At 32.8% G+C, this 144,179-nt stretch overlaps 1 protein-coding gene across 2 annotated transcripts; it reads left to right on the top strand.

Annotated features, from left to right (window-relative positions):
- The first annotated feature begins 24,931 nt into the window (after positions 1 to 24,931).
- On the top strand, positions 24,932 to 114,552 carry LOC129231321 (uncharacterized). 2 transcript variants are annotated; one of them, XM_054865609.1, is made up of 8 exons: positions 24,932 to 24,941; positions 68,804 to 69,028; positions 80,710 to 80,878; positions 91,115 to 91,362; positions 96,062 to 97,326; positions 100,387 to 100,599; positions 106,163 to 106,251; positions 113,210 to 114,552. In XM_054865609.1, exons 2-7 carry the CDS (start codon positions 68,852 to 68,854, stop codon positions 106,242 to 106,244), a joined length of 2,154 nt encoding a protein of 717 aa, XP_054721584.1. In that variant the 5' UTR covers positions 24,932 to 24,941; positions 68,804 to 68,851; the 3' UTR covers positions 106,245 to 106,251; positions 113,210 to 114,552. The 2 variants fall into 2 exon arrangements, with proteins under 2 accessions (XP_054721584.1, XP_054721585.1); XM_054865610.1 differs by lacking the exon at positions 24,932 to 24,941 and having other exon boundaries at positions 68,893 to 69,065.
- The last annotated feature ends 29,627 nt before the right edge of the window (positions 114,553 to 144,179 follow it).

The following is a 144,179-nucleotide window of genomic DNA, read 5'->3' as shown; positions in this document are numbered from 1 at the left end:
AAGCGAAAACATGTCACTAGTATCTGAATTAAACCGAAAAATTATCATTAGCAAAATTAAAAGTCTTCTAATGCTTTTCTGCAAGTCTAGAAATTTTCGCTATATCATTATACGTCATCGTTACCTTATCTTTATCTTCTATAACATATAATACACCTCAGCATTGTTGGCATTCATACTTTTCAAATCCGCTTGAAAACCAGTTGAAAACAAGAGAAGGGAAGATTGTGCGATAACCAAACGTCAGAGAAACAATTCTCTTCCGTGAAATGTCGTTGTTTATTCACAATAAAAAATAATTCTCTACTCATAATTCGTGTCCAAATTCTCCGATAAGTGTGGAATTTTTTATTTGTCTACCAAGTTTATTTCTGCCCTCTCTATTTCCAACGAATTCGATGTTTTTTCAGCACTCAAGCCGTTACGAAAATTTACTAAAAAAACTGCATAATAGATCCATAGAGCTGAAATGAGTTCTACAGCTGAAACTTTTAAAGTATAATTTATTTACATGATAAAATAGCTCACCGACTGCAGTAGTATGTCAAGTATGTTACGTGAACCTATTGAACTTTGTCAGAACGCCGATGATATTTCTGGATGGGACCACAACATAAAGTCACATAAATATGCTAAAAGTAGAAACAAAAACCCCAAGAATTTTTATTTTCACACGTTAGAATATAATAATTAGGTTTCAGTAGCCCAGGAGTTCTTGAGTCTTGATTGTGAGTTTTGTCAGAGATCTGACCAAAAGCTACCGTGCACTCTAAAGGTGACTTGTGCATGCTAAATACATCGTGAACGTACAGTCCTGCAAGTGTATGAGTGCTGATTGGTGCGATAGACCGTAAAAGCCATCTTTGGGGTTCTTAAGTCTAAATTGACGGGTGGCAATTCTAGAAGTTCAACCTGTCGAAATAATGATACCTAATTTCTCTGTAGTGTAGATTATGGACATGCCAGTAACAGACAAAGGTAATAATTATCGCAAAGTTTACGATTTTCAGTTACTATTTTTTAAAAGTTGAAAATCATTTCTTTTGCCCTAACTATAAATGAGAAGATTTGGTCAGTTACACTGCAAATGCGTGCCTAAATCTACTATTTTTCAGTGACTTATAGTCTGCTGTATGTAGTTTAGGATGCCAAAAATGAAATCATTATTTAAAAAAAATGAAAACGAGATTCTTAAAAACACTAATGCATCTAGTTACGTCTTTTTGCCCTCTGGAGCACACAAGTAACGTTATCTACACTTAAAAAGCAATTTAAATTATGCTTTAATTTGAAAATATAGCAGCAACGTTGAAATTACACAAATAGCAAAAAGCGTTAGAGTTTTAATGTTATTACATTTTCAGCTTATCACATGACGGTAAATATTTTATTTGTAAGTTTTAACTACTTAATAGAAAATATAGCGCTATTTCCAATGACACCAAATACTTGAACGAAATAAAAAAAAACTTTGGTAGATTTCAACTGAGATTTGTTTTTTATCATTAAATTACCTCAAGCTTAACGAGAAATCCTTCAAATAGATAATTTAGATATACCTTTTCCGGAGGAAATTCATTTAACCCTTAATTTATATTTATGTAGGAATAAATAAACAGCTATTGAACTCAGCTTTAATTAAATTGAAGTTGCTAATCTAATTGATTAAAAATGTTTTGATTGAAAAGAACTTCATCTATAATCGGATTACAAAGAATTAAATCTATACAGGATCGTCAAAGGATGTATTTTATCGAAATAAATTTTTGAAGTGGGAATAGATTTACGGTAACTGCACAAATTCGATTTAAGCATCAGAATTTAATTTTACGACGACAAATAAAACTAACTAAACGCATATTTTAGATCAAAAACATATAACAATGAAATAATGAATTTTTCACAATCAATCCATCATTACCATAATGTATATAAAGAGTTTTTATTGCATTAAGGATTTAAAGATTGTCTTGAAGATCTTTATATTCACATAAACCTAGTTCTAAAATCGTTACATCTACTACTGTGATGTTTCTTTTCTAAAAGAACTAAGACGCAACTCTGCTAAAACTGAAATTTTACAGGAGACTAAAAAGAAGAATTGAAGAATTGATTTTGAAATACGTACCAACTGAAAATAAGTCAAGTGACTGAATATAATGACAAAGGTGTATGTATAAACCACATATTCTTTATTTTTATATTAATAAACTTGTAATAAAACAATGTTAATTTTTAACCCAAATTTTCAACCCTTAAACAATTACGTCATTGTTCCTCCGAAATGCACTCTAGCGGCCAAAAGTCGAAACATAATTGCGTCGTTGTTCTACCGTACTCTTTAAGGTTTTGGGGTAAGCATTAAAACTAAATTGTTCTTGTGAAACGATATATAAAGTGAACAGATTTTTTCCCCCTCAAAATGGGACGCTTTAAACTTGTACGCAACAATGGGATTAATTTTATATAAAAAAAACTGTTTTTGATATTTTGTGCTTTTTACAGAAATAAATAGATTCAAAAGAAGAATGGTACCTCAGATTTCAATGGACACACTGATATAATACACTTAATTAAACCTAATTTGAAAGAATTGACGCTTTGTGTTTTCTATTTCCGTCTCTCAGACCAGGATTGTCAGATGAAACGTTTTGAAAAAAGCCAAAATACTATTTAAAATTAGCCAAAAATAGCTAACAAGTGTGAAAATTGCACCATCTTTCAATAATTGTAAAAACTTCAATTGTATAACCACGCTTGAATATTTATAATACACTCCCTATTTTTTACACACAAAATTATTAAGGTGCCATAATAGTTGCTGCTTTGATTTTTTTTTTAATTTGCCAAGAGTGATTTAATTATAAAAAAAATCAAATTGGTTAAGATTTGCTAAATATGGCAATCATTTTCTACCATAGACGTAGCATTAACTACACTAAAAAAAATCCGGAAACGTTTCTGAGTATATCGTGCAGCTGCGGTTCATGAAAGTTTCAAAAACTTTTCTGAGTATTTCGGAATCCTCTTTCTGTAATTTCCAGAAATGTTTCTGAGTATTTCGGAATCTTTTTTCCGTAATTTCCAGAAATGTTTCTGAGTATTCTGTGCAGCTGTGGTTCATGAAAGTTTCGAAAACGTTTCCGAGTATTTCGAAATTCTCCAAACAATTTTCAAAAACGTTTCCGAGAATTTCGGAATCCTTTTTCCGTGATTTTTTCTAAAATAAAATTCTTTACTATAGTATTGCATATCATATCAGTTTCAATTCCTTCATATCTAAGAGCAATAATACAAGCAATTTTATAGAATCATTCGTGGATTTTTTTTTTTAATTTCTAATGACAAATAGCATGGTTAACAACATAACATATGCACAGTTATAAATTTTTGAAAATTTATGAAATAATATAGTAGTTTCATTCCTAATCACAAAATCGTCGGGGGATTGGAGGGGGGTACTTTCTGAAAAGTGGGAATTGTTTGTTAAACAGTCTTAAACTTCAGTTTTTCTCTCAATATTTTCAAGACAAAACTATCAACATACTGTATTTTTAATGCAGAACTTAAAAACATATCTTGTATTAAACTTGATAGCTTTTATCTTCGGATAAAATTTGACAGGACTTACCTACCGACAAATCAAATTATTTACTTAGATAAGTAACTGTCTTCAACTATAAGAACAAAAACAATCGTTTAAGAAATAAGGAAAACAAAACCCAATAGAAAAATCCTGCAAAATCAAACAATGTACCTGAACATCAAAAAAAAAAAAAAAAAACCTTTTCAAAAATCTGTTCGCTGATCACAACAGCGTATAGTAATCATAATAATAATAAATAAGAAAAAATAAATAAAAAATATTCAATATATATATATTAATTAACTAGTGAAGAATATTGAAAAGATCAAACCAAAAGCCCACAGATGTGCATCTCAGAAAAACTAAAATGCCAAGTAAAAATATAAATATACAAGCAAAATAACAATTTTTATGAATAGCTATGAGAAAAAGGAAAATTAAAGCAGCAATTATTGGAATAAAGTTGAAAGGTTGAATCCAGAGCTCATCAGCCGTGGAGGATTCGATAAATATGGTCAAAAAAATGTATTAAACTACTAACTAAATCGAGAGTGTTTAAGCTCTAATATATGCATTACATTGGGCCAAACGCACCAAATGCTAAACTATATGTGATAAAAACAAGAACTTAAACCTAAAATTAAAAGCAGGGGGTTTTGCCTCAACTAATTAGTAATGATCATTTAAGTGATATATGCATGCAGCAGGTACTGTCCTGAGGAAGACAAATTATAGGAACTTGTTTATTGCATTAGTTTAGCATATGGTGGGTTTGGCCCAATGCAATGCATATATTAGAGCTTAAACACTCTCTATTTAGTAACTAGTTTAATATCTTTTGGTCTTTTGACTATATTTATCGAATCTTCCACGGCTGATGAGCTCCGAATTCAACCTTTCAACTTTATTCTAATAATTGCTACTTTTAATTTTCTTTTTCTCATTGCTATTCATTGCTTGTGTATTTCATATATATATATATATATATATATATATATATATATATATATATATATATATATATATATATATATATATATATATTGAGAAATAATTCGTTTGTTACATTTACAGCTTCTTTCCTTAAGGGCAGGTACATTGCAACTAAAATAAATCGTACTAATGAAGCTCTGCTGAGATAAATAGTATTTCATGTATAAGATAAATTATAAATCAAAGTATCATATAAATTATAAGTCAAATACTTTATTATGGTGTAAAAATACAATTATTTATTTTATTAAGTCCCCCCCTTTTTTTTTTTTTTGGTAAAATTGAGGCTCGTAAAACGAAAAAAATAAAGACACTTTTAAATACATAGTATATGAATCTATTTGTTAAAGAAATTAATACACATTTAACTAATTTAAAGCGTTTCGCTAATGCAAATATTTAAAGAGATATCGTCATTTAGATAATACTGAAGCACTATGTTCCTAATTACAAGAGATAGTTTTTTTTTTACTTCATACAATCTAGCTACACTGTTTACAAGAGAATGAAAACATGCAACCTTAAAGACGAACTATCAAACCTGACAATTTGCATATTATAACATTCAATTCATAATGCTTGATACATAAATGTTCAGCCAAATATTAGCTGAGATTGACACATAAAAACAAAGTACACAATAACACTTTATTTAAAGTTTTTTATAATCTTCAATTCATAAACTTTACAGAATAAAACTAGACACACTTGCACTTTAAATATGTGTTCTATGTAATGTAAAATATTTTCAAATTGCAATAGTTCATAACAAAAAAATGATACTGAGGAAAATAGTTTTTTTTTTTTTTCAACGAGATTTTTATGAACTAAATCACTTTAAAGTAATAGACTTGCAAAGCGACTTACTTATTCGTCGGTGGTGGTCTTTTGCAGGCTTTGGTCACCAAAAAGGTGATTTTTATGACAGAATAAAATTCTGCCTACAAAAATTACCCATTTGGTAGAAAGAAAAAAAGTATCCAAGAAAAAAGTAAATTACCTACACAAGTTATGCGACGCAACGAATTTACATGGAGTCCTCTCGGCAGTTATTTGGGTTTTAATTTCAGTTTGTATTCCTTCCGCCTGCGTGTGTCGAGAAGTAGCACTTCGTACTTAAAAATAAGTGACATAGCTTCAAATTCAATCTCATGACGATACATTAGCAAGAAAATATAAGACTTTAAAATTATCTTCAGTGAATTCATGCGAAGAACAAAAATTCTACTAATGGCCTTGATGAGTGTTACTTCGCACATGAGTCAGCACTTCCTCTTACTTTTCTAGAGAGTACAACTTATTGCTTTAGATCAGACAAATGCATTTAACGGGAGGATTTTGTTTATTCCAGAGAATTTTTCTCTAAGACAAAAAAAAAAAACGAATTTTTTTCTTTTGCAATAAGATTCTTTGATTTCATTGCGTGCTTTCACGAGTTTCATTTTGGATTTGGTGCTGGACTATAAAATTACCGTGTGAGCTGCGCAGGCGTCGACTCTCACTTTCTTGTTAAACGGGAAAGGTATTTGATGAGCAGAAAACTGCTGAGGGCGTACGAATCTGAATATACAAAAAAAGCTTTCCGTAATATACAGAGAGCTTTCTGAGATTTTTTACAGTGTAGATGCACAACAAGAAACCGGTGCTATGAGCAGAATAACAGACGGGCAAGCGCCCGAAATGCCCATGCGTGCGGTTTAACTCAGTTTGCAAACAACTTTTGCAGTAGGCTACGCTTTTGCCCGTGTACTTCAAGATTCGTGCGTTCAGTGGCGGGCGATGGCTGTTGCAACGGAGTTGTGCATCTAGTTATATATTATCTATGTTTTCTAAACACTGTTTTACTAATCGCGTGGTTATGCTTACTTTGCTCGATTGGTTACTGTTATTTTGTCCCCTGTGTGACTAACTTGATCTCCACACTATATTTCATCATCTATGTTCAAGTTTCTAGCACATTTACTAGTTCCTAACACTTTTACTAGTTTACAAGTTATTTATTTATTTATTTTTTATTTTTTAAATTTGATAGAATAGGTTGCAAACTTTAAGAAAACGGGACATTTCTGCGTCACGACACAATGTGCGGGAATAAGGGCTGTTTGGCATAGGAGACAACGTTTGCGCTGTGAAATTTCTTGCCTCCACTAAGCAAAAAAAAAAAAAAAAAAACATTTTCGCTGTATTATGATAGGATGTGTGAGCATTTTTCTTCTTTATTTTTGTTTGTTTATTTAATTATTTTTATCTTTAACACCTAAAAAAATAAATGAGACAAAAGAACTAAAATTATGTTTTCAAAGTAACACATTAGTCCAAACGTGAAAAGTCTTTTTACAGGGGCTGCAGATAATTGTACTCAAATTTGTCAAGTACATACGGGGCAGAGTGAAATAGTTTATTTTGTTTACTCTCTCAACCATTTACTAAAGCACTTACATATTCATTTATTAATAAATTCATTTACATTCCTTTCTTTAGTAATTCACTTATTTATTCATTCATTCACTTGTTTTCTTATTAATTCACTATTTTACTAATTCACTTACTTTTTTACATATTTTCGCTTATTTATTTACTTATTTATTCATTTATTCTCTCCTTTATTCATTCATTCCTTTCTTTGCTCATTTATTTGATCAAAAATATCTTTAACAATCGAACAGAAAATATTTAATTAGAAAAAAGTTTTATTTTTTAATTTGCTCCATGGAAAAAAAAAAATAAAATAAGTGAAAAATTTCCACCTTTTTTGACAGTATAAATTTACTGACAAAAATAAAAAAGAATGTTTCATTGCATGTTTTATTATAAAATATATTGTTCTTTATGCACCGTAATTTTCAGAACAAATTTCCAATTCGTTCATTTTGAAAATATAGTAAGTTATTTGCACTATTTCGCTTTGCCCCACATTCCCCTACTTACAAATGGTTGAAGTGCCTATACGCTACACGTCATGACAGTTGAGCTCTTTCATCTTTTAAACTGTACCAAAATTATGTAAGTGGCGTTAAATTTAAATTTGTGATACAAGGATAGCAATAGCGCAGCAGGAATTTTCTCCGGTCGAAACAGTCTTTCCATGTACAAATACAGTGTTTGCTGCTTATCAAAATCACATTTGTTCTAAGAACATTTGATTTTATAAAGTGGGCGATTTTATAAACCGAAATTCCAACAGTCAAAAAGTTTCTTTTAATGTTTTAAGGCTTAAATACTTTTTTAAAACATAATAATAATAAATAAATAAAGTTAAATAAAACGAGATAAAACAAAAATAAAAATTACTGCATTTTTGTTTTATTTGAAGTGTTTCAAAATTCAATTTCACATTTTCATTAAACAAGAAATACATTTTTGAAGTGAAAACTTCTTTGGGCACGTTGAGCATTTTTGAGGTGGGGAAAACTCATTCATTTCGCGACAACGTCATCGACACTTGGAATACAGCGCATGCGCGGCATCTCTCTGCTTCTTTACATGTGTTGTTTTCGATGGAACAACGAGCCTCGGTAGCGCAGTCGGCAGCACGTCAGTCTTTTGATCCGATTCTTAAGTGAGCAATCTGATGATCGTAAGTTCGAGCCTCAGCCGGCGTATTGTACTTCTTCTTTAGAAGTGCTCATGTTTAAGCTTATGTAACATTTTTAAAGTGAAAACTTCTTTCTGAGCGTTGGGTATTTTTTGAGATGAGAAAAAACAATGTTTCTGATATCGAAGAGATATGTGTTTGCCGTTGCCACTCTGAAAATAAGCAGCTAATTGTAATGGTTGCTGTTTATATTTCACCGGCTAACTCTATAAGTGCAATTAGGGATTGCAATATCGGTATTCTGTATTTTTAAAACGTGATACCGGAATACCGGTATTAATGCCGGCATTAGAAATTTCTCAACAAACTTGCCAAAAACATACTATACTTCATTTTGATACTATACTTCATAATGTTGTGAAAAAAGTGCATTAGTTATGAAAATTTATTCTAAACAAATATAAAATGATGAATCAACGATTATAATAAAAAATCAATATTAGTATGAAATACAGTGCATTCATTGAATTGTCACAAAATCTAGAACTCATTTTAGTGCCCAAATTTCATGCAGTTGAAAATTCTCTTGCTGAATTCAATCTAACCGGCGGCACTGTTAAGAATGCGCGAAACATCTTCTCGAATTGCCTAGAAGCCCTTCATCTTCAAATAATTCGAATTCTTGCGTGCTGATTTTGGTTACATCATTTTATGTGTATCTCTGTGTGAGTTTCTTTTGTGTTGCGTATATATTTTTTTATTTCTTTAGAACTAGTTGCAATTTCTCTTTAGAGAGACGATTCTTTTCCAATATAAACATCATCATCACCGATTTCCTCTTAATTAGGATAGATTTGTGCTTGCTTTATATTAACCCTTTCATTTCAAAGTTAAGACGATTTTAACTAAATTTGAACTTGTTTCTTTATTTTATTCGCTTTCAATTTCTTTTATATGAATTCCTAAAAATATTTTCTAGTTGTCCTCTATGCAAAATTTCAAAGTACTGCATTTTTGCTAAATATTTTCGCCAAATATGCAGTAAAATAGTGAGACATAACAGGACACCAATACTGGGAACTACAAATTACCTTTTGTTTTTTAACAAGAAAAGGTTATTTTCGAAATTCAGTACAGTTGAGACAATTTTTTTTTTTTTTTAATATATAAAAATATTGACAAATATTGAATTTTGTTTTGTTTTTGATATTTTCTCTCAAAATATAGTTTCTCTAAAATTGTAGTTTTGGATAGGACGGTAAAAACCATGGTATTTGCCGTGGCTTTTACCGTAGTGTCCAAAACTTTGCCAACCATGTTTTGAACTACTTTCCGATGGTGTAAATGCAAATTGCAAAAAAAAAAAAAAAAAAATGACTTTTAACTTTTGCTCTCAACTGCTCATTTAAATATGAACTGTGGAGATATGTTTACAGAAATGTCATTTCTATCATAGTACTGATTTGTGTGAGTGTAATATAGTTAAAATAAGCCAAATTACATGTTAGTGCACATTTAACTCTCTAAAATTTGAGTAAATATTGAACCATACTTTTGCGTAACACATCATGTGTTAATCAGCTTTGCAGATGAAGTTAACTTAGTCACGCACACGTTTGAATTATGTGAAAAGTGCACATTATGTGAGAAAAGTGCTTAACAACAGTAGCAAATTTTAGGGGGGGGGGGGGGGGGGTAGGGAACCCGCCCTCCCCAAAATAATAAATTAATTTAAATAAAATTAATTTAAATATTTCATTTATTATTTTTAATTGTCTTCTCTATAACAAAAGTATTTTTAGTAATTTAAAAAGAACACAAAACACATGCAACATATTTTGAATAAAAGCACTTTTGCTTACTATAAAGAAGTTACTGGAGTCAGAGAATAGAGCTGCAAAATACGTGGGAGCCCATATGGGGGGTCAAGTGGGTGCTCAAGCTCGTCCCCCCCCTTCCCTTTGAAATTAGAACTGCCTGCCTTTAGTACTTTTTTCTTTGCAAAAATGTAAAAACATTTCTTCTTCAGCCATAAATGAATAAATTATTAAAAATGTCAAACTTTAATAACTCTAATCTGTACTGAAATCGGTTTCCATGGATAAAATATCTGAGCTCCTCTCCCTTAAAATTTTGCACATGGGCATCCATGGCAAAATACATTTAACTCTCTGGTTTCGAATGCAAGGGAACGTAATATTGCGATTCTTCTATTAATTGTTTTTAGATAGAATCTATAATGAACAAATTTTTAAAAAATGTGTAGACGTGCCTAAAAGAGTCATTTTGATCCAGGAAGTCATTTATGCGAAATAATAGTTTTTTTTTTTTCAGCTTATAAAAATGAAAAATGAAAGAAATCACTTGGTAGTTTCTTTACAAAACCCTGATATTAATGGAAACGGCATGTGGTATCAACATGTTATCTCGACTGTATCATGACTTCAAGAACAAATCAGTAACTGCTTTAAAATTCGCAAAGAAATAGTTTCTGAATTTTTCAATAAAACTTATTTATTATAAAGCTATGATTTTCTTAATTACATACTATTTATAATCAAAATATAAATAAATTTATAAAATCTCAATTGATGTATGGGTTTATTTAATAATCTTGCTCTCGTGTTGTAATCATTATGACAATGTTCCTAATAAAACCGTTCATTTTACAGCCTCTCGGTGATATTATAATGGGTTTAATATTTAATTCGCTTGAAATGTTAAAGATATATTTTACGTCCACATTAGAGCATAATATTTATATGCACCTAAAATTAATTGGCTTTAAGTTATCCTAAAAAACATTTAAAAATAAAGTCATGAAAACTTTGGTATGAAACATAGTATGCGGAGGCGAGGGGGGTGCTATTCAATTTCTGGGCCCCCTCGAAAAGTTATTTCTGTATCCGCCCAATGGCTTCAGTCCTTCAGTTACCTCTGGGCATAGGCAGTCGGTACAACAAAAAAGTGGGGGGAGGGGGGCAAAAGAAATAAGTGGGGGTTAGGGGGTAGTACGTCTGCAACTTTTTGTTTTCCAAAATTTGGCTGTAATACTGGATTTTAACGATCTGAAAAAAAATGCGGAATATTGCCTCAAAAATCAAGACCGATGGCCACCTTAGACCCACCTCTTTTCTTTCCGAATCAAAGTTCCATTCGAATGAAATAACATGAAAAAAGTCTATTTTTTGGAGTTTTCAGCTTTTTTTTTTTTTTTTTTTTTTGCGAAATAAATCAATTCACTGAGTAGAAAATTATTTTTCGATCGATTATTAATTTTTACTTCCGAAAAGGGAGGAAGCAAGGAACCCTTTACTTTTAGGAGTGAGGGGACAGTCATCCCCTATACAACCCACCTACCGCTGGGATGTTCATTATACGAAATTCGTTAAAGGTTAGCTAAACTTAATAGCAGCTAAGCAGTTTAAAATGTATTGGCTGCTCTAGAATTAAACTAGTTATAACGGGAAAAGATAAAATGCAAATTTTTGAGTTTTGTTATCTAGAAATCATATACTCATTTCATTTGATACTTTTTTTAGAACGAACCAAACTTATATAAATAGTCTTTAGAATTAAAAACCATTTTGTGCATTTTATCTTAAAGTTTTTATCGTTTTAAAATTTATTTGTGGTGAAACTTCTTTAAATTAAAGGTAAATTTACTTGTTACCTATATATTTTTTTTAAATATAGACTTTCATTTAAAAAAAAGATATTGCGCTTAAAGAGAGAATAGCTTATGTTTCCCATTATCTGCTCTAAACATTGCAACTTTTTAAGCTCGAATTCAAAAACCATTTTGAATAATTACACTGAAAAAAAAACTGTTAAAAGCGCTTTTGAACTGATTACTTGATTTGAATCACAGAAAGCTCAAAAACCTGCATCATTTGAAAAGTTTAATCCTACATATTAATTCGTTAAATTTATTAGCTAAACTTTAATTTTAAAATTACTATTATTTTGTAATGTTTTTCGAAAAAGCGTGCATTATGACATAGAAGGTATGTTAAGAAATAGTCTCAAATTAAAAAAATAAAATGAGTGAGAACAACTATATACTGAATGCTGTGACGCATCTCTTATTTCTTTTCTACCACCCGTTGCACTGCAAAGAGCAGTTTCACGGTTTCCAAGAATTTTCGCAGAACTGCGAAGAGAGAACACTGGACCCTTTTTTGGAAGGATTGCAACAATTTGGCCTGTTATCCTTCTTCTTTTGGCGAGCGTCTATCCAGATATTTACAATTTTGCGTTACCAATAATGGCGGAGACATTGTACCTGCTTTTAAAGTTTGTTTCCTTTGACAAAGGAAGTGCCTACAACGGCTAATCTGACAGGTGACGTCTCAAGGGAGAGGAACTCGGGAAGAAATTGGATGTAGCCCTACTAAAATACTGAATGGCACAATGCACATTACTAGGCAGTTTTTTTTTTTTTTTTTTTTTTAGGAAGGAAGGGGAGATCAGTAATTAAATACTGTTCTTCTTAAATTGAAATTCAAAGGGTTTTTAAATGCATAGAATTTTTTACTCTTATAGGATAAGTAGTCAAAATTATGGCCTGAAAAGTGTTGAAAAACACCCAAGGCCAAGTTTCAGCATTAGCTAAATGCTCCCAAAGAGTGGGGGAAAATGCTTAGTTGGTTGGCATTGGGGGGGGGGGGGCTCATAGTGCAGACTAAACTGTTTGAATTTTTGCAAGATGTTTTAAGATGTTATTTCTCCTTTTTGCTTTTTTTTTTGGGGGGGGGGGGGCTGAGTACTTTTTGAGGGGTGCACTAGGGTGGTTCAAAAAAACTTTTTTTCTGCTAGAGTCCAGGACACCCCCTATTTTTAGACTCACTAATAGTACTATGCTGTAAAAGTTTTAGCTTCTTACATAACTTTTAAGGGGGTTCTCAATGACTCCATGACCCCTCCAATTTAACATTAGCCGTACATAGAAAATGTCAGAAATTTAAAAACATTTCATTTCCCCAGCTGTTTTTTGTAAATAATTATTTTATTGTGATGTATATGCATATTACTCGTGTATATTATAATATGCAGCGTTCTTTTTTCAGTTCAATGTATTTTTTAACCCCCCCCCCCTCCTCATATGTATGAAGTTTGGGGGAGGGGTTGAGCACTCTCTTTCAGTTGAAATAGGAAGCCAAAAGAGGGGTGCCCTGTTATCTAAGAGAAACTTTTTTTTACATGTATTTTTGAAGCACCCTAGAGTGCATCATTGGTCTTGGGTGGGGGAACACCGCGCTGAAATAGTGCCTTTTTTATAATAAATAGTGCCCCTTTCAAAAACCAGAACCCTGTCCTTTTTTTTTCTAGAGTGAACACTATTAAAAACAAACATTTTTTTATCTTATCACCATCACCAGACAAAAGTTAGCAAAAGTTGAAGTCCAAATCGCTTTTCTTTAAAAACTGCCAACAAATATAATTGAAACTTGAATTTTCACTTGAAATTATTTGTTTCTTTTTAAGTCGGCTGATTAATGTGTAAAAGTTAGAGTCAATGGAATCATAAATGAGCGAGACATTAGGCCATGAACCTTAAAGTGGCCTTATTTGGCTCACTTATCTTGAAGTTGAAAAGTGTTCCGGTTCACTCTACAGTACGACTTGGTTGAATGACAGGTACAGATTTTTCCCATCTAAAAACTTTTACGTAAAAGAAACTGGTTAAAGTAATTTTTGATATTTTTTCTACTCTTGACTTTATTTAATTTCGGGTTGCCTATTTTTCTCAGCTCTTACCTTTAATTTCTCAAATTGCGTTTCGATCTGTTCCTGGTATATGTTACCAACAAATGTGTGTTTTACCTTCAGGATGCGATTTTACGTAGCTTTGAATCATGAATAATGCATCGGTATGGCCTAAAAGAGGATTCTACATTTCTCAGAGCATTTAAATACCCTTAAAATAATTAGCCATAATCCATAAATCTCAAAATTGTGCTCTGGAGCTTTTAATATATTAACGGTTTTGTAATCCAGTGCGTGTTTCATACTGCATTGAATATGCCTTTCAAAGTTAAATACTGACATAGTGTAACAGCTCCAGTAGTCAGCCATTTAAGACAGCTATTGCTGTTTTTTGTTAACTTATAAACTTCAGCAATCAATACAACAACAAAAACATTGTAAGGCTTTAGGCTATACCTTTCTGATAATGATTCATTAAATTGTTTCAGAAATAAAAACGTTTTTACTTTAAAAAGTAACCTATTGTTAACACGAGAAAATGCTCCCGTAGTCGGTCATAGAAATTCAGTGCCCGGCCAGAAGTCGGCCGTTTCATTTTCATTAATCTTACGGGGTATGAGTGAATAAATTTAAAAAAAATTTAATGCGAAACTTACAGCACAACATTCTACTTACAAAATTAATTATTCCAATAATTACGAAAGAATTCTGCATTCTTGATGCCTTCGTAACATCTATGTTTATATTATTTTTCAATTTACAACCAGTTTGGATATGCATCACATGCAATAAATTTTGTATTATTTATCTTCTATATCACTTACTAAAGAAGTATCATATATTGCGAAAATATAAATTAAAGAATGGAAAAGACACGAGTTTTTTGGGAAAGGAATTTTGAAACATGAAGACGTAGATTCTCCCCCCCCCCCCTTGGCATAAAAAGTTTTAACTGTACATGCTAAGATTAAAACTGAATAAAAGAGTTGATAAAATTCATGATTGATAAAGAGTGAATTAATGATCAATACGATTGACACTTGACCGGTCCATGTTCATTAGAACGAAATTTCAACGTACGGAACATACAATTAAAATTTTAGTTTTGGCAACAATTTTACCTCAAAACAAAGCAAGTACAAATCCGTTCAAAAAGCACTTAAAAGATTGACAGTCTTAGGCAAATCTAAAACAAAATTTATCATAAGAAAAATGTACTTTTATTATGAACGAATTGGAGTAAGACGAATTAGGTTGGTAGGTTCGTATTTTCAAAGTTTTTCTCGGGAGGGGGGGGGGAGGGAGCGGGCAAAAGGTATGAATTCAGTGCATTTTACAGGAAAACGAGCTGATATGTGCATCACATGACTTCCTTTTACTCCAATTTTAATGTCATTTTTCGCATTACTGGCAGTTTTAATGTGATTCAATAGTTTACTCTCTAAATATCACCACCAGTGGACAAATTGAAACCAAATTTTAAAAAAAAATCGGCATATTTGTCGCCAACTTGGCGACAAAACTTGGCGACCGAAAGACTGGCGATATATCGTCACGTGTCCGCCAAATTATAACACCACTTGAGTATACATCGAAATTAACAATGATTTCCCCCAAAAAAGGGGCAAAAGACTCCTTTAGAAACACCCGAATGCAACCAAAAGCGGAGGTGCACAACTAGACCCCACTAAGAGTCTGCGTACCAAATTTCAACTTTCTAGGACATACCGTTCTTGAGTTATGCGACATACATACGCACATCGGCACATACGCACATACATACGGACGTCACGAGAAAAGTCGTTGTAATTAACTCGGGGAATGTCAAAATGGATATTTCGGGTGTTTATACGTTCTTAGGCACTTATTCGCGCGTGCTCGGGTTGAAAAAAAACTCAACATTAATTCGGGGGTGAGCGAAATGGAAATTAAGGTCGAATTTTGAGTGAAAATTTTTTCGCGAATACAATACTTCCTTTTTTGTAAAAGGAAGTAAAAAAGCATCAAAATGCAAGCAAAAATGCATATTTGAATTATGTTTTGAAAATACAGAGGGTCAGTTGCCCTCCTCTTCCTTATTGAAATTGATAAATGGGGGATGTCATGAAGATAATCTTACAAATTTCAACAAGAACAATAGTAAACAATGAATAAACGTAAATGTAATAAACGTAATGTGGGTAGTAGCGTAATGCAACTTTGAAACCATGTTATTTTAAAACAAATTCGGCATGCTTTTAAACAAGAAGTAAATTTTAATTTCCTTGTGAAGAAAACCCAATGAATTAAATATTTGGTTAGAAGCAGTAATAAGAAGTGGTACCAACATTTGAAATAATTAGTCTAAATAGAATACAGGTTTCTTGAACCGTTGGTGAAGCAAATAGTTTAGCAAAACGAGCAATAATTTGAGCTAACGTAACTATTGAATTATTACATCTTAATTCCTTATAATGGGAATGTTTATTTATTGTCTATTAAATACTAATTGCAATCAGATCATTTGTTTTATAAATTTCATCAACATTTCATGATTTGATTTTTAAAAAAAAAAACGATAACTTACCATTTGGTAATGAAAAGATGAGTATTAGAACTTATATATTTTAAACGCAACGACGGACTGAATTCACTACATGTTTCCAACACTGTTTTTGAGAATTCTAAACTAGAATCAACATTAGATGCAGTAAAATGATGAAACAGCTCTTTTTGTCAAAAAAAGGTAGAACACAAAATTTAAAGTTTCTTCTGAAGAAATAACGTTAGAAAGGGAATTTTTACTCAAAACATCTAAATTGCCGCTGTGTCAATACTTCATTTTAATTACTATTTGATGAACCAAATGGAAGTGCGCAGTCTAGAGTCGACTACTGGGTGGATCAACCAAACCGCATAGAATCAGTGGTCAATTTGCCACGGCCGACTATTAAAAATGCATAAGAATTCAGTACCCAGCGGTCGGCTACCCCCCTAAAAATAATCAACTCTAAAAAGAAGTTTATTTTTTAATTGAAACGTTGTGTTATACAATCCATTGAAACATAAGTAAAAGCAAATTTACGGTAGAACGAAAAAAAGAAGGGTACTTGACATTTAAAGATGATGTGTCCTCTTAACAAAAAAATAAGCAGAATCGCCAACTAGGATGATGGGCACACTATCTTTACTAATAATAAAGCTGAAAGTCTCTCTGTCCGGAGGATGTCTGTAGGATGTCTGTGACGCGCATAGCGCCTAGACCATTCGGCTGATTTTCATGAAATTTGGCACAAAGTTAGTTTGTAGCATGGGGGTGTGCACCTCGAAGCAATTTTTCGAAAATTCGGTGTGGTTCTTTTTCTATTACAATTTTAAGAACAAAATTATTATAAGATGGACGAGTAATTTACGAAATTATCATAACGTGGAACCGTAACATGGGTACAAGCGAATTGACGAGATACGAAATTATCATGACGTGGAACCGTAACATGGGTACAAGCCAATTGGCGAGATACGAAATTATCATGACCGAGAAAATTCACCATACATTATTTGTAAATATACAAGCGAACTAAAAGACCTTTCAATTTTTCTATTACGGGCAAAGCCGTGCGGGTACCACTAGTTTAAAATAAAATGACTCATTACTACTTAATAAAAAGTATTTACAACTTTATTGTTATTGGATGATAATTGGGGACAGGTAAAGGAATGTGGGAATGCATCATATATGATTTTGAGTTATATATATTATATTTATAAGCAGCTTTATGTCCTTATGGCCGACTACTGGAGCACTTACCCTGCTATTAGCTACTCTTTAATCAACTATTTCTAGAACTATGAATAATTCTTGCCGTTTATGTCTTTTTTCTCTCTTTTTGACTACTCTTTGTCTCTTCCGAGTACCTTTTTTGCATAACTCTGAAAATGTAAGTGAATTCTTAATTATGTCCAAAAACCTATTGCATTATTGAATAGTTTAAATGTTTGTTCAAACGAATGAATCTTAAATTAATTTAATCAATATGTATAATTGAAGCTTATTATTATTATGGATTATAGCATGCAGAAAAATCAATGATGTAACGATTCACGGCAAGAAAAAATTTTGCTTAGCAGAAACTAGCCGTTTCAAAATACTAACAGTACATTCAGAGAGAAGTGATAGCGGAAGAAAATAAAGAGGGTTGCTGTTCGAAGCCAATGTTTGCCAGTTTCATAAATTACTTGCTGGATTTGAAAAATGTTACAAACATTTCGCGCAGCTGATTGGTCATTCCAGTAACAAGCAGACAACGGTATCGCCAAATGTCACGTTGTTTTGTTTACTTTTAATATCAGTTCTCGTTGAATGCACTGTAATATTAGTGGATGCCAAAATTAGGGGCTTCATTGCTATCAAGCATGTGGAGATAACCTAGGGGAATCTAGTTTTAATTCCCTTCCAATGGAAAGAAACTACAAAAATGATTGTATGAGTGGGACAGAAGCAAAAGAGATGTATGAGCAAGATGTTAAACATTCTCTCCATGATCATCCACAAATATGGAAAAGAACCTATTTTCATTTTGTAATTTCAAATTATTAAGTTACAAATTTAAACACTACAGAAAAAAAAAAAAAAAAAACACTCCACCATTTTCAGAAAAGGAGCCACCAATATAATTTTAGGGATATAAAAAAGGAGAAACTTTCGCAGTGTTAAAAGTAACGAGCTGATGTGTGCATCACATATGACTTCTTTTTCTCCAATTTATTGATAATAGTGCCTTGGAGTAAGCAAAGAAACACTGTAAATATTGTCACTCCTAGTTTGTTGCGAACCGAAGCAAAAAAAAAAATGTTTTACACAGATTAATTTTCCCAATATTGGCAAATTTAATATGATACAATGGTTTACTGTATAATTATCGCCAATAGTTGCCAAATTAAAACCAGATTTTAAAAAAAAAAAGAAAAAAAAGGCCAAATTTGTCTTCAAATTCGAGACGAAATTCGGCGACCAAAAGCCTGGCGATATATTGTCAAGTGTCCGCCAAATTATAACACCACTAGTAGCAGATTTTAGTGAGGGCCAGCGGGCCCATGCCCCCCCCCCTTCAAGGATGAATTAATTTCACTATTTTATTTATATTTTTTAATTGACCATTCTTTTGCATTATTTTTTTACGTAGTTAATTAAAAAGAACACAAAACACACACAGCATATTTTGAATTAAAGCATTTTTGTTTGCTAAAGAAGTATTACTGGAGTCAGAGGCCCAAAGTTGCAGAACACATTTAACTTACTGGTTTCGAATTCAAGGGACCGTATTATCGCGATTCGACCACTAATTCTTCTTTGATGGAATCAATAATTAACATTTTTTTTTTAATGTGTAGTCGCACCTAAAAGAGTCATTTTGATCGAGGAACCTATTTGCGAAATAATAGATTTCTTTTTCAGCTTATTATAAAAAATGCAAATGAAAGAAATCATATTGTAGTTTCTTGGAAAAAACATGATTTTTAATGGAAACGGCATGTAGTATCAATATGTTATATCAACTGTATCATGGCTTTATGAACAAATTTGCAACTGTTCTGAAATTCACTCAAAAATAGTTTCTGAATTCTTCAATAAAGTTTATATGTTATGAAGTCATGATTTTCTTTATTAATTAATTTTAAAGAAAACTCAAGTGAGGTATAGGTTTATTTAATAACATTGCCCTCGTGTTATAACCATGACAATGTTTCTAAGTAAAGCTGCTCATTGTCTAGCATCTCGGTGACATAAAATTGGGCTTAGTATTTAAACAGCTTGAAGCGTTAAAGATATTTTCAGTCCACATTCAAAGTATATTAGTGCATAATATTCATGTACTTAAAAGTAGATTCATTGACCTGAAGGAATCCTAAAAATAAATAAATAAATAAATAAAAAACACGCACATTTAAAACTAAAGTCATTAAAACTTTGTTATGAAACATCGAAGGTGGTGGCGGGGGGAGGGCTATTCAATTTCCCGTGTTCCCTCCAAAAGATTTTGCTGTATCCGCCCCTGAACATCACTTCAGTTTGCATTGAAATTAACAATGATTTTCCCCGAAAAATGTGTAAAAGACCCATTGTGGAACATCCGAATGCAACCAAAAGGGAAGATGCACAACCAGATCCCACTCGTAGAGTTTACGTACCAAATTTTCACTTTCTATGGCATACCGTTTTGAGTCATGCAAGATACATACGCACATACATACGTACATACGGACGTCACGAGAAAACGCGTTGTAATTTTCTCGGGGAACGTCAAAATGGATATTTCGGGCGTCCATATGTTCTTAGGTATACAGGGGATGATTCAAAAGTTTCAAGACTAATCTCAGAAGTAGAAATTTATTGGACATTTAACTACAGGGGACTAAAATTCTTCAAAATATTTTCCTTCAGCATCAACACACCGCTGCCAGCGCGTCTTTTCCATTGTTCGTAGCCCTTCTGGAAGTCCTCGGGCGACATGATGTCAGTCGAAGCCTGCTGGACTGGTTTTTCATTCAGTTTTACGCACTTTCTAAACTATTTGTTTTTACTCTGTACACTTTCATACGGCAGCTCTAAAATGATGTTTGCAGCAAATTAAGTTAATTTGTTGTTTATAAATGTATTCATCTTAGTTTCTTGTTGAAGATATGCTGACAAAAAATTATCTTGAAAAATATCCACCGATTGATCGGCAAATTTTGGCAGATTATAAATAATAGGCAAAATGGCCGATTAATTGGCACTGCCGATTGATTGGTGCATCCCTAGGTCTAATAAAAAAGTTTTTTTTTTCAACTGAAAGATTTTTTTCTCAATTAAAATTGCTTTGCTGTGCTTCTTCTTAATCCAAACTTCGTAATATTATTAAAGAGAGATTCTTGTTTACGGCCGGATTTCGACTTAATGGGGCCCTAAGCTATTTTAAGTATGGGAGACCCTTTTTGTAGCTCGGACAACATATGTTAATAGTAAAACAGGCCATTTTTTAAATTTTTTTTCACAACTATGTGTCTTTTCCTCTGGCACATATATAGTGATACAGCCATGTATGTGTTTTTAAAACATGTTTTTTTTTCCACTGCCTTTTTTTTTTTTTTTACCTTTTATGAGGAGGGTTTTTAGGAGAGTTATACAAGGACCTCCTTTGAGTTGAGGGTAGAATATCTCAAATTTTAGGGGGTCAATTTTTTTTTTTTTTTTTTTTGAAAAATGCATTTAAAATTCTGCACCTTGAGGTCTTATAAGAGGTAATTCGAACTAGAAAAACATCAGCAAAAAATAGGAGAACAAAAAGTAAAATTTTTTAAAACATGCATTCTTTTGCAAATTAAGGCAATACAAAAGAAAAAATGAACTTGGTTCAACAAATCGCTGATATTTATCGATAGAGAGGAAGAGCGAGAGAGGAGAAACGATGACACACAGTCTATCTTTTGTTCACATCGACTTTCGGTTACATATTTTATTTTTTGATCCGTTAGTTTTGATTACCCCCCTTCAACCCACCAACAAACACAACGCTGAATGAATTGAAAAAATATCGAGATTAAGCAATGCATAAAATTCTTTAAAAGGAATGGTGGAAATATTTAGAAAATAGGTACTAATGAGAAAGCAACACAGTAACCATTCAGACAGTTCACCTAAAGCTATAGCTTGTTTAGCTTATAGGTAAAGTCAACACTGATTCTAATTAATACAGTGACACAGGGGAGCCCCATCCCCTTCCTCCCCCGCCCCCCCCCCCCAAGAAAAAGGGCACCCCGCCAGAAAAAAAATAATGGCCCTGCCCCTCCCTAGGTGGGCACCCTGGAGTAACATAACAGTGCCCCTTTTAGACATTTGATAAGGAGTGCTTCGTCCAAAATTTTTCCCCAAATTTGGCATTCATTTTTACTCTAGAAACAACACTAGAATTAGTTTCATTTTGTATCACTAAAATAAAAACTCAAATAAATGCATATTTTAAAATGTTTCATCAGCCGTTTGCCTATGTTATAAGTTTCGAACGCTAAAAATGCAAGCGGTTTTTTTTTTTTAAATATGTTTTGCCCCTTGTCAATGGACAAAGACATCACTAACGTTCTGGTAACTTTTCAAAAAACAAATGTTTTTTTTTTTTTTTTTGCCTTGCAATTTACGCAAAAGGCTATCAGGGGCCGAGGGCTATGAAGATTAAGGACAAATAGAATTTCTCACTTCAAACTTGCAAAATTGAAAACTTGTGATCTTTAGGAGAATGAATTCCTTCAAACTAAAAAGCTTTCAAAAAAAAAAGTGTGGGAGGGATTTTTTTTTTAGTCCCGCTTTGCTGTCCCCCCATCCTCTCACGGACCCCTATGCAGTGCATAGGCTTGTCCCCCCCCCCCTTCAGGACGGCCCTGCCGAACCCAAACCCTTCCCCTAACGCTACAAGATATGTCCTGCAAACGCATCTTTAAGACTTCAATTTCGTAAAATTTCTGGGGCGGACGGGCGTGAAACCAGGCCCGTCATTTTGAGATTTGAGCGATCAGGCGGATGAAATCATGGATGTAGGAATAGAAGGATGGAGCACAGGGGGAATTTCTGGAAGCGATAACCGTAACCTTCCGCTATTATCCTGCGTGTATCGGGAAACTGTCTGCAGTGTTTTACGGAAATTGTCGAGCTTTTCTTATTGAATTCAAACGGATTTCGACTTTATGGCGTCTTGCGTAGCCTTCAACTGCAACTAATAATGCACGTAGGAAGGAGATTCCTAGCTAATTCTACATAAATAAATAATTAATTTTTTTCCGTAATATATGATTCAATAACAGATAATGATGGTAGCATATTGTGTCATAAATAATCCAGCATTTATCTTACTTATAAGTACAAAACCCGAGTTGCTTAAAATGTCAATACAAATTAAAATTTATTGATGTGGTTTGCTGCTACTCTTCGGTTCGGTAACTTATAAACAATTCTAACAATAAAAGTGTGAAATGAAATTCGAAACATTGGCAGATGCTTTCATTTTTTGTTATTAAGTGCAAATTAAATTTTGATCACAAATATTAATTTTCAATAGGTTTTTTTTAAAATAAATATTCATTATTTCATTTGGTGTAAAAATTAGAAATTACAATGCTACAAAATTTAAAATCCAAGTGTTTTTCTTAAAAAAAAAAAAAAAAAAAAAACTTTAACTGGATATTTAATGCATGGAGGTTACTACATCCATGATTTTAAGCAAAAAAATTAGCAGTTAATGTAAATTAGTAATAAATTAATGTTTTACATTTACTACTAATTATCATTATGGATTTTTTTTTCTGGTTATTGTGCCATATTTGTTTATACTAGTAAAGCTAATGTAATGTGTCAGGAGATTTGATAAACATTGAAAAGCAACAAAATTTAAATTTAAGGTCTGAGCGTTTTTTTTAAACATTACATTAAAATTAATTTATATGTGATAATATTAATAAGTAAGAATTTTAATTAATACTGTGACATGGTACAATTATACTGATACTTTCATTCATTGGATAAAAAAAATGTTTCTTTGGGAATTTTCGAAGTTTTAAATTTGTTTACTATTCGGTTGCCGAATATTGAAGTACTCTGATGCTAAACCAAATATTCGGTTTGTCTGCCGATATGCAGTATACTGCATCTCTAAAAAAATTAATAAATAAAGAATGAATCGTCAAAATTCAAAGAACTGGATGGGTAGGTATTCAAGAAGTTGTTTATAGAATTTTATGCTATTTAACATTTATTTACGTGGTATTCCTTTTTAAAAAAACTATCTAAATTTTGTAACAGTTTTATTTCAGTTTTATCCTCATTCTGGCAGCTATATCAAAGTTAGTTTTTCATTTATGTTATTCCTTTATTTATCTTTGTTGATTTCTAGCTGCTTTTTCCATTGTGTTGTATTCTAATTTTATAATCTGGACATAGGCTACAAATGTTTTGACAATTCGGTACTCTTAGCTATGGGAAAGTCATTGTGTTTTATTAATAAAAATTATATTTTAAAACCAGTTGATTCACATTCATTTGTCACTAAATCAATTTTAATTAAGTAAAGACATTAATAATGCAATTAGTTTATTCTTTGGAAATTTAAAGCTTAAAATATAAGTGTGTTGTGCTTTATTTTTTATTTCTTAGGTAGGCAAAAAATACTTTCATTATCAATCTGAGATAGAAAAATAAAACACGCGAAATTTTCGCCCTAGTAATACGTGTCTTTTTCCCCTTTCTCCCCACCCAACATGGCCAACTCTCTCACAGTTACTTCAAACCAAAGAGTTCTATAAGAACTCTTTCCTTCAAACGCGACAATGGATACATCATGCTCCCTCTTGTACTCCTACCTCTATGGATCAAATTGACTTCCTCTGGACTTTAGAAACACGATGTAGTTATGCATTTTTGCATGTCTTGTCGTGGTGCTTTTTCATTATAATGTATTGAATACAAACCCTTTGTCCCTAAGAAGTTTTAAAAAGGACGGGCCTGCTTGTAAAACTCCCTTTCCGGGAAACGACACCATAATATCAAGTCTCCAATTGCGTTTTTATTACAGTAACATTTAAAAGTTGCGGAATAGAATTTTAAACTCCCGTCTTTTCTGCAAACGTTACCAAAGATGATCATCAGCGATTGCAATTTTACGACTTTATTTTTAACCATTTCGCGGAGAAAGGAGGTCCTTAAGTTTTTTTTCTCCCTTAACATCGCCAAAGCTCCGTCTTAATTTCATAGTGAGAACTAGTTTCACAGTATTTCCGAGGAAAGATCATCGCCTAAAACTGGTTTTCTGGAACTTCAGTTTCAAAAAACTATCGGCCGAATTTCGAACTCAACGCCTCCCCCCCCCCTCTCGTTTCTTTTCTACAAAAACCTATGCATCATTATTTTGATTAAAGTGTAAAACATCACACATTTCCATGGTCAAAAGAACGAACGTGCTCTAAAATAAAATCAGTGAGCACATAATCGATAAATGAATCGATTAATTTTTAAATTTTCTATCGAAATGATAATGATTATCATCGATACCATATGCCTCCTTGGTTATTGATAGCTTAAAATGAAAGCTTCGTAATATGGCGGATCAGGAACAGGTATGTTATAATTTTCCTTTCATTTTGACGTTATATATGGCGTATTATTGGTTTTGGAATGGAAAACAGCTGAAAATGAAAGGAAATAACTGAAATCTAATTAATTATGACGATATATTTGTCTGTGATGAAAATTTCCATTCAACATTTTACGCCTCAAAATATAACCTATTGACTCATTATATAGAACAGTTTATTAACATGATCATTGTTGATGTGGGTTACTATTGTGGCCTTTGAAAATTGCTGTTTATGATAGCTTTTGAATTGTGTTTTTTAAGACTATTTTGTTTATTTTTTGAACAGGGTATCTGTTATTTGCATGAGCGTCTATCCTATTTGGGACATTTTTTTTTCTTTTTATAGCTTTATCCAGGATCATACATTGCACATGCTGTTCTCATTATTTATTTTCTCTTTAGAATGGTTTGCTATCTTTGACCTTTTTCATCATAGTTTTCAATCAGAAAAGTGTCTGTCGGTATTTTCGATTGTTTTGTGCAGTAATTTTTCTTTTGCGAAATCTCTTTTTCGCAATCATGATTATGTAAATTGTTCTGTCAATGTAGTTCATTGTGTCGTAACATTTTGTGTAAAATTTAAGCCAGTTATGTAGTTTGTGTAAAAAAATTAAGATGCTTAATGCCCTGTCATCAAATGTATTTGTTCATGAATGACTTATAATTGCGTGTCAGATGCTTGCGTAGAATTGACATTTTCTTTCTGATGATAGTAACGGTAAATGAAAAAAAAAATGTTGTATTTGTGTACTTGTTAGTACTATTTCCGCTCATGTAATTTCATCGAATTTTAGTTGTTGCAAGTTATATTTTTGAATGAAATTTGTTTCTAAGTTGGGTTTTCAAGGTTATTAGAGAACTGAAATTCAATCGCGATTAGAGAACCGTATATTGAGTGGAAGGATTTAATCAATGCGTTTTTGCAAAATGTTGATAAATTTCAAGAACTAATGTTTAAAATTCAATTTAAACATGATGAACTGAAAAAGTAAAAGTTTTCTTTAGGAAAATATCTTTCAGCTTTTAATGAAAAGAAAAAAATTATTCAGAAGTAAAGAGTAAATCTAAAGGTACTAATTGACTGTGATAAAATGAATACTTAATTTTGATTCATTAACTTTCCATGTTTTTCTTTCAAATTCCTGTAATTATGCATGTTTGAGGAAAAATATCCACTTGAATCCCCCTGAAGATAACTCATAAACATAAACAAGACTTTAATGTTTTTCTTGATGTACTTTGTTGTTTGTCCTTCCTTTAAATTGAAATACATTTTTTTTTTAGTTAATATAAATAAAGATTTTTTTTAAAACAGTATTTTTTTTCCCTTTAAAAGCTACGAGAGTATGTAATTGCATTCAAAACAGCAAAAATACAACTTTTAGCATCACATGCTATGGGGGATAGGAGGCACGTATAAACAATTTTTTTCATTTCTTTATTTTTTCAAAAATATTAACCATTTCTCACAGCAAAGATGTCCCCATGAAGCTTCATCCCTGAAGCTTTTTTTTTTTTTTTTTTTTTTGTAAAATTCAGCTATATCTGAGCTACTTCTTTTAATATTACTGATTTAATAACTTCTAAAAATGTGGAATATGGCATCAAAAATTAGAATAAATGGTCATTGTAGACTTTCCTCTTTCATTTTAGAGTCTTATTCTTATGAAAAGGGATCAGAAAAGTTTATTTATTTGAAATTTTTAGTTTTACTTTTGTGAAATAAATCAATCCACCCTATAAAAAAATCCTTTTTCAATGAATCATTAATTTTTACACTCAGAAAAGTGAGGGTCAAGGTTCTTTTACTTTGAGTGAGGGGGAGATGTCCCCCCCCCCCCCTTGCCCCTCCATAGGAGCCGCCTGTGCATGCTACGTCACTCGCTTCTGTTATAATTTTTTTGAGTGGGTATCTAATACAGTAGCCCCTCGTTATAGGGTCAATAATTTAAACAATTCTCAAACATGACAAATATGCAGAGTCTGTTACATCTTCATAAACATGCAGTTCTGTAGCAAAAAAATATTAAAAAAGGAAAAAATATTTTTTACCTCTTTAATTTTTGTGTGTAAATGTATTACAGATAAAACTGAGATGTAGTAAACAATCTTTATTTGGTAGGAATTGTTGTTACTTTCAAAAAAATTTTGCAGATAGTTAGGTCAAAAAATTCTATGTCTTTGTCCGCAACAAGCGATATATATTCCTACATTTTTTAGAAATTCAAAACAAATCTAAAGCTTTTTTATTGTTATTATGTAATTACATTGCATGTGCTACCATAATATAATTCACAAAAGAAAAAGGTTTCACATTAATACTTTGTTCCAATCACGAGTAGCTAAAACATGCTTATGAGGTGCAGAGTCAATAAAAAGTGTGAAATGCCCCTGAAGTAAAATTATAAAAAGTAATGCTAGCATTTTTAAAAATAAGTTGTGGAATTAGTAACATCAAAATTGAATAATAAATGAGTAAATAGGGGAATGCGGGGCCGCCACCTATCTAGTAATATTTTAACTGTGTAGTAACAAATGTAGTATATTCCAGTTAAAAAAAAAAAAAAAACCTCCGAAAACCATAGAGCATGATAATACAAACAATTTTCAAAAATTTGTAATATTTTGTTGTAAGTCAAAAATTATTTTTGGTATTATTAAATGATAAAGTTCTTGTAATTAACATTTTAAATATTAATTGACACCTTCGAATATTTGGTTGCAATGTTTCTTTAGTTAATATTAAGCTTATTTGTATTTAAAATATTTTGTACAATTAGACAAGTACATGCGGGTCAAAGTGAAATAGTTAATTTCGTTAAATTAAATTCAATCATCTATTAAATCTGGTACATATTCTTTATTAATTACTTTATTAACATGCCTTAATTTCGTAATTCACTTATTTTCTTATTCACTCACTTTTTTACTCAATCATTTATTTTGTCCACATGCATCAATTAATTATTTTTTAAAAATTAATTGTTTATTTTTTCAAGTATATTTTCATTTATTCATTCCAACCTGTTATTTTCTGAATCATTTGATCAAAAATATTTTTTATAATCAAATAAAACATATTTCATTAAAAAATGTTATTTTTCACTTTGCTCCATGAAAAAAAAAAAATCCTTCTTTTTCTCTTTTTTTGAAAGCTAAACTTTACTCCCAAACATAAAAAATTCTCGACTTTCAATGCAAGTTTCACTTTAAAATGTAATGTTCTTTCTTTATGTACTGTAATTTTCAAAGCAAATTTCCAATTTGTTTATTTTGAAAATGCTGAGTCATCCTAACTGTTTCACTTTTACCCCGCATTCCTCTTCTGAGCATTTGTGCAAAAGAATATTAAATGTAACCCTCATAGTCATATTGAAAGTACGAGAAAGGTGCAATAAATTGCGAAATCAAAGGCACCTTTCAAAATCGCATTTCAGGATGTAAACCAAAATAGCATTTAATTTACTTGTGAAAATTCAGTATACCCGGGTAAAAAGAAGAAAAAACGTGAATGAGATTGATAGATTAAAATAAGGCTGTTGTTTCAAAAGCCATTCTCCGGTAGACACATTCTTAACATATATATGATACTTACATACCGTATATACTCTCATATAAATCGACCCCCGTACTTTTAGGAGGAAAATCTTGAAAAAATCAAAAACCTGCGTATAAGTCGAGTCCTTACTTTCAGAAAACATCGGGAACCTTTTCCCACTAATTTTAAATATAAACGCTGTAAAAAAGAGGAACATGAAGTGCAATGAACATTTTCATGTTAAAAAACGTCCTATTATTATCATTTTGCACAAAAAATGTTCACTTCTGCGTTAGCAATTTTTGTAAAGGGTTTGGTTTTGCTGTTACGATTTTTGTTACTTATTGCTTTTATTTTGGTTAAATATCCATAAAGTCTGTGCTGTAGCCATATTGTACATTACAGGCATCGCAGCGTTCCTATATTCCTATATTTTCCTATATTTCTAAAAAAGGTTCCTATTTTCCTGTAAATTCCTATATTTTCCTATATTTTCAGTTTCCGCTTCCTTTTTTTTTTTTAACTTTTCCCCCGACTTTTTGCTACTACATTTCCGCGAGCGACGCGCAGACGCCATTTTATCTAAGCAGGGCTCCCAAATGGTCCGCTTTTCCCGCCAAAGTTCTTTTTTATGGTAAAGTCCGCTTTAGACCGCTTTTTAACATTTCAGTCTGATTAGTCCGCTTTTACATAGTTTTTACTTAAATATCACATTTTAAAAGTTATTTCATTTCGTTAAAAGTTACTGTACACCCAAACACGCCGCCGCAGCGCGTGTTAAACCAAGTTCGTACGCCCATTAAAAAAACCTTGAAAGGTTATTTTGCTACCTTAGTTTAGTTTATTTTTCGTTTAATTTTGGTAATTAAAGAAGGGAAAAATTTGGAAACCATGACAACATTAAACTTGTTTGTACTTCGCGGAAAATTGCATCTCGCGTTTGAAATTTCAATCCTTTTGCATCTTGTGAACATTTTGATGTTTTTGACAATTGGAAGTTATTTTGACATATGCTGATATAGATTAGCTTATTTTTCATTTAATTTCAATAATTAACGGAGGAATTATTTTGGAAGCCATGGCAACATTGTACTTACTCGGATTTCGCGGAAAAATGCTTCTCGCGTTTGAAATTTCAATCCTTTTGCATCTTGTAAATATTTTAATGTGTTCCACAATTGGAAGTTATTTTGACATATGCTGCTATAGATTAGCTTATTTTCCATTTAATTTCAATAATTAACGAAGGAAATATTTTTAACCCATGGCAACATTGAACTTACTCGGATTTCGCGGAAAAATGCTTCTCGCGTTTGAAATTTCAATCCTTTTGCATCTTGTAAATATTTTGATGTGTTTCACAATTGGAAGTTATTTTGACATATGCTACGTTAGTTTAGCGAATTTTTCGTTTAATTTCAATAATTGACGAAGGAATTACTTCGGAAACCATGGTAACATTGAGCTTATTCGGACTTCGCAGAAAATTGCTTCTCGCGTTTGAAATTTCAATCCTTTTGCATCTTGTTAATATTTTGATGCTTTTTACCAAATGATTTTGACATGACCTTAGCTTAGCTTATTTTTCGTTTAATTTCAATAATTAATGAAGGAATTATTTTTGAAACCATGGCAACATTGAACTTACTCGGATTTCGCGGAAAAATGCTTCTCACGTTTGAAATTTCAATCCTTTTGCATCTTGTAAATATTTTGATGTGTTCCACAATTGGAAGTTATTTTAACATATGCTACCTTAGTTTAGTTTATTTTTCGTTTAATTTTGGTAATTAAAGAAGGAAAAAATTTGGAAACCATGACAACATTGAGGTTATTCGGACTTCACGGAAAATTGCATCTCGCGTTTGAAATTTCAATCCTTTTGCATCTTATAAATATTTTGATGTGTTCCACAATTGGAAGTTATTTTGACATATGCTACTTTAGATTAGCATATTTTTCATTTAATTTCAATAATTAACGAAGGAATTATTTTGGAAACCACGGGTAACATTGAACTTACTCGGACTTCGTGGAAAATTGCTTTTTGTGTTTGAAATTTCAATCTTTTCGAATCATGTAAATGTTGAAATATTTTTCCCAATCGAATGTTATTTTCCCATATGCCACCTTAGATTAGCATGTTTTATGTTTAATTTAGTAGAAAATAAATGTTTTATGGGAAACATGCCAACATTGAACTTGGTTCGAGAAAATATGCTTCTGTGAGCTTTCAATAGTTTTGCATCTTATAAATATTTTTATATTTATGACAATTAGAAGTTATTTTGACATGATACGTTTTAATTTTTATTTAAATAACTAAAAAATTAATAATTTTTGTGTTTAATTCGAGTTTATTTAGTTTTTTCAAACTTAATTTTGATTATTCTTTGCTTATTTTCGTTTATTACTGTTTTTTTTTTGTGTGTGGGGGGGGGGGGATATTAAATTTAAATAATTGAGTACATAGCATTTTAAAGTAGTATTTGTATATGAAACAAAGTTGAAGTATGTAATTTCATCAAGTTGAATTTGTGTACATCATTTCATTGTCATGATGCCTGCTGTTGTTCTCATGTGCCAGCTAGGCTGGCAATTTGGGGTGCGCTGCTTCATTTTTCCAACCGCACTGTCATTTGGTGTGAAGTCCGACTTCCACAGTACACACATGTCATAAGGACCAGTTTATAGGGTAGGCAATTATTCACAGCATAACATTAGATTCACACAAAGAAAGGACAAAAGAAAGTACGTCCATGCCCGAGCCGGGATTCGGACCCGGACCTTCCTGGCCACAGTCAGACTTCTCTGACCACTAGACAAGGCAGGCAGCATGATGCCTGCTAAGGGGGGATTTGTTCCCCCCCCCCCCCATAAAAGTTCAAAGCACTCATGGCCCTGCAATCATGGAGTAATTTTTTAATGTAAGCTTTATGATTCTTGAAAATATACTTTGAATATGAAAATTGCAAAACTAAGCCTCATGTAGATCTGCTTCCCTTTGTGATTGAGCATTTCAGACATTTTTAGGAAAACTTTGAATACAGTAGATCTGTTTGGTGTGTGATAGATTCATATCGGTTGTGAAGGGTATAATGCTATTAAGAAGCATTACAAGACAGAAAAACACAAAAATAATTTTAAACTAAGGAAAGATGAAGCACAGCTTCATCTATCCTTCTGTGGGACTACCAGCAACCCCCCCCCCCCCCTCCCATCCAAATGTTTGTGTAAATAATATTATTATTCAATGGATAAAAAGAACAGTTGTGCAGAAGATAAAGGAATTGTATCATTAAAAATCTCAGTATTATGGTTGATTAACAAATTCTCTTCATGGATTTAGCAGCAGGCAGCTAATTTGCCTTTTGGTGCTTCCTTGAAATTAAATGAATGGTCCTCCCAAGGTCATCTTTTTAATCCTAACTGGTCCTCTTTTTAATTGAAAATGGTCTCCTTCCTTTTCTAAAGCTAAAATGTGTTGAGTGCCCTGTACCGTGTTTCTTCCTGAGTGGAGCAGCGTTTGACTTTAGCTCGTCTCTGCAGCTCAATTCTGAGCCCATGAAGCTCCTGCGCAAGTCCTCAAAACTTCACTTTCAAACTCGGCGTCGATGAACTTGGGCGATCATGATGGGCGCATGGGCTGTGTAGGTTTTGATGATGTCATTCTAGGAAGGGCTCTCCGGCCACTTACCGTTTCAGGTCTCCGCACGCACGATTTTTTTTCTTTTTTCGGAACTTTGCGTTTGGCTACGGTTGCAATTATTGCTACTTGCGGGATAGCTCATCTCAACTTCGATTGTTTTGGTTTTAATTGTGTGGAATGTAGGTGCTGCAGTTCGCGTATCAATTAAACGTTCATTTTAATAATAATGCCTCCGAAGAGGCCGCACAGCCAAGTTTTCAAAAAAGAATACGCAAAGCTGTTCTCGATTTTAAAAGAATTGAGGAAGTCGGAAAGACATGCACACTTTGGGGTCGTTCCAGACACAAATTGGGTCCGCTTTGCGGCCCCTTCACAAATTTACGCATCGTAAAAGCGGCCCCATTCACAAAATTCCACATTCAAAAGCAGCTCATTCACAAAATAAATATACAAACAACATAATAGGGTAAATCTGGAGCTATCATTTTTTTTCCAACCGGAAAGCTACCGGACCAGCAGCTATGTGTGAAACATAGTCGCCATATTTGGTCATTCACGGGATGGAATCAGACCAGGGGTGCCCATCCCCCCCAAGCTTAATGGCGCAAAATCCCCCCCAAAATTTTTCTCGCTTTCGAATTGGGTTAAACATAACAGTTTTTAGAGTGTGCAATTTCCAGTCAAATTCACGGGGGGGGGGGGGGGGGGGGGGGTAGCGCTAACAAATACCATTTGAACTGAAATTTTGTTGGATTGTTGACCTGCCTTGCCTTCCCGAATTTTAAAACGTGGACCTTGAGTAAACAAGTTTTGGGTACCCCTGAATTTTGTTACACCTTATTATTATTTTTTTTTTCAAACGTATGAATAATTACAGGGACAACTTTTTGTTTGGGATGGAGTCATTACTAGATGTATACAATATGAATCGTGAAACGGAAATTTATTGTCACTTAGATATAGGGTCCGGGGAGTTTCTCCACTGGAAAATTTTCGAAATTGTAATTTTAAAGCCACAGTTTTACACGATCTCTGGTGATGTTAGGGGAACAAAAGGTTTGGTGGCCCCTTCCCAGTAATTTTTCAATATTGAAACATTAAAAGTGCAATTGTAAATAGTCTACCGTTGTGTTAAGGAGGGCTTTCCTTTGTTTTCAAAATTGTAGTTCTAAAAACGCAGTTTTAGAGTATCTGTGGTAATGTTAAGGAAAGAAGAGATCCTAGGGCTTGCCCCTGGAAAATTTTCAAAATTAAAATCTTAAAAACGCTATCTATGGTTGGGGGACAAGCAGTTTTCTGAAACTGAAGTTCTAAAATCGCAATTGTAGCCGACCTTTGTGACGTTAAGAAAAAGATTTTTCGGAAGCTCTCCCGGAATTTTCTTGATATTGAAACCCTAAAAACCAAATTTAAGACGACTTTTTAATAATGTTGACGAGAGTGGGGAGGAGGGCTTCTCTTAAACTTCCGAACTTGTGGCTTTAGAAAAGCAGTTTTGATATATCGTGATAATATTAGTGGAAGGAATTTCGGTGCCATTCCCCCGGCATTTTTTTTAAATTGATACTCCAAAAACGCAATTTTAGGCTTGTCTTTGATCGTGTTAAGGAAAGAGGGGGAGGGGGAGAATCAGGGGCTCTCTCCTATAAATTTTTCAAAATTGCATTACTAGAAACGCGGTTTTAGATGACTCTTAAATGATAAAGAGGGTGTCATTCTGGAGTTACAGTGGGGGCGCTCTCCTGGAAGTATTCCAAAATTGAAGTCGCATAGCCAAAAAAGATGGATCACATGACAGATATTTTTCGGAAATCCTCAAAAATGGATTCAGCTATTCTACACACATCGAAAATCAGAACTCGAGAATTTTAACGAATCAAACATCCTTCTATACATATCAGATATGGAAGAAAGTAAATATGATTTACGAAAAATAATTTAAACACCTTAAGAACAAACTGTTCTACTTCCATCAGCGAAAACCAACATCACTGAAAGTTTTAATAAAAATCATCTAATGAAAAATTGAAATAATCAGTTTAAAAATGGTAGAGAAGATGGGAGTAAAGTGAAATGAAAAATTCTTTATGAGCTTAAGCTAGTTAATGAAGAAAATATATAAATTGTCGATTGGAGGGATAAAAAATATGTAATTCGCAAACTTCAAAACTAGTTCTTAACGATTGTCAAGGTGCAAATGAATCAATGAAAGAGTAGAGCATACTGATCAGAATTATTACAATTAATAAAACATTTTTGACCTCCCTCCCTCTCATCACTGTCACGTGTATTCATCATGCAGAATTGTGCTACTTCCAGAAAATTTATATAAGATATTGAAAAGAAATCAAATCGTCTGATCCAGCTTTGAAACGGACACCAACTCCATGCCGTCTGTGATGCTCCTTTCATTGAAAAAGAGACACGGTCATTAAATTTTGGAAAGAGTACCAGGGCCGTCGCTATTTCAAAAAACTGGGAAGGGAGGGGCGCGCTTTTGGCGGTCCCTTAATTTTTTCAAGCCTATGCTCGAATATGCAGAGAGAGAGAAGATTTGGCTTCTGGTTTAGCAGGTATAGTCATATTACTAGACATTAGTACTAGCAATATAAATAATCGTAAGGATAATATTCAATCCAAATTAGAGGGTGTCTGAGCGCTACCTTCTTGCATTTTTTCGCAATTTGAAGACATAAAAACTCAGTTTTAAACTATATTTTAAGTTTGGGGGGGGGGGGGGGGAGGAGTTCCAAGATAGCCTCTCCCGATATTTTTTTCAATTTTAAGTTCCCAACACAATTGTACGTTATATTTAATTATGTTCAGAAGAGGGGGTCCGGGGGCTCTCCATCGGGAATTTTCAAGACTTTTTTTGAAAAACACAGTTTTAGACGATCTATGGTGATGTTAAGGGAGGAAGAGACTCGGGGTCATCGTTCTATAGTTTTCAAAATGCAAACTTAAGCACGCATTCCCAATTGTGAATTATTTGTGATTGTGACACGTAAAGGGGGGTCCGGGGGCTCTCCGCCGGGAAAAAATTTGGAAATTGTATTTCGAAAAATGCAGTTTTAGACGATCTATGGTGATAGTAAGAGGAAGAAAGATGCGCCCCCCCCCCCCCCGAAATTTTTTGAAATTTTGAAATCTTAAAAATGCAATTGTAGACTTTTTTTTTTTTGTTAAAATTCAGTGCACCGCCAGTTTCTTGAAATCAAAGCTCCGAAAACGTAATTTAAGCCAACCTTCGATGGAAGGGAGGGGGGAGTTTGGAAGGGGCTCGCGACCAGAAATGTTTCGTAATTGAAGCACTAAAAGCGAGTTTTAAGACATTATTTGATGATGTTGGCGAGAGAGAGAGAGAGAGAGAGAGAGGCATTCTCTCGAAAAACATTTTGATCCGTAGAAACCGCGATTTTAGACGATTTTTGTTAATGTTAATGGGTGAAGAGATTCGGAGTCCTCCCCTGGCAAATTTTCAAAATTGAAATTCAATTAAAGTAATCGCAGACGATTTATTAATACTGTTAGAGGGGAAGAAGGTTTTGGAGATCTCTCCCCTGAAAAATTTTCTAAATTGAAGCCTTAACAATGAAATTTTTGAGGATCTTCGGTAATATTTGGAGGACGACAGTTTCGGGACAACTCAGGGAGTTTTTTTTTTAAGTTAAAGTACAAAAGACGAAATTTATTCGACCTTGAATGAGGATGAATGATTAATTGAGAGGGTGTTTCTCGGAGGTTACATTGGGAGCACTCTCATGGTTTTTCGAAATTGCAGTCCTAAATGGTGTAGGCCATCTTCAATGACGTTAGGCTAAAAAATGGGGTTTGAGAACATTTTTCCGGGATTTTTTTCAAAACCTAAATTTTGATAACTCGCTTCCAGGCCAGCTTTGGGGACGTAAAAAGAAGGGTTTTGGAGTTCCCCACTCTTCCTTTCAGTTTGGCTACGTCTCTCCTCTCTCCATTGTCAATTTTAATTACTGATAAACATATTGTGGTAATATTTTCTTACAATTTTCCTTTGCCAAACACCATTCATTGCTTGGATTTTCCATAACAAAACTTTCAATTTCCCCCCTAATATTTTTGCTTTCTTGCAATACAAGCGTTTGCGGCCTTGGGAAAAGGACTTTTAACATTTAGAACAGATGTGGTAATTTTCTGCGATACCTTAGGTCTCTATTCCACTTCATTTTAATTTAAATATGCCACCTGCATCTCTTGATCAAGCTATGATTTACTTACGATTTTTACAATCAAAAATTTAGAACTTTTGGTGTGAGTATTCATTACAATAATTTGAATCTCTCTTTGCATTTAACTGTTATTATTATTATTTTTCCTCTCTATTTCAAATTTATTTAGGCGACCCATACATTTTTCTCCACTTAGCAATGATTTTCAGGACAATATTTTTCATCAAAAAAAAAAAAAATAATACATATGGGAATGTTTCGACGAACCCTATCCTATGGGCTGTTCTAATGAAGCTGTCCTACTTATTTATGTTTTTATTTTATTTTTATTTTTTTAAACTGAAGAATCATGAAGCATAGTTTTGTATAACCAGGGTCACCAAGAGACAAAGCGTGCACCATGTCGCCTTTCCTCCCTCCTTTGAGCCGAGCCCATAGTTTCCGACTAGGCAGACATATCCATTCTGAGGCCTAGTGAAGAGTGTACTGTACTGAATACCTTTTTTCTTTTGCTTTAATAAAAATGTTTGAAGCGTACATTTCCGATACTCTTAATAAAAGAAAATCATGGATGTTCCTAAGTTGTATTTTAAAATTACATTTCCTATTCAAATTTCACAGAAAAAACTTTTTGTCACCATTATTTCAATTGTTCATTTATAATTACTAATTTAATTTTCCAAAACAACGAAGAGTTTCTCTTTCTCTTCGTTCGTTTTCATCGCTAAAATGAAATTGGCGGCTCCACTTCTGAAAAACTGGGGGGTGTAGCACCCCCTCCCTCTTGGCGACGGCCCTGAAGAGTACGCGAAAAAAGTATTATTAATGCATCTATTTCTTGTTCAATAAGTTTAAGTATTTTTTCTTTCTAAAATTCAAAAATTTCATGTTCTAAAGAAAAAAAATTTGGAAAAAAAAAATCCCCCCCAAAAATTTTGATGGCGCAACTTGCGCCATAATCCCCCCCTGTGGGCACCCCTGAATCAGACAAGATGCTTAAGTGCTTAAAATTCTAAGAACAAAGCAGAATTGTATTTTTAGACTTATTTATGCGTATGTATTGCACTTATGTCAGGTAGTGTTATTACATGTTTTTAATCAAATAGTAGTGCAGTCGAACCTGTTTATCTCGAAAACCTCTCTGTGTCGAAGTTTTTCATTTTCCCTGCACATAAAGTATTAATTCAATGTTTTCCCCCATGTTTGTCTTGAATGAAATTTTCTGAAAACCTGCATAACTCGAATTTCGACTTAAGTGTCTTTCTTGAATTCCATCCACAACAATCTTTATTGACTGGAATTTGGAGACAGAAAGCACTTTTCTTAATATTAGCAGTCACATAATCCTCCAGAATTAAAACTTTACGTACAAAGTTTTCCAGCAATTAAATCCATTCTGAAACTGAGAGGAAGGGGACATTGTTGATTAGTAAAATTGCTCCCAAAGTTTTACTTTCGAGTCATTGCTCCAATTACTTATTTTTAGAACTTTTTTCAAAACTTCTGTATCTCGAAGCCTCCATATCTCGAATTTTTCTTATGTGCCGTAAAATTCGAGATAGACAGGTTCGACTGTATTGCATTTTTAAAAAAAGTCCTACTGGCCTGCCTTGTTATAAAAATTCCTGTATGTCCTCTTTTTTTTATTTTCAAAATGTTCCTATATTATTTCGAAAAATTCCTATATTGTTTGCAAAAAATTCCTATATTTTCCATCGAATTCCTATATTTTTTCAGAAAATTCCTATATTTTCTATCCAATTCCTATATTTTTTTCAGACAATTCCTATATTTTCCTATATTTTTGTTGGCAAATGTCACTTCTATCCCTGACATTATTTTTAAAAAGATGATCATTAATTTGCGATTATTGGGAAAATTCGCGAAAAGGGCGATTCCCGCTCTTTTCGCGTTGTTGGCCATTTATTGTAATTATTTAGTTCTTTTTTCACTGTCAGAACATATAAAATTATAGCAGAATGCATAATTATTTGCTCCTATAGCATCTGCTTAAAAGTGATGGACTAAAATCAGGAAAATGTTCATATTTTCGAGTGTTTTTTTTTTCCAAGAATTGATCGTGAAAAATGTTTGGAAGTTCTGCCCCACATATAAATCGACCCCCTAACTTTTAACCTCATTTTTTATATTAAATTTCTCGACTTATACACAAGTATATACGGTATATATGATATGCCTACTTAATTAAATAAAAGTTCTTAAAAGTGCTAACTTAGATCAAGTGTCATTCTTACCTTTCATTTTGCTAAAAAGCTGTAATTACTTCTAAAAATTCGCTCAAATTAGCTGTAGTGTTGCTTTAAACAGGGATTAAAGTTGTCCTATATTTCCTATAAATCCTATATTTTTCAAAAAAAGTCAAACTGTCCTATATTTCCTATAAATCCTATATTTCAAAAAAAAAAACCTATACTTTTGGTACCCCAGAGGAATTCAACACCTTACGCATAACGAGTTATGTGACCTTTCATTGAAAATTATGCCCTGCGTCATCAAAAAAGAAGCTCTTATAAGGAAAACTGGTGAAGATTTACTTGAGTTAGGTACAATGAAAGATTTGAAATTTTATGTTGATAAAACGTTGCCCTGATAGCCCCAAATGTATCACAAAAACATTTATTTATTCAAGTTAATAATATTAAAGTATCCTGCACTTGGCCTAAAATTTATAATTTTCTTTAAAAAATTAATATTTTTCTTTACATTTCTTAAAACACATAAGGTGAATTTTTAGAAATTATAAAACTGTAAAATATAAAAAGTAAAGTAGATAATTAGCATTAAGTAGGAGATTTTGCTCTCATGCAATATTTAAGTCTTCCACATAGTACTCAATTTCATGTTTCAGTTAAATTTTTCATTTTAAATACATTATATTTCTTTTTTCATTCCTTAATATGTGTTAAAGCATTCTCTTTGATCGTCAAAGAACATCGTATTTTTGCTTTCAAGTCAAATAAGGTTTTTTTCCCTTCTGATTTTGCTACAATTGGCTACTTCAGAGCAATCTTTCTTGTTAATTATTTGCATATCTTTTAAAGCAGCATTTAGTGCGTTGATGCTGATCTATTGAACAAACCATACTGTTCTACATTTGGAAACTTAATTGTCGTTTGCGTTGCTGGAAAGAGCGCTTCTGTTATAATTGTTTTTTCTTTTCAAGTTGTTTAAAATACGTAAAAAATATTTATTTTCATTTAAAGTAATAATTCAATAGTTTGAAATCATCCAAACTATTAAATTTAGATTGAAATTATTCAAACTAAATAGAATACTTTAAAGGAGAAAGAGAGCCAACTAGAACAAAGAATGCAGAGAAATGACTTGTCAGAACCAGCAGAGTATGCTCGTCCTACATACGTGCTTACTGAGCATTTGAATGCCATCTCGTAATTGCCTTGGTCATTCAACTAACTATACATTAAGCCAGGGGTTCTTAAACTTTTTCGACTTGCGGCACCTTTTGAAGAATTAGAATTTTCTCACGACTCTCTAGTCCATGTCTATTGTTTGAATTATATGCGTAAGTGCTAGCCCCTACCCTAAAATCCAAAACCTAATTTCTCACTCTTTTATGATTGAATTTCTACAGCTTTTGCATATTCATTAGATAATTCATGGAAACTAAGAAAAAAATAAAAACCAAGTGAACATTTAAGTTTCAATTATGCTTTTCAGCAGTTTTAACTACAAAAAGGGATTTTGTCTCATTAGGGACATAAGGAAAATATTGAGCAAAGATTACTTCACCAGGATTCGTACGCTGCTTACAAACTCCTTATAAACTCCTGAATTTTGCCATTATCTCCTTACCAACTCCTTATTTACATGACCTTAAAGATTTTTTTCTATCTTCTATCCTATACGAGTGGTTATACTGAATTTTACTGGAATTCTGCTATTTTTTCGTCTGTTATTACCGGAAATCCGATTTTTTCGTTAGACTATTTTCTTCCCCACATCCGAATTTTTTTTCCAATTTTCTGACGATTATGCCGTTAAGTATTAACAATATAACACCTTGTAGACTTGTTAAAGTACCATTCTAAATTTTTTTTGCTTTAATAAATTCTTTTATTTGCCGTTTTTAGACTTTTGATGCTTTCATTTTGATTAATGCAATCTCTTTGCATCCGATATGAGAACCGATTTTTTAAAATTTTTGATACAAATTATGCTTTTTTTGGAGGGCAAATAAATGAATCCTACGAAAATCATGAAGTTAAATTTTCAAGCCAAATTCTGTGTCCATTATGAGAGTCTAAAAGTTAAAATCCAAATCGCTGGTTTAATTTGATTGTTATTAATAATACGTTTATTGTAGAGCTCCAAAATGCAATTCTAAAATAATTAACGTAAATAAATTCCTTTATGTGCCGTTCTTAATACTTTAATCGTGTTCACTTAGAAAATCGCTATCTCTTTGCATTTGCCACAGGTATAAGATTTTTTTACATTTATGATGCTTACTACGCCTTGTGAAAAAGCAAAAAAATTAAGTTCATTTGTATTTTTATTAAAATCATTAAATTGAAAAGTTTTTAACGAAATTCATGCTCTTTAAGAGAGTCGAATGTCAGGGAGTTAAGAACGGAATCACTGGCTGAAATTTATTTTTTTTTCAACTTCTTTAAGTGTTTTAATACATACATAACATCTGTAGTTGGCAGGGTCTGTAATTTTTTTATTTAAAAAAAGGACTTTTTTATTTAAATCGTTTGTTTTATTTTAAAAATTTGTAGATATTAATTACTTAACATGAATAAACATACAGGGGTCTGGCCAGAGGATATTTGGGTCCGTTAACGGACCCTTCACAAAAATCCGATCAACCAAAACGGACCTTTCACAAAATCCCGGTCAAACAAAATGGACCTTTCACAAAATCCCGATCAAACAAAACGGACCCTTCACAAAATTCTGATAAACAGGATCGGATATTTCACAAATTGTTTATTGAAAGAGCAAATGAAATCTGAAAGCAAAATAACGCATATTTCTGTGTATAAACCAATAGTTTTTGGAACCTTTTTTTAAGTCAAATTAGAGGGATCAGCTTTTACAAAATCGGCTAATTTTGAAAAAAAAAAAAAAATCGGCACTCTTGCGATTGCTCCTGCAAGCATGCTCCTGCAAGCGATAAATAATTGCTACTGCCAAATAAATATAATGGTTGTTTGTTTTATCACAGCTAATTAGCAGCGGTGTTGTAAACTTTTCTGAAAAGGCATTGGTAAGCACTTTTCTCCCCGCTCATGATTTAATAAACAATAATAAAAATATATATCTGCGAAATGAACTTAGAACTGCAAAGGGATAGTAAGGGTGGGGGAAAAATATGATCGCTTCAGATAGGGTTACCAACTTCAAAATTATCACCACTTAGCGTCTGGCGTTGAACCTTTATAATGACTTGACTGGAAAATATTCTCATCATTTTACCAGCTTGTCAATATTTGCGTTTTTACGGGTGCAGTGCGATGTTTAATTGTTATTTTGGGAGAAAATTATATGGGTTTTGATTTTTCGATGCTAACAAGGATGATTAACTTCAAATAAACTCTTTCAATTACCGTTTTTTTTTTCTTTAGATGTCTACATTTTGAAAAATGCAATCTTTTAACATCCGATATGAGAATCATATTTTGTTCTTTTTTCAAGCTAACTTCGCTTTATTAGGATGCAAATAAATGAAAAGTCTCTTTGTTTCTGTTAGAACTCTCATTTCAAGTTTTTAAAGCAAAATTCCATATCCTGTTATGAGTCAAAAATTAAAATGCTGAATAGATGGTTTATTTTATATATATATTTATTTTTTTTTGCGTCAACTGTGTCCACAAATATTAATGAAATGTTTATCATAGGACTCTAAAATGCAATTTAAAAATAATTTTATCAAAAATATTTTTTTTACAAGCCGTTTTTATACTTTTGATGCCTTCACTTTGAGAAAGGCGATCTCTTTGCATCCGCTATAGGAATCCGATTTTTCGAAATTTTGATGATTATTACGCTTTGTTAAGAGGTAAACAATTAAAATATCCTTTTATTTTCGTTAAAATCACGGAATTTATAAGTTTTAAACGAAATTCTGTGCTTTTTAAGAGTGTCTTGGGTCAAAAAGTTAAATGCTGAACTCCCTATTCTGAATTTTAAGTTATTTATTTATTTTTTTGTTAATTATTTTAAATGCTTTACAGAAATATTTCTAGTATAATTTAACATAATGTAGAAGGGTAGATAAATATTGATACTTGAGAGGGCGATGCCCCCCCCCCCCCGGGCCAAATATCGGAAAAACACTCAACTTTAAGTTTAATTGATGCAGTTCGTGCCATCTCTAAATTCTAAAATTTCGTTTTAACAATTTTTTTTTTTTTTTTTTGCAAAGTTATTTCATTTTTCACAAAATTATTTGATTTTTCACAAAAAACGGACCCTGTGAAAAATCCTGGACAGACCCCTGTATTTTATATAATAGATGAAAGAGTAACTTAATAGCTGAACAGTGATACCACTATTTCCTAGAATTATAATTTTCATACTTTTTAGAGGAAAAACTCTTAAAATTTGTCAGTTTTCTATGTTTATCAGTGCAGAGTCACACAAAAGTTTTGAAATGGTCCACAAAATTTTGATCTATTTTGAAGATTAAAGTAATTTGCACAATTTTTTTCAAAAGGATCCATAATATTTTAATTGAGTTTTCAGTATTTCAATCTTGTATGAATAACCTTATGTTTCTATGCCCAAATCAAACTCAAGCTTCGCCGAAAATTGTTTGTTTTTTTGGCCTCTGTTACTTTCAGTTGGCTTATTATAATTCTTATTTTAGCTATTATTTTATTTTTTAAAGTCTTTTTTTTTTTGCTTAGGAAATAGTACCTGTTTTAATAGTAAAGTAAGACAAACAACGTTAGAAAAAGCACAAATTTGCCAATTACAGCAGACATGTGTTTCGGCGTTACAGGGAACGCCTTTTTCAATGCAAAAAATGATGAGCTTATGGATGAAAAGACATCCGAGCTTTTGTCGGATGGACAACATTGAACTTAATTCGCGAAAATTTGCTTCCCTTGTTTCAGATTTGAATCCTTTTGCATCTTGTAAATATTTTTATATTTTTGGCAACTAGAGTTATTTTGACACATGCTACATCAGATTAGCTTATTTTATTATCTTATTTTAATGACTTGTTTAATTATGCTTATTTATTTTTGCAATTTTGAATTTAATTATCTTTAGCTAATTTTCGGTCATAACAGATTTTTTGAAAAAAAAAAAAAAAAAGAAAAAACAATAAATTCAAGCTATTGAGCACCTAACAAATTAACTTAAAGTTTGTATTTTAAATATAAAGTTGAATTATATAATTTTATAAAGTTAAATTTATAAGTATATCACATTTTCTTTATGTCTGCTAAAATAATCAAGGTGTGTAACAGGGATGGTTGTGTTATGATTATTCATTGGAAATCCAGTAGTGTTCGTTATGGTTTTACCTCCCTTTATCTCCAATTTTCCCCTTTACCACAAATGTTCAATATTACTACTTTAGTAAGGTTGTGGGTACTTGGAGCAACTTACCGAAAGAGGCTGTAATCAGCAAAGGGGCAGATAGCTTAAGAGTCTTTTTTTTTAAAGCTGGACAAAGTGAATGGGAGCCTCATAGTTGACTCCTTCAATTTTCCTGAAACTTTCAGGATATTTTACTAATGCAGTGATAAAAAAAGTGAAGCTTAACTCTCTAATTTGACTTGTTGGCCCTTGAATGGTGTCAAATTTTAGGGTCGTGACAAAAAAGAGCTAAATATATGATTGCTTTGCTTCAAAAGCAGTGAGTAAACCAAGCCAATTCGTTTAAATAAGGATACTACCTGATACTAGGTACATGCTAGCATAAATATCTTGGTGGCTCACTCATGGCTTTGAGGGCAAAGGTCAGTTGACACTTACTTTTTTAACCTTTTTTTGCCTTGTTTAGGCCTCGATATCTGCTAAAGCCGAGAGTAACTCTCGGAAATAAGCATATGATTAACTACTCATTACAGTATAGTACTAAGAAAAACATAAAATTGCTTTCGTTTCTCTTGACTTTAGTAGATAAACGGTCTCAAAGCTGATGATTTTTTAAAAATGCCCAAGTTTAGAGGTCAATAACATTGATTGCGACGAGTCAACAACTTTGGACACAGCTATTGTTATAGTCCGAGTGGTGTAGTTTAAGGTCCAGGTTGGAAACCCATGGCAACTAATCGACTTTTTTAATTACACGGTTTCAAAGTTGATAATTTGAAACAAAAAGAATCACAGTTTGTTTGTGATTACTCAAAAAGACCTGAGTGAGCCTTGCTATGCAACTTTGAGCAAGGAGCTGTAAATATGCTCTACATGGTGTACTTTTACACTCATGTCAGAAAACCATGAGATATAATCATCTTAATTAATTAAACAGTCTCAAAAATGAAGATTTCAGTATAAAAGAGCGTTTTTTGACGAGTTTATATGCGTGCTACTCAAAATCTTATGAGCTTAAACTCACATAAATACTAGAACGAATCAACAGCCAAGTGTACTTTAAGCTCCCGAAAATTTCATGCTTCCAGTGTTATAAAATTTTCTGTAACCTTGACCACAACATGGCAATTCTTCTCACAAAGCTGATCCGCCATTCACTATATTTTGGTGATCTAGATACTCAGGATTCGGATCTCGAAAGCTAAAAATTTGCATAGGTTAGTTTCAAAGACATCTCTACACCTCTATAAAATTTCATCCCATTCGGGGATGACCAAGCAGGGACAATTTTTTAAATTTTGGTCAGTTGACGTGGAATCACTCCACGTGACAATGTGACAATTCACATGCATCTTTTGTTATTTTTGACTTATAAATGATTATAAATCAATGCTATATTTTAGGAAGAGGATTGCAATTGGGTAAGAGATTGAATTCATAATTACAGTAGAATTTGCATATACAGTCCACTCCCGCTACAACGCGATTCAACTTACACGAAATAGCTTATAACGCAAGTTTTTCCCGAGCAAAGAATTTTTGAATTAAAACGAATTTCTCATTCGCAACACGAAAATATTTGAAAAATTGAATCGTGATACTTGGTGAATGTAATTTCATTCTTTTAGCATCACTGATTTCGCAAGTTCCCACACAGCACACTTGTTTAAATATCACTTTGTTAGTGTGTATACATATAACCACTTTTCATTTTTCATTTATTTTGGCCCCTATGCACGCTATTTCATATAAAGCTTGTGAAGATGGAAACAAAAAGCTGAAAATTTAAGAAATAGTAAAATTCTTGATACTCTTGAACAAGCAGAAAGTGAGTCTAAGATAGCGCAGCAATTAGGTATGAGTGGATCTTTCATATGCAGGGCCGTCGCCAGTGGCGGCGTGAGAGCTAAAGTAGACGTCGGCGATGCAGTTTTGCGAGGCCCTATTTTAATCATAAAATATTTTCAGACAAATAATTGAATTCATGGAATTAATTTTTGTACTAACTATTGGCACTTAGAGTTCCCAATTCACTTAATTGCTGTAGGAGAAAAACATTTCTTGACTAGTAGCGCAATCAAAAAGTTTTTTTTTTGGTGGTAGTGGGAGGGGGCAGCACATTGAAGGGGAAAAAATGACCAGATAGAAACGGCGGTCCGGGTGTCCTCCCACGGAAAAATTTTAAAATTTGTAGTTTAAAAACGCCATTTTAGGCTTTCTTTGCTGATGTTAGGGGAAAAACTTTACAGAGGTCTCGGTGGAAATTTCTAGAAATTGAAGCCTTAAAAACGTAATTATAGGCCATATTTATTGATTTTAAGGTCAGAGACTGTCCCAGATAGATTCTTTTGTTTTTAAAAAAGTAGGTCAAAATCAATCCCCTGCAAATTCTCGAAATTGAAGTTTTAAAAACAGAATTTTAGACTAACTTTAAAGATTTTACGGGAAGGAAGGGAGCTCTTCCCTCGAAAAATTTTGAAAATTATGGTCCTAAAAACTTTAGCAATATTTTATATTCAGGAGCCAGCCCACTTAAACTTTTTGTTAATGTAGTTTTAAAAACCTAATTGCTAATGATATAAAAGAAAGGCGGTATGGGGACCCTTGACCGAATATTTTCTGAAATTCAAGCCTTAAAAATGCGATTGTAAGTCCATATTTTGTCATATCAGGCTCGGTAATTTTTGAAATTCAAGCTACAAAAACACAATTTTAAGCGATTTTCGATGTTGTTTAGTATTTGGGGGCTTTAAACTGGAAATATCGCGAAATTTAAGATCTGGAAACGAAATTTTCAGATGCTCCATAATGCTTTCGGTGTACGTGTGTAGAGAATATAGTGTGAATAGATTTAGCTGATGAATAAGCTGTAGCTACTGAATATTTTAAATTCAGGCCCCGACAGAATTGGGCCCCGCATTTGCTAAGGCTGGCTCTGTGCAGTCTCCGCTGCATGCACTATTTTGTTTACTTTTGTGTGTGTTGCATTTAATAAGAGCTTCAATTGAAAACATGGAACTTTCTTAAAACTTTTGAGATTTTACTTCTGAGAATTTTGCGAGGCCCTATCTGCGCGAGGCCGTCGGCAGTCGCTGACGTCGCCGACGCTTAGCGCCGCCACTGGCCGTCGCTAGCTAAAATATCTGGGGGGGGTGTGTTGACAATTGGCAGCCCTCGTCGATCATTTAAAGGCGTCTATTGCCCAAGTTCCCCCAGGTATTGAAAAATTAATGTTTTTGCATATAAGTGGGTGTGGTTTTTGTTGTTTTCCGATAAAATTTGCATTGAGTATATACCTGGAAAAATTTGGGCTGGGCGGCCCTAAACAGCTCTACTGTTTTCAAGTACTATATGCAAAAAAATTTCAACTGAAATGAAGGACTATTTGTACAAATATCATGTAAATGCAAGAAGTTCAAAAATTAGTTTGTTAAAATCTTTCCCTTTGGCGTTTTGTCCTGAGTATATCCTAGAATAATCAACATTGACAATCATGAGGCAGCATCTCTTTTTTTTTTCGGTGATCTTTCATTGAGATTGCATGCCGTAAAGGAGTGAAAAGCTTTAAAGGAAATGCAGATAAAAGTTCAATCGTTAAAAATGTTTTCGAAACGTAGATCCTATTATTAATGCCCCCCCCTTATTAATTTATAAATAAAAACAAATCTGTATTAATAATAATTTAATCCTAATTATACCTAATTAAGATTAACAAAAAGCATTTTTTTCTCGATACAATCCTTCACATATATACACTAGGGTGGTCCAAAAAAGGCCCTTTTTCAAAAATTTCTGATTTTTACTGGTCCTACCCTCCCATTTGGTTCCACTTATGTGAAAATTAATTATTGTAAAGTTTCAGCTCATAATTTTAACCTTCAGAGGTAGCTCAACATCCTCAAAGTTCGGTTAATAATTGATTTTACGCAATAAATGCAAAAGAGAAGGAAAAGGCTAAAAAAAGCAATACAACTATATTTTATTTAAATCTTTAGCATTTTGTATGTTGAAAATTATACAACAATTATATTTAAATGACTATGGATGTGGTTGTGCTAGTACCTACCAAACTATTTTTTACTATCGGTAAAAGCGCGGCAATGTTTCTCGACAACCTGCAACAAGAATTGAATTTGTTCTTCAATGGTTATTATTTTTTCATTGAAATCTTTTATAACATATATTTATTCTTTTCTGCAAGATTATTATTTACTGGCTCACTCCAATAAATATTAGTGCTTTGTGAAGATAATTCTCCCAAAACTCGCAGATTTGTTTGATCTCCCAAGTTTTGCAGGATAAAATGTATCAGGTAAATTCTTTTTTTTTCAGTTAATGAAGCTGACCTTAAGCTAGGAAGTACTCAAATTTCATGAGAATATTTGGGCATTAATCTCAGGTACTTTGCAGCAATATTTTTTTTCTGACTTCTTGAACAGCTTTACCAATTGTCTTATATTTGAGTGTATCACTTGATTGTAAAAATGAGCCATCAATTTTATTTGATTCGTCGTCAATATTTTTATATTGCAATTATGAAATTTATATTTCATTAAATTAACATCATTACATAGTGCATTCTGAAGTATACTCTCTTAAAAAATTCCAGCGATTTTAACTCAGACTGAGTAAATTTTCACTCCTTTCCAGTGTCGAAAACGCACTTTCCTTATAGGAGTGAATTTCATCGGTTATTTTCACTCCTTTTGGATAAGCTTATTTCACTCCCTTTTGATAAGTGATTTTCACTCTTTTTAAGACTAAATTAATATCCTAAATGAGTGGTTGCTTTCTGTTTTGGAAAGCCGCTATTTCACTCTTTTTTTAGAATAAAATAGGTAAAATCATTTCACTCTCCTTTGGTGAAATTGTTTTTTAAACGTGTTTTCATGTGCTTATGCTGTGTATTTGAATTTAAAACTGTTTTTAAAACTTATTTCATTTGAAAAAAAAATTAGTTTTTTAATTTAAAAAATGAAAAAAAAAATGTTTTTAGTGTTTCCGAAGAGGATGCACAAGAACTGTATGGCAAATACGAAGAATTTTCTTTTTTATTAAAACTTTAACTGGTAATATTTCTTGAACTACTGGTACATCGTTACAAATCACCCACGTGCAATATTACGTACATTTCCGAATCTAAAGATTGAAATAAAACTAAAAAACCCACACAGTTCCAAATAAATAGATTTAAAATTTTGAAACTCTATATTGATATTCTCCGTGTGCCTTTTAACATTAATAATGTTTTAAAAGTTACATCAGTTCAAATTAATTTAAAAAGTCACTCATAAATTGTGACAAGATACGTTTGAATTCAATTTTGTTTCTTCGAGGAAATTCATTAATTACGTAAGGACAATTTTGGCAATTTTTGACCTTCCCTTCCCCCTATGTAAGGGTATGTAAGACTCCCCCCCCATCTTAGGTAAGATTCTTTTTTTTCTTCACAATAATAAAATAACAAATATTACATCACTGGGATCGTTCTTAAATTAACTATCATTTTTTTTAAAATTTTTTTTAAGGAATCTAGACCGAATGTTTTTTGACAAATAATTTTTGTATATGATGCAATAATAATTAAAAATAAGACATGCAAAACACAGTGCGATTCTTTTATTATATTTTACACGTTTCATTCTTTGAAACAAAAGTAAAAAACAGCTCATCCTATAATACATACTTTTACCTTCCTGAAGCAAATGAAATATAATATTTGCCAAACCACTTGACCGCGGATTTCTAATATAAAATATCGGCTTGGAAAATATTACGTAAGAATGGATCTACCCCCCCCTCCCCCTCTCCAAGCAAGGGTATGTAGAGAATTTTCCACCCCCTCCCCCTCAGGACCCTGAATTAATGAATGGCCGTTACACATATGAATGAGTGTATTATACAAAGTTTATGATACTCTTTAAAGTTTATTATACACAAAAACAATGTTTGATTAATTTAAAATATACGCAGTGGTTGGAGCTCCGACCATCGGGAGCGGATTCGGTATCCGACCTATAGATTTACGCATGGTCGGGTCTGTAACACCTGCCTAAAATATATATACAGTACACACACACCAAAGATGGTAACGACTGTTTCAAATGTCATATTTTTGATTCGATGATCGAAATAAAATTGTTGATGAAAGTTTCATTCATTTGGAAGAAAAAGTTACAAAAAGTTCGCCGTAACATTGCACGTGGATGATTTGTAATGATATACGAGCAGTTCAAGAAATATTAACAGTTACAAGTTTTAATAAAAAAGAAAATTCTTCGCACTTACCATGCAGTTTTTGTGCACTTCCTTCAGAAACCTCATTCGGCAACAAATATTGTTTAAATTCATTAAATGAAGACATTTAGAATGCGACATCCACTTGTTACTCGCGACCAGCGTTGGGTAAGCCTAACGTGGAGGTATAGAAGATTCTCCCTAAACAAAATCACGTGACAGAATCGAACCAATGAAAATGTTTTTGAGTCCTTCTTTTAAAGAATGTTTTTATATTTCGCTCATCAACGGAGTGTTTCCGAATTTCACGCGAATAAAGAAAAGTTTTAGTCTTGGTTTTTTCGTAAAGCGTCTTTTTTCGATAAAGCTAGCACTCAGAAAGAATGAATGCACCCGCAATAGATTTCACTCTTTTTAAGAGTTATTTTTTCGCTCTTTTGAATTAAGAGTGTAGAAACTCACCCTCGGTTTTAAATAAACACATTCTGCAAATATTCCAAATCTTTTGAAATCCAATATCTTCTACATAATCGATGGTGAGCTAGTGGTTAAACACTTGTATTTCAAAACAGTACAGGATTTTTAACATCCATTATGTATAGTGCTTAGCTCTAAGTGCAATAATTCAGATTCTTGGAAAGGAGTTTGATGCTGAACTATTAAAATCAGTTCAAGAAATTCTGGAACACATCTCTTGAGTCATACAGCAATTTTTTAACAGATTGTATTCTATAGCTCTTTAAATAAGTTTCTTTTCCTTATTATTGAACCTTGTAATGCATTTATCCTTACGAATAAACTCCCAGCAGGCCTAGAATATGTTACAGAGAAATAATTTTGGTGCAGAAGTATGAAAACTATGCATTTATTAAAAATCGCACTAATAATCAATTGTATAATGTGGTGTTGACATTCCAGAATGAATTATTTCTTAATTATTTTGTACTAGTAAAACAGGTGCTATTGTTTTTGCCAGTATTGATGCTTCTTCAGTCAAAGCACAACACTTTGTTAACTTACAAAGAATTGGGCAAGATTACATTAACTGCTACATCTTACAAAAAAATTGTGTATTTACAGAATATATTTCATGGCCAGTGAAATGTTGAAACTGAGACATATTTAATAGCAATTTTACAATGTAATTAATTTCTTTTAGTGGAAAAAGCAATCATATTTGTGATTAGTTTAGTCCTTTGTCAATTTACTTATATTCAGCGCAATGATGCAAACTTCATCGGCTTTGAGCTACCTCTAAATATTATTCAAATGCTATAAAATTTTGTCCTACTTATTTTCTAATGTATTGAAACCAAATGGGAGGGTATGACTCAAAAAAATTTCACCTTTGAAATTTTGGACCACCCTAATATACACACTTTTTGTACGATTGAACTTGGAAAGAGGGGCGTATCAGGAGGGGGTCCGGGGGTTTCTCCCCCGTGAAAAATGTGGAAAAATAGATGTAAAATCTTGCGTTTTGAGGCCTTATCCAGCATAATTCGAACTAGAAATATATCAATAAAAAAATAGACAAACCATAACTTTTTACAAGTTTCACACTTTTTTTTTTGCAAATTAAGAAACTGCAAAATATATTTCTTTGGTTCGGCAAATCATCGACACTGATCGAGAGAGACGAGAATGGACAACGTATCGTCACTTGCTCACATCGGCCTTTGGTAGAGTTAATTTTTGATCATCCCCCTTAACCAAATGACAAACAAAATAACTAGTAAAAAATAAATAAAATTCTTAAAAGAAATGGTGTGGAGATTCAAAAAGTAGGTAACGAGAGAGTAAATCCTTGACATTCAAACAATTTAAAGTTTATACACTAGATAAGAAATAAAATTGAAGCACTTTTCAAGTACAGTGAAACCTGTATAAGTTGATCACTTGCGGTGCAGTACTTTGTTGGTCAACTTAGAGAGGTGGTCAACTTATAAAGGGTGGTAATGATTTTTTTTTTATTTTTTCTCATTTCTTGCACCATGGACCATGTATTCATTTCTGGAATAATTGGCACTTATCTTTCTGTTCAACTCACTTTTATTGTTCAACATTACTTTGAAACAATAATTAAAAATGTTATTCAAATATTTTTGGTTTGTTTTTTTCCCTCGTTTTTTACTCAATTAGACACTGTAGTTTTAGAGAATCCGTAAGTGTCAGCTAATTTTTTCCGACGTTGTACCTTTTCAATTAATTTTAATATTTCATAAAACATGTTAAACTGTGAGCTTTTAAAAGTGCTCATCTTATTAACTTTTAGTGGAAACTCAACCAGGACATGTGATACTTCTTGAAAAAACATTTATCTTGTGCAACATCAAGAAGAGCCAAAGTAGTAACTTGTTTATTATGGCTATGATATATACAATGACATGTTAAACGAAATATTGAGAATACGCTCTTTACAATATTAAGTAGTTCATTATACTTCAAATGACTTCTGAAGTCAATATTCGAAGTCAAAGTATGAAACGTTAATCATATTGAGCTATGGTATTTACGTCAAGACCAGTAAGCCGAAGCTATCGGCAAAAACTGACAGACTCAACAGAGCTGCCGAAAAAAACAACTAAGTCTGACTTGGGTTGAAATTGGAAGGGAAGAGAATGAGGCAAAGTGCCGGGAGCTTAAATGCTACTGGCAATTTGCATATTATGCTGACGCGATCTTGTTGCAAGAAGGAAAGAACGAATGAGAAAAAACTAATGCAAATTAAGGTTGCCAACACTTTTGGAAAATAATTTACCTCCTTTCGTAACACTTTTTATCAATCTCAAGTTCAACTAACTTTCTTTTTGAAGCCATTTTATGTAAAACTTTTACAAAGAGCAACAAGCTGGACTCTCCTAGTTCATAAAGGCAGTTGAAAATAAAAATGTCCTATCTCTTAATCCCTTGCGCCAGAAATAAATAACTTTTCTTTTTAGCACAATTCCAGTGTTGCCACAAAATATTGCAACTGGAAGAAAATACTTTGTACTTTTTCTACAGATATTTGTTTTCTGTTTTCATTAAACAGAGAGTACAAAAGGCAATCTCAAATGGAACAACAAAAGAAAAACAAGTTCGGAGAATAAACAGCAGCATAAGCTTTATGCTGCTGTTTTATTTAGTTGGTAAATGCTGGTCTTAAGCATCAAAATATTTTTTGGAAAGTTTTAAAAAATAATAATAGTAAAATAAAATAATTTGCTTGTTTAAAAAAAAATAAACCAAGTGGTCAGCTTACAAAGGGCTTAAGCGTTACAATACTCCAAACCCAATTTGATGTACATTAGTGGTCAAGTTAGACAGGTGGTCAAGATAGAGAGGCGGTCAAGTTACAGAGGTTTTCCTTCATTATATTCGGTCCAATTCCGTTCCCGACAAAAGCAGTCAACATAGGCAGGTGGTCAACTTACGAAAGTGGTCAACTTTACAGGTTTTACTGAAAACTCAACGGCTAATTTAATTATTTTCAAGGACTCTCGTATAAATAAATTTATTTAAATCACTTTCCAGTCTCTAATCGTTTTACCAAGTTGTTCTAAACTTGTAAGAAACTTTTAGTTTTTGTTTTTTCAAAAACTGTAGATTTCTTATTCCAAGATATTTACTGTAAGTCAGCGTGGAATCCACCAGCGGCGGGGCCCTGTGCGGCTGCCCAGACTGTACGACCCTGGAGTCGCCCCTATCCATTAATTACCAGCTGAATAGACCTTATTTCAATACAGAGCGAATTTCTGCCAGAACAGTCTCTAACAGCCAAAATGTCTGCCAGGAAAAGTCACAAGTGATCGAATTCTAATGGATAGGGCAGCTTTTTTTCACCGAGACGAACTGAGCTCGAACTCGGGCATGCGGCATGGGTCATGGCAATAGTTTACTACTTTTCTTGTGATATATGACAAATCTAAGGATTCGCGCTGAAAGGTAGGTACAGTGGGGAGTTATTGGAGAAAAAGTACTATCTCGTGAAATTTTCTCTACATATTATTTTTTTTTTTAATTGAAAATTTAGAACGTAAAAGTGTTACATTTTCCACCAGAAAAGTAAAAAAGAAAAGAGCTAAGCGCTTCATTATGCGCCACCCCCCTCCCCGGACATACTGTTGCACGACGAGTTTTTAGTTTTTAAACAGTATAGAAACTGCCCTAAGAAATATCTGGAGAGGTGACGTGGGCTTGCCTGCAAGAGGGACGTAGGTTAAAAAGTAAGACCTTCCAGTCTTAAATACAGGACCACCGAGAGCCAACGGCCCCTTGCCAGCCCCCCCCCCCCATAAAACATACTACTGTTACTCCGATCCCCTCCCTCCTCCAAGGGCCGGCTCCTTTGTTTTTGACTAGGCTGGCATGACTTCTGTCGGCCCTGCTTAAATATCAAAAATTTTTAACTCATTTAAAGCAATGACTCTTAGAAATAGCTAAGTAAAATATTAATAAAACAATAGTTAAAAAAACTAATTGACACGCTCTTGTACGAGAATGAACTAAAAAGTAAAAAAGAATCTTGAAATGTAAAGTACATTCAACAGGGAGAGGATGCCCCACAATGCTACAGCTAAGTATAAATTAGCTTAAAACAATGGGAATAAAAATTGATCAAACAATCAACTTTAATATAAAAAAGTATGGGGTGCTCTCCATTTACATTTTTGCAAGGATTCTGAAAAAATGATAACGTCTAAGCTTGCAATGAGAAATCTAAGACATCTGATATCAAGCACCTCAAACGATTTATGTGATACGATACGTTAAGAGTTTGGGTTTTAAAGGGTTTTTTAAATAGTTTTTTAATAGTTTTGTTAAATATAATTTCAAGGGTTATTTTTTCTTCGTGAGGGAGCGGGATTTTAACATTGTTCGAAATAAATTGAGCTCGTTACTGAAATTCTATTTTTTTAGGGGAGGGGTGGAACAGAATTTTCATTTTTTCTAATTGTAGCAATTATTTATATCTGATTCTTACTAAAAGGCATAAATCTTCGCAATCCAAATAAAATTCCGCAAGAATCTTTGGAGGTTGTTGAGCGTCAACGAGCATGGGGCGGGGACCCTAATAATTTAAAATTAAATTGAAATCTCTTCAATGAAATAAATTTTCCCTTGTAAAACAGGGGTGCCCATCTCCCCCAAGAGCAAGAGCACATTCTCCGATTCTCCCCTCCCCCAATGTCACAAAGAAACCCCCAACTCGGGTCCCCCCCCCAAAATAAAAAAACATACCCCTTAAAACACCCCTCTAAAAACTTCAGTGGCGCAGTGTGCGCCACGATGTAAGACAAATCTTACCTATTAAGGTATTACAATGACCTCATACACAAGATTACCATTTAATGGTTGCAAAATCAGTTAAGGCAATTGATGTTTATAGCTGCAGAAGTTTTTTTGTTCTTTTTTCTAACTCAAAAAAATAAAGAAAAAGTAAGTAAAAAGTACAGTTACACCCGAAGTTTGGGAGGGGCCGAGGGAGAGTAAGAGTGCTTTTATAAGGAGCAAATATAAATAATAAAAGTTAAAGACATGAAATGGAAAAAGCGGAGCACCGCTTTCAACTACATTATGGACTAAATCAGTTCGTTCAAAAAACTTATTGCTACTTACTTTTAATGTTGCTGGATAAAGCAGCTTTTCTATACAGCTCCTCCACTAGTGTTTGGCTTTGAGCATGAGCTCTAATTAATAATAGGAAAAATTTCTGTCAACACTCAACTGACAGCGGACGAGTAAAAAATAGAATCAGACGTTTTCTCGGAAATGTGTCAACTCCCCTCTCTCTCTTTCAGTATTGCTTTCCTTCGGGCTCTCAAGGTCACACTCGAAACAAAAACCCCTCATGCAAACTCGACACACCAGGCAGAATTCTATTAGAACACGTGATGGTACCACACAAGGGACACAGGGCTGCAAGGCACTGTTTGAGCCCCGTACGATACTATCAAATGACAACCAGACATGGCGAGAACTACAGATCCGCAGGCTATAAAGCAATTAGTCCCTTCGATTTTCGACACAAAAAAGCATCTTTTTTCTGCGAAACAGTCTACCCCCCCCCCCTTTTCTTCCCTTCTCTCCCAAGGAAAGTTTCTTGAAGCACCAGTGTGCTGAAAATCTGAAAATGTTGCGCGTATTTATGCAGTACTTCTTTTTTCAAACACGTGATGATCGATTTGTAAAATTCCGTTCACGTGGCCCCACTTAGCGATATATTCGTATTTTCCGCATCGAATGCCGCCCGAAAGGAATCTTGGCTTTTTTTTTTTTTTTTTTGCGGCCCCATTTATAGTTCTTAAATAGTTGAAAACTGCTGGATGTTTTGGATTTCAGGTATATTGATGTTGCCTAGTTATGTTTTAGTTGTTTTATTTTTCTTTTAAATTTCAAAGAACTCTGCTGCAGTTTGAAACAGATTAATGTAATACTTCTGAAAAAAGCCTTCTGAAATGCCTACTCTACTTAATAGATTTTACTAAAAATGTTGGAGTAACTTTTAAAGTTCTCGTACGTGTTTACACAGTACTTTTTTTTCCTAATGAGATACGACCGGTATGTAATCGTTCCCGCGGCCCCCACTTGGCGATTAATATTCCGCATTTTTCGCAACGATTCTTAGCTGTTTTTCGCGGCCCCATTGATTTTTTTTTTTTTTTTGACTAGGGCCGCGATAGATGATAAGTACCGGATATTTTAGATTTCAGGTTTACTGATACTGCTAGATAAAATTTTAATTATATTTCGTTTTTCTTCTAAATTTCATTTAAGAACACTCCACATTTTTTTCCATTTGCGATTTTATTCCTTACATTGGTAATTAATAATAACCTAAAATCGGCGGCCCCTTTCAACAAAAAAGTGGAGGGGTGTAACACCCCCCCACACCCCCCCTTGCCGACGGCCCTGTTCATATGTACAATTCAAAGTCAAGAGAAGGTAATTTGTACAAGTCCAGAACTTAGTTTTAATATGAAGCTCGCAAAATAGTGTCTTAGCAAAATAAACAGTATGAAATTAGAATCTGCTCTTGTATTGTGGATTATAGATACCTTGGAAGAGAAGTCTCTATAATCAATATAACGGTTGGGTGTTCCCATAGATAGCAGCGTTAGAAAAGTAAGTGTGAAGCTACTGTGTTTAAAAATATTTTATAGTAACGACCAAATTCCGCAGCATAAATCATTATCTTCAATTTTTAAGTTATAAATGTAACTATTGTATCCATTGTATAATACTATTACAGTGCAGTGCTTTGTTATTACTACATACTGCATGTACCGTACTGTTTTATTTCATGTCTCTCTCTCCCATTCGTCATTTGATTTTGTGCATTGTTACAGTATTTTATGTTGAATAATGCTGTCTTTTTAAAAATTCGGGAAAAATTCATCTCTATGTAAGAAACGGTAATATATTATTAAAAAATTGTTTAAAACAGCTTGAAAGGTGTTTAAAGAGGTCAAAAATGATTGACTGTGTTAATAAAATAGTCATATACACACCCCTTTCTGTCAACACGAAATTTCGACTTACGCGAGGTGTCTTGGAACGCATCCCTCGCGTAAGTCGGGATCCGACTGTACACTACCTTAGAAATAAACTTTTATAAATAAACAAATTTATTAAATAAGGTTCAAAAGTAAAAATATAAATTTTTTGTCAAAAAAAAAAAAAAAAAAAAAAAAAAAAACAGGTTTGCTGGACAATAGCAAAAGATGCAGATGAAATGTGCATAATGATTATATCAGAGTGATTCCACTTCAACTGACATGATTTTTCAAACTGTCCCTGCTCGATCGTCCCCGAAATGTTTATGTATGTCGATGAAGTTTTATAGAGATGTTGAGATGTCTTTGAAACTAACATGATGCTAATTTTCAGCTTCCAAGAGCCAAATGCTGAGTATCTAGGATCTTCAAAATATAGTGCTCTAAAATGGCGGATCATATTTGTGAGAAGAATTGCCATGTTGTAGTCAAGGTTACAGAAAATTTTATAACACTGGAAGCATGAAATTTCTGGAGCTTAAAGTACATTAGGCTGTTGATTCGTTTTAGCATTTATGAGAGTTTGAGCTCATAAGACTCGTGAAAAAACGCTCTTTTATACTGAAATCATTATTTTTGAGACCGTTTAATTAAGTAAGATGATTAGATCTCATATGGTTTTCTGACATTAATCTAAAACCACCACATAGATCATAATTACAGCGTTTGTTCAAAGTTATTGAGTCGGGCGTTTTAGAGTGACCTTTTGTTTACTGTGATCCTTTTTGTTTCAAATTATCAACTTTGAGACCGCGTAATTAAAAAGCAGGGTGGCGACAGATCAGGGAAAAGTCAGGGAACGTTATTAATCAGGGAAAAGTCAGGGAAATATATGGGATTTTCGAAAAAATTACAAAAATCGGGGAAAATTAATTTTATGAAGAAAAAAAATTTTTTTTGCTTTACAAAATTAAGTACTCTAATTCCCTGCGCATTTTCCGCCAATTATCTGTTCAAAAAAAAAAAAAGGAAAATTAATGAGGAGCGATTACACACTGCCGCATATTTGTGCATCTTTTTTCCTCAACGTCAAAGTATTGAATCTTACTTATTAACCACAGGATGAACTTCCTAAGATTGCTTCTGCGTCTGTTAGGTTGTTTATTTTACCTAGCTTGAAATTTCCTTTTACGCTTTTAATGCTACGTAAAATAAACAACCATATAGGCAAAGAGGTAACCTTCATTAATGCCTGAGCTCCTTTGCCTTTATTCCATTCTCTCGAAGTAATTAGTGTACTGTAATCACAATTTCAAGAAGAAATCTTTGGTTTTTGAATTAATACTATAAAAGTTTAAAAGTTATTACTTCGTGTTTTTAATTTAATTGCTAAAATTGAACTTTCAATAAAAAAAACTTTGTTTTTTTGCCGTTATACTATTTGTTGTCACCGCAGATTATAAAGGTTTTCTTTTCTTCAGACTTAAATGATTCTTTAATTTTATAACCGAGTTGTAATCTTCTTTTATATATTTTGAAATTAACTAATTGCTATTTTTTCTTTTTTTCCCCCCCTGCATTTCAAAGTTGTTTGTTACAAAAACAATCGAAGATTTTTTTTCTGTTACATCCTGAAATCATTTGAAATAGATAGATAGAATTTTCTCTTATCTTTCCTTATAGAAAAACTTAATATACTGTTTTGTAAGGGTTTTTTCCCAAAAAAATTGACTTGATATGTTTTTTTTAAACCATTTTATTAAAAAAGTAGCATGTTTTTAAAATATATCTTTAGTTCAACAACTTTACATAACTTAAAACGTTTAAAATACTGCATTTTATACAAACATGCAATGGATTTAAAGTAGAGCAAAGAAAGAAAACCATTATTATTGGTAACATAAATCAGGGAAATTTGGTGAACTTAATCGGGGGAAAAGTCAGGGAACTTTTTTTCACAATTCCTGTCGCCACCCTGAAAAAGTTGATTTGTTGCCATGGGTTTCTAACCTGGACCTTAAACTACACCACTGGGACTATAACTACAGCTGCGTCCCAAAGTTGGTGACCCGTCGTGATCAAAGTTATTGACCTCTAAACTTGGGCATTTTTAAAAAATCATCGACTTTGAGACCGTTTATCTGTACTAAAACAAAGAGAAACAAAAGCTATTTTATATTTTTCTTAGTACTATACTGTGGTGAGTAGTTAATCAAATAAAGTCGAGCCCGCTTAATGGAATAGGCAATTTGCCAGGAAAAATTAGTCTAATAAGCAGGATATTCCATTATCCGTTATAAAAATGACACACATCAACGGTGTAGTACATGGGAATTTTACTACATTAAGCGGGATATTCTGTTATCCAATATTCCATTAAGCGGGCTCGACTGTACTTATTTCCGAGGGTTACTCACAACTGCAGCAGTTATCCGGGCCTAAACAAGGCAAAAAAAGTGAAATAAAGTAGCAGTTTCGATTGACCTTTGCCCTCTAAACCATGAGTGAGCCACCAAAAAATTTATGCTAGCAGGTACCTAGTATCAAGTGGTATCCACATTTAAAAGAATTGGTTTGGTTCACTCATTGATTTTGAAGTAAAGCAATCATATATTTAGCTCTTGTTTTTCACGACCTTAAACTTTGACCCCTACTCAAGGACAAACAAATCAGTTTTTTAGAAAAAGAGACTTCACTTTTTCTTATCATAGTACCACTGACACATCCTGAAATTTTTACGAAAATTGAAGACATCAACTATCAAAAGTGTCCAGCTTTAAAAAGAATGACTCTTAAGGAGAGTCATTGATCTTCATTTGGATCTAATAAATTGACTAGGGCCAGCTTTGCTAGGTCTAGTGTCTGTTGCTGGTTATCAACAGACACTGGGCCTGGTATCTCTATGCAGAATATTTTGACTTAATAAACTATTTAAACATAAGAAATGAATTGTATGCATATCAAAAGTTATTGTTGTACATATGTATATTCAAGCAATAGGGGTCTTAATTTAAAAAAATTACTCCCCCCTCCTTGCCCTGATTTGTTCTTTGAAACTTTCTAGTAATTTTTTATGAACTCACAAATCACAATCACACCTGAATATTATTGCCTTTCTAAATTTAAATTCTAATTTCAACAATAACCCATTTGTTCCTAAAATAAAATTACTTTTGTCATAATATATGTCAACTTCTTGTGAATCTTTTCAATTTCGCAATATGGCTCTATAAATCTGAACTTGCACATTTCTTGACAATTACAAGTTATTCAGTGAAAGCTGAATAGGCTCAAGTTTACATTCAGAGTATTTATCACTTTTTACACAGCTTTTCTATATTTTGAGGTGTGGAGACTGGACTGTGGACTTTCATAAACTTTTCTTATTTACTAATTTTTAAATTTACTCGAGGACAGTTGAAATGCCTTATTGGCCGAACAACTAATCTATACATACTAATAATTGATTTGCATACTTATAAATGATTTGTGAACCTCTAAGGCGCGGCGCACATTTAGCGGACACGAACATCTCGCAGACAGGTTTAAGACAATCGGTCCGAAAAACCAGTTTATTCTGCAGTGAGCGCGCACACCTAAGCGACAGGGCGGGGGTACGACATTTGTCTCCGTCTTACCCCTTCCCTTGAAGTGTAGCAGGAGGGATATTTGTTCCTGTCGCTTCCGCGTCGCCAACGACAAAACAGCAAGATAAGTGTTGTGTTGCTAGAAGGCGCTTAATTTACAGGGACCAATCCAGGATTTTTTTATCGCTACCTATTTTTGTGAAAGTATTGCATCATTCTATTTTTGTGAAAGCTTTTTCTATCAGCATTGTTTTTGTGAAATTTTAGACGCATCATAATTTTTGTAAAAGAAGTAGTGGAACAAATGAAATTTTAGTTCGAAAAGTGTAAATGTCATCTAGTATTATTTTTAACAGGTTTCGTTTTTTTTTTTTTTTTTTTTTTGGGGGGGGGGAGCTGAAAACTTAAGAAGTACGAAAAATACCATCGTAATTTCAGCTGAGCTTAATGGTCTATGTACTGTGTACAATATAGGAAATTATGAGAAAAACGGTTCCTCAAAACAGATGTTTAAAGATTGTGATAATATTGCATAAATACACTTTGGTGTGAAACAGCTAAAAATTAGTTAAAATACTACAAAAAGGTTTCTATTTAAGCGATTGTTCATATAAACCTGCTTATAATTTTATTTTATGAGTATATTTTGTTTTAAATAGAGAAACAAATTTTATGTTTTAAAATGCAAATATTTGAAATTTTCGATGTTTGTGTGAAGCTACTGATTTTATTACTTGATTTTTTGTGAAAGTACCGATTTCAAAATAAGATTTTTGTGAAGGTACCGAAAAACGGTAGCAAAATCAGCCTGTATTGGGCCATGATTTAGTATCTCTTTTATCAAAAATGTTGAAAACAAAAAGAAAAGTTATTTGATTACCTATCGTTGGATTGTTCGAACAAAATATAAATGGATATAGCATGTAATAAATTCGGAAGAAAGCTAAATTCTATTGGAAAATTACATTTCAAAAACTAAGAACTATGATAACATTGTTAATGTTTTTGCATTACTTTTGGATTTATGATATTTTTATTCTAAGCTTTATAAGAGGTATGTGATAATGTAAAATTTATACAGAAATGTATGCATTTGACGCCTTTTGGAACAATTTTGCCCGTTGTAGTTTACTTATAAATGAGTAAGATCAATGATTTCTATAATGAAATGAATTATTTTCAGAGGTATTCAATTTAACTACTAAACTATGAACATTCAAAGTTGAAACTTAGTTCAGTTGTTGAAAAAAGTCTGAGGCGCTGGAAGAAATTGGTCAAAACGTGCTAAATGAGAATGCACTGAGTTTCATGTTTGAGAAAAAAAAAAAAAATGTGACGATATAATAGAAATGTTATGTAATTTTTTCCCACTAAAATCATTGAATAACAATATTTTTTTAAATAGATAACTGATATGGTTTTACATGAATAACTATTAAATGTTAATAACACTGTCCTAAATGTTTTTTATTTAACCTTTTAGCACCTTCATATCTTTTAATGAATTGCGTGATTAGTGTTGAAAATTCATTAAAATAAAAACAATTTTCGAAATTTGATACTCAAATTATAATGTATTGCGTTGTTTGTTAGTCAAACATTTTTATTATTATTATCAAATGATAAAGTTCTTGTTATCAACGTTTCAAATATTTAATATTCGGTGCTGAATTTATTTGTTTAATAAGTTAATTTGTACTTTAAATACGTCATACAGTTAGTCAAGTGCATGCGACTTGCGTATTTATTTATTATTTCATTTACATTCCTTTATTTAATAATTCCCTTATTTATTTATTCATTCATTTCACTATTTTATTCACTCATTTATTTATTCATCTGTTTCATTTTCTTTTCATTTATTGATGCATTCTTTTATGTCCATATTTGTTTAATAAAAAATATTTTTAATAACTTTAATAATCAAATAAAAAAAAAACGTTTCTTGAGAAAAATATTAAATTTTTCTCTTTGCCCATCAGAAAAAAAAAAAAAAAACATTTTCCAACTTTTTTTTTTGGAGGTACAAATTTACTGCCAAAAATAAAAAAAAAGAAAGGTTCAGTGCAAGTTTTATTGTAAAATTTATTGTTCGTTCTTTATGTATCGCCATTTTCAGGACAAATTTCCAATTTGTTCATCTTGAAAGTTTTCTCAACTATTTCACTTTGACTCACATTCCACACACAATTGATTAGTTCATTAATAAACAAAAGCTCAGTCTGCAATTTATATTAATTTCTCTTTCATCGTTATCTCACCCGGGAAATGTTGCCATGTTTGTTGACAGCTGATAAATGTAGCACTGCGCTTGCGCGCTCAATACCGTCTTCCCTGCTGGTTGTCTGTCAAATGTGCGCTGAAAAATGTTTTGTTGCCGACGTGAAGCAGGCAAGACAAACGTCGCGGGCATGTTTCAGACAAATATCCTCTAGGTGTGCGCCCTGCCTAATATTTTAGAACTTAATAGTGCAACCTGAACTTATTTTCTGGGTGGTGTTTTTGTCCTACCCACCCATATATTGTAATAAACCATTGTATTAATATTAGAAATAAATGTTAGAACCGGGGGGGGGGGGGGCGGGTTTACTTCAAAAACTCCTCTCTGGCAATGCCATTGAACTTGGGTATTTTGGTTTCTTCCCACCATAAAAGTTAAAAGCACTCATGAGAGGTTTTTTTTTTTTTTTTTTTAAATATTAATTTACTGATTCTAGAAAATATACTTCTTTGAATGTGGAAATTTCAAAATTAAACCTCTTGGGATCTGCTTCTCTTTATGACCGAACTTTTCAAACATTTTCAGAAACACTTTCGACACACTAGATCTTTCATCAAACTCTCTTGTTGTAGAAAAAACAATTTTGATTTCCTATACTTTCTTGTATTATTGCCTTATTTCTATGTTTGCAGTAAATGAAATCTGCATACAATATTTTTAGTACAAATTTATGATATTACCTTGAAAAAAAATTTTTTTTGCCTTGAAAAGTACTTGAAAAGTGCTTGAATATTTTTCTCCCGAAAGGGTATGAACCCTGTTGTCTATATTATCTTGGCCTGATCATCAGTTAGGCTTTTTGATGATGATCAAGTCATGATCTAGTGAATCTTTAGTATGCTACATGAAAAAGCGGGGAATGGTCTTATTGGTCTGTATGACCTTATTTGGCAAACTCAACTTACGTACAATTTATAACATGGACACTTCGCCTCTTACCCCGGCACCCAGTTTGAGAACCCCTGCATTTTGGTAGAAATTCGGAAAAACAAGTTTTTGGTCCAATGAACCACTAACCTAAGTTTCGCTGGTCTATACACTTTTAGTGGTCCATTCTTGTGTCCTGGTTTTAGATTATGAAAAAGTGAAAAAAAAAAAAAAATAAAAAATAGACGAACATATGTGAAACAATTTATTAACTGGCCGTTGATTAGCAGTTTTCAATAGACATGTTTGAGTAACTGGTGAAGGAAATCAAACAACAAGCATCATTCTGTTTTCCGCCTACTGTTAAAAGAATCTTGCCAACAAAATCTTTTCTGTGTTGTTGTTTTGAAGGAAGGCAATCTGATGGGATATATGTTATAATGCTGTGTAGAAATTTTTTAATCCATCTTTTCTTGCCAAGAAAACCTAAACATTCACTAAAAGTGCGAACCTTCTCTCAAAAGTTTCAAAAAGTGATGATGCTTTTGTTTTTTTTGAAAGGAAAACAAGAATAAAACTTCACTGGTCCCATGGACCACTAAAATTGATATTCTGTTAGTTCGATGAATTTTTTTGTGGTCCTAGACCAGTGGACCACTTAATTTTAAACCCTGCATTAACTAGTCATTTTTCTAGACTTTAATTTCAACCATTCGTAGCTTCAAAGGAGAGATATTATATTTTACCATTCTGATTTTGCCAATATCAGACTAAAACTTAAAATTGAAAGTCATTTGGGCAGCCAAAGATATTATTTGATTTAGCTGAAATTTTGTACAACAAATAGATTTGATAAGATTAAGCTTGCCAGATTTCTGAAATGTTCAACCGGGACACAGAAGTGCCCCCCCCCCCCCCCGTCGCTAGTATTCAAAAGGGTACACACCCCCGCCTGATTTTTTTGGAGTGTTTAATATGGCAACTTATTCTTAATGCTATGAATAAATAGTTACTAATTATGAACCTAAAACATGGGTTATAAAAAATGACATAATCAGATAAAATTTGAACACTTCACTTCTTAGATGTAAATATTTACAATTTATTTTAATTAGAAAAAACACTTTGAATGAAGAATAAAAAATTGAACAATATTTAGATATACTTTTCATTTTATGGGACTTTCTAGACAGTCTTTTTTGGTTTTATTCTTATTAAAAATCCTATGCTAATCCGGTATTAATTTTAGAACTCAATTTTAAAACTGAATGACTCGAGTGTAAATAGTGGTAACTAGCATTTAGAACAAACAAAGATATGGCTTGTGAAAAGTTTGAGGAATTACTGTAGCTTGTATTTTAATTTTAAAAAAGTGGGTAGAGGAATGTGGGGCAAAGTGAAATGGTTAAGATGACTGATTTTTTTTAAAGGAACAAATCAGAAATTTGTTTTGGACATTACGGTACATTAAGAAGGAATATTGTATTTTATACTAAATCTTGTGTTCAAACAATATGTTTACTGCACCAATGCCCAACTGACTCCGGATCACATTCTTGAGTGCCCGGCCCTTATCCCACATGTTCTGCAGCTGGGTATGGTGCCACTGGCTTCAGAACTTCGAGAGGTTCTCTACAGCACAGATGCATTGCAGCTAGCGGACGCAGTCTTGAAGACACACGGAGCCATTTAATTGTCCATGGACACGACAAAAAAAAACAAAAAAAAACAATATGTTTAAATTTTGGCAGTAAATTTGAGTCTTCAAAAAAAAAAAGTGGAAAATTTTAACTTTTTTTTCATGGGGCAAAGTGAAAAATAAAATAATTTTCTAATGAAATATTTTCTATTCGATTATAAAACCTATTTGTGATCAAAAGAATGAGTAAATAAAAGGTTAAATGATTATATGAAAAGATAATGAAACATTAAGTGAATAATTAAATGAATAAATCAATTATTATATAAGGAAAAGTAAATGAGTGGCTAAAACAATGAATGAATAAGAAAATAAGTGAATAAATGAATTAATAAATAAAGGAATGTAAATGAATTAATTAATTAATAAAAACATAAGTGAATTATTTTAAATGATTGAGTGAGTAAATAAAACAAACTACAGTTGGCTCACTATTTAACGATGCTCTGTTTAACGACGGCTTTTCATAATACCATCTGGTCCGCCATAATGTTAAAAGCATTTTATTTAAGGACAATTTTTTGTTGTCCCTTGACAGTCATTAAACAGAGAGCCAACTGTATTTCACTTTGCCCCATCCAGTTTGCCCCGCACGTACATGACTAATTGTACAATTTATTTAAAATACAAAGAAGCTTAATATTAACTAAATTAATACTGCATTGAATATTAGGAAGCCTCTAACAGGAACTTTATCATTTTATAGTAACAAAAATAAATTTTGACTTATGACAAAATATTACAATATGAGTATCAATTTTCGAAAATTGCCTGTATAATCATATGCTTTAATCTTCTGTGGTATTTTTTTCCTGACTGGAATAGGCTACACATGGTATTACATACAGTACCCGCCACTAATAAAATCACTGGATTATAAAATCAGCCGCTTTTTAAAATCAAATCTGGAAGAACAGAATCATTGCAATACCAAAACATGTTAAAACCATCTTTTAATAAAATCACTATCGCCGTTTTATAAAATCAAACTTTTGGACATCATACGTAAAAAATTGTTAAAGCGCCACCAAGAGGTGAAGGAATCGGCTTTTCAGAAGATGAGAATATCTCAGAGTCAAATTTGCCTCTTCATTTTCAATAGATGTCAGAAAAGCGCTTGATAATGTACGATGCAATTAAAAAAAAAACAAAAGGAAAATATGTTAAACGTTACAAAACACTTTGTAAACTCTCAAACGATATTGAATCTTCGTTCTCCCAACTCTGTTAAGCAAACAACAATACACCTACATTTTATGATCCTTGTGCAAATAATTATAAAAAAAAGTGTACCTCATGTTTAGTTAGAATGATAATTGTATTTTAAAATACTTAAAACAGAAATAAATGAAGTAGTTCAATTCATTTTTAGAGTATTTAAACTTCAAAACCTTTTTTTTTTTTTTTTTTGAATGCCGGTTAATAAAATCAGCCGCTTTATAAAATCAAATGTCCACCGAACGAATGTGATTTTAATAAGCGGCGGGCACTGTACTTTAAATAATACCAGATAGATGGAGCTAAAAGCAGAGTAAATATTTCACCATTTCACTTTGCCTTATGTTCCCCTACATAAATTAAGCTCTGTGTGTTTCAGGCAAATTTGATTAAATTTTTGCAAGTAAAAAAAAATTTTTTAATTTGAAATGATCTACTTTTTACAAAAAAAAAGTTATGTAGATACCATTGTTTACTTCAAAAAAATTTTTTAATGAGCAAAACGCATAACAACAAAACTTTAAAGAATATATTAAGTAATATTTAATCAGAATGTAGATTTGTATGAAACAGGTGATATAATGAAGGAATACAACTTAAACAAGAGAGGACATGTTCAAGTTTTCCCTGATCAATCGGTAGCTTGGAACTGTACTTATTTTCCGAATTTTGAACAAGAAGTTCTTTAAGGGTAATTGGTCTTTCTCTTTTGTTAAAAGAAACAGAAGTAAATAAGCCTGAATATCTATTCAACATCTCTATTTTATGCAGGTCTTCTAAAGGACAACTGCATCTTAGCCCCCCCCCCCCCCCCCCCATAGAAATTTGATCTCTTTGCAAATCTCAAAACCATTCCACGTTTAGTCTGCATTTACTGTTAAAAGTTATATCATAAATAATGTTGATATTTACGGTAAACTGCAACGGACAAAGTTTAACCACATCTTATATAATTATCATATTCTATATCTCTTCTGCTTTTTATATGTTGCGATATGAGGTACCACCAAATTTGGAATGGCTGTGTTAATAGGCAAGTATCGAAATATTTTATAGCTTCAGAATAAGCGGGGAGAGGGAGCACAAAATAAATTTCATGCCCAGCGTCTTCAAAAATCTTAATTGGGCTCTAGGGGGGCCCTGAAATAGAAATGTGCCCCATGTCCAATATCAGAATGATCGGGCTCTGTGCATAACCAACTTCTGGAAAAATTTTTAGAAGAGTCATCTGCTCCAGTTCTCAGATGTCAAAAAAAAAAAAAAAAAAGTTAGTATTAGTCTTGTAGATGAAAAATTATTTTGATCTGTTTGTAGGAAAATGTGTTAATCAGACGTCTTGAAAAAAGGTAATGTAAAATCCGGAGTATTGTGTAATATTATCTGAGAAAAATAGCCTTTTTCAGGGATCAGCAGAAAATGACGTCAGCAGCAGGGTAACGTATGAAAACAACATCCAGTTCCGCTGTATATGTATTTGATATCTATAATATTAAATTAATCATTATGTATAGAAAAGTGATTTTTCTTTTTAATCTTTTTCATGATAGGATGATCCTTCGGAAAATGAACAGGATTGTAATGATGGAGATGATAGCATGTCTGGTGTCCGACGTCCCATGAATGCATTTTTTATGTTCTGCAAGCGACATAGAGACATTGTTCGGGAAAAATATCCACACTTGGAAAATCGTAGTATTACAAAGATCTTAGGAGAATGGTGGGCAAACCTGGATCCTTCAGAAAAAGCCTCTTATACCGCCTTGGCCAAACAGGTTGTTTTACGAGGTTAATGACCTACCTTTGCTAGTGGTAAAGTTATTCCTAAAAGTTTAAACTCATACTGATGCATTCTGTTAAAAATCTTGATATAACTTGTTCATAGTTTATTAAAAAAATTTAGTTACATAATGCATTGTTTTTAAAAATATTATTTGATGTTTAAATTATGTGTAGTAGGAAAACCTTTAAAAAAAGAGGAAAGTCTCTGTCACTCACTTATATAAAGACAGTTCTATGCAGAGGCAGATCAAATGAAGTGAGGGCCCTAAGCAATAAAAACTTTTGCCCCCCCCCCCCCCAAACTTAAATAAAAAATAAAATTTTCAACGAAATAAAGTATAAGCAAAAAACAAAAGCAATATCACTATACAATATTTTTTATTTAAGACCTAATATGAAATTTTGTCGTGTTTTATTGGTGGCAAAATCACCATTTTTTTTTTTTTTGGTGCCGATACAGATTCACATCTCTAGCTCAAAACATAAAATAGATAAGATATTCTGTCTGTTTTCTCTCAATTTCTTTCGTAAATAATTTTTTACTGTTTTCAAAACTGAAAAGGATTGTTCACCAGATTCATTCGATAATGGAATTATTAAAAAAAAAAAAAGTTTTCATGTTTGGAAATGTACAAGGCATTCCTGTAGCTGCTTGATAAATGATAACAACAGTCTTTATGTGTGAGGGAGTATAACAAGAGATCTTTATGTGTCTGGGTTTTATGGTGTTGTTTTAAGGATATCCTCGTTTTCTTGGAGAAACATAATAAAATAATCAAATTCATCTTCCTAAGTGCAAACATCAATATCATTTCTGTACATATCATTTGTTGACTGCCGATTTTGACTGATGCTTTTCTTTTTCCTGAAGTCATGTTTCAATTAAAGAAGATTCTAAATGGCTCAAGTATAACTTCGTATTTGAGCTCTTAGACATAGCTGTGCCTTTGTGCTGTCACATATCACAAGAATTCACTTTGAAATAGTGTCTGATTGAAAACTCATGTCCTGCTTTTTTATTTCATTGAAAAAAGTTTCTTTCGACCTCCTGCAAGTGTGCTTATCTTCCTCACTTAACAATAACCCTGAAATATCAGTTGCTTCTTTTTTTACTTTTCTGTATTCTTGTCGAAAATTAATAATGAAATTTTCTAACGATTTCATTAGGCTGAACCCTTTCCAGAGGTTGCTCTCTATTAATAGCAGTGATTTTCTAATAGTATTTATTCTTTGCAAAATAGCGTTCCAAATGACAGTCATTAGAGTGGTTTCATATTTTTCGGTCTCCTTCTAAAGTGCTGTCACCTCTGGCACGTTGATGTAGTATAATTAGATGCACAACTCTGTAGCAAAAACCAATGGCCGCCAATGAACGTGCAAAACTTGGAATAGAGAAGCAAAAGCATAGCCTACACAGATGCAACACTGTTTGCATCCCATCAGGCTCGGCCAAAATTAAGTTGTTGCATGCATGGGCTTTTCGGACATTTTCCCGTCTATACTAGAAGAGCTCATTGGCCATGGAATTGGTTTCTAGTTGTTTATCTAGTTAATACTACATCTATGCTCCAGCCTTGTCACTTTTTTTCTTTTCTTTCATGTTACAAATTTCTTGCAGAAGTTCTTTTATACAGAGTGCTCCCATTTTACCTGCAAAATCTCTATTTTCACAACCGTTTGTCCTACATGCATACTTCCAATTGCAAAAATGTTCAAAATCAGATACAGAGTTAAGGTATTGGAAGTTTGAAGCAAAAAAAGAAGTGAGTCAAGAAATACAAAATTTAACTTTTTATACAGGCCCCATGTCCCCTAACTTATGTTTAGGGAAATATTCTTCACTGAAAAATAATTCCAACATAAAATGTTTGACATTAGTGCAACCAATATTCCCCAAGGTATGAAAAGCAGTGTTTTGTGACAAACACTACTTTAGACTCACCGTCAATAACACCTTTTGGGGAGGAATATAGCGGCTATCAAGAATTTAAATTAAATGTGTGCACAGACTATCGAGTGTTTTTTTTTTTTTTTCAAATTGTACAAGCTTTAGTAGTGTCTTTTTGCAAATCATGACATAACATTTGCATTTATTTTTGAATAGCAATGAAAAGTATAAGTACTTTGTTTTTTTACTTCGACAACCTGTCATTCTTCTGAAAGGGCGATAAGTTTGAATCTCATCTTTTGCATGGTCCCTTAAAACTTTGAACTGGAATATCTTCTTGAGTTTTGGTCGCACTCCGTCCAGTTTTTTGTTTTAGTAATATTTTCGAATGGAGATTATTTCTCTAAATATGAGGTGCCTAGGGCCGTGAGAAACCTAGGGCCCATATAAAAAGTTAAATTTTGTATTTTTTGACTCATTTTATTTTTTACTTCGAACTTTCAACATCCTAACTCTGCATCTGATTTTAAACATTTCTGCAATAGGAACTATGCATCTAGGACTAACGGTTGCAAAAATAGAGGTCTTTGCAGATTAATTGTGAACACCCTGTACGTGAGAATCCAAGTTTAGGCCAATACTGCATCTGCTCTTGCTGACCATCTTTTATCAGAGACTCTTTTTGTAGAAACTGATTGTTGTTCTTGACACATATAATGTCATTTTTAAAAATATTTAGTGTTGATTTTATATCACATTAAAAATTTTCAATTTCATCTGTACAACAATTACTGTGTTTCTTAATTAGTTGCCATGATTTAATCTTTTTGTAAGATATACATGGAAATCAAATAAGTTGCAGGGTGCCAGTTACGTTTAAATCACTACCACTATTCAGTATTCAAGCATCATAATAACACTTGAAAGAGTCTTTCATCATTTAAAAATGAAAAATTTAGGCACTATTTTTGATAGATCAAACATGTATGAGGTTATAAAAAAATAATAATAAATCAATTTCATAGAAATAATGCAAAATGCATTTAAAAAAATGTAAAATATGTTTATTTTTATTTCTTCACTTCAATTGCTTGTGAGTGGGATAAGTTAGGGTAGAAAAGGTTCAATATGATCCAAAATATTTGGTATGACATTTGACATCTAGAATTGAAAATCTGGGCATAAAAATGATAAGTTTAGTCACATAGTACCCCTACAGCAAAATAAACACTTAGCTAACCCTGACTTAAAATCTATTTCCACAAGCAAATTTAAAGGCATGTATTTGTGAAAACCTTTTGAAGGCTCGATTTTAATAATCTTTTTGGGATACTCTTTTGCATATGGTTAAAAAGTAACCAGAAACCTGAATCTGACATAAAGACAATTGATAAATAAGGTAGAATAAGGTAGTTTTGAAATTTCATAATTTCTGTTTTTTCAACTTTACACTATTCACTCAGGACAAATGTATCAAGTCTGTAACATGCTTTTAAACAAAGAGTTATTCAATTAAGAAAATCATTAAAAAATATTTTTGCACTTTCAAACTATCATTTCAATGTATAGACATAATACAGGGTGGTAATACAACCTGGAAATCAGGGAATTCTCAGGGGAAATTTAAACTTCTGGAATAAATCGGGATTTAAAAAATTTCCCCTAATATCTGGGAAAATGATCGTTTGCAGTCACGAAATCAGCTAATTTTAGTAGTTTTTTTTTTACTAGAATTTACATTCATTGAGCAAAATGAAATAACAAGTTTGTGATGGTGTCACAATGAAGTTTGTGACATCTCAAAATACTTCGGGTTAAATAATGTAGGTATAATTCATATCTAAGTGTTTCTTTGGGAAAAGTTATTGTAGACATAATTCATCAAAATCTTTAGAAAAACATGAGTTAAGCTGTTAAATTTACATCAATTATCAATCGTATTCTCTCAAAACCAGCCTTAGCAAAGTTTTGTACTCTTTTTTTCCCCCTTCATTTTTTTTTTCTGCCTCTAGAAATCCTATGGTTTTAGTTGTCGTTTATTTTTTTGGCTCCCCTCCCCCTCCACCACACTTTTCAGTCCCAATCGCCACCTCTGAGTAAAACTATTTTGTATTTTTACTGCAGAACTTAACAGAACATCACATCCATAAGAAGAGTATGTACGATGAAGAAAGCACAAATAAATAAATGAAAATCAACTGAGCTTAAATTTACAATTTTTCGACAGAAAACAAACTAATGGTATTTGCTTTTTGCTGTGAAAATACATGCTCCTGATTGCCGATTGACTCGCAGATAATTCGCCCCACAGATAGTCTGCTTGTAAATAATCCAGAGTTTACTGTATTTGTAATCCAGAAACACATCCACAATAATTTTTGCAAACTTTGTGCAACATTAATGTTGTTATCCTTTTCATCTGTGTAAAAGTCATGATTGTTAAATCAGGGAAATTTTCGTAGCTCAATCAGGGAATTATCAAGGAACTTTATTTCCCCGATTTTGTTACCACCATGCAATATTTATGAACTGAAAGTTGAAAACAAAAGTTCACATACATTAGAACAGTCACTGATTTACCTAGTTATATGTAAAATAATAAAGTTTTGGAAACTTTATCCTAAATATTTTTAATAATGGAATGAGGGCTTTAATATCCCTGTGAAGTGTAAAGTCCGTATAACAGCTAGATTCTGTGAAATGCCTCAAAAGTGAAAAAAGGGATGCCTTAAAATGCTTGTCGCGATCGACAGCGCGCTCCGCCAAAAGTGGGGAAGGAGTGGGGGGGGGGGAGGAGAGAACGTCGCGCGAAGAAGGGGGCAGTTGACCCCTGGAAGCTCAAGAGAGAAGAGGTACGTCTCTCGGTCCCGTACACACGGGAGGCTGTGATTTTCTTCTCGCGGTTTGCGAGAAGGGCTTAGCTGGCCTTTGTCGGTCAGGTTACTACCCATCATTCATTCCATATTCATCATCATCATCTTGTACATAGAATTGTATAAATAAAGCTATGCTTAGCGAACTCTGCTCAATTGCCTCCTCACACCAATCTCACAAGTAATTACAACGGCCCCCGCTCGGCCAACTCCGACAATGCTTTATTTTCATTTCAACTTCGTGGGAACCATGTTTAAACCTTTTTACTTGAACTGTAGAAGTTTGTATTTCAAACATATATTAAGGTGAAAATTGTGTAATAAAAATCATGACAGTCGATTGTTTTTCAAAAAATAAACTGAAGTACAGTTTTCTACAGCTTTTTTATTTAAAATAAGCAAAGGAAGATGTGAACATTATGGTGGGTCATTGTCCTACGGTAAAAAAAAAGTTTCCGATTTCCATCCGGCAGGGCAAGAAAAAGGTGCCAAATGAGGTTTTAAGGTTATATATAAGATTTCATTCAAGTAGGAGTTCATTTTTTGCCTCCGGATTGAGTTTGTAAAACCCGTATTTAAGGAAAAAAAAGTCAATTTTCATATAAAAAAAAAAGAACTGAAAAAGAGAATTACAAATATAAATAACACCTTAAGGTTGTCCAAGTATTAATCATTTATTTACAAAAACATTTATGGTAATCATTACTTTTCAAAATTAAAAACATTCATCTTAAAGTTCATACTATCTAGCTTTGGCATAAATTTCCGGGACTCCAGTTGGTTCTTTATTAAGGCTTCTCTTTTTGCACAATGCAGTTGAAACTTATGTCAATTTTAACTGCCCTTCCACGGGGGTGCCCATTTCCAAGGGGTTCCCCCCTCCCCCATATGCTGGGAAGTACCCCGAGAGTGAGAGCCCGCTCCCCTAAAAAAATAAGGTCAAAAATCTGTAAAATACCCTCTCTTAAAAATTTTTATGCTGCAGTCTGCACCATCAGCCCCCCCTGGTGGGCACCCCTGTCTTTCACAAGCCTGTGTGTCTGGCATGGCAGGCATAGCAAACAGTTCTTTTTTGCCTGAAACAAACAGTTGAATTTCTTCTTCAGAGATTGATTTCAGTATTGGTGGATCAGACACATTTTTCCAGTCATTGTGATCAATATAAGATTCTGCATCAAACTTAACAATAAGAATGTGAAGAATTTGTCTTTGAGGAGTCTATTTTGATGAACACTACAAGCTTCTAAAATCCAATAGGCTGCCAATTCACGGATGTGCTCTTCCAAGTCTGTCAGCATTATAATAAATTAATTTTTAGGACATACAAAAACACTGTTTCTTTGGATTGCAGGATCTATTTTGCACTTCAACTCAGTAAGTGGATAAATATCTAGTTGCAGTGCTTTTGAACAACTCTGCCGAGCCAATCTGCACATAAAGGGTAAATTTTGATAGCAAACCAGATTGTAGCATAAACGTTGACGACTTATAATGGAAGAATTATTAAATTTTCAGAAGGAGATTCCACTGAAACACACAAACGTAGAATTCGATTAGCACAAGTTAGCCATAGAACATGTGACATTTTGCTAGGCTTTGGCTCTTGCCAGGGTAGATTTTCGTGCTATTTTACGCTTCCGACAAAGCATGTTTTTCTCAATAATTTCTGGAAGTGGTGGGGTTAAGTACTCCTGAACAGTGGCGTAGCTAAGGGGGCGGCGGTCCGCCCCGGGCGGCACTTTTCTAGGGGCGGCAAAATGGTCCTTTTGATGTGGAAAAATTAAATATAGTTTCCAAATAAGGAAATTATGGTTTTAATCTATTACTGCAGACAAGAAAATCTCTTCTTAAAGCACTCAAAAGGACAAAATAAATTTCTGGGGCATAATGGACAGTTTAAGTATTCCTAGAAAGTGACACCACAAACGATGAAAAGAGCGGCTCAAGTCATTTCAAACCAAACTTTCCCAGAAAATTATGCGTGTTTCAACACTCAAATTTATGATTGGAAGCTCGATAATAATAAGAAATTCTATACCTAACTTAAGCCGCTCTTTTCTTCATTTGCGGTGTCATTTTATTGGAATAATTGAAAACTAAAGTAATACTTGAATATTCCATTCTGATCCAGAAAAGTTATTTTTTCTTTTTCAGTGCATTATGAAAAGTGCATAGTATTTTTTTTTTTAAATCTGTTATTTAGACTGTAGAGGTTAACTTTCGGTAGACGAAAACAATGAACTTTTCCAATTTTTATTTTAAGAAAAAGCTAATACAGGATTTTAGTTTAGAGTTTCTTGAAAGCCTGCTCGTGAAACAAAAATTTCCTTTTTTTTTCATTCAGGAAAATGGTGACAAGAGTAAGAAAAAGAGGGGGAGGTGTAAAATGTTGCACGAAACAATTTATTGCTCATCACACTTCATATGTTTCAGAGTTTGCTTTGATTTCCCACTCTTTACAAGAGTTCTCTTCTTTAAACGAAGTTTAAGGGATTTCCGTTTCCTCTCTTTTGAGGTTAGATAATCTATCCGACAATTTTAGATCACATGTTAATCTGCTCCTTATGGAAGGTAAGCAAATTTCATGTTTCAACATTTGGGTTGGGCCCTCAACTTATCCTAACATAGTCTAAAATGCGTTTTAAAGTATTCAGTTTCAATTAATTCCGTTTGGAAACATCTCCCACCCCCAATCTGTAGTCGAACAGTGCGGAAATGTTTTTAGGTACGGGAGTCGCTTTAATATCTTATCCCTTTTCTTGATATCACCAAAGGTAGTTTAGAAATACGTTTTTAGACCTCAATGTTGAAAAATTTCTAGGCAGAGCGCCTAACCCTACCGTTTTCTTTAACGTAGCAAACACAGCCAAAAAGTATATATTTAGGCATTTATTCTGAAAACTTTCCAGGAGAAAACTCCCACCCTCTCTTCTAAAGTCTCAACATCTAGCTTAAAATTACGTTTTTAAAGCTTGGATACTTCAATATTAATTTGTGAAAACAGCATTTGAACCCTGACTGTCCCTGATCTCCTAAAGTGATGAAATATAGCCTATAATACGTTTTTAGGACTTCAATTTTGAAATTTTTTCCCAGACAGATATCTTAGTCGCCCTCCTCTCACCTAACGTCTCCAAAACTTAAAACTGCGTTTTTAAAACTTCACTTTTGAAAAATTTCCGAGGAAAGAACATTTTACCCCTTTTCCTTACGTCCCAAAGATAGCCCAAAATTTTTTCTTAGAAATTTGCGTGAGTTGGAGAGCTCGCTAACCCTTTTTTTCTGACAGATAGTCTAAAATAATATTCAGCTTTAAGAATGATTTTTAGAGGGAAACCTCTCTCTGTCCCCTCTTCTTCCTAACATTATAAAACAAAGGTCAAAATCGGACGTCAGTTACGGACATTTTTCAGGATAGAACTGCTTGGCTTCGCAACATTTTTTTTAGCCATTAGGGAACTTCTCAACGTCACCAAAGACAGCCTAGAATTCTGTTTTTAAGACTTCGGTGCCGAAAAATTTCCAAAGAAAGAACCCAAACCTTCCCCTTTCAACCAAACCACCTAAGATACCCTTAAAATTCATTTCAATTTAAAAAAACATTTCAATAAGAAACCTCAGCGCTTCTCTCTCCCCTAACGCCTACAACTGCGTAAGTATACGCATGCAATTGCGTTGCCGAAGATAGCCTAAAATTGCATATTTCAGAGCTTAAAATTTTCGCATTGAGTATCCGACCATTCCCGATTTCCTTGACTTCTTCTACGTAGCCTAAGCTGCATTTTAAAATGTCGTAAAATTTCCTTTCGTTGCCCACCGATCCCCTGACGTCAACAAAAAAAAAAAACACTAAAAGAGACTACCCAACGCGCTCTTTCTAATAACTTTACTAAAATTTCGGTTTTTGACTTAAATCTAGCAATTTTCTTCAAGTGTGGGCCTTTATGCCCCCCCCCTTTTTTTCCTTTTGAAAGTATTTATAGAATAATAAGGTCTTATTTTTTCTTCAATTAAATTTCTAGTTTTAATTTAAACACGTTTGACAGTTTTGTGTATTAGCTATTTCACAACGAAAGGGCGGCAAATTGAGGATCTGCCCCGGGTGGCAAACACTGTAGCTACGCCACTGCTCCTGAAGCAGTAGCTACTACAGCCCTGTTGGATATTTCTTATTTTTCACATGTCGGTGAAAGCAAATTAAAGTCCACTGTATTGCTTGAAGTAGTAAATTTATCGATATAAGGGTTTGTAGTTTGAAGCTTGTAAAAGTCCCTGGATCTTATTCACAGTTTGGCAACGGCCCCATCAGCTATCGGTCTGCAGGTATTTTGACCAAATGCGCAGTGTTAGTAGTGCTAAAAAAACTCGTTTTATTTAAGGATTACTGCTCTTCATACACATCATGAACATGCTTAGGGCTAAAACCGACTTATAATTGCGTGAAAAATGAAGAGAAAATGGAAAAGTAAATGAATTTGAGATTTCACCATGTTTCTGATAAGGGACAAAGAAACTGAAACCCATGAAAATAGGATAATAAAAAGAGTATTTAGTATAGAATGAACCATTCATCATTCTTTTACTACGTTTCTTGGTTAAAAACTTCTAAAAACTCTCATTTTTAAATGGAAAGATGTACTTCTAAGCCTCATAAGAGCAAGTTTTTTTATGCGCTGTAGTACCGGATTTTCGTTTGCTACAGTTCCCACAATGCACTGCAGCGACGTTTTGATCGGCAGTGACGTCAGGTGAAGACTGTCCAATGCGATGAAGTAATGTTCACTTTCTTCTTGAGGCTAAAGCTGCAATTTCTCTCCCTCTCTCATGTTTTTTTTCCCCTGGACAAAGTAGTCATTAATATCTTTGCTTTTGCAAGATGAAGTGTCAAATAGCAATTTACTAGCTTGGTAAAATGATTCTGATTATTTTCTTAGTTATTTTCGGATAGGATTTCACAAGATTGCTGCTGCATTTCAAGAGGTAGGTTTTTAGCATCTCTTACTCATTTACGCTGCACAGTAGGCAGGGAGCGTTTAACCTAATTCACACATTTCAGCCAATTCTAGCACTTAAAATAGCAAGTGTGAATTAAAAAAAAAAATATTTATTAATATTTAAGAGACAGTATAGTATCAATATAATTTTGCGTAATGTAAAAAGATATATATATTCCAACTTTAAGTATTGAAATTTTTCCTCTTTTTTTGACTTTGGGCTGTGTTCATCCCTGCATTAGGCTCTTAACGATATAGGTACAATTATCTTACTCGCATTATGCAGAAAAGATGCATTATATTCTAGATGAGGTTGAGAGTTGTTTGAAATGTTCACAAATGTTACGTAATGATGTTCTAGGGACAATGAAGGCTGAATTAGTCATTGAAATACGAGGCGAAATACTAATCGTTAAAGGGCTGTCAAAATTTTCCCCAAACTTAATATAATCAATTTTCTGGTACTAAAATGTTCTTTGTATATTAAACAACTGAAATGAAATCATTAATAAATAATAGGTTCATTTTTATTATGAGTAGTTAGTTATTTACTGCAGCATATGATTTTCTCGAAAAATCTTAAGACTCTAGCAAAATTTCCTCGGAAAAGGTATACAGTAGGCGCCGCTTAATGTGATCATGGTTATTGTTATCATTCGCTTAATGTTATCAGAATCACGAAGTCCCGGAACACTTGTATATTAACACACGTTAAAAAAGTCGGATATTGTAATCGGCGTCTTCATTTATTGTTATCACTTTTTCATAAACTTAAAATTTTTTTGACGTTTTTGTTCCTCAATTAACAGAAATACATAGGCAAACGCTGATGAGACTAACTTTCTTTGTAGCATTTTGTGGTTTTCAATAGAAGTTCAAAATTTTTCTAGGAATGAAGCTATAGAAAGTTTGCCCCCCAGTGACCACAGACTCCCCCTAAGAAAACTTTCTTTTGCTCTTAAAAAATTCAGTCGCTGGACATGTTGCAGGCATTGATGTAGGACTCCATTGTTGCCATTACTTTGTGAACTATTAAAGAATTGTGTCGAGATTGAAAACAATGTGAAGTTAAATTAATATTTAAACAACATGCAAAACCATGCTAGAAAAGATAGAAAAGCAGAATGTGCTTTGAAACTGGTTTACAATTGTCAGGGAAAACGGTCATATTTTACTTCACATATTACTATGTGATAAAAAATTGCATGATTTAGCTTTAACTTTTTATAATTCAGATATTTCCGTTCTGTTAATTTAATAATTTATAATTTAAAACTGCGTTCAGTTGAGTCATTGTGATTTTAATTTGAGGTTGCCAAAATAAATGCTCCTTAATTGGAAAAAAATCGTTATTTTGTGTCTCCTGGATTCTTTTCGGTTATTGTTATCAATCGGTTATTGTTATCAAATTGTATTTGTCCCAAAGTGATCACATTAAGCGGCGCCTACTGTATTTCAATTCAAAGTTCAAAAATATTTTTCCCCCCGGTTAATAAAAGTTCAAAAAATATCTGAGGAAAATTACAGGAATGTATCTTAATTACACGATTTTTAAGAATTTTTTAAATAGAGCTGTCTCCGAGACCTGACCTTCCCTGTTACGTCCTACTTTTTCACCTCCCCTGTTACGGGTTAAGCATGCATTCCCATGATTGTGTGTATTATAATGTTTCATTTTGTCATCAGTGAATTGTTTTATGTATAAATATACTTTTCCTGCGTTATTGAAAAAATCATTATATTTATCCATATGAAAATTAATTCAGGACATAACTTTTTACCTGTTGTAAGAGTGTTAGTATGTTTTGTACACAAAATTTTATGAGTGTGTTTGCAATAAAATGATACATTTGATGCATTTTGTGGAATTAAATACAAGCTGACTGTGCATAGATTACTGATAAGCATTTGTTTTGTAGTATAAAGAGGCATTCATGAAAGCACATCCTGATTTCAAATGGTATAAGCTGCCTGCTCCACCTACTAGAACACTTATAACCAGACCCTCAAATAGAGGCCTGCCAAATCAATATGAAAAAAGTTCCCATAGTTCTGACAATTGTGGTATAACATTAGGAAAGTTAGTTGGTGAGTCCATTTATTTATTATTTTTGTTATTTACATTTATGGGACATTTACATTTGGGGGATTTTCCAGGAAACGTAACTTTTGAACGCAAAAAGTTTTCAATTTTGAAACCTTTTGTTTTCTTTTTTTCCCCCATTCTTACATGAAAGTGTTACCTACTAGAAGTAACTATAAACAATGGCCCAGCTAAGTTCTAATTATTTTACTCATAAATAAAAAAATATGCTTTGTTCACATAAATAAAAAAAAAAGAAACTTTTTTAATATTTAAAAATAGAGGCCAATTTAGTATCAAAGTAGTAACTTGTTAATTGTGCAAACAATCAACTATTTTAATGAGTAGTGGGGATATAATATTAAGCTCTCTTAATTAAAGTATGGCTTAATTAGTAATTTTCAAATGTATGATAAAAAATAGTATTTAGTAAATTTGAGGATATACTGACAATTTATAATTTTGGTAGAATACTTATTATTGATATATTTCCATCATTTATTTTAACCTCAGAAATAATGACATTGATAAGTGTCTGTCACGGTGGTGAGATTAACGAAGATGAGGAATTGTCCATTAGTATAGGTCTAATAGATATATTTTTCAGGGAAAATTTTTGTTTCTTCATTGTTACAATCTGCACATGTTAAGCATATGAAAGCATGCTCACTTCGTTTTTTACATTAATTTACATCCCTGAAATTCAAGTTCACATAGGTGAGAAGTCAGAGTAACCACACTAAGTTTTTAAAGCAAAATCTCTCTTCTTGTTTTTCAATAAAAATCTCACAGCTTCAACTATGGCTGAAATGAAAAATAAAACTTGTTGTCATTACTGCCACATGTTAATGAGGAATGGCTTTTTGCGTTTAGGTAACGGAGGTTGGAATTTATTGTGTGACATGACTCCTTGTCTTACCAAAACACAACATATAAAAAATTAAATATACTTAAACAATTAGTATTTGAGAGACTAGTAAAAGGAATAATAAATAAATAAGTACATACTTTTAACTAAACAAGTTATTAAGCAACAAACAGTCACACAAGGTGTGTGACATGCCATGGAGGTGAGAATTCACTTGTTGTGAACCAAAAATGTACTAAACTAAAAATGATTATTAAAAAGTTGTTGGCAGGTTTAAATAGATACTTTTTTGGTGAAGTTAAAAAGCAATGTTGAATGAATTGTTCCTTAAAATGTTTTCTGGCATGTGACAGAAAAGTTACTTTTTGAAGAATGACCCTTATGAACTGAAATTTTATCTCTCTGCTTTATCATTTTTGAAGTGTTTCTTTAACTAACTTGAGTCTCAAATTTGGTCACTTTTTTCATTTTTTGCCTTAATTTTTAATTATTGATTTTTTTTAATGAAACATTTTTTCTTGTTCTTGTTTCTCTAACAAATGCAAGATGTATTGAATTTTAGTGTTAGTTTTTATTTTTCATGCCATTAATCAGGATGACCTCACCAAATATGTGTGAATCTGTCATTTTCAAAGAATAGTTTAATTATTAGTAGTATAATTTCTGAAATTTGACAGAAAAACATAAGGACAAACCTTTCACTTGGTGCAGTTCTTCTATCTGAGTTAAAAAAGGATTGTCAATCTATTGAAATAATATGAACTAACATTTGTGTGAAGCAAACAATTCTCCCCTCCTCTTATGGCAGAGTTACCCCAGCTGAAGGTATCTCTATTGTTATGCATCTAGGATGAAATTATGAAATCCCATTGAGTTTAATTAAAATAAATAAATTAATCAGGAATGATTGTGTTCAGGGGTACTCGCCAGATGTTCATATTTGTTAGACAATCAGATTAAACTTGCAAATCTAGTAAATCATCTTATTACTGAACCCCTGAAGGATAAATTTGATAATTGTCTGTTAAAATACTAAGTTGTTGACATTAAAAGTAGATAGAAACTTTTGAATGCCCTGTTGTTTCAAAATGCATTCTAAGAAGTTTTTTTTAAAAAGAATTCTCTTCTAAATTTAATCTATGTGTCCTGTGTGACACTCAAGTGTTCTTTTCTAAACTGCTGAAAACAATGCAAGCAGGTAGGGGAAAAAGGGGCACATGTGAACATATTTTTTTTTTCATTTCTTAATTTTTCAGAAAATATTATCAATTTCTCATAGAAAAAAGGTCCCCATGATTGAATAGTCTTTTCTTTGTGCCATGGAATTTTTTCAGATTTTTTTTTTTTTAATATTTCTTTGCTTTATGGAATTTTTAAAAAAGTGTCTTTAATTGTTCACATGTGCCCCTATAGGGGGGCACATGAGAACAGGCTTAGGACACGTGTGAACACAATTGAAAAATGCAGAAGGAGCATCATATTTCAACAAAAAATTCGTTATAATGAAGCATATATGTATATACCAATTACATTCAAGGGTTTGTAACCTATACTGTGTATGTTTGAATTGTGCAGTAACTTTCATTAAGAAAATATTTTTTCTGAATTATGTAACTTTGCTCAGAGTCAAATTTTAAAGTTTGATAGCATGTTTGTATCACTGGATCAACAAGAAAAAACCTTATAAGACTAAACAATTCAAAGAATGTTTTCTTTTGCGAAGTTTATTCTTGTATAGTGCATTTAAGCTTTGTACAGAATGTGATGATGAATTTTAAAATTATTCTAAACTTCAGTTTGTAGTTGAAAAAAAAAAATTTGTTTTTATTTTTGTTGCAAACAGTATATAACACTAAATTTTTGCCCAACTATTTAATAATTAAAGAATTTAAAAAAAAATAATAAAATAAATAATTAATATTCATGTAATAATAATTAACAATAAATTTACAACTTGATTGCAGTGAAACAATAGTTATAAATCTTTATATCTCTATTAACACTAAAAATAAGCCTACACTAACATTTATATTGCAGAGAGAATATTGGAAGTGTTCACATGTGCCCCTACATGTTGTGTTCACAAGTGCTCCATCATCGACCTTAGAACTAATTTTCAATAATAAATAATTTTTAATTTAATTACAAAATTTAAACATTGGCATAAATGTAGGTGAATGTTCATGTAATGGTTTGCAATAATTAAATTTAGCTTATTAGGTAGTTTAAAACATGTTTTTACACAAAGAAGACTGATAAATGCACACCAGCATCAGCTAAAACAAAAAAGCTGTCACCACAGGAACATAAACTGGCTCCTTGCTCTGAAAGTTTGGTTAAGAAGTAGGGTAGAAGTATACTGCCATTACTTGAGAATTTTTTAAGATTTTTTGCTTGATGTTATCCTAGTAAAGCATACCATGTTTACATGTGCCCCCTTTTCCCCTACATACTGCTTAAGTCAAAAAAAAAGTAATCATTTGAGAATTCCGTCTACTATATTTTGTACTTTCCAATTAGATGAATGAATCTTTAACATGACTAAAAATGTTTGCCTTTCTGACAAACGAGAAACATTTATTGAATCAATGCACAAAATGTAATAATAACTTTCAATTTTTATTTCTTTGCTGATTTTAAAATTAAAGTTTAAAAAAATCTGAAGTATGGTTTCAGTCTAAAAAACATATTTGTAATAAATCAAATTGATTCTATTATTATAAAGAGTAAATTTAGATGTTAGATCATTGCACTTAAGTGTGTATATTGTATAGAACATAGCTCTCCCTTTCTCCTATAATATTTCATTTTAAAATTCCACTTGGGAAAATAATGTAAGAATTATTTAGCAGTTGGAGGCTCTATAATAAAACAATTTTTCACTCTTAAAACCAGTTTTTGAGACCAATGAACAGTACATTGAAAATGTATGTTTGTTCTTGTTGGTGTATAAAATTGGTCGGCAACCCGTCAACCAAAGTCAATCATTTCTTGATTGATATTATTTTAAAAAATTCAAAACTTTTTATACTCACTGGAGGTTTCACTGTCATTATTTTATCAATTTTAGAACAAGCAATATAGTTGTCTGAAATTACTTTGATGTGAGTTAATTGTGCTCACATAACATTATTTTAGCACACACACAATTTAAAGCCACTATTTAATAAATATCAGACTCCATTTGATAAAGTGTTACTTTCAATTTGTAGTCAGAACAGACTTGCCAGTGTATGCAATACATTCGTTAAAGTCCAAGTGATCACCTCCACTCCCAACCAGCAGATCTTTGTTCACCAAACTTAGAATGTCAATCTTAAGTCAATTTAGGTTGCTGACTGCTGATGTGAAAACATGTTAGGATTATTTTCTATCAGATGTGAAAGTATTGAAAATAATATAATTGACTTGGCATATGTGACTAAGTACAATCAGTAGAACAACAGTATTTTTATGCATTGCAAGAAAAACAGATTAGTTTATCCTCATTCAAAGTGAATAAAATATGGTATACTATTGCACAAGCAGTGTGTTTTTCGTAATTCCTTACAAAAATTTCGACTCCTTGAATTTTCTTCTGCACTCTTTGGAATTGTTTTGCTGTTGTCTACAAACCCAGGATATGTAACTTCATTTCACATGGACAAGCAATTTTTTGTAAATCTTAAATTTTAGAAGTCAAGATTCGGTATGGGCGTTCATGGTCATACTATGAGCATATAAGTAGGCGTTTTTCCTTTTCATGAGAAAAGAAAATGTTAATGAAACTTTAAAAATAAAACCAAATGCCAAACAATAAGGTAGTGTTTAAAAATAATTTGGGAAAATGACCCACTTAGTTTTTAATACGTTAAAGAAAAAATATATTCCAAACATTTTCACAGTGGGACCATGAAAGGACCACCAGTACTACCAATTATTTTTTAATTTTTGGAGTGTTTACTAAAAATCTTATGAAAATTCGCTCTTTCCCCATGTTTTGAGACAATTTGAAATTTTTGAAGATTTCATGCTGTAGATTTTTGATGTATTAAAAATATGTATCATGGAAAACCTATAACATGTAAAATAATTTAAGTGTGATGCTGTGGTAGAATCAACAGCTTTTCTAAAAAAATAATTTTGTCACTTATAACATTTAAGCCATGGGTGCAAGACCTTCCGTCTCAGGACGGATTTCCGTCTTGACAAAATTTCCGAGACGGAGGTCGGGACGGAAAGAAATTCAATGACTTTCTTTTAGTTTTTAATGAAAAAAGAAAAATTGAGTGTTTGAAAAATATGCTTTAATATTACTGGACCGTTCCATAAACACGAATTTACATCGACATTCTCTCGGTTTTCCGCCATGTGCTTGTTTTGTTTGCAACGTACTTTTGGAGGAGTGGCTTATTGACTCGCGCCGTGTGACTTTTTTAGGTATAGCTTTGTTATTTCCAACTCACTGTGTTGCAGACCGAGGAGTTGCTCGCTAATCTCCCTGATTTTTCGAAGCAATCGGCTCTAATTGAAAATTTAGCCTTTTCTCATGCTATTTCCGATCATCCTTTCGTTTTTTTTTACTTGCGGGTTTTTTTTTTTTTTTTTGCAAACTTTACATGCATAAATGAAAATTATGTACACTCTTAAAATGTCTTAAGAGTTGAATCTGCATCACCTATTGAGAGTAATTGCTGACAAGATGAAATATTTTCGCCACAGCAAAGGGCGTCCACATACCAGGTAAAACAGAAACTATCAAGGATTTTGAAGATTTTAATGAAAATGGGAATTTTGGAAATAATCAGGGGGGGGGGATTTCAAGCTGGTTGGAAACAAGAATGGGCAACCGTTCCTGCATTTTTGACAAAGACTTGAGGAATCACTAAATTCTAATGTCATTGAATCTAACACTCGCTAGAATGGAAATATGGGTGGGGGAGGGGGAGAAAGGAAAGGAGAAAAATAACGGCAGAACGAGTTTGCGAAAAAACGCTGCTCTTGCAAAGAGGGTAATCTGTCCGCAAATTATCCCACGATACTGAGGTCTTAAAACGTTGATATCTTGGACAATCTAGGGGGGGGACTCACGGGTTACAGTATAAAATATCGAAAAACTGAATTGAAAATATTTTTGAAGCTAGGAGTGGTTTCGATATTTCTCCTCTGCAAACTTTTAAAAGTCAAAAAGTTTTAGGCTGTCTTTAACGATGTAAAAGTGGGGAGGGGGAGGTTTAAAAAAAAAATCGAAGATTGGAGCCTTAAAAACACTAATTTAGGCAATCTTTGGTGAATTTATGAGAGATGGTTTTGGGGATCTAACATGAAAATGTTTTGTAGCTGATGTATTAAAAACTATTTGAGGCTATACTTAAATGACCTAAGTTAAAGGGCATTTGCGACCCTGTCCCGAAAAGTGTTTGTAATTGAAGTCTTAAAACTTTTCGGCTGTCTTTGGCAATGTCAAGAGGGAGGGAGGGGGCTCTCTTTAGGCGAAATTCCGAAACTGGAGTCTTAAAAGAGAAACTTTAGTCTGTCTTGGGGTTCGGGGTTCTCCTTTCCCAAAAAATATTCAAAGCTGAAGTATTCAGAACTCGGTAATCTTTGGAAGACTTAAGAAGAGGGAATTCGAAGGCTTTCTCTCAATACGTTTTAGAATTTAAATTCTTAAATCTTCGGTGATGAAAAGGGGAAACCACAAATTTAAGTAAAATTTAGTGAACTTAGAGGAAAGAGTTCGGCCGGGGGGGGGGGGGGGGGGGGGGTCTTTCTCCCCGAAGTATTGAAATGCTATTTTGGCTATTTTTGACTGAGTTAAGAGTTAGGGAATTCAGGGGTCTTTCTCGAAACATTTTCGAAATTGAAGTCTTAAAACTTTGGAATGCCTTTGGTGATGTGTGGAAGGGAGTTGCTCTCTCAATAGAAAAATAAATCTTAAACAAAAACTTACACTGCGTTTAGTAAACACAATGAAAGGAGGGGGGGTATTCCGCGCCCCCAGCCCGAAATATTTGTTTCTGAAATTTTAAGAGCTTTGTTTTGGGCTATCTTTAGATGACTTAAGGGGGAAGGGTGTAGGAAGATTCTTTCAAAAAGTTTCCAAAATTAAAGTATTAAAATTTTTAGGCGGTCATAAGTTATGTTTATAGGTAAAAGGTGTACTATTCCTACAAAACAATTTAGAAACTGAAGCCTTAAAAATTGAAATTTAGAACATTTGTGGTGAACTCAGAGGAAAGGGTTCGGGAGTTCTCTTCCAAAAAGTCTTTGATCCTGAAATATTTAAAGCGCCACCTTAGGCTATATTTGAGTGCCTTAAGAGGGATGTGATTCGGGAACCCTGCCTAGGGTTAGGATTCAGTTCCTCTATTTTTTTTTTTTAATTAATGAATGTTGGAAAGGGTACCTTGTTTAAAAAATATATTTACTTCACTGAAGTGATTTTTTATTGCTAATTTCACTACCTGCTATCTTATAAAAGAATTCTATTTCAAATGAAGACTGTGTGGGGGAATGGTAACAGTTCGTTATCATTAGTCGGCCTTAGCCTTCCCCCATCTTTCCTTCTTTTCTAGTTTGTTGGCGCTACCTTGAGTAGACTTTCCGATCAGAACTGATTTATGTTGCAAAAGTGAAAATCTTATGTCCTAAGCAATTTTATTTCTACAATAAAAATGTTTACGACCAGCAAAAAACTAATGATGGGGTGCTGCAAACGCTTTTACCCCTTACATTATCTAACATCGTCTAAAATTGCGTTTTTGAAACTTCAATTTCGAAATATTGCCAAAGGAAGGTTCCTAAACTCCATCCCTTTAATAGTGCATTCAAAAAGCGTATAAACGTTATGAAATATAAATTATAATTTCCATTTTAAATCTTCAATTTCGGGGAAAGCCCATAGCTCCCCCCCCCCCCCTCTTTCTCTAATATTTTTTGAAGGTTGCCCAACATTGTAATTTTGGGACTATCAGTTTGAAATAATTGATGTAAGAGTCCCTGAACCCCTCCTTTCCCTGAACTTTACCAAAGCGGCCTACCATAGCGTTTTTTGGACTTCAATTTGAAAAAATTTCTGGGGGAGAGCCCCCAGACGCCCCCCCCCCCCTTATTGCCGGATTTTAGATTTTTTGGTATTATGTCAAAACACTTAAATATTACAATTTTAAGGCTTAAAATTTGAATCAAAGATTCCAAAACTGGCATTGTTAAAATCTACAACATTTATACATACAAATTTTTCCTTAAGCTCGCATGCGGGCGGGGGGGGGGGGGGGGGGCTGAAAATATTTTCCGCCTTGACCACATCACCAAACTTGCACCCAAGATTTAAGCATGCATTTTTCATTCTATCTCTACTAGCATAGCCAAAGGAGATAAGGGGGGGGGGGGTCATAACCATCTTGAGGCTGTAAGATATAAGTAAAATTGCATTTCTTGGCTTTACTTTCAGAAACGTTTCTGAAATGAGTCCCCCTATCTACAACCATGCCGGAAAAATCATCATCACTTTAATCATATTGTAGCACAAAGCTTATATGATAAATTTTCATTTAACTTAGGCTTAAATAGGCCTTTTGATCATATTTTTGAATTTATTATGCCTGAAGTGAACAGGTTTTATAGTATTAGACTGAAGAAGTATAGGTTTTAGTATCATTTGTTCTTTCTTTGTTGTTGTAAACGTAAGGGAATTATTCCCAAGTTTATTTCTTTGAATTGTAATCTTTCTTTCTCTCCTAAAATTAACAAAGTGCTTTTCCTCCCCAAGTTAGCTCGGTTAAGAGCTCTTATTCAGGAAAAGTCGTAGAAAATTACTATTATATAAAACGAGTTGTTTTCTTTACATCTCAAATTTTCGAATTCTATCTCTAATTTTAATTTAATTAACAGTAAAAGTTGGAATAGGATTCTTCCATCTACTTTTAAGCATAGGAATCCTATTCCAACTTTTACTGTTAAGTCCTTAGTTACAGGGCAGATAGTATAAAATATTACCAGAATGTGTCGGTATTTATTATAGGTAAAAGGGTTGAACTAAAATTGGGAAAAATTTCCAGATTTTGAAAAATCTTCATAAATTTTGTCTCAAGATAAGTCTAATCCTCCAACTTTAAACATCGTTTTTGGACTAAATTGCTGAAATTTAAAGTGAGAATATGTGGTAATTATTTCAATGAGAGTTCAGAACTTTTTTAACATCCTTTAAGACAATCATTCAATATTTTTTGTCCATCATGTTGAGATTTCAGTAGTGATCCGAATTTCTGCTAAGTCTGTGGTTGAGGGAATTAGAATCCAAAATTATAACCGAAGTAGTTATTTCTGTTTCAAAAATCCTGTGACATTTAATCTCTTTAAATTGTATTCTAGCTTTCTTTGCTACATTCGATTTTTGCTATAGTAAACTCGGGATGTAACGATCCTTTGGTTGTCGCAAACGTTTTAAATGGTCCCAACTGAAGCCCTATGTTGTTGACATATTTTAAAACTCTTGAAACAATAGCCAGCGCTAGAGGATTCGCTAAACTGATAAAAAAATTTCTAAAATTTTTAACTTTTCATAGTTTTGTGCTACTTTACCAATTTTTCCACAGACAAAAAATCTGCATAGAATTCTGGTGCATCTTTTTGCACCAGAATACAGCATTCTAATCCACATTCCTCACCCATTGTTCCTCTAATAATATGAACTTCACGCTGACCATGACTAAATCCCGCAAGGGAAAAGCTTTTTCTGTATGGAATCAAGTTAAATTTATTTTGAAGTTAAAAAGCAGCATATTCCTCAATTTGCAAAGAATTTTCACTTTATTAATTTACTGCAGCCACTTTCTGTCAGAATTGTAATTTAAATGTTGCTGTCAGTGTTTTAAGCAACATTTTTACAACAAAACTTGATAAATATGTTGTAGGCTTGTTTACAATAGCTGAGAGAAAAATCATGCATGTACATAAAATCAAAATGCTTGAAACCAAAAAATGACATTGCCGAGCACTGTAGTTGATGCTAATATTTGACTTAATTTTATCCTAATTACTAATAGACTTATTGAGTAATAAAAGGCATTTATTGTAGAAGTCGGAGCATGTTTGGACTTTTCTTTGAAAAATCATATATAGCAAACCCTCAGCTATAGCAATCTCCTAAGATAGTTGGTTGAAGGTTCACTACAGGTAGTATTAGACTATTAATTTTTAGCTTTTATGTACATAGTTAAACTTTTGTTACTGCATTTTTTTTCCTAATTATTAGGATCCAGCTCTTGTTATGGGTGCAGTGCATTAAACATTTGTTGTGTATTTTTTATATTAGCTTTGTTCTTTTCTGTAATTTTTTTCAGTTGTATTATAATGTTATTTATCATGTTGTTCCTTATTTGTTTCTACGTAGATGATGAGCAGCTTGGTGGCCTAAGTTCACTTATTAGTTCGTCAGTTCCTGGGTCTGTGCCTGCATCGAGTAATATTTCAAATGTTTTGAACTCTGCAATGGCTCAAAAAAGTAGCAAAAATATCTTAAAACCTCCTAAGAAAAGGTACATAGTCAACGGGCAATTCAAATGTGTTTCTGAAACAAATGTTGATTCGAGAGATTTCCAAACTCGCAATGCTTGTTCTGCATTATTAGAGCTTGCTGAGGTAACTGTTTTGTATCTATCTATACATGTTTTTTTTTACTGCAATTTTCATTTTGTTTTTAATGGATCTTTTGTCTCTGTATGGTGACTCTTATCGCAACTGTGATGATGTAGAACTAAACAATGATTATTATTCCCTGTACTACTGACAGTACATGAGATGTTGTTTAACTCTTAACGAATTATAATTGCATTCATCCTGACTTAAGATGGTGTAGTGGAGCAATTAACCACAGGGAAAACTTTTATCTTGACAATAGTGTATATTCAAACATTTCTAGTAGTTCCAGCTGCTGATGCTGTGCAAGTAGAGTTACCATTATTTACTTGTCAAATCTTGACGAAACCATTAAAATGAAAGAGGGCAGACTGCAAACTGAACTACTGGCATAATGTTTTGCCAATTGACTTTTTATCACACTTGACTAGAAAATGTTTGGCTAGTTTTGCATTTTATAAAGATTAATGCAATTTTTAATAGCACTTTTATGTTTCATTCGAAATGATGTAAAAAATCCAAAATTTTTAAGTCTTTATGCAACTATTTAATCCAGTATTTCTTAAGCTATGTGATAAGTAGCTTAAGAAATGCTGGCTCTATCACGCTTCTTTTTTACCAAACACATTCATTAGCCTTTTCTAATTCGTTTATGTTAACTGTTCCCTTCAAATAGTAGCAAAATATTAGTTTCAAAAAAGGTTAATTCTTTTGAGGGGCTATAGTATAGTCAGTTAAAAAAGGGAGAAGGAGGAGGTTTTTTATGAAAATGCTGAAGAGAGTCGATAATTTCTGTTGGCTTTTCAACCACCAAACAATTTTTGTGGAGTGTATATTGTATTATTCAGTGGCAGATTTACCATGTTGCAATTGCAAGGGCCCCCACAACATAGTGACCCTGAAGGGGAGCTTAAGAAGGACATGACTGTTCATCTTAAGGGGGCTGCAAAAATTGAATTGCCTCGTGCCTCCAAACCTTTAAATCTGCCTCTGGTATTATTGCAAGAGGATAAATGCATTTGTAAATGGTGTTCAATTCCTTGTATTTCAAACAGTAAGCATTACCTTTAATAGGGAAAGAATTCAAAAACGGGCCGCGGTAATTTGTCACTGAATTACACATATTTCATTGTTAAACACATAGTATTACTTAATAGGTTAGCGATAGTACATTAGAAGCGTAGGTTTGTTGTTTAAATTACAATATTATCAACATTTATAATGTCAAATGTCTTTTTTCTTCATATTTTGGATAATTAGATGTAATTATGTCGAAAGGGTGTTATTTCATGCCTAGAAAGTTATAATTATATTTAAAAAGCACATTTAAAAGGCTGTAAATGAGTTTTATATATGTAACAATGAAAGTATTTGATTTATAAATAAAAAATCCCCCTACTTTGCATGGTAGACTGGTAGAGTCTGGATTGGATTAACCGCGACAAACAAGGGTTGAATGTGCTCTGACTTTTCACCAAAAAATAGGTGAACAAACTGAAAAGAAATACAGTAAGAAAGATAGTTTGTTATGAGTTTTTACATATATCATGCAGAGTACCCCCAGAGTATCTCTCTTGTTATAATCCTTGCCTCTCTAGTTCATCAGAACACTATTAACGGTTGATATAATGTTCCCTTCTCCTCCTAATAAAAATAATGGCTAGGAAAGTGTCAAACTATTAAAATAATGGGGATGGGGGCATATCTCCATCAAGGGATTGATGGGGAAGGGGAGAGAATGGTGAAAATATTTGAATTGACATGCTCATTTTAATCAAGAATCAGCAAGAACAGTTTCAGAAGCATTTGGAGAAGGGTTTTTTTATTGCCGCTCCGTGTAATTTGTAATGAGAAATAAATTGTTGTGTTTTCTTTTTAAAAGAAACAAAAAAGAAAAAAAAATACATTTAACAGATTTAACATACAACTTAATTATTTTTACCATTTGTCTATACCTGATATCCCAAATATCCCAAATAAGAGATCCTGAATACTTTGACCTGCCACCTGCTTCTAAAGCTGAAAACTAGAAAATTTGGTCAGTAGCCAAATATATGGTAAATAAATAAATATGGTATTTGGTCGGTAGACTCGGTTTTATTAGTGGCCACTTTTTAAAGTTAGTAGCCACTTTTTAAAGCTGCAACTATGTTTCCAATTTTTATTAATAATGAAAAAAGTATCAGAATATCGCTCACATGCAAGAATGTTGACACAACCAAAAAGCATAAAATTTTACATAAGAGACGAAAAAAAAACCCTTTTAGCACAGTGCAAAACGAGGAAAAAGTTCGATTTTAGAGCATTAGTAAATCATTTTGCAAACCATAGAGACCTTCATGATGTTTTCCCTGTTGTAAGCAATATTTCAAACTGCTATATATTTTTAATGAAGCGCAATATATGTGTTTTGAGTTGTGTTACTTTTTTTGTGCATGAGCGATATATTAAACATTGTTTTCTGTAATCTGCCAACTATTCATGAGCATGTCCTAGAAGATGTATGCAAAATGCTTTTAGTTTTATAATATGATTGGTAAAAGACATTAAAAATCTTTCACGACATGTTTCTGTTTATTTCAAACCTTAAGAAAAATGAATTTGCGTTAAACATTCCCACTTCAGAAACTTGATAACAATGAATCTATGGCATAAAGGGCGTAAGTCCCGGACTTATGCCCTTTTCTGCAATAAACGTGAAAGAAGAAATAATAAGACGCAATGGCAAGATCATAGAAGAACTAGATTTTTTGGCGTAATGAAGTAAAAACAAATAACTCCTTTGATCTAGCATAATTTCGGTAAAGGTATGTTCGTCAATTCGGGAGGTTAGGAGGGGGGATACGAAATCACGAAATTGAAATGAAATTTGCTACATTCTCAGGGGTTTTATTATTATCACTCTAGGGACTGTGAAAAAACTGCTTTCAGTGAGATTTACGCTGGTCAGAGTAAGAACAACACTGCAGCAGACTTGTTCTAGAAATAACACTGAAGAAATTCAACAAGATTACTGATGACATTCCTCTGAAAGGACGTTTGTTTGTCCTTTGCGACCAGGATTTTAGGACAGTAAAACAAATGTTAAACACATATGACAGATTATTACCATGTGAAATCCAATCTCATATAAGTGAAATTCTGAAATTACATCAAGATTCACCATCACATCTGTTGAAAACAATGAAATCGGTAACTGGTAAAACAGGTGCCCTTCATTTTTAAGAGGTCTTATCTCCCAAATTGAGATTTTGGAAAAAGATTCTAATGGGCAAAAAGTGTTTTCAATTATCAACATTCATGATGTTTAAAAATTCGACAAAACATCAAAGGAACAGTTTCAATCTAGCTATTTTATAGATGATTTTCAAGACAATATTGCAAAGTAAAGCTTGGCGCTGAACTACCTTTGCCAATATTGAGCATAAAGGGAAAACTTTCATGTTGTTGTTAGAAATAACAAATATCAAGATAATTATTCAGTGCAATTTTGAATATAGTCATACTAATATGTTCATCAAACTTGGTACACAAAACTAGATGACAATGGATAGAAAAAAAGATTTCCATGGAGGATGTATTTGATGAATATGAATATCAATATAGTTTTATACACATGTAAAATTTTTGTTTTATCTCAGTTTCTTAGATTTTGTATTTTTTTAATTTTTTTACACCAGACTTTATTAGTTCACTAAAACAGGACGAGAGGAAGAGGAAAACATACGATGTATTTTCTTAAGATAACAAATTTATGAATACAGACTTTACTAATTATTTTTGTCACTTAGTTATATTATTTTTTACTATCATAAACCAGTTTGAAACAAATCTGTTTCGTTTTCCATTTTCATCACTCTGAACTAGTCTTTCAGGATATTTATTGCAGAAAGAGTATAAGTCCAAATTAAAAAGATTTTTTTTATTAATTTCAGTGATGAAATGAAATGTAATTCAAGGTGAGGTAATGATCCTACCTGTGCCTATATTAGTCGTAAAAATTTTCGTAGAATTTAGTTCATTTCTAAATGAAATAATCACTTTTTATTGATTCCTGGAAAGTTGCTTTCTTTGGACTTATGCCCTTTCTGAAATAATCGATTCAATTGTTTTCTTATATTTGTAAATCTTGCTCCAAAACTGACCTCTCTCTCACAACTTGCTGCTCTTAGGCTGTTATCTAGGAAGAATTATGTGATACTCTACTAATTCTTAATCATACTAACATTTAATCTTAAAATACTTATCTTATAAATATTCAATGAATTGTGTCATATTTTATAAATTTGCTTAGTTAAAAACCAATTTTTAAAACATTGTAACAGTTCAAACTATGCCAGACTTTCATCAATACTGAATAGAGATATTTTGGAACAATAGTGCTACTACCTTTTTTCACTAATAAAATACTCTTACAAAATTTATGAACAATATCATTAATTATTTGCTGATTCCTGCTGTATTTGTTTGGCTATAAATAATTTTCCATTATGAGATTTTTTTTTACATTTGTTTTTCATTGCTATCATGTGTATTATTTTATATTGTTTTTTCTAAAATTCTTTCATTGCTATGACACTGAAATAGCTCTTCTCATACATATTTCTGCAGCAAATTCATGTTAATGTTGTTGATAATCCATTAATTTGCATTAAACTTGTATTCAGATATTAACTTCTGTATGATTTTTCTTTGCTTATAGATTTGTACAAGTAGTGCTGCCCGTGAAAGTTCCACTTTGGCTTTAGATTCAAGTAATGAGCTAACTGAGGGGAAGTATTCAGAGCCTCTTACAGGTAGCAATAACTTTAAATATCAGTTTGGTTGCTCGGATTCCGCTGATCGTCCAAAAACTGCTTCATTAACACATCCTATGCTGTGTAGTTTACAAGAGACTAATGAACATTCGAAAAAACTTCCAATTTCTGTGCCTCTTAATACAGAAGTCAACGCAATTCATAGGACAGAAAATGCTTTCTCTCATCAAGACCAACCTCTTGATCTGTGCAAGAATAGAGGTAAAACTATAACTACTAGCCACCAGCAACTTATTGATCACTTTGTTGATAAATTTTTGTGTGATAAACCTTTACCTCAAAGCAGCTATTGTAAATCGTCTATCATAGATGCAGACTTTTGTAAAATGTTTTCTGATAAAAGTGCCAGTGACTTATATCATACTAAGGATGAAAAGCCTAATCATTCCGGATTTACTTTATCTGTTGCAATTGAGTCTGCTGTAGATAAAGCATATAGCAAAGATTCTGCCAAGTCAAATGATTTTGAAGTGCCAGAGTCCTCTCGTGCAATTCTTGAACATATCACTCGAGGCAATTGTGATGAACCTTTAAAACTGGAAAAAATGCAAGAAAAATTGCCTGATGAGAAAAAAGAGTTAAAATCTAGCAATCAAAATGTAGAATGTGCAAACCAATCTCAATGTACTGAGCTAAACATGAAAAATAATTTAGACTCTAATTTAAAGAGTGATATAATTAGTCCTGTAAATATAAATAATAATGAGAAACAAGTCAAGGAAACTTTCTCTAATGTGCATGAAAACAGCAGTAGTAATTTCTTTAGGAAAGTAATTACTCCGCCAAAGAAGTCGCGTGTTTGGTGCAACATATTTATGAATGAGCAGATGATGCAAAATAAAAACTCAAACAATAAATCACAAACTTTAAATCCAATAGTTCCAACATTACCTCCTGCAAGGCGGAGTTCTCAGCGTACATGTAAAGGTCGTCGATATCAGGCGTTGATTACAGAAGGGCTATTGCAATCAGCAAAGGAAAGAAAATCAAATAGTAATAAAAAATCACCTCCTTCACAAGACAAAATGAAGAACAAACCAAACTCAGTTGCCGAAAACCATATTTTGTCTTCCGTTAAAAAGAAAAGAAAAAAAGAAGCAGTTGATAAAAACAGAAATGTTAAAACAGAGGAACTAGAAGTTGAAAAAGGGTAAGAATTTACTATTGAGTTCAGTCTGCTAATTTCACTAAAAAATATTATTTCTATCTTAACTTTCATATTTTTATAAGCAACTGCTATTGCATAATTTATTGTTCAAATGTATCTTAAATTTATTATTTAACATCTTTTTGTAATGAATTATACAGTAACAACCTTCATCATTTTCAATTAACTAGAGCTATATGACTTGGAATTTCATACTATCTGCAATCTAACAAAAATATATGTTGCACTTCTATGATGTACTCCAGATTTTAGGTCTCCTGTTTTCAATGTTAATTTTTTTCCAAACCATGATTGCTATCTGCAAACTAAAGAGAGCAAAATTGTAGGAAGTACGCATAGCTCTTTTTTTAACTCTTCATTTTTTGAACACTTGTTTAACCCTTGTTCATGAACTGAAAATTGATAAAATGTCTCATTTGTTTATCTACTTATTTTGTTTTATTAGACTTAAATCAAAGTCAAATAGTTATTTAGGCATAATAATAACACGAGAGAAAGGTAAAACATTTTTATTCCTTAACCACTTACTTATTCTACTGTTTAATTATGAGAAAATTTGCATGAAATAACCATCTTAATTACATTATTAAAATATGAGAATAAACAAATGTGTTATATACATGTATATCTGGTATATATCTTATGTATGATGGGAACCATCAGATTCGGGGTTGTTCTAGGGAGTCCATTTTGTTCATTCTCATCTTTGTGAGGGGTACATTAAAGGAGAAAAGAGTTAAAAGCCATGAAAAAAGTGCTATTTTTAATTTGTTTTTAAAAGATCTTTTTCATGTGTCTCCCTGCATTGATTTTCAAATGTCTTGACCAAAAAAATGTAAAACTTGTGATTTAATGTCTATTTATGTCATTCATTTAGAAGTTTTTTTTTAATTATGTGCCACTGAAATTTGTATCATATTCCCCCCCCCCCCCCCCAGCCTTTCTGTTTGTGGGAAGTAATATACAAAATGCAGAAAATTATCTTTATTCTAGCATCACTGCGCAAATATTTGATTTAGATTGAAAGGTTAATTTCATTGGGTGATAAATCAAATACAGTGTAACCCCGATTTAATGATTGTCAAGGGATTGGAAGAAGTTATAGTTAAATTTAGGAGCATATATATTCAATGCAGTTAAATACAGACCAGTGAAATGGATCATTAAATTGAGAAAATCGTTAATTCAGGTATCATTCAATCAAAGTTATACTGTACTCTTTATAAAGTTTGTTTGTTATAAACATTTGATTTCTATGCTAAATTATTTTTACTGGGGAATTCATTTAAATACAATTACCGTATATTTTTAACATAATTTTTCTGTTATATTGCTTAAAATTTTAATTTGATTTAAAATAAACTTCAATTTTATTGTTTGTTTCCCTCATACATATTTTATAGCCAGTTTCTTTTGCCACCATGAATTAACTGACAGATAACTGTTTTTAATTTTGATTTTAAAGACTGTTGACCATATTCTAATAAGGATTTTTATGGACTGTTGTCTGTTTTTTCATGGGGATTTTTAGAGACTGCTACCATTGCTTAGGAACTTTCATCCTAGTTATTGAAGAGTGAAATGTGTCTTGCCAACTCATTTCTTTTCCTTGTTAGTTAATGATACAACATTTGAGACTGCATGTGCCTGTAGTAAACACAACTCTGTACTACAAGTTTTTATTTAAATTCCCCATTTGTTTCATTTTGCAATTTGCATTGAGCTGAAATTCATGGCACAGGACAGTAGAATTCCCACCTAAATTCAGCAGATTTCTGTTTAAAAATTTTGTGCGTGGGAGACTTCAGCCCACTTTATATTCAGGGCCCCATTCAACCAGTTAAACCACACATTGTGATAGGTACTGTGAATCCCACAGAGTATTCAAAAGTTTTTGTGAAAACATGGTCATGTGTGTTAACTCACCAACATTATTATTAAACCAAAAAAAAAAAAAAAAAACAACGAGCGGTAATGTGTAAATGTTGCTTTTGATGGTCTGTTGTAGGCATCTCTAAAACCGAATTTTTTTTATTAAAAACAGAAATTTCTCTCTATTAACTATTTCTATTTAGTTCACAGCATTTATGAAATGTTTACTATCTTTTTGCACCCTTATTAGAAATTAGAATTTTCTATCAGTATTTTTAACATTAAAAAGCAAAAATAATTTTTATGAGAACCCTGTTATGGAAATTTTACAAGTGAGAATCATATCCTTCCTTCAAAAACAACTTTTGTATTCGCCTCTGAAAACAGAGCATCAAAAGCTAATTTTAAGAAATTGGGATAGTTTTAAAAATAACTCAAGACAAAGACACTAACGTTTTCAATGAAGCAATTCTTAGTAAGATAAAATAATCTTTTTAAGTTTTTTTCTTTAAAAATTTCTTTTTTGAGTGCTTTGACAAAATTTTCTTATGCACTAAGTGGTTCTATTTGTAAGCAATTTCCCTTTCTTATCTAAAAATTTCTTCGAAAGACCTTACAAAACTTTCAATTCTCCTTTCCAATAAATTCCCCTGCTCAAATCTGTTTTAGGATGTCCCCCCTCCCTGAAGTTGCTCGGTGAATGTAGCCCTGTGAAACTTCTAAAACGTAGCTGATTCAGTTTATTTCAAAAGTACAATCAGAAATGGCATCCGAAAGGATTGATATTAAAATGAACAAGTTCATGTTCTAACTGATGATAAAAAAGAAAACCTCATGATCATTGTCCACTTCAAAAATTTTACGTTTAAAAATTTTTGGAACTTTTAAAGGACACAGAGAGGAAATTAGGAATCTAATCTTTATTCTCTGGTGCATATCTTAAAATTAAATGCTTTGTTTTGTAAACAATAAGAAAATACAGTGAAATCTGGTTACAACAAGATTCAAGGGACTGCATCTTTTGTAAATTAAATCAGGATTGAATATTTATTTCATTTTACTGGTATTCATTGGTATTTCATTGTATAGTTTTCTTGACTTTGAAAACAATTGATTGTATCTTTCTTTAAAATTTTGAAACTGGTGTTTGACTTTTTTATAATTTTTCAGTTTGTTTAATCTGGAAGAAAAAATCGCATCTTTACCAAAATGTAATTTTGAGCATTTGAACAAGAAAAAGAAAATAATGTTGGAAACTAATTCAAACAGTATAAAAATCGAAAATTCTAATGTGTTTGCTTCTACCTCATCGACAGATAATCATACATCATCTTTTATTAATGAATGGCAGAATATTTCATCTAGTGGAAGGTATAAAACTGGGTTAGTATTTTTCTTTTCCCTTTTACACTGGGCAATCTGTAATTTATGTATATATCTTACCCACCATGCCATCTTATTATACATGCCTTGCTACTTTTGAGGCATGCATCCTTTTTGTCATCTGATATGCAACGGCTTTGGAATTTATAATATGAATTGTTGAAGGATGCACCGGATTTGAACCTAAGTGAACTGATTGTTAAAAGCTCTAGTTAAATATTTCTCGTTCATTTTCTTAAAATTGCTTCAAAGAAAAAAACAAAAAACCACTTAGTTGTTTTTGAACATTGAAACACTAATGAGCATTGCACACATCAACAGCCGCAAAAGCAATTTTGTGGCTTTTAGAAGTAAATTTTAAAATATATAATCTGTAATACATTCAAGCCTCTTTTTTAGTGACTAAGAAAATACATACCAGACTAATATAAGATCTGGTTATAGGAGGTTGCTGACACTTTTATTATCTCAGATATGAAGAAAAATGATGATGAATACTAATAATTTAACAAAAGAGTCAAGAACTCAATAACAGAAGAATTCAGTTTGATTTATGACTCACACTTGTATGCTTGTATCCCACAATAGAAAATTTTCTTTTACTTATTATAAAGTGAAAAGGAAGCAGTTAACAGTCGCAATGATCCAAAATTTAGAAATTTACCAAATCAGATAGGTCAAAGTCTCAAAAATTCCAAATTTTGAACCTTGTGTTTTATTTATTATTTCTTATGTAAAACAAAATTGTTTTCACTAAACTAGAGTAAAAGTAACATTTTAAACATTTAACATAAAACGCTGCAAGGTCTTCAAAGAATGTAACTCCATTGTTTATCACTATATCAAAAAGAGATGAACAATAATGCATTTAGGGTGGTTACAAAAATTCGATTTTCGAATTTCTTCCGCGGCACAACCCCTAAAATGTGCCAATGGACTAGAAAACATGATTTGCAAAGTTTTAGCTTAATCCGATAATATTAACACGTCCTGCAAAGAGGCTTAAAGTTATGATAAACAGCAATTTTTAGCAAAATAATTGTAGTTTTTCCTCTTTAAAACCAAAATTTTTCATCCTAGAAACTTCATTCTGGTCTCATTTTATAAGAAATTTTATTTTGGTGATGAAATATCTTATCCATTTTTTAAACAAAATTTCCAGAATGGTCAGGTCATGGAAAATATCATCAAAAAAGAATTTTCAAGCAAAGACTTAAAAGCATTACAATATTCAATTATGTTTATTTGCTCTTTGTTGATTTTTATTTATCTATTAAAAAGGCTTCATTGGTATTTTAAAAATTAAATGCTACAAATTTGCTGATTTAAAATAAGGAAATTAAGCAGTTTAGTAGAGAAAGCAAAGAGTTAAAATTACAAAAAAGAACAAAAAAATCTAATGCATTTATTACTTACACTGTTAAATTATACATCATTATGTTATTACTTTTCATTGACAAGTTAAAGTGGTAACGGCCTCAATTATGATAGATTTTGATGAATGTGGAAAAATGTTCCTGCATTCAGACACAACTTGAAATAGAAACTGTTGTTAGTTAGAAATTAGTTTTGCACCTCTTTCAGCTGTGCCATTGACAACCCTTAAACTGTTTACTATCATTTTAGCTTTTATATAATATTGGTTTTCACACTATTCATCAAGATCAGTATTTAAAAACTTTATATTGATTTCAAAATCTTTCAAAAATTGAAAATCTTAAAAAGTTTGTGGAGAAATGAAAAGATTTTTGTCCAATAAACTAGTCTTCTTTCAGATTGAGCTGTGCTTTTCATGTGCCTCATGTGATTGTGCCCTATCATCACAATCATCTTCATTATCTCCTACTTTGGATTTTGTAGCCATCTTTGTTTTGATCTTTTTTTTTCCTAAAGTATCATCAAAAAAAGAAAAATGCATCCTTCTCTTGAGTTCAAGGACTACGGATGGTTAATTATTTTAGGTGGTTCCTTGCCTGCATCATCTTCATAAATACTCTTGTATTGAACCAAACATTTTACTAACTGTAGATCTTGGTTAGGGGCCAAAGCTGGACCGCAGTCAATAAACCATACTTTTCTGTAAATATTAATCATAAACAACCAAATATCTTCAATACCTTTTATCTCTAAATTGATTAAGGAAAGCTGATCCCTGAAAAGATATATTTTTAAATAGTTGCTGAGGCAGTGAGAAGCAAAGAGAGGTAATTGACAAAATTAAAATTTTGGAGATAATGATTACAAATAATAGGGGAACCTCTCCTCTACTTAGGGGCAAGATATGGTGCTAGTAGCTCTGGTAGGGGCTGTTGTATAGCATGCTTCAGAAAAAAAGTTCAATGAAGCCTGCCTAGGATCTGAACTATAAATGCATTTTACAAGGAACTTTAAAAAGTCCACTTACATCCCTTTGCTTCTCATTGCCTCATATGGCCTTTGCCATCCATCTGGTGTGATGAATAAAGCCAGGTACTCGAAAAGTAACGCCATTTGGAGAAAGACTCCCTAAACAAGTTAAGCAAAATTGAATGAATTCATTGTTGTCATCTCTAGGCTGCTACTGTTTTTATTTCTCAAAAAGAAAGCTTGAAATTTCTCCAAGATTGTCTTATTTTGTTTTTAATCTTCTATACTTGCTTTGAATTTCTTCTTATCATTACCATTCATCCAGAAATTCTTGAATCTGGAGAATCTTGGATGTTGTTTCATTTTCAAGAATTTATCCTGGAATTCTTGAAAATCCGGTAGAGGACTAGTGGACGTACCTATTTTGAAATCAAAATTCCTTTAAACCAACTTCTAAGATGTGGTAGTGACATGCTAAATACAAAAACTTTTTCTGTAACAACTGTACTCACAAAATGCAGGTTTGCACTACCGAAAGAAGCCATAAAATGATTGTCATTTTAACAAAAGCCCTAACAAGTTCCCGTCTAAGAACACAGACCACTTTCTTGGGAATCGTAGTTTTTCCTTTCTCTAGGGGGTCGAAAACCCTTACAAGGCTGGGATTTTTAAGCTATTGTTTCGTTGACCACCAAGAAGGAAAGTAACATTCCGTATTTATGGCCTCTACAGCTAATTGCATAAGTTTGTTTGTTCAAGCTTTGAGTTTTAGAGACATATAGTACAGTGAAATCCCGTTACAACAAACTTAAAATTACCAGAATTTTTTTCGTTGTAATGAGGATTTAGTAGTAATGAAATTCATGCAACGTAATGGAAATCAAATCGAGGCTGAAAATTTCTTTTGTTGAAACGGATATTTTGTTGTATTGGTATTCGTTGTAATGGGATTTCACTGTAGTGGAGAGTGTTGTACCTTGAGAGACTTTTCATATTTTAATTTTTAACGTCAATTACTTAAATCAAATTTAAAATCTAAAAGTCACATTAAAATACCTCAACATATTTCTATGCAATATATATATATATAATTTAATTCAGACAGTTTGAAAATAAAATGTTGCCATCCATTTAAAGTATAAGTTCCAAGCTGTCTCAAGGTACAATATCCTATTGTACCTTAGGACTCATCCAGTTGTACTATGGGAATGTCTTCATGATTCAGGAAACAGACATATACTTGAACTAATTTTGCATTTGAAAACAAAAGAAATTATTTTTTTCATGGTAGTGAAATAAATCATGAATATTTAATAATGAATTATGAATTTTTTCTATTAAATTTGTTTAAAAGACTATATAAGATTAGAACATTGTTCCATGTTCCAAAACATATCTTCATTATTAAGAACCATGAATATGTTGTACCTTGGAAGCTGTCCTAAGTTACAAAATGTTTGGCTGTCCCAAGGTATAATCACCACGTGGTTTAAAAAAACCAAAATGATGGTCACTCTACATGCACTATCATTATTTTCTCATAAGCAAGTTATTTAAAGTACTTCTCTTTTATAACAAAATATAATTCAGTTGATTAAATTTAGAAATACAAAGACAGAAAATGAAATAAAAATGAAGAAAATATTTACTTTTTGCCATGAAATTTTCTTTATCTCACAAAATCATGAATTTTACTCATTTGATGTTGATTTTTATTATGGCACCATTTAGTGGTGAAGATTACTATTAGATATTACAGAAACATGGCTGCTAAAAATAGATTCTTAGAAATTAGCAGTGTCCTAAGGTACAACACTCTCCCCTCTGTATTTCTGATAATATTGATGTTTTTGCTCTGATAACTTAATATTGTAAGGGGATTACAACCATTATGTAAAATAACTAATGTAATTTATATTATAATGATTAATAACTTCTATGCAATTTTGAGGATATTAGCTACAACCAGACTTGAAAAATCCTGAATAATTTTCTATCAATTTTTACAAGAATTTAGATGAAATTATACTTATAGTGAATAAAATTCTCTATAAAATAAGACCAGATCGAGATTTCTAGAATGAATAGTTTTGGTTTTACAAATGAAAAACTACGGTTTTTTGCTAAAAATTACTACTTTTCGTAACTTTGGCCTCTTTGCAGGCCTGAAATCATGAATAATTTTCTATCAATTTTTACAAGAATTTAGATGAAATTAGACTTATAGTGAATAAAATTCTCTATAAAATCAGACCAGATCAAGGTTTCTAGAATGAATAGTTTTGATTTTACAAATGAAAAACTACGATTTTTTGCTAAAAATTGCTACTTTTTGTAACTTTGACCTCTTTGCAGTACGTGTTAATGTCATAAAAATGACTTGAAACTTAGCAAATCACATTTTCCAGTCTATTGGCACATTTTAGGTGGGTGCCGCAAAAGATTAATTGAAAGAAAAATTTCCCCATGTACCTTGTGACCGACCACCTTAGTGATGCATTCCTAGAAATATATAAATGAACATTAATAAGCATATATATTTTCATTTTTATTCTTAACTATATCTGTGAATGTAACTGGAATAATCGTGAATAATACGGGATGATTCTTTACTGAAAATCTGCAATGTGAGCAGTATAGGATGCTACCAAGATTTGTAGCAGAAAAAATTTTTTTATTATGCGACATTTTTGGGGCATGGGACTCATAAGAGTAAGGGTGATACTCTACCGAATTAATTACATCGAAAATTAATGTTAAAAATTTGAAAAAAATCCAGAAATAAAAAGATTTGTTTTTATGACTTTTAAAGTGTTATAGGTTATATAGAATTCCCTTGTGAAGCCTAACTTGCTACAAATTTTCTTCATTTCGAACTTTTACCTCTCTAGCCCCTTAGAAGAATGTTGATGGTTCATATAAGGCTTTCTTATCCTCCAAATAAAAATAATGGCAATGAAACTGTCAAAAACTGTGTTGGGGGGGGGGGGGGGGGCGCTATCTCCAAAAATCGTGGGTGATATGGGTGAAAATAGTGGTCATGTTTGAATTCTAGTGGTCATTTTACATAAGATTCAGCAAGAATAGAATCAGAATGTTTTATGAGTCTTTTTTTTTTTTTTGCCTTGCAGTGTGTTTAAGATTAATCTACATAAAAGTTACTTCTTAAAAAAAATTTATGAGTGTCTCAACATTAATTTTATTCTTTAATTTTTAGAGGCTTCGATTTGGAGCAAGAAATCGCATCACTTCCAAAGTGCAATTTCGATTTGCTAGCAAAACGAAAAAAAAAAGATTGAGAATAATGTAAGTCTTGCATTTTTTTCCTTCTGGAATCAATGGAGTTCAGTTTTTTTAATGGTATTAGATAGAAATGTATAAAACATGCATTAGGTTATTTATACTGGTGGTACTTGTAAACTTGCTGTCTGAATCACATTTTTGTCTCTAAATGTTTTTTTTTTTTACTTTGTCATGTCCAAATTCAAAAACTTCATTTGGAAAATAATAATAATAAACTTGTGCTTTTTGTATCCAAATTGCCTTTAGTATCCAGAACCATTTCCATAGCTGCCAACTTGTACGATTTATCCGTATATTGTAAGATTTTTGAAAGTTTTGTAGGTCTTATGGCAGATTTTTAAGATTTTTAGGTTTTTGGTTTAAATTTTACTATAAATTGCAAACAGTCGAAGTTTTCTTTTACTTCCAACACTTTTAAGAGCAGAAAAACTATTGTTTGGAACAAGTTTTTGATAGATAATTTTTGAAAACTAAAACAAGTCAGCAACTTTTCAAAGTTTAAGTTCAAAGAAATAAAATGTTATTTATTTATTTACTTTACTTATGTTTAAATTTATTTATTTATTTATTGATTTATTTTTTTGCTCATAAAAGCACAGATCAGGTCAAGGTAAGGATTTGAAAATATTGTAATACTTCAAATTTTAATACTTTGCTTTATGATGGTCGAAAAAGGGTAGAAATATAGCCACCTCACACATTGTAAGATTTTTTAAGCTGGCATGTTGGCAGCTATGCATTTCCCTAATCACTATTTCACCTCTGGCAGATGCTAGTTGCTTGTAAAATCTAGTACATTCTGTTTTGGTTGTTTTCTGGCACAGCAAAAAATAGTTGGTACAAGAATTAATGGTAAAATTTCAATAGAAGTTTTTGAAAAAAAACCAGCCATTGCTCTTTCATCTAAAATATGAGGAATAGATGATATTTATTTGTAAGAAATGATTAATTGTGTACAATAAATGCAGTAACCAGAATAATGTGCATAAAAAATAGTGCTAGATGCATAAATTATGTAATTCAGTTGGTTAATACAGTGAAATTTCTTTGAATGATGACTTCCATTTTACAACCAATTTTGTAAGGTATGGATATTCCTACCTATCTACTCTGTGTTAAAAATCCTGTGAGAAAGACCATCAAAACCTCCTAATGTCTGGCAAGTTGCAAAACTCAGCACCAAAAATGGAAGGAATTTTCGGTAAAAGAAAATCAAGAGAAAGATACTTAAAGGAAAGCAATTAAACATTTTATTCTGGACAGACATCTGTGTTGTGTTTCTTATAAAAAATAGAAATAAACCAGAATAAGGGGGGTAAAATCTGTTTATAAGCTTTTTCAAACATATTCCTTTCATGCCCCCTTTGTTTTAGAGCCCCCAAAATGTTACAAAAATGAGGGCATTAGTTTCTCCCACGCTTGGGTGGCTAAGGTGACACTTGTATATCTTGTGGCAGGTCAGGCGCTTGATCGTCACTGTGAGAGGGTGATGAGGACAAGCAGTTTTTCCAAGGGTTGTTCTCAAAATTTATTTGTTGCTTACAAATGGAACAAATTTATTTACAAATTACAAATTTATTTGTTGCTTACAAATGGGGCATTTCTAAGTTATTTTAGTGGTCACAATCTATTTGTAGGTCATTTGAATGGGATAAACTAATATTGTACTCAGATTCAAAGGGAGGGTCATGGGGGTCTTGACCCCCCCCCCCCTTAACTGTAGATAATATTATCCATCCACATGGTGTTCAAACACTATGAATAAAATGTAAATGACTTTAGTAGACTTATATTTATTTATTTTTAAACAAACATTTCAAATGCTATTTCTTTTCATTGCTGATAAAACTAATTCATAACCTTGGTGCCCTATTAGGTGCCTTATACCTGTCCACTTTGGTGCCACTTTGGTGCTATATTGATCCTCAAACAATTCTAGAAATTTTTCTTATCAAAAAGTAGAGATTTGTTCATGGGGGAGGGAGGGTATTCTTTACCATGATTCCTACCCCCCCCCCCCTTATAGTATTCTGTATTAATTTTTGCGGCTAAAAGCTGAACTAGAAACAAGTTTGTTCTGAAAAAATATATATATATCTGAAGTAGACCTCTCTTCTCGCATTTTAAAACAAATCAGTTCCTGAAACGAAAGTAAGAAATGTATTTTAGAAAAGAAAAGTTTCATTTCCTCTGTTTAGATACATTCTTATCATAATGTTGTTTGTATACTGTAAGCAGAACATAAATGAACATTTCTGTTGTCGCTATTATCGTTTTTTGCAATTTCAAAATCAACCTTTAAAAGCATCCAAACTTTATCGCTCACTCTTACGTGTGCAAGCATATTTATGTGTATAAGCATACCTTTATGTGTATGTATACAATGATGCGTGCTTATACATAGTTACGTGTGCATTAGGGTATGTCATAAAAATAAAAGTTTTATTTTCGACTTGGAACGCGCACTTTCCTATGGATTCACTAATTCTAAGATGTTTGGTACAAAAAAAAGTTTTTTTAAGCAATTTTAGCTACCGGGAAATCGCAATTTACATAAAATTCCGGTGTTTTTTTTCGAAAAATCCCATTTTTCATCCTCAATACACAATATAGCTGCTGGTAAAATTTAAAAGATGCTTCGGCTACCTAAAATACATGTTTTCAGCTCTAATGTACGTACTTTTGTTTGACAAAATACAAAAAAATATGTTTTCGTTTCTTAATGCTTTGTAAAAAGAGCTGCGGGTATCGATGATCATTCCGGCTGAAACGGATTACGCCTTCCGGTCAACTGACACTGCTGACTTCGTTGCGCAGCCGGTCGTTCAGGGGAAATGGCCACCTGCATCTGGGGAAGTGACACCCCCTTTTACTCATTTAAACTCCCCCAAGATAACCTTTGACCAGCGGACACGTTTGGGCTAAAATTTCTCTCGTCATTCCTAAGATTTTTATACCAGCTGCACTTTCCCACAAAAGACAGAATGGCATTCCCTTTTTTGTTTTCTTAAAGGGTGGGTTTATTTCTACAAAAAAGCTGGAACGCAAGAGACACTAGCAATTTTAAACATCGAGGAAGAAGGTCTTACATTTTGATTCTCCAGAAATCTATCGTCGTCATGTAATACCATGACACCGAAATACTCTGAAAATTTTTGTGGTACATCTGTACAAAGCTTTTTAATATACTATTTCATTAACTTTTACTTTTACCCTTGATGAATCTACTGCTCAGCTGACCACTCATCTGTGCCACACACGTAATTAACTGTTTAGATACGCAATATTCCAAGAAATTTTCATAGATTGTTTTAATAATTATTTGGAGTCATGATGGCATCTTCTGTTGCCAAAAAAACCAGGCGAGCTTTGAACACTAAGCTGAGTGAATATCTAGGAGGTCTGAAAAATTTCCTACCAACTGAGTTCCCAACTTTACGTGACTGTTTGCAAAGATGCCTCGAGTTGCAGCAAGATGAAATCGTCATTAGTGATCAAGATCCACGCAATGTTTCAATGGCAAACATTTTTTCTCTTGTTGCTTTTGAGATTGCAGAACGGTGGTCAAGTTCTAACAACGAATTGAAGGAACCAATAGTTTGTAGCACAAAAGCTATAGGACAAAGACTCAGTCGGAGTTGGTCCATCTTCTCTGACATCGCCCGACAGAAAGTTCGGAAAACTATTAAAGAACTGTATGAACTTCAACTTGATAAACTTTTCGATATAGCTTTGTGCACATGTAAAATTGTACTTTGTAGTGAAGATGCTCCATGTAAGCAAACTTGTAATGCCCAGTTTCACTGTCTTTGCAATTGCGATGCAAAAGTAAGGCTCCCACAAAAGAACTACTTTGGATCAAAGCCCAGAGGGAAAAAGTAGGTCCTGTTTCGTCGATGCAAGAGTCCGGCCTGGATTCACAAGAGACGGCTAAGCTTAGAAAAAGGTGTCTACGTAAGTCAATCGACGAATCACGTCTAGAGCGACAACGAGAAGCAACTTCAAAATCAAAGCAAGAGGCGGCTACTATCATTGACCCTACAACTCTTGCGTTTGAGGCTGATGATCCGAAAGATGACATGGAAGTTGACTGTTCGAATGAAGAAATAATCGGCAGTAGTGAAAATGACTCAGTGCGAGAAAAATCAGGAACTTACCTTAAACGAAACTATCTTGATATTAGTAATGCGGCCGCTGCTTCGGTCAGGTTCGGTGTTTCTTCAACCGCTACAGCTGCTATCATCAATGGTCTTTTGAGTGATCTTGTGAAAGCAGCCCATCTCGGTGAAGATGAAAAACATCTCATATGTGATAGTAAAAAAGTGTTTCGTGCCAAAGAGCGTGTTATGAAGCACTCAAGAGCAGAGGAGAGTTTCAATGTCGCAAAAAGTAACATTACTGGCATTTTTGTCGATAGCAGGAGGGACAACACTCTAATTATTAGGCACGATGAGAACACTGGTAGCTTTCGAAAGCGCATCATTGAAGAAAATCACATGACAGTGACAGAAGAGCCCCGAGGTCGCTATCTCACTCATTATACACCAGAAGAAAAAACAACAACGGCAATACCGGCTGAGCAAAATGCAATAGGATTGTATGACTGGTTGAAAGACAGAGGTATAGACATTAGCCTCCAATTGATTGGGAGTGATACCACCAATGATATGTCTGGCTGGAAAGGTGGCATGCTACATTATGTTGAAAAATTCCTTGATCGCAGACTTTTCAGATCTTTCTGCTGGCTTCACATCAATGACCTGCCATTGCCTCATATAGTCGCAAAACTTGACGGACCAACTTCCTCAGAAAAGGGCTGGATAGGTACTATAGGCAAACTCTTTTCCCAAGTTGAGTTTCTTGAGAAAAAAAGACTTTGAGCCTATTCCGTTTTTGGAGCCCCTTGTTAATATTGATGAAATTGCTGCAAGCCAAATGAGCACTGACAGCCAAGTAGCATATAAGTATCTTCACCCAATTGAAAAAGGGGAGCTGGTACCAAAAGTCGCAGCTCTGAAATGTGGCCAGCTCTCCCACAGTAGGTGGCTTACGTGTGGCATGAGGTGTTTGCTGCTCTATATGATCAAGCATAATCTTGGACCTCAACATACGGAGATCTTGAAGCTTCTTGCAACATGGGTAGCACAAGTTTACCTCCCAATGTTTTTCGAAATTAAGGTCAAACGTGATATAAAGTATGGACCGTCACATCTAATTAAATTGTTTAGTCTTTGGCTGAAGCAAGATGTAAGGGTTAAAGAAGCTTCTGAATCCTGCATAAAAAACGGGGCCTGGTGGGCTCATCCTGAGAATTTACTGATTGCTCTTCTCTGCTCTGAGGACACAAGTAAAAGGGCCTTTGCTGTTGACAAAATAATGTCAATTAGGGCTGGAAAGGACTTAGGATGCACTTCAGTACGGTCTTTCAAAGTTCCGCAGACAGTAAATCTTAATGCTTGCGACCTTACGGAACTAATTGACTGGGACACAGAAACCCTCACGGAACCAATATTTACAACAAATTTGTCTTTGGCACAGCTTGCAGCATTGAATGTTACCCCACTGGAACTACCTCCATATCCATTACATACCCAAAGTTGCGAGAGAGCGGTGAAATTAGTGACCGAAGCTGCTGAATCAGTGTGTGGTTGGGCTAAGAGGGATGGTTTTATACGAACACAGTTGCGTAACAGAGAACTAATGCCATCTTTAAAAACAAAGAAAGACTTCCTAAAAGTGTTCGAAACTTAATGAAAAAAAACTATGTCAACAGTTATGTGCAGTATTGTGTTCAGGTACTATATAAATGTAAGTATGTTGTTCGTAAACTTGTCCACATACGCATATTATTGTAAATTATTGGTATTTTACTACTAGAAGTATCTAAAATTTGTTTTGTTTTACATTTATCATGCCTTTTACTTATTAAATAAATGATTTAAATGGTAATAAATGTCTGTATCCATTAACTAAAACGCCGGAAGCAAAATAGTAAAAATGAGCATTTTCGGGCGTTTTTCGTTGCCATTTCCCGGTAGCTAAACTTTAATATTTTTCAAAAATAACACCAGAAATGAATTTCTCATGTGCAAATACATTAGATCCTAGATGTGCAAGTCAAAATTCAAAAAAAATTTTTTTTCGCTAACGCATGACATACCCTAGTGTGCATGTAAGCAAACTTGAGTGCGTATGTGCACTATGTGTGTGCGCGCTTCCGTGCATGTGCAAACTTATGTACTTAATCATACTAAGGTATGTAAACATATGTAATGTATATGTAGACATGCATACGTAAGTCGTATATATGCTTAGAGATACATCATTACATTATAAATGTAAGTATACTTGCATGTGGAAACATTTTACGTGAGTAAGCATGCATACTTCCGTGCATAATCATACTTACATGAGTCTGCATGTGCTGTATACATACTGCGTATGTGCGTAGGCATACTTATGTGCATAAACATACGTTCGTAAACATACTTCCATGTGTAAAGAAAAAAAACTTTTATTAGCACAGACTAAAATTTTAAAACAGATTATAACTGAAAAGATCTTACACAATTTCAAAAATAGTTTTCTCTTACATAAAACTATGTTTTCATTAACAGTAAGTTACTGCCCTTAAGCCAGGGCTAAGAGAGAACTACTTGCAATGTACCCACAGCTCGCCATGACCATACTGTCTGTATGTTGCATGTGTTTTTATTGTTTGCATTAACTATGTTTGCATTCCTGTAATGCTTTAATAACACAAAATAGTGATTGTCATTGTATGGCCCCATAATCTGCCAAATCCTAAACTCTGCACAACTTCTATTACTGAACTGTTCAAATTTTTTGACTTTATATATAAACATCACCTAATTACATATTTCATGCACTTTGTAACACTTTAAAATATGTAGTTGTTTTTTCCCTATTTTGATACTTATAATATTTTTTCTTCCATTAGATAATTTAATGAAGATCTGTGATCATGAGATAGTACATCTTCTTTCAAAAGGATTTGTACGTTGTTTAATAATGTGCTATATAATAAACGTAAAGGAGTAAAGAGTTTTGTTGTAGTTTAGCTAATATTTACATTTCTATGGAATAGATATTGTGTAAACGCTAGTGAATAACATGCTGTAATGTAATTTTTCAGATATATAAGAAATACAGTGCATTTTCTTGTATTTTATTTTTTTAAATCAAAGTTCTTTTGAACAAACATTTATTGTTCCTAATTTCCTTTATATCCTGTCCATACGTGTGTATGAAGTATTTGTTGAATCCTGTTTCGTTCTTTTTTTTTTTTTTTTTGTCTTTCCATTTTTAAAAAAAAACTGTTATTGAATTTTATTTCTTGTTCCCAGTATTTATGTTTAAGTTTATCATCAAGATTTTACCTATTTATTGAATGTATGGATGCTGCTTTCATTTTGTCCATGATGTTATGAGCAATTTTCTAGATATATTTTACTATTTCAAAATATATTGAGCAATTTTTATATGTGTGATGTAGAGATTATAGTTTTATTTATTTTGAGAATGAGTTATGCAGGAAAAGTGTAGTGTGGCTAAAGTGTACTTTGTCAAAAAGAATCCTTCAAAAAAAAAAAAAAAAATTTTGAGGCAGTTTGATTGAAACTGCATGACAGAGGTGTAGCCCAGAGGGGAGAGGGATGAAACCCCCTCCAAACTAGTTTTCCTTTTTTGACCATAGAAAAGGATTGCATTTAACCATACCCCCCTGAGAAACTTTTTTTTTGGCTATGCCACTGCTTCAGGTGGTACATAAAATGAATGTTCTAACTTTGCTTAGTTCTTGAAAGAAAATATAAAAAGTGTAACTTTGTTTCTAAGGAACAGAAAGATGCAGTTAAAAGTTTAAAGTAAATGTAGTGGTAAGCGTTTGATGTGAATGTGATTGCGTTCCAGAAACGAAAGCGTTATTGAGACATTGCGATAACTTATCCTGCACTTTTTGCAGTATCTTAGATGGTCTAAGTTCTGGAATTCTGATCTACGTGTTCAGCTTAGCAACAATTTGTCATTTAAAGATTCATGAATGGCTAAGTGTGATTTATATGGGGTATCATCTCACTATGGATGACAGTTGCTAATTTTTATTGTGACAACAACCAATTTTTTAACATCTAAACAAGTAAGCCCAATAACAATCTTGTAACAGAAAAATAATAGTCTGAAGATTTTCCACTTTTTGTTTTCTCTTTTTATACTTAATGATGAAAGAGGGGTTTTTCTCCCCTTTTAATTTACCAGCAAAGTTAGAATATTTGTTTAAGTATATATTTTCCTCCTTCATGATTAGTAACAAAATTGTTTTTGATTTATTTTTTTTAAGTATATCCTGAATGACAATCAAAAAATCCAATTTGTCATATTTATTATTGTTACATCCTATTCCCAGTTGGAGGGAAACAGGTATTTCACTTCATATTGAAAAGTGGGTATTAAAGAAAAGCAATAAATATGTGCACTGGAACTTGAGTAACTTAATAGATAACTGAACAACCCATTTAGAGTTTTTTTTTCTAATAGTTAATATGATGGTAATTCCAATGGCTGACAAACTCCCTAACTTTACACACATTCACAAGAAACCCTTATGTTCTGCTTTTTTTCTTAAGTTTTTTTTTTTTTTTTTTTTAATGATATTCTTTTGCTTTGGCCATTTCTGAGAATTTTACCTAGAGTTTCTTGGTCAGACTATTTATTTCCTTATTAAAGCATTCAACAACAATCATTATTTTATTTCCTTAAAAAGCACTTAACGATTCTCCCTTGTACCATGTAACCTGTATAAAGTGACCACTCGCGGTGTACTACTTTAGTGGTCAACTTATAGAGTTTGAATTATATGACATAGATCTAATTCTGTGCCTGAAAATAGCGGTTAACTTAGACAGGTGGTCAACTTACAAGGGTGGTCAATTTTACAGGTATTACTGTACCTTGAAGAGTCACCTTCCAGACCCTGTGCTGTTTGGCAATTATAGGGATATGCTGAGCAGAGAAATGTATCCCGGGTAGCACTAGAGAAAGACGACACCATGACACATGTATTTTTGAACATGTGTTACCAGGGCTTTTCTCTATAATAGACCCTATATAATCCTTATAATAGGGAATAGTTAGGATAATGCAGTTGGGGCAGTAACTGCAGTGAAACCTTGCAGCTTAACGTATTAAAGGAATGTGACTTTCAAATCAGTAGTTTCTATATTGAAGTTCAACACATCTTCTTGACAAACAAATACCATTTATTACTTGTACTTTATTCTCCTTAAAGCTATTTATAGTAGCTCTGATATAAAACAAAGCAGCCAACCTATAATTACTGTAAAAGCACTCATTTTCAAAGGCCATCATACCACAAAAATTTAAGCTTCATGTAATATTTATTCACAGCAAATTTTTCAGCTTCCAAAATCACTGATATCTTCCTTCTCGCATACAAACTCATGTTCAATTTGACATTTCATTTGCATTGACCCAATATTAATGTATAGGTAACCTGTTATACAAAATGTTTCTATGTCATAAGAATTTCATTCTCATATGTGACAAAATTTAATGTAAGTCTAAACTTATTGGTAATTGTTATTAAATTTCTTTGTTACTTAAGTACCACATGTGTACTTTAGTTTTTTTAACATGTCATTTGTTTGACCGTTTTTTCACCCTAAAAAGTTTAGGACTTGCAGGTATTCTTGACCTTAATTTTGTGAAGTTAATACCGAGTTCCCACAGTCCTTAAAATTCTTCTAAATCTCATTAATTTAAAATGAGCTCTTTAAATTATTTATTTTTGATCATTACTACGGTCATTTTTACTTAATCTTCAATCAAGGTGGTTCAAACACTAGAATAGTAAACTAATATTCTTGTGAAATGTTTTTAAAAATTTATTGCCAAGACTTTGAAGTTATTTTTAAAGAAAACAGCCAAGATAGCTCATAAGCAAAAAATTTTTAAGCTTCTGAAAAATAAAATAAAAAGCACCATAAGTTTACAAAAATGTATTGGTTTTGCATTTTTAAGTGGTTAGTGTAGAGTGAGTATTTTCTGTTATCTTTAAAGGTTTTTTTTGAGGATCTTATGAAAAGAAAAGATAAAATTCAGTTATTTTTGAATATGATGCATTACAGCAGGAATTCTTAACCTTTCAAGGTCTGTACCCACCTTTGAACAGTGATGTGAGCTCCCCCCCCCCCCCCTCCATCAAACTTCTATGTTAGGCAGTCAGAAGCAAAGGGATATAAATGGACATTTTCAAGTTTTGAGTAAAACGTGTTTAAAGATAATGTCCTTGGTAGGCTTTCATTGAATTTTTTCTAAAACCTGCTGTACAGCAGCACCTACAAGGGCTATTAGTGTTACTTTTTGTCCCAAGACAGGAGAGGTTCCCCTACTATTTGCACTGGTTATCTCCAAATTTTTAATTTTGCCACTTACATCCCTTTGCTTCTCACTGCCTCCTATGTGTTCAATACAAGAATACAATTAAACTTCGAAACTGAAGCTAGTTGAAGCTGGTTATTAAATAGGAATAAAGATAATTTTGTAATCGAAATTTAACAGTTTAATGTCTATCCTTGTTCAGCATTCTAACTTTATGCCTGATAACGATGTAGATGCATGGGGATATGTTGATAAAAACTTCAAAAACTGTGATCATGTCAAAAATATTTACATGTGACCTCAAAATTGGGTAAATAATAGTTACTTGTACTTTTTTACTTTTTATTGGAATACATTTGTACCTTCTTTGAACTTCTTCTCATGCACATCCTCCAGATTGAGTACCCTTACACTAGAGCACCTGAAGAGAAATGATTTTGTCTAATGTCTTACTTATTCATAAAATGGCCGTTTACTTAATACTTTCTGTTTGATATTGTGTTTGCATTTCATCTTGTATTTAAATTTTTTGCAAGGTTTAAATGACCTAAAAAAGAACAGCCATTTTTTATAGTGTATTCAGTTACTGCCGGAATTCAGACACCAGCAAAAATATTTACTTTATGTTCTAAAGTGTTGTTCTCTATATTTACTATACTCGGTACTCTCTATACAAATTTGCAATGCTCCTCTCATGATCTTTTTTTTTTTTTGATTGATTGTAATTTTCTGTTTTAGACGATGCAACATTTGAAAGAATATATTCAAACACAAATAGTTGATTATCTTTAAATTTGTAAATCAGACCTCATACCTTTTATACTATTCTTTAAAATTAAGGAAAATAGGTTCTTTTGCTTTTTTCCTGACAACATTCTGAAAGGAGGCTTTTATATAATTTAGTACTGCTTTGGCATTAACATCAATATGTCATTTCGACCAAGCCTTTTTTTTTCTTTCTTTTTTTTATGTGTTTCATAAATTAATAAAATAAGCTGTAAAGATTCCAGTGTGGTACTGTGAGTAATTGTGCTGACAGCATTATAAATAAAGTTTTAAGAATTGTTTAAACTGAAGTGTAAAGTTAATGGCAACTGAGCAAATGACAAAAAATTGGTGCCTCAATTTTGCTTTTTCTTAGAGTGCACAAAGTAATTAAAATTTGCACTGATAGAATGACACATAGAATAGCATCTCTCATTTACCGTAGAAAGGAGCCAAGCAAAATTTTGATTTTTTTCCCCTTGCTTTGTTGTATTTTTATTTTGTGACATAATGAAATGAATCAAACCGATTAAATGTGTTTGGACACATGTGTCTGGATTCTGTAATTTATAATTAAGCGATTCAACACCATTTATTTTAGCAATATAAATAATCTTCATCATGGGTCTTTTGGTATGGCACACCACTGCATACCCTAATCTGAGCAAATGTTAGTACTCAGAAAAAATAAAAACTTAGGAGCACAACTTTTAAGCTACATACTCTCTTTTGTTTATGTGCATCCATACATATACATGTTTAAATGTGTTCAGTGAAGTTTTCTGATGCTAAAATTTTTCTTGTGGCATTGATAAAGTGAAATGCTGCTACAGAAACAGCTGTAGTGTATCATATGTTTATTGCAGAATGAATTATCTTAAGGATCTTGACAAGAAACACTACTTCAAAATTTTTCTCAAGGTTCAGTATTTAACATAAATATTTAAATTAATTATATATCTTTACATTACACTGCTAATTTCTACGACATTGCTGATCATTATGATTGGTTTCATTGTAAATTTTTAGATCCTTCCTGTTTTTTAAAAAAAAATGTTAGAAAGTCCTTAATTCTATTACATAGTGTGGAACCCCTACAGTAATGTGCCTTTATTTATTGCTTCATATGACTATTTAAACTTCAATGTATTTGAAATATTGTTGCTTCATTGAATGATTTAATCTAAAACTCTCCAGTGACTCCTTCATTAAAATAAATATTACTTTTTCTTGAAGAAATTATAATTTTTTAATTTATTAATTTTCATTTTTGTTAACACTGGAAATGTTGACTTTTTTTTAAATTACGATTTTATTTATTTTTTATTTATACAAATCAATTTATTTGGGTCATTTTTCATATAATTATCATTGATTAAAGAGTATATGAGCAACATAATTATTATTTTTTTTTTTTTAATCTGAATGGTTGCTTTTTAACATGAAGTCTGAATACTTGTATTATCTATTAAGAAAAATCTGACCCATGTAGTTTTATGCAATTTTGGGTTTTGCAAGGAGAAATAATCTTTTGACATTGCTACTTGGATCTTCTTGTAATAAAAATGCTACTAGGTACTAGTTACATTAACATTTGAGGCAGTGAGAAGCAAAGGGATGCAAGTAGACATTTTTGAGTAAAACACATTTAAAGATCAGATCCTAGGTAGGTTTTCATTGAAATTTTTTTTTCTAAATCAAGCTGTATACCGGAACCTACCAGGGCTACTGGTACTATATCTTGCTCCAAGATAGAGGAGGGGTCCACCTACCATTTGTACTGGTTATCTCCAAATTTTTAGTTTTGCCACTTGCATCACTTTGCTTCTCACTGTTCATTTATAAATTTGAAAACATGTAGTTCATTTGATTTTTAAATCATTATTAGAGAAAACTGGTGACTTATTGTGTAAACAAATTCTCATAGTAGTTTGGTACTTGTTAATGGTTTGAAAGGTCTTGTGGTTCAAAATTTTCATTTTCATCAAAAGTTAATATTCATAAAATTTGTTTCAAAGTTGATTAAGAAATACTTCTTATACTTTTATTCTAATAGTTGTAATAATAAATATTGTAGTCTCACTTATAGAATAGTGCAGCTACTAACATGGATGAGATTGAATTTCATTATTAATTTTGGTCAAATCAACTTCAAAGATAAATAATTAGAAAAATATTTTGAAAAGAAAAAAGTTTTTTAGACATCTCTTGTTCTTAAAAATTTTATTCAATTTTTCATTTAAATGATGTTTTTAATAAATTTTAGTTTCAACCACTGGATAAATTTTGAAGTGATAACTTTGCAGCCCAATTTATTCACCTGACATGGAATTAGTAAAAACTGAAAGATAAAGCTCACTGCTGTATGCAAAATTCCCTTATTGGTAGAAAGTGTTACAGGTTTTCCCCTGCTCTCCTCTCCATGGATTTTTTTTTTTTTTTGAAAAAAATAAAAAAAAAAAAAAGTGAGAGAAAAAATAAATTCTTGCATAACTGAGAGATACCTCTGAATCTAATGCAAAAATAAAGTTAAAATAGCTTATTTTTCCTATGCTTTTGGGCTGGATGTTCAAAAATGTATGTATTACTGACTGAGAGAGATGTTAAAGAGGTGACATAAGTGAGAGATTACTGTATTTCTTACAGGAGTTTTGGTTCGTTTCTCTAAGAATTATTGTCGTCTATTATTAAGAAGCCCTTCTAGTATGCTTCAAATAATTTTCTGTGTTAAAAAATGAAGTAGCATTTATTACATCTGTGCTCAAACTAACAGTTCATCTGTCTGTTTTTATTAATACCCTTAGTTTAAAAATTCTTGCTCTCCCCCCCCCCTCTTGCATTAAAGTAGTTCAAATATTTATTATTTAATTATTATTTATTATTTATTGAAATTTGAATGGTTACTGTTTTACAGCATTATATTTTGAAAGTTTATTTTCAATGAACTAATTTATACATTCATTATGTTTCTGTTAATATTTAATGTCTATGAATTGCAGAATTGCCCTTCTGTATTAAAAATGTGTTAAGTTTCACTAACTGAAGTTTTAAATCCTGGTTTGTGTTAGGTTATTGCTTTATTATTATTATTTTTTCTTTTCTTTTTTTTTAGTTTGTGCTTTTAATAGTTGTATGATATGTGTATGAACTCAGGATTTTCTTAGCCTTTCTGTGCATCTTGTTTTTTGTTCAAGAAACATTTTGCACTTTGTTATCAGTTGTATATATATATATATATATATATATATATATATATATATATATATATATATTGTGAGTATTAGAAATTTTAATGGTTGTCTCAATGTTCATTTTTATATGATATGTAAGCAATTATTTCCCCCTCTAATTGTTAAAATAATGGCTGTCATTTAATCTGTGTTCTCCAACTTTATTATGCATTTAGAATTTTTTGTTTGGTTTGAATGTTTTCTGGTATTTTTGGGATCTCAGTTATATATTTTTATTTATCTTTTTTTCTTCAATCTTTTGTTGTTTTGCGGGCTATTTATTGTATTTAATTAATTGTAAATGTATTTCATTTTCATTTTCAATTTCTATGTTTTCATTAACATTCTACTTATGCAATGCATATCTCAAATTTTCACCTATTTTGCTTCATTATTTTTACATTTTGCATAATCATAATGCTTTTATTTGTTTGATTTTAGTAGTTTTTTTTTTTTTAAGAATTACAATTCCTCCTAAAAATACTTTTCTGCTCTTCTTATAATGACATGAATGTAAAAAAAAAATCTTAACATTTCCAGAATCTTTTGCACAGAACTTGAAACATTCTGTGTACAACAGATTGTAATCTAGTCTCAAAGATATATTTTTATTTACATAATGAAATATATTTTTTTCCATATAATCTCACACATTTTGAGGGCAGTTAATCTTAGTGTGTCATATTGAGTATGTATTCATTGAATGACAAAAATTGTCGTTATGCCAAAGTGTTAATTCATGTTTAAAACTGGTTGAAACCTTTTTTTTTCCTTTAAATAAAAAACTATTAACATGATTCATGTATCAAAAGTCAAGGTATTATTTTTTAAAACTTTACAGCTTTACCCCTTTGGCCAGTAGAAGTTTATTATATATGCATTTTGTACCCTGTTGGTAACATTTCACAATGGATCTATTGAAGTGAACTATTTTAAAATTTGTCTGTCTATTAAAAACGTTTTTTCCTGCTTCAGAAACAAATTGCGAATTCAGTAAAACCTCCTTTAAGGGACACTCTTCTTGGTCCCAGTCCCTTTGAATAGGGACCTCCATGCATTTGCCTCTGATTAAGGGACACACACACTATTAATGGGACAGTCACAGAGAAAATAATTACAAAAAATAATTCATATTGAATGAAAATATTATATTGAAAATAATTCATAATAATGAATTAACTGAAAAATCAAAGTTCACTTTTCATCTGAAAATTCGAGATCAACATATGTGCATTAAAGCAAGTATGTGTTGTAAGACTCTTGCAGAAATTTACATTCATGGTTTGCCATCTTAGCAATTCATTCAAGTACGTTCAAGGCTGTTGGATACTGCACGGCAACTATTAAACTCTGTATAGAAAAATTGAAGTGTGATCACCAATTTTAGTTTGCATTGTAAATTAGATGAAATACAGCAAATCCATGTAACAAATTACTTCAAAATAATTTCTATATACCACACAAATTTGCTTTTATCAAATTTTAATTATTAAAATAATAAATTCAGAGATTTAAATAGTTGTGAATATTATTTAGTAACACAAAACATTTTTAGAATTTTATCTTTGGTGTGAATAGTTTATGTTTAGTGCAAAATTAAACTGAGTCAGTACACTGCATACATAAACTCCAGCGCCATAACCAGAAAAAAATTTCGAGGAGGGTTTAAAAATGTTCATGCAGAACTTTGCGCTATTTGTGCTACTGTTCAAGTCATCCGGTTATCTATTCTGAAAGTGTTTTATAACAATAGTTTTTGGAAATTTTTAAATATAAACAAGTATTTAAATGTCAAACCGAACTTTTCGGAGGAGGGGGGAGTTGAACTCTAAGAACCCCTCCCCCTCTTGTATATGGCCCTGGACTCATATAACTTCTAAGAAGGGACACCTATTCAAATGTCCAGTCTCTTTAGTGTCCCATATTGAGAGGTTCTACTGTATTTTTCAGAAGTATGAACAAATCGTATATTTCGTGAGAAAGATCATGTGTAAAAACATATAATTGATAGAAACGTATAAAAGAGAAATGTATAAATGGTGCTTCACTGTAGTTGAGACAATATTTTTAAGCTACTAAGCAGCTATTTGGAACTCTAAGGCATTTACTAGTTTGACTTTTGTTTTGTATATGAATAACAGGATGCTTAGTCATTAACTGTTTATGTTTTAAATTAACTATCTTTAAACTCTTAATTTTTGGACTTTTAATCACTCTTTCAGTTTAATGCCAACATTTTTTTTTATTGCCTTATTTTTAATAACCTTGTTGATAACTTTTTAAAAATATTATCTTCTATATTACCAGAATGGTTATGCCAATATAGTTATTATATTTTGCCTCTCCCCCCCCCCCCTTGTTTGTGAGCAGTATTTTATTGGGTGTCATATCTAATGCATGAAAAAAAACTGTATTAATTTTTTAAATGATGTATTTCAGAAACGTTATATTGATGTATATAAGTATGTAAAGAAAAATTATGTTTACATTATCTGTCCTCTTTTGTGTGAAGATGAGTAATTTAGTCAGCATAAATTATAATGTTTTAGTCAGTACACTTCTTATAGTGTTCAAGTCATATATTATTTTTCAGCTTTTAACTGATTGAAAATAAGTTTTAAGCATGAACTTAAATTACTTGATCAGTGAAGAATTTATTTTTTGTGATGCAACATTCTTGTTTACAATTTGATATCTATGAATATTATTTTGTAACTTTGATTCATGTACATAAATGTAAGACAAAGAGTTAGGTAAGATCTTTTTACTGTTTTAATTTGCTTAAATAATATACTTTTTTCCCATTGTACATTTTATTACTAACATAGGGTTTTCCCCCGGGGGAGGTGGGTATAAGCTAATTTAGATTCTTCGGTATTCCAACTATGCTACATTTTTTTCAATGAAGAATCCTATTAATGTACTTTTTCAAGCAAAATATGTTATATCAAATTAAGTCGAATTTTTAAGTTTCATAAATTCTTACTGCTGATTGCATTTTAAAGAAAAAAAATTTAAATTCTTACAGGTGATTAAATCTTATAGACAAAATTTTACTTATTGCTAAATCTATTTTAAAAATATTATTTGCTACATTTGTTGTTCCTTTAAAAACTTTGTGATTTTTTTTTCTGAAGAGGATAATGGTTTACGTTGAAATTTATAGATAATTTACTTGATTGTAACATGTGCCAAGGATCAATCCCTCGAAAATGTTCAAAAGTTTTGTAATAATTCACAAAATTTCATAAGCAATTCGTACTTTAAAATTTATTAAAATTTCATCTACTCTGATATAAGTATTGTTTTTTCATCATGAAAAGTTATTTTATTGAATGAAAAAAAAGTCGCATATTAGAGTTGATTTATTTTTTAGTGATTAGATAGTGAGAAAGTAAAATTGTTGGAATTTGTGAACTTGAAGTTTTTATGAATTTGTATTTGCTTTACATACACACACACTCACACACATACACAAATAAATAAATATATATGTATATTTATTTATTTATTCATTTATTTATATACATTGTAATGTCTGCTTAATGTGAAGTAAATTGTCTGCAAGATAAATCATTTTTGTTCTCATTTGTTATCAGTTGTAGAGATATGTACGTTATGTATCTTGTTGAAATGTAAATATATAAGAATTAAATCTGTCCTTGTTAATTATTTTTGACTGTCTGCTCCTTTTTGATTTTCTTTTTTTATATTTTTGTATTGTAAACAGTTACCAAGTGGTTCCAATTCTGGAAACCTGTGAGTGCAGGTTATCTTCATGCATCATAGTAGATACATTTTGTCATTTATAAAAGACAAAAATCATTAATCTTTAAATGTAATAACTGTCGATGAAACTTTTCAGTTTTTCTAAATTGATCTTTCTATAAAATTTAACATCAGTAATAATCTCGTGATTTGTTTTCTTCACTTCAGTGCCTTTATTAAATAAAACAGATATAATCCTTTTTTATTTAGCTTTGATTGAACTAAAAGTAAAACTTTTTATGCAGGCATCACTTAGTCAATAAAATTACAAAGTGCCTCCATGTTCACTTGTACATTTAATCCTCGATTATTTTCCCCACTTGGTTCTTAAAAATATAATTCATAAGTTGCACCTAGTTTACCCAATACATAATTATATGCAAGCAATGGCGAATACAGCCGGCGGGCAACCAGGCATTTGTCCAGTAGGCCGGTCATGTTTTGAGCTGAGCAACTAACAGCAAGGTCTTTCGTACCTGTCTACCTACAGGAAATTGTAAATTGTGCATAGGGGAAAAGGGGGTACATATGGGAAGAATTTTTTTTCCATTCCTTAATTTCTCAATAAATATTAGACATTTTTCACAGGAAAAGGATCCCCGTGATTCAATAGTCTTTTCTTTCTGCCATAGAATTTTTTCAGATTTTTTTAAATATATTTCTTTACTTTATGGAATTTTAAGAAAAAATGTATTCAATCGTTCACATGTGCCCCCATATGGGGGCATGGTTGAAAAATGCAAGACGAGCACCATATTTCAACGAAAAACTCGTTAAAATGAAGCATATATGTGTATACCGATTACAGTTAAGGGTTTGTAAACTATACTGTATCAGTTTGATTTGTATAGAAACTGTCATTAAGAAAATATTTTTCCTCAGAAAAAGTATTAGAATCTGACTATGTAACTCTGCTCAATGTCAAATTTTGAAGTTTCATAGCATGTTCTAATCATGGGTGCAAGACCTTCCATCTCAGGATGGATTTCCGTCTTGGACCAAATTTCCGAGACGGAGGTCGGGACAGAAAGAAATTCGATAACTTTCTTTCAGTTTTTACTTAAAAAATAAAAATTGAGTGTTTAAAAAATATGCTTTAATTACAGGACCGTTCCATGACAACGAATTTACAGAAAGTTATCAAAATAATGGAAACACTTGAGATTTATAAAGAATTCTTTATTAGTATGGTATTGAACCACCTTTGGCATCCAATACAGCTTGTATTCATCAAGGAATTGATTCATACAAGTGTTGAATAATGTTCAGAGGAATTTTGTGCCATTCTTCATGGAGACATTGTGAAAGCTCTGGGAGAGGCTGGTGGAGGATGCCGATTCAGTATCGTTTGCTCTAAAATACACCATAACGGTTCAATTAGATTGAGGTCAGGTGACTGGTGCTGGCCAAGGCAGATGTTTAACTTTGTCTTCGTGTTCATCAAACCATGATTGGACAAGTCCTGCTGCATGGATAGGTGCATTATCATCTTTGAAAATTCCATCTCCTACCGGAAATAAAAATTGCGCAATAGGATGAACTTGATAAGCTAAAATATCTCTATACTTCTCGCCAGTGATCCTTCCTTTTAGGGTTATGACAGGCCCAGCGTAAAACCAAGACATAGCTGCCCAGATCATGACAGATCCTCCTCCATGACAGTTGGAAGGAGAGCAAGAGAGCATCACGATCATACGCTTGTGCTGGTGTCCTCCAAACATATACCCGTCCTGTTGTAGGGAAAAGTGTGAAAGACGATTCATCAGACCATATTACTTTCTTCCAGTCATCAATCAACCAGGATTTGTGAGTGTGGCACCACTGTAGACGACGTTTAGCATTAACATCTGTGACAAGTGACTTGGGAATCGCAACTCTGCCGTAAATATTCTATTTATGAAGATAATTCTAACGTATTCTAACTGTAATCACTGACACTGGTGAATTCAGATGCTGATTGAACTCTACAGTCACTTTTGCTGCGATTGTTTGCTTTTTAGACATTACAATCCGCTTTAATACCCTCGTCTCTTTCACTGAGCTTCTCCTTCTGCCCACTATTTTGCTTTGCCGAGCTTGTCTTACCACTCTGTGTGTATGCTGTCATAATTTTAGACACTGTACCTCTAGAACCACCAAAAAGTTTAGATGTTTCAGTCACACTTGCTCCAGCTAGACGCACTCCAACAATTTGACCTCTTTGAAAACTTGAGAGGTCCGACGTGAAAAAAATCCAAGCCTTCCAGAACTTCAATTAAGCTACCATACACTTCCAGAACATGTACATTGCCATTTATAAAAAAAAACGTGGTAACTGTTTTTATTCTTTTATGCTTACGAAACTTATTCAAAAAAGTCACTTTTTTCACAGGTGTTTCTATTATTTTGATAACTACCTGTACATTGCCATTCTCTCGATTTTCTGCCATGGGCTTGTTTTGTTTGCAACGTGCTTTTGGAGGAGTGGCTTTTAGACTCGCGCCATTTGACTTTTTTTAGGTATAGCTCTGTTATTTCCAACTCACTGCATTGCAGACCACGGAGTTGCTCGCTATTCTCCCTGAATTTTCGAAATAATCGTCTCTAATTGAAAATTTCTTTTTTCTTGCTATTTCCAATCATCCTTTCGTGTTTTTTTTTTTTTAATTTTTTTCCATTTGCAGGGTTTTTTTTTGCAAACTTAACATGCATAAATGAAAATTATGTGCTCTCTTAAAATGTCTTTGAGTTGAATCTGAGTCACCGATTGAGAGTGATTGCTGACGAGATGAAATGTTTACGCCACAGCAAAGGGAGTCTACATGCCAGGTAAAACGGGAACTATTAGGGATTTTGTAAATTTTAATGAAAATTGGAATTATGGAAAGAATCGGGGGGGGGGGGATTCCAAGCTGGTTTGAAACACCGATAGGCAACCATTCCTCAGACCCAGAAGAGTTCCTATTTTTCCTACTTTTTACAGCTCTCTCCTTAATTTCCTACTTTTTCCTTTTTTTTCCTCCTTTTTCTTTCTTTAGTATTGCACTTCTAATTGTGCACTGATTCTTATTTTTACAATGCCGCACCGATAATTTTCTGCATGTTTCAATTTTTAAAAGCAAAAGAAGCAAGCATATCTTGAGCTTTTCATTGACTAACTACATTAATTTCCGGAAGGAACGCCGCGGCGTTTGCGTGTTTTCAGAAGTGACTTTTTTGCCGTTGCGGCGTTCATGATCGACTTTTCTTTTTATTGTCCCGACTTCAGTCCTACTGTTTTAACGAAACTAAAAAAAAATAGATACTGGCAAATTCTGATGGATGCAATTATACATTATTTGCCCGTCAATAAGAAGCTTTAAAATTAAAGTAAAAGGCCGTCTGTACAAGAAGTGCGGGAAAAGCCGAATTTCCTATTCCCCAATTTTTTGTATGATTACAAGTGAAAGGGATGTATTTAAAAAGAAAGGCAATGTAAAACCTTAAAAGGAAGATAAGGGAAGCGAAAAATGAAAAACTTTTACACAGTACATATTTTATTGATGTTAGTACAAAATAAAAGCGACAGATAACAGAAAGTCGCAAAAACGGACCACTTCAAAAATAATCGCGGAAAATAACTTTTTTCGTACATAAATATGATTATTGTTCATTCTAAATCGTAAACATGATTATAAAATTTATAAAATTTAATTTTCTTTCCTTGCAAAGAGTATTTGCAAAAAAAAAAAAAAAAAAAAGAAAGAAAGAAAGCGGCAAAACCTGGATGAGCCAAACGTTCCCAATTTTTTGGAGAAAAATCGGAAATCAATTAAATGCGAGATTCCGTTTTTATTTCTTCACATTTTTAAAAGTTGGGGGATAGAACCACAAGCAATTATGTATTTTTTTTCTTTTTAATGAGTATTTTCTACTTTGATAAATCATCAATATCGAGGAGTTGCTGATCATTTTTATGTGCTGTGTTTATGGCAATGTGTCATTTCTGAACATTTAAAAATTTTTTTTGACTGACTCTTATTGTCTTCGGGGTGCGCAATTATACCGATGCGACGTATCTACTGTAAGTTATTGTACTTAGTACGCCTGATCAAAGGTAGGGGGAGAACGAGATATATGCAGGCATTTGATGCCAGGTGCTCCCCCCTCACTCTCAAATTCGTGAACAATTTCCGAATGAATATTTTTGTTGTATGGTGAGGATTGAGAGAAACTACATGCCTTCCCTTTTATGCACAAAGAAACATTAGTAACTACTCTTTGTCTTTGATAAAAATGTTATGTTTACCATGCATGGATGTTTCCTTTTTTTTCGTGACAAAAATTTTGGAACAAGAAGGAGGTAAAAATTATTAAACCAACAATACATGAAATACACCACCAGTTCAGTCAATTCCAGCCGAGGAGTCAATTCCTTAAGAGGTTTTCCACCTCCATCTCAGTCGCTCCCATGTCGGGCTGATGAGCACTAATAAGCACGAAATTGCAGTCCTCGGCTTGAATTGACTGAGCTGGTGGTGTATTTCATGTATTTCTGCCTTAGCCCTGGCTATAGGGCGGTAACTTACTGGACATTAAAACAATATTCATTTTTATTGCTTGATTAAAATGAAAACTAGCCCGTCATTTTGATCCCCCCCCCCCCCGCCCCCGGAGGTGGCTAGCGAAGGATGTATACTGAATGCAAATTGTATCTGAAAACAAACAAAAACCGCACAAACTTGTATAGTTAAGCATTAATTTTCCAAAGCCAGGGAGGGGAGAAATTGACCCCACTGACTCCCATAAATGACACGTGCCTGAAACAAAAATGTGTTTTGAATGCTAAAAATACATAACATAGTACAAACCCTTTAGTTTACTTATTTCGTTATTTATTTAGTTTAATTATTTTATTATAAATTTTATGTCCCATATTTAAGAACAAATTTATTTTAGTTCTGCATTTTCAGTCCTTTTCTTTTTTTTTTCTTTTTCAAATTCAAACATCTGACATGCAAGAATGCATGTCAGCTGCTGATTATTTTTAACTAAAACTAATTTAATATTTGCTTTGCTTCTGTATCATAGTTTATGACAACAAGAGCTGAAAGTGCAAGTATTTTCAAATGATAAATGGATGTTCGAAGGAATGTTTTCGTTTTTGACAAAACAAATCTTTAAAAAAAAATGGTTTTATTGCTCCAAAATTTTAGTTTTATTATTATTATTATTATTATTGTTTTTCTTTTTTTTGTAATCGCTATATTGCATTTTATTCTTTCACACTTAAAAATTTTACAGTAGAAGACCATTATAACGCACACCTTTTGCGTTATACAGGTTTTTGCGTTATATAGATCATTTCACAAATTTTGAAACTAATATTCAGAATATAACTATATATTAGCACTTCAGAATGAGTTTTATCTGCAATGAGTATTAAAGCACCAATATTAGAATTAGTTATTCACAAATAAAGATGTTTCACAATCAAAATCCTGCACTTCTGCTAGCTTCATGGTTGCATAACAGCTGCATTTTCAAGACCCATCTGGTATTTTCTGTTTACTATGAGTACTAATTTTCAATTTAAAAGCTTTGAAATAAGATGGAAAGATGAAAAACTTTCAAAATTTAATTGCCTAACCATTTTTATTTTTGCAAAGCAAAACAGAGGGATTTTTTAAATTTCAAAAACTATTGTTTACTTCTGAAAAGTAGTGCGGTTTATAGAGAATTGCGTTATACCAGGTCGGCGTTATAACGGTCTTCTACTGTATTGTTGAAAGGTGGTTTTTTGTTTGGATTTTATTTTCATATTTTTGTAATTAAATTCTTTGTTTCCACCAGTTCATTTTTCATACTGATGATTGTCGGTCGTCTTGACGTGTGTGTAGTCTTATCTCTTCCTATTTTTTCCTACTTTTATAAGTGATTTTTTTCCTACTTTTCCTACTTTTTAAATTTTTGATTCCTTATTTCCTACTTTTTCCCCTCAAAAAACCACTTCGGGGTCTACATTCCTGCATTTTCGACAAAGACTTGAGGAATCACTAAATTCCAATGTCATTCAATCTAACACTCGCAAGAATAGAAATATGGGGGGGGGAGAGAGAGAGAGAGAGAAAGGAAACAAGAAAAATAACAGCAGCACGAGTTTGCGAAAAAACTGCTCATGCTAAGAGGGTAAATCTGCAAATTAACCCACTATATTGAGGTATTAAAACGTTTATATTTTGGAAAATCTGGGGGGGGGGGGTGCTACTGAAGGGCTCCAGTATAAAATATCGAAAAACTGAATTGAAAGCCATTTTTGAAGCTTGGAGTGGTTCGGGATTTCTTCTCAGCAAACTTTTAATAATTTAAAAGTCAAAAATGTTTAGGCTGTCTTTAATGATGTAAAAGTGGGGAAGGGGAGGTTTATGAAAAAAATCGAAAACTGGAGTCTTAAAAACACAAATTTAGACAATCTTTGGTGAATTTATGAGAGATGGTTTTGCTGTTCTATAACATGAAAATGTTTTGTAGCTGATGTATTAAAAACTATTTGAGGCTATACTAAAATGACTTAAGCGAAAGGGAATTTGGGACCCTCTCCTGAAAAGTGTTTGTAAATCAAGTCTTAAAACTTTTAGGCTGTCTTCGGCAATGTAAAGAACGGAAGGGGGGCTCCCTTTAGGCGAAATTCCGAAACTGGGATCTTAAAAGAGCAACTTTAAACCGTCTTGGGGTTCGGGGTCCCCCTTCCCCGAAAAATATTCAAAGCTGAAGTATTCAGAACTCAGCTTTAGGTAATCTTTGGAGGACTTAAGAAAAGGGAATTCGAAGGCTTTCTCTCAATAAATTTTAAAACTTAAATTCTTTAACTTCGGTAATGAAAATGGGGAACCTCAAATTTAAGTCAAATTTAGTGAACTTAGGGGAAGGAGTCCGGGGGGGGGGGGAGGCTCTCTCCCTCGAAAATTTCTCCATGCTGAAGTATTGAAATGCTATTTTTGAGTGAGTTAAGAGTTAGGGAATTCAGGAGTCTTTCTCGAAACATTTTCGAAATTGAAGTCTTAAAACTTTGGGTTGTCTTTGGCGACGTGGGGAGGGGAGTTACCCTTTCAATAGAAAAATAAATCTGAAACACAAACTTACACTGCTTTTGTAAACACAATGAGGGGGGGGGGGGAACTATTCTGCCGCTCCGATCGAAATATTTCCGTTTCTGAAATTTTAAGAGCTCTGTTTTGGGCTATCTTTGGATGACTTAAGGGGGAAGTGTGTAGGAAGCTTCTTTCAAAAAGTTTCCAAAATTAAAGTATTAAGAAAGTTTTAGGCAGTCATAATTCATGATTATAGGTAAAGGGGGTACTATTTCTAGAAAAAAAAACTTAGAAACTGAAGACTTAAAAATTTAAATTTGGGACATTTGTAGTGAATTCAGAGGAAGGGGTTCGTGAGTTCTCTTTCGAGAACTTTCTGATGCTGAAATATTTAAAACGCCACTTTAGGCTATATTTGTTTTCCTTAAGAGGGATGTGATTCGGGGGCCCTGCCTGGAATAAGGATTCAGTTCCCCTGTTTCTTTTTTTAATTTATGAATATTGGAAAGTGTACCTCGCTTAAAAAATATATCTACTTCACTGCAGCGGGTTTTTTTTTTTTTTTTTTTGCTAAGTTCACCACCTGCCATGTTATAAAAGAATTATTTTCCAAATGAAGACTGTGGGGGCTCAAGCCCCCCCCCTTTAAAATTAGAACTTCCTTGCTTTAAGTACTTTTTTCGTTACAAAAATGAAAAAACATTTTTTCTCCAGCTATAGTGAATAAGTTATTAAAAATATCAAATTTTAATAACTCTAATCTGTACTGAAATCGGTTTTTATGGGGAAAATATCCTGCCAAACCATGGGGAAAATATCTGAGCGCCCCCCCCTTAAAATTTTGCATATGGGCGCCCATGTGTAGGGGAATGGTGCTAGTTCATTATCATTTGTCGCCCATACCCTTCCCTCACCTTTCCTTCTTTTCTGGTTTGTTGGCGCTACCTTGGGTAGACTTTCCGATCAGAACTGATTTATGTTGTAAAAGTGAAAATCTTATGTCCCAAGTGTTTTTATTGCTGCAATAAAAAGGTTTACGATCGGCAAAAAACTAATGGTGGAAAGCTGCGAACGCTTTTAACCCTAACATTATCCAACATCGTCTAAAATTGCGTTTTCGGAACTTCAATTTCGAAATACTGCCAAAGGAGGGTTCCTTAACTCCATCCCTTCGATAATGCATTCAAAAAGCCTATAAACGTAATGAAAGATGTATAGCCCGGTCAATTAAGACAATGGAAAAAACAAAAAATTCCGGGAAAGCTAAATTTTTGTAGAGACCTTGAGTTTAGCGTTACAAATAAAGCGCCAAAAGTACCCGTCAATCCCATGTGAGCTAAAAAAGTTATTCGGGGTCAAAGGTCAAAATTTTAGGGGTTTTTTTGGATTTTTCTCAAAAAACGGTACGTTTTATCGAAAAGTACTTCAGACCAAAGTTGTAGGTCTCAAAATTCTGTATAAAAATGGTCCTTATGATTTTTTTCTCCAAGACCTAACCATTTCCCAGATATTGCGTATCTCAAAAGACAGCCACACTCTCAGAAATGGACTTTCATATTCGACGAAATTTTCTTCGTTTCTGACGAAATCGCTTCCAGGGATATGCTCCGAGCGAACATTTCGTCAAATTGAGGAAACTGCTTTCGTCTCTGGTTTGAAGATGCGAATTTCGTCAAATGTAACGAAATATTTCTTCATTCTAGTTTCGTCAAATCGACAATCATTTTCGTAGTTTTGAGAGTATTAGTTTCGTCAAATTAATTTCGTCATATTTGAGCATGTTAATTTCGTAATTTTTTGAGTTTATTTCTTTTATTTTTATTTTTTCTTTTTTGAGCTGATTAGTTTTCTTTCTTTCTTCCTTTTTTTTTTCTTTTGACGATACTGCCGAACCTCGTTAATTCGAACACGCTTAAAAAGAATTACTTCTAAAACGGACTTTTTTGTATTCTCTGTCCCATTGTTTTTTGTTTTTCGGATAAGACGAATTCTGTTAAGAATAATCGATTTTAATGATCCATTAAAGTTCGTTTTAACGAGGTTCGACTGTATCTTATAAGATTTAGTCAAATCTTTACTTCAGAATCTTACCACCATAATTTCCCACTTTGATGCGCATAGTCACACTCACAGGCCCGTCATTTACGGGGGGGGGGGTGACATCCCCCCCCCTTGATTTTTGAACATTTATTCTTTACGTACGAAAGGCCGTGGTTTTAGTTGGTTCTCTATAAAAATTTTGAAGAGTGTACACCTTTTTCCACAATTGGAAAAAAAATCGAAATGACTGGCCTGCACTCCCCCCCCCTCCGCCTAAAGCAAAAGGCAAGTATTTGTTGAAAAAAGAGACACATAAAAGATGTTAAAAAAATTTTTATTAATGTAAAAATACAAGCAGACAATTTCTTTAAAATGTAAAAATAATTATTGCAAATTCAAGTTAAAGAACAATGAAATGATGTCTGGGAATTAGGGCTTTACGATACATCGATGCATCGTAAAATACCGATGTACAGTACACCCTACATCATTACACCGGTTTAGAATAAAAACCTCTAAACCGATAGATCGGTATGCTCCACAAGTTTGCTTACATCCAAGCTTTTTTTTTTTTATCCAAGCAAACAAAAAAAAAAAAAGAACGGAAACCCGCATGTTAGTCCGGTCCCATAAACTCCTCATGGTATCTAACTAAACCCCCCATAAGGGGGATTTTCCTGCAAAAAATCTATTTTTTGCCGGATCTTTTCCATATTTGGCACAGAGGTTCATTCTTGATGCTCAGGAATACTCATTGAGCAGTTTTCGTCCCGCTATGGGGGGGGGGGGAGGGAACAACCCTCATGGGGGATCTCCTTATAAAAGCTAAGTTTTTGTCCGATTTTTCCAAATATGGCTCAGAGGTCCTTTGATGCTCGGGAATGCACACACAATGGTTTTAGTCCCTTCATGGGGGGGGGGGGAACGCCCATGGGGTTTCTCCTTACAAAAAAGAAGTTCTGTCGGATTTCTTCTAAATTTGGCACAGAGGTCGTTTGATGCTCGGGAATTCAAAAAGTAGTTATGGTCCCTCTATTGTGGGGGGGGGGGAGAGGGAACCCCATTGGGGGTGCTTCTTATAAAAACCACGTTTTTGTCGAATCTTTTCCAAATTTTACACAGAAGGTCTTTTAATGCTCGGGATTTCAAGCAGGATAATTTTCGTTCTTCTATGGGAGGGGGGGGGAGGCAACCCCTCATTGGGGTTATTCTTATAAAAACCAATTTCTGTCGGATTTCTTCTAAATTTGGCACAAAGGTCGTTTGATGCTCGGGAATTCAAGCAGGGTAGTTTTCCTTCTTCTATGGGGGGGGGGGGGACCCCACTGGGTTTCCCCTTATAAAAAAAAAGTTTTTGTGGGATCTTTTCTGAATTCGGCACAGAACTTCTTTGATGCTCAGGAATTCTCATTTGGGAGTTTTCGTCCAGTTATTGGGGTCTATTTTTTTTTTTTTCAAAAACCAGTTTTTATAAGATCTTTTAACAATTTGGCACAAATTCCTTTGATGCTCGAGAGATCCCCCATTTTAGTCCCGCTATGCATGGGGAATCCCCCGCGTGGGTTTTTGTCGGATCCAAGTTTGGTACATTTGTCCTTTGATGTTTGTGAATTCCCATAGGGTAGTTTTCGTGCCAAATTTGGGAAAATTCTGACAAAAGCTTCGATTTTTGCAAGGAAAACTCCCCTAATCGGGGGTTTGCCACCTATAGCGGGAAGAATAATTCAAACTGCTTCAACTACTCGCGATGTAAGTTTGGCGATGCATCACGATGTAAAAATTCCTACATCGTCCAGTCCTACTGGGAATATAGAAGTGCTACTTCCTCAGCAGACATTGGATTCTGGAAGAATAAGACATAGGTTACTTTTATGCAGAGTTACATCAATATTTGCTCAAGAGAAAATTGCTGGGGATTTGCTTCTTCATTGCATCGCATAAAAAATTCCAAAAAAAAAGGACTTTTTTTTAAATTAATACCATAAATTTTAAAGAAATAGTGCAATAAAATGTACAGCTTTAAGTTTGTATATCTTTGTTCGAAAATTAGATATAGAAAATGAAATTAGATAATCTTGAGAAAAAGCTTACCTTTTTCTTTTTTCAATCGATTATTTGTCTTATTAATTTTGCTTCTATGTAGAATGCTTGTTTGGCAAAATTTATGTTTAATACAGGAAGTGTATTATTGCATGCAGTACATACTTTATACTTTGAAGTACTTTGGTACATACTTCATATTTACCTGTCTGGAACTTCAAGGGAAATTAGGTACCCTTATATAACATAATTGATTAGAACTTTACTGATTTACTAAGATTGCTCCATAAGCATTGATGCAACCATGGTCAACGCTAAGACAGAATTGCAAGTAAGAGATTCAAAGGTATGTAATGAAAATAGTGACTAGCGTATTGAGAAAAGTTTACTAGTTTTTATCATATACTTTTTATTTTCCTTTCAATTTTTCAATTGAAATTTTACATAGACATTTTACTTTGTCTGCAGCAAAAACCATTACTCTTACTTAAATTTGGACTTACTAGTAGTTCATCTATGAAATGCTTCTGAAGGGAATTTTGCTGATAATTCCTTGAAGCAGCAAATATGGCAATAAAATTAATGCTGCATTTATTTCAGCTGTAGAAACTATGAATAACGGAAAAATTCATAATTATCACAAATCAGGTAACACAAATTAACATAGAATTTAGCGTACTAAATGTGAAAATAAACAACAAAGAACGCTTTATAATTGTTATTATTTTCAAACATGCTGCTAACTTACCTTTTTTTTACATCAAGGTTACCTTCAATAACTTATTTTAAATTTGGGAAACATTGAAAAAATATTGAAAATATTTAGCTGCAAAGCACAAAGATATATATCTCTTTATGGAAATTAATATTTTCTTTGTAACTTAAAATGCTTTGTTTTAAATTAATACTTACTTTACTTCATGTTTTATTTTGCAAGTAAAACCATTCAAAAGAAAAAAAGAAAGAAACAGGCTCAACAAATAGTGAAGTATTGATACAACATAAACAACAGACAGCTGCAGAAGGGGATGACATTACATAAACAACATACGGTGCGACTTTAATAAGTCCGGTCAACGAGCCTAACAAAAAAAGGGGGGGGGGGGGTATCATTTCCGAACCATAAGCTGATAGCCAGTTTGCATTTATTTTTAATTGCATTAAGCGCTTTTTTTCCTCGATTTTTGTGGGCTTGTTTAAAAGGTTGCTAAGCAATTATTAAAAAATATTTTTATGAAAACTTTTGTGAGATAAAGTTCTTAATACTTTTTGATTATTAATTTCTTCAAAATCCTATTTCAATTTGCTATTAAAATATTTCATGTAGTTTTGTTAAGAATTAACTATAGAAGATCTATTGTTTACCCATTTCAAAATATTAATTTTACCTAATGGGTAGAGCAATATTTCATTGAAAATGATAAGTGTTACGTACACTTTTGTGAGAGAGCTACTGTATAAATTATTATTGTATTGAATAAAATATTACATGTAGAGTAGAAGAAGAAAAAAATACCAATACTTAGAGAGGGGGAGGGGGCGGAATATTTGTTTAAGAAAAAAAAATGCAGAGTAAAAAAATTTTGAATTATTAAACAAAAACACTTCGTTCACCAGAATTATATTAGTAAAATTCATGAAGAAGAATGAAAACACATAACCATGAAACATATTCAACGTTGAAATTAAAAGCTTCAAAGTTCTATGCTATTTATCAAGGCGCTGTATTTATTATCTGCGTTGCTGTAGCGACGGTGGATTTTTTTTATGTAAGTTTAAATTCGTAAAAATGCTTTGGTCATCTTTGTCAATTGTCTAACGGGGGGAAATAAAGGAAGTACGTTTTCGAAAACAAATGTCAACAAACACACATTTTCATTTGCAAATAAAAAATAACGCTAGTTAAGCCTAACGTGGAGATGACTCAAAGTTAGTTTATACAGAATTCCAAACCAAATCGAACAGGTCGTTTTCAATTTTAATGTGTTTTAAATACAACAATAAACACAACACTAAACAAAAATGTAACAATACATAAAAGAAGGCACATTGCATATACAAATTTTAATAAATACTAACCTTTTTTATGAATCCTTTAGAATAACTGCCGTAAAATAATTTAAAGAGCAAGTACAAGACTGAAACGAAAACTCCCAGAATGCACTGCAATGTGACGAAATCTGGACGAAATTATTTCGTGAAAAATTTGAGATTTCTGGTTTCGTCAAATATCACGTGATTCAGTGACGAAAGGATCGTAGAAAATAACGAAATAGTGCTCGAGGATTGCCGAATCGTCAAAATTGAGCGTTTCATTTTTGACAGTGCAGTCATTTACAGAATCCCTTCTACTCGCATGGCCTTGACTAATATGTGGCTATTCTAGTCCGTGTGGCGTCGTTCATATACCCAGGGATACCCAACCCACTAAGAGCAAAGGCGCACCCCTCTCATTATGGCGGAGATCCCCCCAAAAGCAAGCCTCCCCCCCCCAAATGAAAAAATACCCCACAAAACAGTCCCCCTAAAAATTTTGATAGCGCAGTCTGGACCATGACCCCTCCTAGGTGGGCACCCCTGACGTACCTGCTTCTTTTAGAGTTAAACGTGCAGTTCGAGTGAATAAACGTATTTATTACAAGCGTCTACTTTTTGTTGTTTGTGCTGATCAATATTTAAGAAAAATGTCACAATTTTGCTTTATTTGCAATAAACTTTTGACTGAAGGTGAAACTGTTGTGCTGGGCAGTTGTGGAATGCCAACTTTAATCGTGCAAGTGTCGGGAGAAGTTATAAGAATGCTGATTATTTAAGAAGTCAAAAGTCCGTTACAATTCGCGTATATTGCAGAAAATCATACTCAAAATTAAAACGAGCAAGGGCAGCTTTTGACACACCTCAGATCGATCTTTAGCTCATTTTAAAAGGGATTCTTTGAATGCAAGTGTAGAAAATTTATGAATTTTTCTGCGATAATTCTGCGTTTTGTTCTTCTCAGCCTCTTCATCCGCTTCCTCGCTACAAAATAAGCAGTGTTTTTTTACAACAAAAGCTTGATTCAGATTCACTTAATCCCGCTCTAGTACGAGAAGTACTGGTCATGTTCATTAGGGTGGATTGAAAAAAATCAAAATCTGATAAACGCCAAGTAAGAGCCCGCAAAAGTTGCCTTTTGGTAGATATATTTGGTTATGCAAAAGGATTTCGACCGCAAAAAATATCTTGAGATGTCGCTCGCACCTTGAAGTTGACCATAAATGCATAAAAACTGGGAAAAGTTACAATAATTTCATCAAATATCAAAATTTGATGAATTTGATGTTGTCGCTCTTAAGAGCATACTTTAAGATCACTTTAATAATAAACTGTATTTTTAAGTTCCACACATGCGTTGAATCTTGAATTTGACCAATATAGTGTCAGAGTTGAATAACATCGTGTTGCTCCGTACTTAGAGAAAAAATATTAGAAGTTATTATCTGTAAAAGTTTGCTTTCATTTTAATTAATTCTTACATAGATACGGGAAAAATAAGTAATAAAAGCATTTCTTATCTAGTAAAAAAAATGTTAATTCTCCACCTAGCCCATAACTTTGGCTCAAAATGTCAAATTTACCTATGATAGAGAACAAAGGTTAAGTGTAAAAATTTTAAAATATAAATGTGGCTTGCAACAGCCCACATAAGTCACCCTTTGAAACAAAAGACGTTGCTAAAGAAATTTTAATGGGTTTTGAGCCCTCAAACTGTAACCACATTAATTACAATAAAACATAAATTTGGCGTGCGAGTTGAACTATTTTATTTCTCATAATTTTCAGTCTTGATTGAAATAGTGGCTTGATGGTATTGTGGTTTAATATTTCAAGATTTTAATCTGACTCGAATAAATTCATCTCTTTTGGTTAGACAACAAACTGTACCTGACACTTCTTTTTCTTATTTTACCTATCGTCTCACTGCTTTAGTATAACATGTGAGGTTTTGAGTACCTGACACTTATTTCTCTTATTTTACCCATAGTCTCGCTGTTTTAGTATGACATGTGAGGTTTTGAAAACCATACTACTCAGTAGGTACGCCATCAAGCTATTTCTTTCAAAGTTTTATCGGAAGTCCCCTTTTTGAAAGAGGAAGCTGCCGAGTTTTAACAGTTCTGCTTATCGATGAGCTCATAGTAGTCTCTCAGCTTCAAAATTGAAATCTGGAATTATAAATGTTCATTCTCCATCTTCGAACTGGTCGTTGTAATCCGTCTCAAAACAAGTTCTCTGATGATGGTCATCCGCAATGTCTAGTGTTATATTTTTTAGATTCTCAAAGTAACCAATTTGCATAACAAGAGCTGATGATCCAAACGTAGTACGATGGCAAGTTTGAAGAATTCGATTGTATAGCGAAAATTCACAATTCCAGATTTCAACTTGAGTTCTTTGATAAGCAGAAGTGGGAAAACTCAGATCATCTTCTTAAAAAAGGAATATCAGATAAAACTTGAAAAGAAATGTTGCTTGAGGGCGTAACTACTGAATTATATGATTACCAATACCTCACGTTATACTAAAGCAGTGAGACGATGCGCAAAATTAGATGAAGAAGCGTCAACCACAGTTTGTTGTCTAACCAAAAGAGATGGATTTCTTAGAGTCAGATTAGATTCTAGAAATCTTACCTACAATGTATCACTAAGGCCAAACATTGTCAGGAGTCAAGATAATAATGTGACTTGCCAGCCAAACTATATTTTATTTTATGAAATGTGGTTACAGTTTGAGAGCTCAAAAAACATTTAAAGGGGGGTTGTTTCGAGCGGCATTTTTCTCAGTTTTTGGAGGGGGACTCTTGCTTTTGAGGTAGGGGCTCCGCGATATTGAGGGGTGCGCTCATGCCCTTAGTGGGTTGGGCACCCCTGGGTATGTGAACGACGCCACACGGACGAGTAGAGGGAATTCTGTAAATGACTGGCTGTCTTTTGAGAGCACGCAATGTCTGGGAAATGGTTTGATCTTGGAGAAAAAAAATTATAATCACCATTTTTATAGAGAATTTTGAGATCTACAACTTTGGTCTCAGGTACTTTTCGATGAAACTTACTGTTTTTGAGAAAAATCCAAAAAACCTAAAATTTTGATCTTTGACCCCGAATAACTTTTTTAACTCACATGGGATCAACGGGGACTTTTGGCACCTTATTTGTAATATTAAACCCAAGGTTTCTACAAAAATTTGGCTTTGTCGGAATTTTTGTTATTTGATCACTATTTTTATGTCTAAATTGACCGGGCTAGTAGTACAATTTCGTTTTTAAACCTTCAATTTCGGGGAGAGTCCAGAGCGCCCCCCCCCCCTCTTTTTCTAATATTTTTGAAGGTCATCCAATATTGTGATTTTGGGACTATCAGTTTGAAATAATTGATGTAAGAGTCCCTGATCCCCTCTTTTCCCTGAACTTTATCAAAATGGTCTGCCATTGCGTTTTTAGGATTTCAATTTAAAAAACGTTCTGGGGGAGAACACCCAAACCCCCCGTTATTGGCAGTTTTTAGAATTACGGTATCAAAACGCTTAAATATTACAAGTTAACGACTTAAAATTCAAATCAAACACAGATTCCAAAATTGTCATTTCTAAAATCTACGACATTTATACACATAAATTTATCCACGCACGGGGGGGGGGGGAGTTGAAAATATTTTCCGTCTTGCACACATCACCAAAATTGCACCCAAGGTTCTAATCACTGGATCAACAGGAAAAATTCTTATAAGACTAAACAATACAAAGAATATTTTATATAAATTTTATTTCTTGTTATATAGGTGCATTTAAGCTTCATACAGAACATGATGATGTACTTTAAAATTATTCTAAACATGCATTTTTTGTTAAAGAAAAAAAATTTGTGTTTAATTTCTTAGCAAATATTATATACCACTAAATTTTTGGCCAGCTATTTAGTAGTTAAAGAATTTAAAAAATAAAAAATAGTAAAATAATTAATTACTAATTTTGTAATAATAATTAACAATAAATTTACAAACTGATTGCAGCGAAATAAAAATTATAAATCTTTACATCTCTTTTAACTCTTATTATAAGCTTACACCAACATTTATATTGCAGAGAAGATATGGTAACTGTTCACATGTGTCCCTAGATGTTGTGTTCACAAGTGCCCCGTCATCTATCTCAGAACTAATTTTCAAAAATAAAGAATTTTTAATTTAAATTCAAAATTTAAACATAGACAGAAATTTGCGTGAATGTTCATGTAATGATTTGCAATAATTAAACTTAGCTCATTAATTTAAAATATGTTTTTACACCAAGAAGACTGATAAAAGTACATCAGCATCTGCTGAAACAAAGAAGCTGTCACCACTGGAACATAAACTGGCTCCTTGCTCTGAAAGTTTGGTTAAAAAGTAGGGCTGGTACTGCTATTACTTGAGTGATTTTTAAGATTTTTTGCATGACATTATCCTAGGAAAACATACCATGTTCACATGTGCCCCCTTTCCCGTAACATGTGTTTGGTCAATTATCTCCAGAACCACAGGGCCGATTTTAATGAAATTTAGTATGTACATACATTGAAACAATGCAAAACAAATAACAGTTCAAAATTTAAAATACACATGCATGATGATAAATAAAACTCATTAGAGTTAGATGATATGAAACAGCGGTCGCAAAATTGAACAACAAAATGGGTTAATGGGGGTATGGCCCCCTCTAACAAACCTATAGACCTTGCAGTGTGACTCCATACTTGAAGTAGTTTATGGGATCCTGGGGTAATTGTTTCCACTCGTTCAACAACGCTATTCTCAGACTATGGATGGTCCCCGGAGAGGTGTTGCGAGTTGCTATTGCTCTCCCGAGAGCGTCCCAGACATGCTCTATAGGATTGGATTCTAGAGATCTGCTTGGCTAAACCCTCCAGTGAATATCCTCTCCTTCCAGAAATTCGTCGACCAGAAGAGCTCTATGTGGCCTTGCGTTAACATTCGTTAAAACTACCCCAGGACTAACAGTACCTCTCAAGAGGTGAGCATAGGGCTCCAAGACCACATCTCTATTCCTCGCAACTGTCAAAGAGCCTCTCTCAATGACATTGAGGGGTGTGCGGCCACTCAACATGATGCCTGTTCAGCCCGGCAAACCACCACCATCATAATGGTAGATTTCGCAAATATTGGAGAGCAGGTAGTGGGTTCCTGCTTCTATCCAATGAACGTAGGACAATAATAGTCGGTTAAGCTGAATCGGGAGCCACTACCTGCCCTCCAATAACCGCGAAATCGACCTTTATGGATGAGGAGGTTTGACATTCTGGGCAGGCATCATATTGGATGGCTGCACGCCCCTTCATGTCTTTGATTGAGGATGTTACAGTTGTGAGGTAGGGGAGATACGGGCAAGATGGGGTGGCGGGCAAGACGGGGCACCCGGTCTATTATAACCTTCTAGTCGCGCGAACACGTTCAAACTCGCACAGACGATGTGGCACCACGACGGCTTCCAGTGCACTCTCGTATGTGATTCGTGCGACACGTATTTTTTAGGTTATCGAAACAAAAGTGATTTCGCCAAGTTTTCTTCTTATTTTCTCAATTCGTTTAGTACGTGTTTAATATACAAGTAATAGTAGTGTAAATGAGATAAGAGTTTATCCGCATGCGCCGAATATTACGCTAACAGTTAAATTGGTTTATTTCTGTCTTGTGTGTTGTTTATTTTGTTTTCTTTTTTAAATACATCAAGACCCATGAGGGCAAGATGGGGTATGTGTTCCCCGTCTTGCCCGCTCTAAGTTTTTATTACGGTTCGAGCTTTTGTGTTGATTAATGTTAATGTATCTCTCGCTCTATATGTATGTTTGTGATTGTATATATGCATGTGGCTTGGCTGTGTAATGCATAGGCGGACTTGTTTGTTTTAGCATGGTGAAAACATACAAGAGAAAGACAAATAGAGGCGAGTGGCCGGAAGAGAGCATGGAAAAAGCTGTTAAAGCTGTTTTAGAAGAGAAAATGGGGTACATGCTAGCAGCAAAGACATTTTCAGTTCCTCAGACTACTCTAGAAAGAAAAGTAAAAAAAGCTCGGGAGAACTTGGCCCTATCTCCATCTAAAAGTATTAAAGTAAAGGTTTCATTAGGACCTAAGCAACCTGTTTTCACAGAAAAAGAAGAGGACGAGCTTTGTGGCTATATATTGGACATGGAGACTAGACTTTACGGACTTACAGCCAAAGACTTAAGAGCATTAGCGTACAATTTAGCAGTAAAAAATAATAAAGTCCATCCTTTTAACGTTCAAAAACAAGAAGCCGGCAAAGATTGGTTTCAAGGGTTTTTGAACAGACACCCAGACTTGTCAATAAGAAAACCCGAAAGCACTTCTGCTGCACGTGCTGCCGGGTTCAACAGAATAGTTGTTGATCAATTTTTTAATTTTTTGGGCAATATCTATGACGAACACCATCTTACACCAGACCGCATTTATAACTGCGACGAAACTGGTGTTTCAGTTGTACCAAAGACTAAATCCAAAATTATAGCAAAACGAGGCCGAAAACAAGTAGGGGCATTAACTTCTGCAGAAAGAGGTACTA

The sequence above is a fragment of the Uloborus diversus genome, chromosome 10 (genome assembly GCF_026930045.1).
Source record: "Uloborus diversus isolate 005 chromosome 10, Udiv.v.3.1, whole genome shotgun sequence".
In the NCBI taxonomy this organism is placed as follows: Eukaryota; Metazoa; Arthropoda; class Arachnida; order Araneae; family Uloboridae; genus Uloborus; species Uloborus diversus.
The sequence above is the reverse complement of the archived record's forward strand: the minus strand, read 5'-3'. Positions and strand labels throughout refer to the sequence as shown.

Bases quoted from the DNA above. Each gene is read 5' to 3' on its own strand.
- LOC129231321 (XM_054865609.1), top strand. From the start codon at position 68,852: ATGTCTGGTGTCCGACGTCCCATGAATGCATTTTTTATGTTCTGCAAG. The intron at 80,879-91,114 runs GTGAGTCCATTT...GTTTCTACGTAG, and splicing joins AACATTAGGAAAGTTAGTTG to ATGATGAGCAGCTTGGTGGC. The intron at 97,327-100,386 runs GTAAGAATTTAC...ATAATTTTTCAG, and splicing joins GAACTAGAAGTTGAAAAAGG to TTTGTTTAATCTGGAAGAAA.